We start from the raw sequence: 144179 nt of genomic DNA, 5'->3' as shown, positions 1-144179 counted from the left end.
AGAGGAGACAGAATTTATAAAGACAAAGTTTTAAAAAGGAGTGGGGGAATGTGAATAAAGCTATACTGTATACACAGGAGAAACATACACACACAGAGGGCTGCCATACTTGCGTGTGTGTGTCAGTTTCAGGTATAGCTTTACAGATCAACATCTGTATACACTACAGAGTGATCCACACTACAAGTCTGGTTACCATCCATCACCACAGAGTCAGCCTTTATCCATTTTGCTCACCTTCAACCCCCTTCCCCTCTGGTAACTACTAACCTGTTCTCTGTATCTATGAGTTTGTTGTATATGATCTGTTCCTTTGTTTTGTTTGATTCCACATATAAGTGAAATCATACGGTATTTGTCTTCTTCTATCTGACTAGGTGAGGTCTATTTGTTTGTCTTCCAGTTTGCTGATTTGTCTTCCCACTTCATCCTTTCTGCTGTTGAACCCTCTATAGTGCATTTTTCAGTTCCGTTATGTTCTTTGCTTGGTACCTAATTATATTTTCCATCTCTTTGTTGAAGTTCTCATTCATCTGTTCTTCTCCTATGATTGCTGAGCATCTTTATGGCATTACTTTGAACTCTTTATCAGATGGGTTGTTTTTCCATATCATCAAGGCCTCTTTTCTGGGATTTGTCATATTCCTCCATCTCCTCATTTTGTCTGACTCTGTGAATTTGTCTATATGTATTAGATAAAACATCGGCCTTTTGCAGTCTTGAAGAAGTGGTCTTGAAGGGTAGGAGTGTAGACGATGAACCATGGGGTCTAGAGTGCTGTCCTTCTCACCCCCTAGAGTCAGGTGCTTAAAGGTCATCCCTTGTGTGGACTGCAGGTCCCCGTTGGCGATGGTGGAACCTCAGTTCCTGCACAGGGAGTTGGGGTGTGATGCAGTCCCCCTGTGCAAATGTGGCATGGCTGTGGCACAGGGAAGTTAAGCATACAGGCCATACACCTGGTATCCATGTGGTGCAGCTGCTGATGCAGAGTGGGCTGGATGCAGGGAGCTTGCCCAGCTGCAGCTGTGCTAGTGTGTGGGGAAGGCAAGGCTCAGTGCACTTGCCAGAACTTTGGTCGTGGCAGAGCTGCTTTGTGGGGTGGGTGAGACCTGGGGCACATCTACCATGCTAGCAAGCTAGAGGGAGGCACCAAAAATGGCTCCCACCAGCTCTGTCAACAGCAAGTTAGAATGAGAGTGCACAAATGGTACCCATCAGCTTTTTCATCCCTGGAGAAAGTCATTTCAGTATTCTCCCTCTCCTCTGTCAGCCACATTAGGATTAGTAACTGGATTTCCCTCACATACTGTCTGGGTGTTTTTCAAGCTCTTGCTTTTTGATGGATCTCAGGTCAAGTCAGTTTGTGGTTGAGCCCTTTAAAGAGCGGGTTCTCGGCAGCTGTGTGGGGTGGGTGGTGTGCAGAGAATGCCCACTGGTGCTACCAGGCTAAAGGGAAGACTCCAAAAATAATGCCCACTAACCTTTCTGTCCCTGGAGAAAGTCCCTGCATGTTCCTGCCTCTCCAGGGAGGAGGTGGAATATTTGTGTCATTTCACAGCCACTTCATGGACTGACAGAGGTAAATGCCCCTTCTCCAGCCATCCTGAAGTTGCCTTCTCTTCACAGAAGCAGCTAGAAAAAGATTGTATCACTACTCACTGTGGGTAAAGACCCTCAAAAGTAAAAGTATTTTAATTTGACTGGGTCCCAGGTGGTAAACTGGCATTATCAGCTTTGAAAATTAAAGATGCCACTGCAGAAACTGATATAATTATCTTCATTTAAAAATATATTTATTTACTTATCATTTATTTATTTGGTTATGGTGGGTCTTAGTTGCAGCATATGGGATCTTAATACCTTGACCAGGGATCAAACCCTGCATCCCCTGCATTGCAAGGTGTATTCTTAACTGCTGGACCACCAGGGAAGTCCCTTCATTATTTTTTTAAAATTAAAAAAAGAAAAAAACATGATTATCTGTATCAAGGGTGATTCTTGAAAACACACACATACAAATATAATTTATAGTTCTAATTGTGCTGTTGCTGACTATGGGAATATAAATTATATAAAGAATTTGTAAGCTCAGTTTCTTCCTCTACAAAGAACACTTGCCTCACAGTTACCTTATATATTGTTTCATATTTTATTTTGTATACATTGTATAATATTTTTGTGAGTTTCCACAGTCTTCTACTGCTGCTACTGCTAAGTCACTACAGTCGTGTCCGACTCTGTGCGACCCCAGAGACGGCAGCCCACCAGGCTCCCCCGTCCCTGGGATTCTCCAGGCAAGAACACTGGAGTGGGTTGCCATTTCCTTCACCAATGCATGAAAGTGAAAAGTGAAAGTGAAGTCGCTTAGTCGTGTCCGACTCTTAGCGACCCCATGGACTGCAGCCTACCAGGCTCCTCCGCCCATGGGATTTTCCAGGCAAGAGTACTGGAGTGGGGTAGGTGTACCCTTCTCGGTTATCATATTCTAGCCCTGTTACTTTTCTTTGAGCTAATTTGTAACGTTATAGGTGGTAGATAACTAAGAAAGAAATAATTCTGTCTGATAGTGGTTTAATTGACTTCCTCCTCTCTATGAAAAACTAATTTTGTTGCCATTTGCAATTCATCTGAATATTCCTCTTTTCCATAATAATTTATGCTGTTCTGACTTCTCCTTTGAACCAAGAACCCCTGATAGTAACTGCCCTTTCTCTTCATCCAGTGTGGATGGGTTGCCCTCCAGGCTGGCTGTACTGCTACTGGTGCTTCCCTTCATTGTCATCCTCAAAAATTCTGTCATTTCTTGAGAGCTGATCCACTGTGTACTGTATACTATATCTGTCTCTTTTCTTAATTTGCGTTCATCTTTGTTCAAAGATATACTCTAGTAGTAGCTTCCATTAATGAGTGACTGAACAGTGTGTGTATATGTGTGTGCATGTACATAAATATATCCTCACATACCTAAAAATGTCCTCATTTTACTCTTTCTCTCTTGGTTTTTTTATTTCTGTCGTACCATATGGCTTGCAGGATCTTAGTGCTCCAAGCAGGGCTTAAACCCAGGCCCTTGGCAGTGAGAGTGCAGAGTACTAGCCACACTGTGGTCACCCTTTACTCTCATTCTTAAACATGAGCTTGTCTTGAATATAAAATTATTCACTAAATATCACTTTTGTTAAAACTTTTGAAGACATTGCTCCAAAATGCCTTAGTAAGTGGACTCTGAATCCTCATAGACTTATCTACTAATTTTATTTCTATACTTCCTGTTTTCCCCCCTCTGTGTTTTGTTTTACTTTTGGTCCTTGGATTTATCTTTCAATTATTTTTATAATGCTATTTATTTCTATCATTTTTGTCCTCCAATTGTTTTTTTTTTTTTCATAGCATCCTATTCATATATCTATTAGACAATATTAGAATATTTTCACATTGAAAAATATTATCCCATATGTTATCTCTATTTTCAGTGGTTTTTTTTCTGGTATGGTATGGTTTTTTTTTTATTGCTTTATTCATTCCTTTACTACTGTTTTAGTAAGGTTTGAAAAGAAAGAAAAATAACATGTGATAAATAATTTGGTTAAAGAAAGACATCTCTTTTTAATTTTCCAGAATACTGATTTTTGGTTTTCTATTTGTACTGAGTTGAATAGTGTCTCTCCAAAACAAATGTTGAACCGGTGAATGTGGCCTTATTTGGAAATAGATCTTTGCAGATGTAATCAGCCTAAGATGAGGTCATACTGTGTAGGATGTGTTCTAAATCCAATATATCTGATGTCTATATGTGAAAGAAAAAAATTTGGCCACAGAGGCTCACTCAGGGGAGAAGGGACCTGAAGACAGAGGCAGATGTTAGAGTGATACATGTACAAGCTAGAGGCCACCAAGGATTGCTGGCAGAGATAAGAAGCTGGAGGAGATAAGGATTCTACCCTGGAGTCTTCAGAGGAAGTATGCCTTGCTGACCCCTTGATTTTGAACCACTAGCCTTCAGAATCACGAGAGAATAAATTTCTGTTGTTTTAAGTCACCCAGTACTTTGTTACAGCAGCCCTAGGAAACTAATACATCTTTCCCCATTAAGATGGATTTATATTTTAGCAAAAACAGAAAGATTAAGTTACTTTTGCAAAACTTGTCTCAGACTAGTTCATTCTAAGCTTCCTTTTCAAGAAATACAAAATGCAGACAGTTAAAAATCTAAACCTCTTCCCTGTAATCATACAATGTTGAAAGAATTAGTGTTGTCTTTTCCTTCTTGGTGGTTTCTCCTGGTCAGGTCAATTCAAGCACCCAGTGGTAAGTGCCTAGAATAAAACAGTTTTTCCCATGCTGATAACTGCAGGTAAAATTATACTTTTATACATTTAGCTAATTAGAAGGGGAGGTGATGACTGCTTTTTATATATAATTTTACGGTCTGGGCAATTAGATGCCTTTTTCTATACAATGAGATTGACTTTTTTTTTTTTTTTTTCTTTTATACCTAAGAATTTTTTCAGCTCTATGCATAGTTTTATTTAAATATATTTTAGTTCAAGACTAATGAGAGATAGAGGGAAATGTATAAACAAAAAATGCAAGCCAAGAAAGGTATGTGTTAAGGAAGAGAAGAGTTGATTCTATCAGATGCCACAGACTCCAGCACGGGGAAGTTACTGACATTTTTGGTGCCTTGAGGGGTTCTCAAGCAGAGACTAAATTCCAATAAGACTGTGATTGAACCAGAGGTGAAGAAACAGAGTAGGGAATGCTCTTTTTTATGGAGAAGTCTGGTTTGCAAGGAAGGAAAAAGAGGGGCAGTTACAGAATGTTAATTTTAGAATAAGAGATTCCAAGTGTTTATATTTAGAGGGGAAAGAGTTTGAAAGGAAAACCAGGTGGAACTGAAGTTGAAATACAAGAGAGAAGGAAAGATGGAGGTGAGATAGGAATAAGGAGGGAAAGGTTGGGGAGGGAGGAGAGAGAAACAGAGATAATGAGAGGTGGGAGAGAAGATAATTAGTTATGATGTTTTCTTGAATGAAGGGGACACTAATATCTAAACGATGGCATATATTAGCACTAGCTTTGAACGTAGAAAAATGACTAATGTGATTTCAGGGAATTAAGTGTGGAGGGGACAGGAAATAATAACTCTTGATTTTCTGTGAAGTTAGAAAGCAAAATCATACACTGAATATATTTATAGAAAGAAACTAAATTGAATAAGCTGAAATTATTCTTTTATTTCAAAGTCAAAATAGTAAAAAGAAAAGAATGACTACACAAGTGTTTTGAGAACTCTCTTTAAAACAACAGAGAAGGAGGATCACTGAGTAACATCAAGTGTCCTAAACACAGGGCTTCTTAGGCCATTAACAGAAATTATAATTTCACACAGCCCGTCAACCTTGTGTATTTAGCTCATTTACAAAACAATAAATGACAGGTATAGACTGTGGTTTCAGATGCTAAGAGACTGGTAGGTTCTGCTATTTTATCTGAAGGCTCTAAGTATCCTGTTTAGATTTAAGAAAAAAAAAATAGTGCTTCCTCTGGAAGGAGGATGTGGTTTTATGAGACATACTTTTACTTTATTTGCCTAAGTGCTCTCTTCACAGGGTGTAAGGAAAAGCTGCATGGAAATTTTACTTGACTTCATCTGGTAACACTGCCTATTTCAGGAAAAAAAAGAATAAAACTGTTCATTAAATTTGTAGTTCCTATAGATAAACTGTAAGTTCCTGACACAAATTTCAAAATCAGTCAAATATAGATAAGTGACTGACTGAAGTACTTTATGTCAGTCTGCTTATTTAGAAAAGAAAGCACTTTCATCAGCTAAGCATATAATTTATTCAATCTTCTCAATTAAATGAGCACATTCATAATTAAACATGACACAAATGTTTGCTAGAATGCCAAGAGGCACCCAGAAAAAAGACTCTTGTTTGAAAAAAGTTGTATAGAGATTTTTGTGAAGCACACAGCTCAAGGAAAAATTGTATTTTAGTATTGCTGTTCGTAGTCATGCCTTTGCTCTTTGCTCTTATCATTTCTGTTTATGAAAGTAATCTAGACCGAAAAGGAGAGTAATAGTGCAGGTGTACTTTCTGTGTTCAGCTTGGGCACATGGTTACTTGTAGCTGAATCCATTTCCAAGTGAAATCACACAGCATTTGATATGAGCAAATCCTAACTTGTATGAAAATGATCTCTATTTCTAACAAATTATTCAACACTGCCTTTACTGTGAACGACTTTGTGATGCTTTTCTTCCTGCATGCTGGGTTAATGATGAAAGAGCAGAGCAGCTTTGAATGTGGTGCCTGTCTTGGTTTTTTCCTTTTATACCAAAGATTTTCCTTCAGAATGGATTTTAGTTTTGCAAATGGTAGGACATTGTCAGGTTCAAGAAGACTAAGGAAAGAGAAAAAATATGGAAATGATCCTAGCCACACTTAAAAACATTTATTGTACTCATGTAAATGAGACTGCTTTAACTCAAAAATCAGAAAATGAGGGTTCTTAGTACCACAGAAATAGAATAACTGAGTTTGTTTAATGCTTCTTTTCTTAATATAACAACCCATTTCGAGGTTTATTGAGAGGTAGAAGAAACACTTTGTGGTTGGAAAGATCTTCATTCAACATATAATTAATTGATAAAGCATTACATTCATGAAATTTTATATTTGACACTTTCATACTTTTATTTTCCTATGAAAGGATGAAACTTATTTTAAAAAATGTATGTTATACAATAGAAATTTTATCGTAAATATAGAATAATTCAACTAGGGGAAAAGTAACAGATATTAATAAAAATATGTGAAATAGTTTGTAATAGAATAACAGCAGATACATAGGATATGAATCATGCTATTGTTCTCAAATTCTTGATTACTTTTTATATTTTAAAAAGTTTCCACAAGCATGGTGTGCAAACTGAGTTTTGCATTTTCAGTTAAGAAATCGAGATAAGCTATGAAATTGTCAGTTTTACTGATTAGCCTAAATCAGTACATAACTAAATATTAACGTAAATTGTACATACCTAAATATCTGATAATACGTAGAATGATTAACATACTGATTTGCAGTAATTTGGGTAAAGTCTCAGTCTTTAAAACAAAAGTCTGATTTCCATGGTTCTGCATCTCTGGATATTGCTGGGCCTAATGCTTAGACCCTCAGGACACATCAGTATTACTAAGATTATTTATTGCAATTTGCATATGTTCTTATTTATAAGAACTGTCTTTATAAAACACTCTGAGTTATTTGTATCTAGGTCTGTCTTTTAGGGCCATATTATTCAAATGTGGTATCCACATCTGGAAGCTTGTCAGAATTGTAGAATCTCAGGCTCTACCCCTGACCTGCTGAAGTAGAATTTTAGTTTAATAAGACTCTCGTATGTTCTGCATGCACATTAGACTTTGAGCAGAAATGCTTGAGGGAGTAAAAACCTAGTATGATAGAAGGTTTAAAGGTCCCAGGTGGTGTGGAAAGAAAATTCATTCCAAAGAACTTTAGCTCAAATTATATTCAACTTTACTTTTTCACATCTTGGGTTTTCTTTAGAATCTGTAAATTATAAGTGGATCATTTGAGTGAGTCATTTTGAATGAATGGGCATAATTCAGAATTGAGTAGAAATAAGAGATTTTATTTGCATAGTACTCTAACTTGGAAACTTTTTTAAAATAAAAAAGTATATCAAGTAATTATTAGTGACGTATTTTTCTGGTTAATTTCCTCATTATTTTAAATCATAACTTCAATGATACTCAATATGCCCCTGAACTAAATATAAAAATCCTTAAATATTCAAGTGATTGAGTATTCTATTCACTTTCTTTGCATGACTTGAAAAGATTTCCAAATCTAAAGAAGCTACAATAGGGAAAGTGCACATGAGTTGGTCTTATTTTGGCAATTCATTGAATGTGTATGCGGGAAGGTTTTCTCCCTTCACATGGAGTCCTCTACAAACATTTATTGAGTAAATGAATCATTGTTGAATTGGAGACAAAGACTGTTCTTTCAAAAATCTGTTGTACCAGGAAAAGATATAGGGCAGTATCCAAAAGGAAGATACATTTAATGTTTTTATTTGATTATTTATAAAACCAGAAAGGCAATTTATTATTTAAAGATATGAATTACGTTATCAAGAGGAAAGGAAACTCATGTTTGCTGATCAGCACTTTCTCTTTCTGGTACAACTATGTGTGGGAAGCAATATTATAATCAGACAGTTACTGTGAGTCAAAGACATTTGATGGGTGATTATAAATGCTATTGCCATCAAGCCTGAAGAACTGATACATAGGTTTTTACCATTGTTGTTCAGTCACTAAGTCCTGTCTAACTTTGCAATCCCATGGACTGCAGCACACCAGACTCCTCCACCATATTAAAGCCACAGAATGGATATGTGATTTACTGGGTTCAGGGTCAATCTTCATCTGATTAGTACAAGAGACATTTTATTACTGTTTGCTCTACATATTCTTCCTTTTCTTTTTCTTTCTTTTGGAAAAATGCTTAGATGGCAGAAAGAATGGATTGAGGGAAGCCAATCCAGTTAGGAGCCTATTGTTCTACTGTGTGTGTGCTTATGTTTATCTGTGTCCCAGTTTAGCAGGAACAGGTCTCATTTACACCTGTTTAACATCTTGTCACCCTACTTATTTAACTTATATGCAGAGTATATCATGCGAAATGCCAGGCTGGATGAAGCACAAGCTGGAATCAAGATTGCCGGGAAAAATATCAATAACCTCAGATATGCAGATGACACCACCCTTATAGCAGAAAGTGAAGAAGAACTAAAGAGCCTCTTGATGAAAGTGAAAGAGGAGAGTGAAAAAGTTGGCTTAAAACTCAACATTCAGAAAACTAAGATCATGGCATCTGGTCCCATCACTTCATGGCAAATAGATGGGGAAACAATGGAAACAGTGGCAGACTGTATTTTGGGGGGGCTCCAAAATCACTGCAGATGGTGACTGCAGCCATGAAATCAAAAGACGCTTGCTCCTTGGAAGCAAAGCTATGACCAACCTAGACAGCATATTAAAAAGCAGAGACATTACTTTGCCAACAAAGGTCCATCTAGTCAAAGCTATGGTTTTTCCAGTAGTCATGTATGGCTGTTAGAGTCGGACTATAAAGAAAGCTGAGCGCCGAAGAATTGATGCTTTTGAACTGTGGTGTTGAAGAAGACTCTTGAGAATCCCTGGGACTGCAGGGAGATCCAACCAGTCAATGCTAAAGGAAATCAGTCCTGAATATTCTTTGGAAGGACTGATTCTGAAGCTGAAACTCCAATGTTTTGTCCACCTGATGTGAAGAACTGACTCATTGGAAAAGATCCTGATGCTGGGAAAAATTGAGGGCAGGAGGAGAAGGGGACAACAGAGGATGAGATGGTTGGATGGCGTCACCGACTTGATAGACATGAGTTTGAGTAAACTCCTGGAGTTGGTGATAAGACAGGGAGGCCTGGCGTGCTGCCGTCCATGGGGTCACAAAGAGTTGTACACAACTAAGTGATTGAACTTAACTGAAACTGAACATTTGTCCATGATTTTTTATTTTTATTAAAGAATTAGTATTTATATGGGCTTCACAGGTGGCAGTAGTGGTAAAGAACCTGCCTGCCAGTGCAGGAGACATAAGAAATGTGGGTTTGATCCCTGGGTCGGGAAGATCCACTGGAGGAGGGCATGGCAACCCACTCCAGTATTCTTGCCTGGAGAATCCCATGAACAGAGGAACCTGGTTGGCTACAGTCCATAGGGTCACAAAGAGTCGGACACAACTGAAGCGACTTAGCGTGCTGAGTTGTTAGATCTACTCTTTGTATTCCCAGGTCTGTCATCATCTGTCAGGAACACGGTTGTATCTTTTAAAATAACCTTTGATAACCACCAACCTTTTCCTGGGGCTTCCCTGGTGGCTAAGATGGTAAAGCATCTGCCTGCAATGCAGGAGACCTGGGTTCGATCCCTGGGTTGGGAAGATCCCTGGAAAAGGAAATGGTTACCAACTCCAATATTCTTGTCTGGAGAATTCCATGGACACAGAAGCCTGGTGGGCTACAGTCCGTTCAGTTGCAGAGTCAGACTCGACTGAGTGACTAACATTTTCATGTTCTGGGCCTCAGTGAACTCAAAATAATGAAAAGCCCATTTAATGAAAACTTTAGTATTAAACATCTACTTTTTAAACAAGTGGATATAATGTGAACTTGCACAGAAAGCTTATCAATGGATACCATTCACCACAGGAGCCAGAGTAAAGCTAATACTAAGCGAGAAAACACATTCTCTGAAGAAACATTGTCTAAGACAACAAGTAGTACATGCAGTTGATACACTTTGTTCAGAGAAGCCTGAGTTTTCATTTAGATCAAATGAACGTCTTTCTAGATAGCTGTATTTATTTTCAATCCCAGTTTTTCTTGGGCACATATGGAAAGTGAACCAGTATCTCTGATGTCAGTTTTATATGTGTCTTTAGATGCTTTAAATAAGATTTCATTTGAATTAATTCCAATAATGCTTCAGGTTTTTTTCTACCAGCTCAAGGAAGCAAAGTAAAATTTTGGAGGTGATACATCTGACATTTACAACATTACATAAAAGTTGTAAATTCAATTGAAAGGTTCACCATGTAAGATACAGTTATTTTTACACCGATAAGATGAATGCAAATTTTGATTGGGCAAGCTTTGTGGTAGAAACAATGTGGCTAATTTAAGAAACCTATTTTATCAATTAGTTATTGTCACATTAATGCTACTTAATAAATCATCCCCAAATTCAGTGGCTTAAAAAGTTACTTATTTGTGTGAATATATGATTAGTTGGCAGTAAGAAGGCCAGGTAATAGATGAATGCAGTAATCAAGAGTGAGATGATGGTGGCTCAAGCTAGAATGATAGGAGTGAGGACTCAGGGAGAGGTAAGAAGTGACTGAATTTAAATGTTATACATGGTCAGCTTTGCGTCAATGACTTGGGCTATGTTAGGTTGCTACTTTATTATATATCTCTCTCATCCTTCCTGTGGTCCCAGTGGAATAAACAAGGACCTGTTCTTCTCAGAACAGGTTATGGGAAAGGCTCTGGAGAGCAAGCAGAAATGCTGCAGACTTCTTAAAGCCTAAGGTCAGAACTAGCACACTATCAAATCTATCCATACGCCACTGGCCAAAATAAGCCAAGGGCTGGGGAAGTAGATTCTGCTCAGGATGACAAGCGTATGGATGAAAAGCTTTGGGCCCATCTTTCAATCTACAATCCCTTTTTTTTTTGTTTTTAAACAATGCCTTGTGGCATGCAGAATCTTAGTTCCCCTCAAGGATTGAACCCATGTTCCCTACTTTGGGAGCATGGAGTCTTAACCACCAGACCACCAGGGAAGTCCCTCCAAACCCTTTTGAAAGCAATAAACACTTAAACAAATAAATTTGGAATTGGCTGTGGTCATGCATAATTGACTGCATCACATAAAGTACAGTGCTCCATAGTCAAAACAGAGGATGTAGATGTCAAAATTTATGCTTTTTAGTATGTTCACAGAGTAATTAAACTACAAAATTTGGGCGAATAAAGCTAATGTTAAATAAACATAAAGGCACTTCAGCATTGACGTATGTGGTTTTTCTCTTTGCTGCTCATCATCAATTTGATTTTTAAAAACATCTGAGACTTGGGAGACATAATTTGTAAAACAACCTAGAAGGTCTACAGTGGAATTAAACTTCTTTAAAAAAACTAAAAGTGTCTGAGTTTGGGTTGCATTTTATTCAAAATTAAAGTTGAAATATTTAACCAAAATGTTCTGCAAACAAAACAATAAAAAACTTCCATTTAGGGAAGAAAAAGTATTTAAAACAAAGCTAAAATCCAGAAGACATTAAAATATATTTGTTTAAAAGCAAAGGAGAAACTGAATAAATTAAGGTTGAGAACTCAAACAGAGAACACAATTTTTGAAGAGTAAAATTGCACTTTGGAATATCTCAATTTGAGATGAACCTTTTGACAGAGGCCTTATTCTTAATAAATTTATAAATTTTTAGAAAAATTGAAAAAAAGACCTATGCTATGTTGAAACATCAAAACAATAACAGAAGTAACTGACAAGTTTTTTTTTTATAAAACGTACATTAAATAAAGATTTTCTGAATGGAAACAAAAAGAAAACCTGTCAAAATATTTAGGTCAAATACTTGCATATCTGAATGGCAAAAGTAAAAAAGAAGAACTGACAATATCCTCCAGTTAGCAAAATTCGTTCAGATCTTACCAGGCATCTTAATGTCTGTAAGAGATTACATGTTTAATTAAAAACACAATGGTCCACAAAGAAATATTACTATAAATTATCAACAATCTCAAGTTTAGTAAACATAGAATACAAACTTGAAGAATATTGTAGGTAACTGTATAAAAACAAAATAGTTAAGACATTTTTTAAGAAAATCTGCTGAAAAAAATATATTCTTAAAAATACTAGTGACATTATATAACAAACTGATTAAAGAACATGAATATGTGGCAAGATTAATTTTTGTGCTTATAATTTTTAATGTTTATATAATCAATGTACATAATTATTGAAATTTTTGCTTTAACAATTACATTTACTTTAGAAATCTTTGTGTAGTTTCAGCATTATAACAAATAATTGTGGGAATAAAGAGATAAACATTTTAAAAAACTATGTAATTTTTATATCCTTAATTAAATTCCTTTTTAAAAAATTTTTATTGAAGTATAATTGATTTACAATGCTGCATTAGTTTTAGGTGTAAAGCAAAGTGATTCAATTTTATAAATACACATGCACACACACACACACACACTTATATATTAATTCTCTTTCAAATTTTTTCCCATATAGTGTACTAAGTAGAGAGTCCTGTACTCTACAGTATGTCCTTGTTGGCTATATACTACATACTATATTATACATATACTGTACTAAATATATACTATATATTTTTTTTATATATAGTAGTACATTGTATGTTAATCCCAAACTCCTGATTTATTCCTCCCTGCCACGTTTCCCATTTGGTAACCATAAATTTGTTTTTTATATCTGTGAGTCTGCTTCTGTTTTGTAAATAAGTTCATTTGTATCATTTTTAAAAATTAGATTCCACACATGAGTGATATCACATGATATTTGTCTTTCTCTGACTTACTTCACTTAGTATGATCATCTCTAGGTCCATCCATGTTGCTGCCAAGGCATTATTTCATTCTTTTTAATGGCTGAGTAATATTCCATCGTATATATGTACCACATCTCCTTTGTCCATTCCTCTGTCAATGGACATTTAGGTTGCTTCCATATCCTGGCTGTTGTAAATAGTGCTGCTATAAACACTGGAGTGCATGTATTTTTTGGATTATGGTTTTCTCTGGATAAATGCCTAGAGGTGAGATTGTTGGATTATACGGTAGCTATATTCTTAGTGTTTTAGGGGACATCCATACTGTTTTCCATAGTGACTTTACCAATTTACATTTCCCCCAACAGTGTAGGAGGGTTCTCTTTTCTTCACAGCCTCTCCAGCACTTATTGTTTGTACTCTTTTTGACGATGGCCATTCTGTCCAGTGTGAGCACCTCATTATAGTTTTGATTTGCATTTATCTGATAATTAGGGATGTTAAGCATCTTTTCATGTGCTTTTTGCCCATCTGCATGTCTTCTTTGAAGAAATGTCTTATCTTCTGCCCATTTTTTGGTTGGATTATTTGGTTTTTTGACATAGAGCTGTATGAGCTGTTTATATATCTTGGAGATCAATCCTTTGTTACTTGCTTCATTTGCAAATATTTTCCTCCATTCAGTGAGTTGTCCTTTCATTTTAAAACTGTGTAATTTAATTTGATTCTTTCATTCTCCAAATTGAGTTTAAATTATCCAAAACTGAAATTTAAAATAAATGGTCAAACCTACATTTTAGTAGTATAGGCCTGACATGATAGTCTGAACTGAGCAGATGCTAGTTGTCAGAAATGTGGATAGAGTTTAATTATATTTAATTAAAATTAATTAGAAGTGAAATAGACATATCTAGATTTTATATTTTGATTAGTGGATCTGGTTAGTATAGTTAGTTGGTTAGTGGAAGTCACCTGTTAATAGTTGGTGCTGGCCTTCATGGTATTAGAAAAGACAGATACAGTTTGATAGGAAACTGTTTCCAAGGAGGAGGATCAAGAGATAGTGGGTCTTGATGGTTGGCTGACGCCTCAGAGATGAGGTTTTGATACATTGAAGGGACAATTATTGCTAAGTGACCATGTCAAAGTCATGTGTCCTAACAAATGTACTGAGTTTTGTTCATTTGAAGCCTTTGAACGTATTTTATGTGTTTTGAAACAGTATTAGAATAAATAATACATTTTCTGTGTTTATGTTGGTATGACAGACTACTAACACAAGAAAAATAATACTGTTATATATTAATTTTGTGTGAGACCTAGTCAAATCAATTAAGAGTGCAGTAATATAGGGAAAGTGATTACATATTTTCATTTACCCAGTAAACATAATGCATAATTCAACTAAAAATAAATCTATTGAAATTCAGTGCACTAAAGAAATTAAAAATTAATATATTTGCATTCTCTATTGATTTATTTGATTACTCTTGAAAAAAATAGTTTTGTTATATACAAGTGGACACACAATCATATACTGAAATCACAGCCCTTTTACTGTACTAGTTGATAATGTACAGGTACAACATTAAAAAAGATAAATATAAACATAAAAATATGGAACAGTTTGGCATTTTAGAGGGTGAAAAAGACTATTTTAAATTTTAATCTGGTTAATTTTCTTCATCTGATTTATTAAGACACCAGCTGTTGCTTTAGTATGCATTAGATTTTTTTATTTTTGTAATCTTGTTATGGTTATCAAAGTCTATGTTTTTGTGGTTTCTGTCCTTCAGGATCTCAGATTATTTTATAGTTTATCTTATTCACTTATTTGAATATTTTAAAAGAAATTTCCATGCTCATGCAAATGTATGTATTTTAGAAAATCCTGTGGAAAATATGATGTAGAACCCTTCAACATTATAAAATATGATGTAGAATCTTCCATTAATACTACAGTAAATGGTAGTTTTAAGACATTCCATCTCAGGAACTCTATTTAAACATCACTCTATTGAAGACATTTAGTCTGGCCGGGTGTCAGCAAATGTAGATAATCAAGTGCTTCCCAGATCACTAAAAATGAAACAGAAACTAGGCAAATGAAATGAAAACAGAATCAATTAGATTCTAACAAATAATTAGAAAGCAAATTCTAAAGTTTACATTCAGTTCAGTTCAGTCACTTAGTTGTGTCTGACTCTTTGTGACCCCGTGAACCTCAGCACGCCAGGCCTCCCTGTCCATCACCAACTCCCAGAGTCCACCCAAACCCATGTCCATTGTGCTGGTGATGCCATCCAGCCATCTCATCCGCTGTCGTCCCGTTCTCCTCCCACCCTCAATCTTTCCCAGCATCAGGGTCTTTCAAATGAGTCATCTCTTCACATCAGGTGGCCAAAGTATTGGAATTTCAGCTTCAACATCAGTCCTTCCAGTGAACACCCAGGACTGATCATAGGACTTTATTTTCCTAAACCTTTAAAAATATGTGAGTCATATTACTTGATACTCTCATCCTCAGGTCTTGAAAAGTAACCCATTCATTATGACATCAAAGTACAACAGATGTTGTGCATCTGTTGTGAAACATCCCCTCCTTCTCCTAGTGAGAATGTCACTCCCCAGTTAGTTCCCTGTTCGCCCCCAGTTAGTTCACTGTTGCTCATATCATCCATTCACGTGATACTTGCCTTTTCTCTCCCACAGTCTTTAACTCTCAGCTGAGGTACACTCCACCTTATTGCTCACTGAAAAAAGTTACTGCAGGGGGGCTCCCTCATATTCCCAGCAGATAATCTATTCATTTTCTCTGCACTCCTACTTGGAGTAGGAACGGACTGTCCAATCAAGTCTGTTCTTGCAGGCACCGGCCTCCTTCCCCTCTTGGCTTATCAAGGACTTCAGTTCCTCAGCCATGCCTCCTCCCTACTACCTCCTCAATCTGTTCATCTGTCATTAGTCTCTTCCTCTGTACTGGTGTAATTCCATTAGCATACAGATATTCTCTACTAGTTCCTTAAAGATAAAAAGGCTGTATCATGAGGTTTGCAAGATCTTAGTTCCCTGACCAGGGATTGGATCCATGCCCTCAGCAGTGAAAGCATGGAGCCCTAACCACTGGAATGCCAGGGAATTCCCTGTTATTTCCATTTTTAAATCCCTTCCCTAACCTCATCATTTCCTCCAGTTACTGTCCTATTTTTCTACTCCTCTTTCCAGAAAATGATATTTAGTTAGTGGCTTTATGTACTCTCTCCAACTTCATTTCTCCAATTCATCCATCAAACAACACATATATGACTTTATTCTCCCTTCCACTGACTCTTCTTTTGAAGGTCACCAGCTACCTCAGAGTTGCCAATTCCAACAGAAATTTCTCTATATTTAACCTACGTGGCCCCCTGACAGTATGTTCAACATGACAGGAACACTGTTATTATGGAAGCCTTCCCTCCTGGACTCCTTGACCTAAGAGTTTCAGTTTTTCCTCATACGTCACTATCTCCTCAAGGTCTGTTTCTGATGTAGATCTTACTAAATGCCGTCCTGGTGTGCCTCTTACTCTTTATTATCTACATCTTCCTCTCAGGTTGTCTTTTTTTTTTTTTTTTCCTCATAGCTTTAGATAGTATTCCTGCTTTCCCACATTGCAGGTCTATTTCTCCATGTCAAATATGTCCTCTAGGTCTGAATCCTGGCTCATGAAGTCTAGACTCATGTATTCACCTGCCTATCTGACATCTCCTAGATACCTAAGTGGTAGGAAATGTTCAAAAGGTAGCTGATGATTCTCTCCCCTAACATGTATCTTCCTCTACTCATAGTAGTTCCATTTTTTAATTTTTTGAGTAACTGCCACTTTGTTTTCCACAGAGGAGTATATCATTTTATACTCCTACTTTATGCAATGACTCTGCCAGTTATTCAAGTCAAGAAAAAAAAAAAAAAACTTAAAACTAAAAATCATACTTGATTCCTTTCTGTTCCATACCATCATCCATAAATCCAATTGATCACCAAGTCCTGTTGGTCTAATTAATTGTAAAATATGTCTTGAATTTATCTAAAAGATGTCAGTTGTCTTTCTGAACTTCACCAGTCCTAAATCATCTTCATTGTGTTGCCTAAAATATCACAAAAACTTCTTACAATCCCTGCTCTTCTCTGTTTTGTTGTTCAGTCTGTAAGTTGTGTCCAACTCTTAGAGACTATAGCCCACCACGCTCCCCTGTCCATGGGGTTTTCCAGGCACGAATACTGGAGTGGGTTGCCATTTCCTTCTCCAGGGGATCTTCCTGACCCAGGATTGAACCTGCGTCTCCTGCATTGACAGGCAGATTCTTTACCTCTGAGCTCTGTTTGCTTCCCAGGTGGTACTAGTGGTGAATAACCTGCCTGTCAATTCAGGAGACACAGGAGATGTGGGTTTGATCCCTGGAAAAGGAAATGGCAAACCACTCCATTATTCTTGCCTGGTTTATTCTCCTCCAATTGTTCCCCATAGCATCTTTCCAAATACGATCAAGCTCCTATTTACCTCTGCAAATACAGATCCCCTGTATTACTTCTCAGTTAACAGCCTATTCTTCAGTCAGCTGCTCTTCCAGTATCCACATTGCCTTTCTATGGAAGGAAAAGACCTTCCTTCCACTCCTAGCCTTCCATTGGCTTATTCTCATCCTTCATATTTCAACTCAAATATCGTCTGTTTTGCAGAGTCCTCTCCTCCCCCAAACCATTTATGGTAGCCTCTGCCTACCACTCTTTATTTTCTCACTCTGCTTATTTAGCCCTACACCTGTCTATCACCACCTGAAAACATCCAATTTGGTTTCCTTCCTCTTTTTTTGGCATGTGGGATCTTAGTTCTCCCAACCAAGGATCAAACCCATATACCTTGCGTTAGGAACATGAAATCTTCCTTAACCACTGGACCACCAGACAAGTGTCCTGATTTGGTTTCTTCTTCACTTTTTTTGAGTAACTGCCACTTTGTTTTATCCATTTGAATATTCATTTGAATGGATGCTCCTGGAGAACAGGGACACTAACACTCTGAATGAATTTCATTTTTTTTTTTTTAAGCCTAGGTCAGTGTTTGCCCTGTATAGCGATTGATAGCTAACTGTTGAATAAATGTAGAATTAAATGAATAGATTATTTATAAAGTATGTTTGTTATATTAAAAAGGTCAGAGCATGAAATTGGATGACATGACAATCTAACCCAAACTCAATGGTCAATATGCTCAATTGTCTAGAAAATTCAAAAAATATAAATAATCCAAGAATATCTGGAGCAACAGCACAGCTGAGAGAATAAAAACAAATATACTAAGTTTAGAGAGACACATTTTTTCTCTTTTGAAAACTTACAAAGAAATGTATATATAATTGCAGAAATCTTAGAAAAATATATAAGGAAAAATAATCTAAGTATACCTGCTATCCCATCAACATATCAAAACCTCAACTAATATTTTATTACATAACTTCCATATTTTCCCAGGATATCTACATGTGGTCATTGAGCACTTGAAACATGGTTAGTGCAAACAAGGAACTGAATTTTTAGTTTACTTATTTATTTGTGTTGTTGTTTAGTTGCTCAGTAATGTCTGAATCTTTGCAACCCCATGAACTGCAGCATGCCAGGCTTCCCTGCCCTCCAGTATCTCCTGGAATTTTCTCAGACTCAAGTCCATTTAATCGGTGATGTCATCCAACCATTTCATCCTCTGTCGCCCCTTCTCCTCCTGCCCTCAATCTTTCCTGGCATGAGGGTCTTTTCCAGTGGGTTGGTTCTTCACATCAGGTAGCCAAAGTATTAGAGCTTCAGCTTAAAATTGAGACAGTATAAAATATTTTTCTCAAAAACCACTTTATTGTTTGGTGTGACTGTGTTTTGCTTAATTGAAAATACAGTGTCTGAATTGAGATGTGCTGTAAATGTAAAATATATGCTGTATTTTTAAAGCCAACATAAAAACATGCAAAAAATTTAGTAATAACTCTTATGGATTATGCCATTGAAACATGTATAATATCATGTATGAAACGAGTCGCCAGTCCAGGTTCAATGCACGATGCTGGATGCTTGGGGCTGGTGCACTGGGATGACCCAGAGGGAGGGTATGGGGAGGGAGGAGGGAGGAAGGTTCAGGATGGGGAACACAGGTATACCTGTGACGGATTCATTTCGATATTTGGCAAAACTAATATTGTAAAGTTTAAAAATAAAATAAAATTAAAAAAAAAAAATAAAGATGGAGGAAAAAATATTAATATTTAGGATCTAATGGATTAAGTAGAATTTTTTTAATATAATCTATTTTTATTTTTTGGATATTTTTATTTTTTAAATTGGCAAAAATTTAAATTACATTCATGGCTTATGTTATACTTCTATTTAATATTACTTTATACACATACATCTATATATATATATATATATATACACACATAGACATATGTAGGGTTTTATAAAACATATCCTTCTAAAAACTACTTCCTTGAATTAGTGATATTGTACAAACATCCTCTGAAGTCAGTGAATATAGATCTATATTTTGTTTATTTGACTGAGTGCTTAGTATTTCACTATGTGGAATATTAGATATATTTTTTTATTACTAAACATTTAGATGATTTCTAAATTTTCACTCTTATATACAATGCTGCTGCTGCTAAGTCACTTCAGTCGTGTCCGACTGTGTGCGACTCCAGAGACGGCAGCCCACCAGGCTCCCCCATCCCTGGGATTTTCCAGGCAAGAACACTGGAGTGGGCTGCCATTTCCTTCTCCAATGCTAGGGGCATAATTTAAGCAATGTTTATATATGAGACATGGTTATAAAGACCAAATACCTTCAATGCTAAATTCTAAAGCAGTTAAAGAAGGCAAGGAGAAATTTTTAGAAAAATCATTGAAGTAATGAAAATAACAGAAAGCAAAAGTAATAGTGGATTATTATACCTAAGGGTGAAAGAATGGATTGAGAATCAGTCACAAGGGGTTCCAGGAGGAACACAAATAGTGACAAGAAGTGTTTTCATGACAATGAGAACAGGAACGAAGACAAGACAGAAGCGACTAGAAGCTGGGGCATCAGGGCTGTCTGAAGACATTTGGTCCAAATGACCTTACCCAACTCCTCCACATATTGTTCTAATAGAAGATGCTCCTAAGAATAATAAAAGAGAGTTTAAGTTTCATACCTTCTGTTTATTAAGGCAGAAAGTAAATAACATATTGTGAAGATTGATATCAATAATAAATTATGTTTTAAAATTCTATTTAAGATGGTTCTAATTTTCTCGGAAAATATGTTATATGATGATTTCATGTCTCCGAGAACACTTTAAAAATAATTTTAGATAAATGAAGCACTGTCTTTTTATTTATTTTTTTTGAGTAATGATAATTATTTTTCTAGTTTTTTTAAAAATTTATTTTGGCTACACTGGGTCTTAGTTGTAGCATGTGGGGTCTTTTTAGTTGCATGCCAAATCTTTAGTTGTGGCATGTGGGATCCAGTTCCCTGACCAAGGATTGAACCTGGGCCCCCTGCATTGGAAGTTTGGAGTCTTTAACTGGAGAACCCCCAGGAAAGCCCCTTCTATTTTTAAAAATAGAATACAAGTTCATGGATTTAAGAGGCTAAAAGCTGTGGCCTACATATGTTATTTTTGCCTCACTCTAGAAGATGCTATGAGCACGTAAGAAGACAAAGAGCCTGCATGGACAGGTATACTGAACCAGCCCTCTGGAGAAAGTGTGTGTTATCTCTTTTCTGATAACACATCAGAATTTACCCACCTAGGGCAGCCTCAGGGGTTTGCCCAGGGAAGGATGTGGAATGGAATGGTTCTCAGACCAGTTCAAGGAGGTCTTTATCCTTTGTGTTCCAACTTGTTAGATCTGCTCCAGGTGTCCAGAATCAGTAACAACATTGTCTCCAGAGAACTTCTAATACACTTCACATTAGAGAAGATAAATGGAGTAGGACTGTCTTGTTTTCCAAGAGCTTTGAGTCCACTCAACCCATATATATGTTCAGTGATTCAGTATTGTATGAATTACAAATTCCAGAGTTCTTAGGCCACTGACAGGTTCCTAGACAACAAAAGATTAAAACCTAATATAGAGAAAATTATAGACTTTTATGGTATTATATGGGAATAAATTATAATACCATATTTAGCATTGCTAGAAAAAGTCTTTTAAAATTTGAATCCGTTATGCTACTTACTCCATAAATAAAAACATAAGACTATTAGTTAAGAGCAGTACAGTTACATTTTTTCAATCATCTTATTTCAGGAAGGGTTTTGTGTCCTGTGTCCCACATTGGAATTTTATTGCAATCTCATTTGACTTAAATAGATAATAAGTGGTATCTAGGCGTTGTTAAGGGCTTTCCAGGTGGCTCAGTGGGTAAAGAATCCGCCTGCAATGCAGGAGACAAGAAGACACAGGAGACGTGGGTTCGATCCCTGAGTCGGGAAGATGCCCTGGAGGAGAGCATGGCATCCCACTCCAGTATTCTTGCCGGGAGAATCCCATGGACAGAGCAGCCTAGCGGGCTACAGGGTCGCAAAGAGTTGGAAACTACTGAAGTGTCTGAGCACAGGGAGGCCAAGAGACCAAGACATGCTGTGCATCAAAGCTGCATGGAGTAAAGAACTTGTAAAAATCTCCTGTGTGGTAGGATAAGCTTCAGCCTCCATCTAACCCAAAAAAGTCCTTTAAGAAAAAAAAAATAACCTAATGTGGTTTTTAATTGACTCTGTGTAATTTGGTTTCTATGTCTGTTCTATAGACATTATGTAAATGATGTAAGAGTGTGTGTATGTGTGTGTGTGTCGGGGGGGTGGTGTAAATTAAATATGTCTGGATGGAATCAGTAAGAAACAGAAGAAATGTATGCAGAAGCAGAGGCAGAGCACACACTGCCTCGGATCTCCAGAGCAGGGAGGCAGCAGCTGAGTCAGGGTTATAAGTGTGTTATTTCCTGTGACCTGCCAAACAACTTGTTGAGTAATTAAAACATATCATTTCTGTAACTGATGAGGAAGCTAAAAATCATTTATCCAGTGTCTTATAGCAAATTAGTCTTAAGACAGGATTGAAGCCTGTATGTTTCTTCACTCCTAGGCTCATATTACTGCACTGAACTTAACTGTTATGACACCAACAGAACAGGGGTGAGTATACCTTAGTGGCAAGAATCAAGAAGACACTGCTTTTCATGTTTTTTAATGCTTTTAATGAAATCACCAAGATTACCTCTTATTCATTTGTCTACTCGTTTATATATACTGGTTGAATTCCTAATCTGTGACCAGCACTACAGTAGGTGATAGGATGGCCCTTTGCCTATAAGTAAGAATAGTTTGACAAAGTGAATCTTAAAATTATGAAAGGAAAAGACTAAATAGTAATGGAAGACCATGCAGTTCACAATGTTCTCAATTTCTACCCCCCCCCCTTTTTTTTAAGTTCTCTTTGAAATTGCAGTGTCACACAAAGCCTGATTTGGTGTCAGCAGCAGAACTGGATAGTTAAAATTTCAAAACTAACCACATCAACCGTCACACACTGCTGGCAGGAATATAATGGTACAAGCCCTCTGGAAAACAGCTTGGCAGGTGCTCAACAAGTTAAACATAGAATTATCATATGAAGTGTTAGCTGCTCAGTCATATCTGACTCTTTGCAACCCCATGGACTGTAGCCCATCAGGCTCCTCTATCCATGGAATTCTCTAGGCAAGAATACTGGAGTGGGTAGCCATTCCCTTCTCCAGGGATCTTCCTGACCCAGGGATCAGACCCTGGTCTCCTGCATTGCAGACAGATTCTTTACTGTCTGAGCCACCAGGGAAGTCCAGAGTTATCATATGACCCAGCAATTCCACTCCTAGGTGAAGTGGAATGCTGAAGATAGATGAAAACATGTATTCAAACAAATACTTATGAACAAATATTCATAGCAACAATATTCACAATAACCCCAAAGTGGAAACAACCCAAATGTCTACCAACTGATGAATGGAAACATGATAAATGATGAAAACTGATGAATGGAAACATGACATACCCATACAATGGAATAATATTATCAACAAAAAAGGAAATGAAGATTAATACAGGCTATACCATGGGTGAAACTTAAAAACATTATACTAAATAAAAAAACCAGCCACAAAGGATCATATGTTTATGATTCCATTTTTATGAAATGTCTAAAATAGGCAAATACAGAGTCAGAAATTAGATTAGTAGTTGCCAAGAGCTGGGGTTTCCCTGGTGGCTCAGTGGTAAAGAATCCACTTTCCAATGGAGGAGACACAGGAGATAAGGGTTTGATCCCTGGCAACACCCTCCAGTATTCTTACCTGGAAAATCCCATGGACAGAGGAGCCTGGTGGACTAGAGTCCATGGAGTGGCAAAAGAGTCAGACACAACTTAACAACTAAATAACAACAACAAGGGCTGGGGTGGGTAGGGAATTGGGAATGACTACTAACGGGTGTGAGGACTCTTTTTTTTGGCATCATAAAAGTGTATTGAAATTAGTGGTAATGGGTGTACAATTTTATAAATTAAAAACTATTGAATGGTACACTTTAAAATGCTGATTTTTATATGTAGATTATATCCCAACCACATCACATTTCTAGTTGTGTGTAATAAATAATGTGATAATAAAATCACTCTCAAAATGAGCACTAACCGCTGCAGTCACTGCTTCCATTGCTACATTGTCCTTCTCAGTGTTTTCCTATGCTCTCCAAAATTTCCTGTCAGCTACTTTATGTTAAGTAAAAGGATTCTTAATAATCTGATGAACTTCTGAAAAAAAATTTTTTTAAGATTTATTATATTTTTTTACTTTTTTAAATTAATTTAATTAATTTATTTTACTTTACAATATTGTATTGGTTTTGCTATACATTGACTTGAATCCACCATGAGTGTACATGTGTTCCCCATCCTGAACCCCCCTTCCACTTCCCTCCCCATCCCATCCCTCTGGGTCATCCCAATGCACCAGCCCCGAGCACCCTGTCATGCATCAAACCTGGACTGGCGATTCATTTCACATGTGATATTATACATGTTTCAATGCCATTCTCACATATCATCGTGCCCTTGCCCTCTCCCACAGAGTCCAAAAGATGTTCAATACATCTGTGTCTCTTTTGCTGTCTCGCATACAGGGTTACCGTTACCTTCTTTCTAAATTCCATATATATGCGTTAGTATACTGTACTGGTGTTTTTCTTTCTGGCTTACTTCACTCTGTATAACAGGCTCCAGTTTCATCCACCTCATTAGAACTGATTCAAATGTATTCTTTTTAATGGCTGAGTAATACTCCATTGTGTATATGTACCACAGCTTTCTTATCCATTCATCTGCTGATGGACATCTAGGTTGCTTCCATGTCCTGGCTATTATAAACAGTGCTGCAATGAACATTGGGGTACATGTGTCTCTTTCAATTCTGGTTTCCTCAGTGTGTATGCCCAGCAGTGGGATTGCCGGGTCATATGGCAGTTCTATTTTCAGTTTTTTAAGGAATCTCCACACTGTTCTCCATAGTGGCTGTATTAGTTTGCATTCCCACCAACAGTGTAAGAGGGCTCCCTTTTCTCCACACCCTCTCCAGCATTTATTGCTTGTAGACTTTTGGATTGCAGCCATTCTGACTGGCGTGAGATGGTACCTCATTGTGGTTTTGATTTGCATTTCTCTGATAATGAGTGATGTTGAGCATCTTTTCATGTGTTTGTTAGCCATCTGTATGTCTTCTTTGGAGAATTGTCTATTTAGTTCTTTGGCCCATTTTTTGATTGGGTCTTTTATTTTTCTGGAATTGAGCTGCAGGAGTTGCTTGTATATTTTTGAGATTAATTCTTTGTCCATTGCTTCGTTTGCTATTATTTTCTCCCATTCTGAAGGCTGTCATTTCACCTTGCTTATAGTTTCCTCTGTTGTGCAGAAGCTTTTGGTTGTAGTGGTCTTTGTTGCTTCATGCAGGCTTTTTCTAGTTGCAGTGGGTGGGAGCTACTCTGTTGCTATGTGCAGGCTTCTCATTGTGGTGGCTTCTCTGGCTGCAGTTGCAGCTCATGGGCTCTAGAGCACAGGCTTCATAGTTGTGGTGCACGGACTTAGCTGCTCTGCAGCATGTGAGATCCTCCCAGACCAGGGATCCAAGCGGTGTCCCCTGCATTTATTGCAAGGCAGAATCTTAACCACTGGACCACCAGGAAAGCCCTGAAAAAGAAGTTTTGAATTTTACTTTCAAGGACTAAGAAATGCTTTGAAGGTGTCCCACCAACATAAACACTCTTCCTCAGCCAGGTGTCCAGAAGGAGCTGTTTAGGAAAAGAACACAAGCATTTTGTGAATCAAAGCGCCACTCTGCAAGCAGCTGTGTAGCCCTGGGTGACCCAAGGAGAGCTTTGGTTAAAGGATGAGGGTGAACTTGTGGTGGAAGCCTGAGAACTAAGCAGCACTTCTCCGTCAACAGATATTAAATATTTGCGGGCCAACACACTTAGCTTGCTTGGGCAAAACGGTGTACCCCAGGCAGACCTTGAGCCCACGTACCCACCCAGAGTGCATCAAAGGACAGAGAAAAGCTTTGCTGAGGCCAGGACTGCATCTGCCCACCCCACGAGGATTAGAAACAGGTCATGCAAGGGGAGCATGAGTCCCTAGGAGGAAACCAGTGTACCAGCCCTCATGCTGTGTTCCTGAGTGATTGAATTTTTCTTCCTAGATGTTAGGGTTATAGCAACAGTGAGCTGGGAATAAAGGGGGTAAGGATAGGCCAGGCGCAGGAAACAGTGACCAGAGATTTTCTGCCAATACATATATTTTATACCAGTCACTATTCAGACAGGAGACAAAGTCTGATCTTTAGCACTAACTAATTGACTCTGTTTTACTGTGGTTGTATGTATGGAAAACCTTGAAAATTTCATGCCTTAAAGTTCTTCATACATGTTTTTTTTCCCGCCCCCTCCCCCATTCAGTGACCCTGAACTCTTACAAAGAACTCATTTCTTAATATGTTAATATAAATCATATTTTGTCCTTTTTAGCCCCTAATCCATATATAGCCTAATAACATGTTGGTATATTCAACAAATGTTTGCTAACCTCTTTATTACCATGATTTGAAATAATATTGCTGTTACCAGTAATTGGGACAGAAAAGCACTCAGTGCTTCCCTGAATCCCCTTGGCCTGGCTCCTAATTCCAGTCCTGATCAACCCTTCTGTTGCAGTTCCTGCTGAGCTGAATAAGACACACACATGCGGGTTTCACAGTTTAAAGAGAGAGCTACCGGGAAGAAAAACAGCTGAGCAAGCAGGAAGCAAATGCTGCAGGGGAGGTATCAATACAACTGTTTTTTTAATGTAATGTAGTAAATAAACACGTAGACTTTAATAAAGCCAGGTGGCTTTCTTTAAGAAGAAGCTCGCTTATGCTTCAAGCTTGGCCCAAGGTTTGCTCGATCCTTTTTTAGAATAGCATGTTGAAATTTTGGTCAGGTCACACAAATAAATGTGAGGGGAAAAAACAAAAAAAGACATGACCTCATTCTTAGGCTTATTCTCACGAACAGAAGCATGCAATTTAAGAAGCAGAAGACAAGGCAAATAGGAAGCACAAAAACCAAATCATTTAGCATTGTCCACCAAAATACAAATAGACACTATATCATGAATTTTACTATTCTGTAATTTCTTCTCTCTAGATCTTACTCAAACCCTCATCTTGGCCCTCAGCATCCTCAATTGTTCTCTCCACCTAATCTTTTGTTTCATATAAGAGTGAAATACTTAAACTCTTGGGTCTGACAAAGCAGAAAGAAAAAGTACAATAATTAGGAGCATATGATGTGCCAGGAACTGTGTTATCCTTGATGTTATTTAATCATCAAGACACATCTGCTGATATATCCAGTTTAGCAGAGGCTCACAAATTCCAATTTAGAATAAAGTTAGAGTAAATTCTGACCACCTAAGCATGGTCTGCCCCACTCTGCAGGATCTGACCCCATCTCCCTCTCAGCCCCCATCTCTCTCACCCCCGCCCCCCGCCTTCACTCTTATGGTTCAGTCAAACCAGTCTTTGGGTTCCTTGATTAGGCCAACCTCAGTTCTATCCTGGGGACTTAGTACTGGCACTTTACAATGAGACTGGAATCCTCTTCCCCCAAATCGGGTTCCCTCTTCGCCTCCAGTTCTCTGTTCAAAAGGGTCACCTCCTCAGATTGATATCCCTGAACCCTCAGTTGAAAGTAATTCCCCCTGAACCCTTGGTTGGAGGAACAATTACTTTCTGGTTGCTAGTTACAATAGTCAGAGTAACTCCCTATTATGGCCGTGAGAGCATTACACTCGGATCCCACTTTAGGGGAGTGTAGTTGGCTGGCCACCTCCAACTGCCCCATCTTTAGGTCCACTGCAGTATTCCCATCTGAGGCTGCCCAAAGTCCATGACAGAGCAAGGTGGGGGTCCTAGACCTGGCTGTTTCTGCCCAAGGCAGGATTTGTCTAATGAGCAGTATTTACTGGGGAGTAGGGAAAGGGAGCCCCGTAGGCCTGGTTAAGACTTTCTCAGAGTCACACCATAGTCTGAGACTCTTCCTACACAATTCTCTCTCCTTCCCCAGGTGTCAGAGTTGCATCCCCTTTGAAAGTTCACCCCATCTCTTCCTGTTCCCATCTCACCTTTATCCTTCACAGGCATTTCCCCCAATAAATCTCTTGTGCCTAACCCTGTTTTGGAGTTTGCTTCTCAGAAGACCTGAACTGGTGTATTCTCTTGTAAAACACTTTGTTTCTTTATCTTCAGAGCACTTACAACTATTTTTAATTGTATCATGTTTAATTGCTCCGCTTACCTACTTATTTAACATCTCTCTTCTACCACTGCCCCTAACCCAACATAGTAAATCTTGTTTACCACTTCACTCCCAGTGCTAAGAGCATTATCTGGTTCATGACAGGTCTTTAATAGTTGAGTGAAAGAATCAGTGGTTCAGAAGGTTAGATTTATACTCTAAATCCAGCTCTTCCTCTTTATTTGTTTACTATGGGCATTTATGTGCTAGTGATTGGAGATAAAACAGTAAACTAAAGAGATAAATTCTCTGCTCTTTTGAATTTATGTGCTAGTGAGAGAAGGCAGGGAGTAAACAAGTCACAAAAATATGCGTGTGATGTGATAAGTTATAAAGAAATGGCAGTGCATAGTCAAGGAATGAAGAGTGACAGGTGGGTGGGTAAGCAATATATCTCCCTTTTAAGATGCCACTTAACTGAGACTGGACTGATGTATGAGCCAAGCAGATATCTAGAGGAAGAGTGTTCCAGGCAGGGTGAACAGAAGTACAAAAGTCCCATGACAAGTGTGTTTGGCAAGTTCAAAGAGTAGCCTGCATGTTAGTGAGGCTGAATCACTGAAGGCAAGGAGAATGGTAGGAAGTAATATTGAGTGTAAAAAAGTGAGCCTGATAAACCAGCAAATCTTTGTCGTCATAAGAACTTGAGGTGGGAGTTTTCTCTAAGTAAGGTGGAAAGTGAATGGATGGCTAGTTCCATGTAAAGAATGATCATTCTGAAAGGATGACTGTTTGCTGGGTAGAAAATAGGCGGGGATAAGGGGCAGAGACAGAGGGACAAGAAAGCAGGCTATTGTGAAATTGTATCGATCTCTCAAACTGGGATATATCAGTGGATGGTGATATTTGGCCAAAAGTGTATGAAGGCAGAGTATACAGGATTTCCTCAGGGGGCTGAGAGGAAGGGAGGAATCAAAGATGGTGCCAGCTTTGTGGCCTGAGTAAATGGAAAGGCAGAATTGCTGATCACTCTGTTTTCCTCCAGTCAAGCTGCTGTGCAGGTACAGACACAGATAAGCTAGGAGTTGATTTAACGAAATTTGAGGTTTTTCTGTTGAATTCAATGGTGTGGTTTTCTGGGAGGTATCTGCAAAGCAATGATTATCCTGGTACAAGTTGCATAAGTTGCTTAAGGAGAGAAATGATCACACGACAAGACATAAGGGACAGGGATAAAGCATATGGGCAATGGATGGAAGGTGGGTGGATTGAAGAATTGATGGTGATGACATTTCAGAGAGCATAAGATGGAAAAATCAGAGGTAGAGATCAGAAAGTGGGACAGCCACGTTCCTTCCTTGCGGTGGTAACAATTTCCTTTTCTATCCCTGCCTAATATTTGGGAAGAAGAGTCATGGCTTAAAGGAAACAATAGCATATCCCAAACCTACCTCTCCGTCTACTATCCCATGTGTCTACCATTCTTCGTGGTTAAACATTCTGGAAAATGTCCTCATTAATCTCTGCATTCTCAGTATTTTCCTCCTTCTTGATTTTACATGGTATGGCTTACTCACTGCAGTACATCAAAGTGCTTTAGTTCATTTGCCAACCATCTCCTGTTGGAATGACAGGCTCATAGGAACCCAGGATTATTGGGATCTTGCTGATGATCAGATTCAACATACTCACTTTTATAGGTAGGGATATTTTAAAGCATATTAGTTAAGGGACTTTCAAAGACAGATACCTAGTTGATAATAGAGCTTTGAATTGCTCCAAGGTTATTTGATTACCTGCTTAGAGTGTCTTCTACCATAATACTATTTCCAATTCTCTTTTCTTTATTCTTGTCCCTGGGAGTATTTTCGATGCATTTGAAATACTCTATTACCTCTCTCTTTTTTTTTCTTAAACATCTTCCACCTTTACTTATGCACTGTTATATTCCTCAATGCCCTTGGCCTCATGGACAATGACTCAAGATGTACCCTCTTCAGTAAGAAATTAAGTGTCCTAATTGGCATCATGTTCACATGTGCTCACAAATGAGTCTGTTGGTTGAAGTCACTGCCTCTTTTCTCGCATGTTTTCCCTCTTCTTTTCCCGTTCCTTTCTGTCATGGCCACTGTCTGTGAAGCTAAGCGGGGGAGCCTGAGTGTTGCCAGTAGCGCAGTGCCCGTTGGCAGCATGTGAACATCCATACCCAAGTGCTGTCTCTGTAAGCTTTCAGTTCATCAGCGCGCTGGTGCCTGAGCAGCAGTATGTTCTACGCAGAGACGATGGCCTTACGTTATCATTTTCTCTGCCCCACGGTGCTGTAAGTTGCAAACCAAAGGGTGCTGCTTGTCTTTTAGAGTCTTTCAGTAATTATTCCATGAGCTCTCATATTTCAATATTTGCCCAGATTCTCACATCTCTAATAAAAATGGTTTTGTTTTGGGGTTTTTCTATCTCTAACTATAGACAGGTATGGATGCCATGCTAACCCCTCTATTCTGTGTGTATAACCTGTCCCCAAACCAGACTCTTCTTAGCAGAACTCTCAATGTAAACAATGGAAATGTGTCCACATGTCACATCTGCTTCCAACTTAGTTAGACAAAGATACACACTGCCTTTTCTATTGTCTCTTTTTGTCTCCTCTTACCCTGGTGCCGTGTGTGTGAGTGTGTGTGTGTGTGTATACACATCAGATTGTCCTGACTCTCTCCTTCTTTGGTTCCTCCATATCCTCACACTAATCCATCCACACACTAAGCCAACATGTCTCACACAAACTCTCCTTTCCCACTTTTGCTTGTGTATTGATGGCAGGATGAGTAAGAAAGGAAGTTGGAGGCCAGAAGGAGTTTCTGAATTTTAATATCAGTTCTCACACTAATTCAACTTCTGAATGATATGGAATCACAAGGCTGTAAGGGATTTCAAAGGCATCACTCTCTAGATCTTCTAGATCACCCAGTCTAGATTTTTACATTTTGCTGCTGCTGCTGCTAAGTCGCTTCAGTCGTGTCTGACTCTGTGCGACCCCATAGACGGCAGCCCACCTGGCTCCCCCGTCCCTGGGATTCTCCAGGCAAGAACACTGGAGTGGGTTGCCATTTCCTTCTCCAATGCAGGAAAGTGAAAAGTGAAAGTGAAGTCGCTTTTACATCTTAGTTGAATATAAATGAATTTCTGAGGTTCCTTATTTCCTTTGGGGGAAATTATCCACTTTTTTTTTTTTTTTTCCACTTCAAGGTACAATTTATTGGCTTTCTTCCAATAGTTCTTAAATCTACCACCTTGAATCCAGACAGAAAATGTCTGTTGCCTCTGGTTTATGACATTTCTTCAGTCATTCATAAAGAACTATCATGCCATTTTGTATCTTCTCATTGCTGCATTAAATATCCCCAGTTTCTTTGATTATTCCTTATGACACAGTTTGGAGTTACTTTAAGACCTAGATGCTCTCAGCTGAATGTATCCCATTTCGTCTTTTAACATTGTCTCTAATTCTCTTAACATGTGATCATAAGTTGTTATTCAGCAGTAAAAAAAAAGTATGAAGTATGAAACATGCTACAACATGGATGATCCTTGAAAATTTTATACTAAGTGAAAGAAGGCAGTGACAAAAGACCATGTATATGATTCCTTTTATATAAAATGTCCTGAATGGGTAATCTATAGGGACAGAAAGTAGATTATTGGTTGCCTAGGACTGGGGGTAGGAGGGACAGTGGAAAGATTGGGGGAATAATGGCTTTAGGGCATGGGGTTTCTTTTGGGGGTTATGAAAATGTTCTATTAGAATTGATTGTTGTGATGGCCACACAACTCTGCAAGAATACTAGAGCCATTGAATTATATACTTTTAGCAGATAAAATAAATGCAGTGTGAATCATATCTTAGTATAGTTGTTTAAAACATGATGGCCAGAAGGTAAAACAGTACTCTGAAGTAGATTGCTTTAACCTCTGTATTTCAGTTTCACTCTCTATAAAGTAAATGAGTTGATACTATCTGTCCCACCTGCTTGATGAGGTTGTTGAATCATGTTTTTCAATGTCATAATTATGTAAATTATTAATTTGAATGATTTTTATCACCTTATATCTGGACTACTAACAAAATCCTCTTGCTGGTAACACGGTTTGTTAGGTGAAATGAAGTGAAGTAGCTCAGTCGTGTCCAACTCTTTGCCACCCCATGGACTGTAGCCCACCAAGCTCCTCTGTCCATAGAATTCTCCAGGCAAGAGTACTGGAGTGGGCTGCCATTTCTTCCTCCAGGGGATATTCCCACCCCAGGGATTGAACCCGGGTCTCCCGCATTGCAGTCAGACACTTTACCCTCTGAGCTACCAGGGAAGCCCATTTGTTTTGTTAAGTAAAATCCTTTATTTCCATCATATACTTTGCACTTGACTCTTTTAACTGGTTATTCCTCTTAAACAAAACATACTCTGTTATGAAGTGAAAGTTTGTGTCCCTGCCCCTGCCACTCACATGTTGAAGCCCTCACTCCAGTATGACAGAATTTGGAGGCGGGGCCTTTGGCAGGTTATGGGTGAGGGGGTCCCATGATGGGATTAATGTCCTTATAAGAAGAGTTAGAGAGATTAGAGTCTCTTTCTCTCTACAGGTGAGAGCACAGAAGAAGGTAGCCATCTGAAATCTAGAAGCAGAGTCCTCAACAGGAAACTAAATTGGCTGGTACTTTGATCCTGGACTTCCCAGCCTCCAGAGCTGTGAGAAATAAATTCCTATTGTTAGCACACACTGATGTGTGCTAAGATGCTTCAATCGAAAGACTCACAGATAATACAAAATGGAAATATGCAAACACTATGTTGAAAACTCACTTTGTCAACTTTAATTCCAGAGTTTCTGATGAACATCAACATTTAGACTGCCAAGAAATACAAAGAGGGTAAAGATGATTCATTATAATTCAAAGCTTGCTCCTTTTTGCTGGTATCTTACAAAAGACCATAGGAAAAGTTGAGGCAGTTCTTGAAATGGCAGTTCTTGAGCCTGGCATGTTTGACTACTGCAGAACAGGAAAGGGCATGTCCAATTAGGAGGAAACTGGCAATCTCTCCCAGGCCCCAGGCCCCAGGCCTTCCTTAGGAGACCCACTCTAAGGCTATCCTTCCTGTAGCATCAGCTCAGCCTTACCTTCTTGGAAAATTCAAGCCCAGTTTTTTTAACAAACTTTTTATTTTTAGAAAACAAGACTTATAGATGGTTGCTCTTTGGTTTCTGTTAGAGCAATTTCCTAATATAACACATCAAAGAAGACGTTTTTCTTTGCTACCAACCCAATCTTATAATCAACCAACATTTCCTGTGATATCTGTAAGGAAAAGTGTAGTAGTGCAAGTGACAGAGACCAGATCTTAAACCTATGCTCATTGATGACATGGAATTCATCAATGGTGAGATGCCTCCAATGCCCACAGATTCCCCCAGACCAGGTAAAGCTGGAAGGATGGAGGATAGTGTGGATCAATTCCATCTCATTTTATGGGTGAGGAAGCCAAAGCCTGCAATAAGGAATGACATGCCCACTGGCTTCTTATTTACTAACATGGTCATGAATATTGGTGCAGAACTTGGCTTGGAAGCTTCTATGTAGTCCCAGAGGAGGTCAGTTACGGTGAGGAGCAGGTTTGTGTGGGTGTGTTGGTTCTTATTTTAAAAATATACTCTTTGATTCTTTGTCTCACATTTTCTCAGGTTTGAGGAAATCCTTCAAAATGTTTTCTGCTTGTGGAAAGGAACGTGAAAATGGATGGTAGGAGGGAGGAGAGAAGGAAAAAAAAAAAGGAAGAAAGTTGACCTCTTGTCCTCCCCGGACTTTTCTGTTCCGCAGTTGACCTGTTCTGCTTTCTCCATGGCTCCATTCCCGAACCAGCTCGCTCTATCTCCCACCGCCATGAAGGCCAGCTGACACGGGTTTGCATTTTGAAAACCCTCGCGCGCCCGCCCGAGCTGGGCATGCTCAAACGCCCAGGACTGGTTTTTTTTCGGTTTCCAACTTTGGCAGCTCTCCCACCCGCACCCCAAGGGGCAGGTCCGCACACATCCCTGGGTGTGAGTAAACGGGAAGAAATTATCACACTCTCGAGTAGGAAGCCAGGTAGGGGAATTCCCCGAGAGGTTTGGGGCTCCGGGGGCGCTTCCCAGGGGCGCGCGCGCGGGTGGCCGGCCCTCGCGGGCTGTGCGGCGCCGGGGTCCGCGGCAGCGCGGGCGCGCGCGCTCATCCGAGGGGGCGAGGTCCGAGGGCTCGTGCGCGGGCGCGCGCTCTGGGAGTGGTCGCGGGGCGGCGGGCGGGGCGGGCGGGGCGGGCAGGGGCGGGGACGCGGCGGCGCGCGGACGCCTCGCCGAGCTGGGCTTCTTAGAGGCTGCAGCGCGGCCACCAGTAGGAGGCCGCTGGTAGCTGTTCCCAGAGCCTAGGAACCTGGTCTTAGGGGGCGCCTAGGGAGGCGAGGAGTAGAGCCTGACTGTAGAAAAGAGCTGCGCGCTGCTGCTCGCCCTTCGGCAGAGAGCGCTGCCCTCGCTCAGTTTCGGAAGGAGGTAGGGGTGGCGTGGCCGGCGTCAGGAGGAATTCGAACGCCTGCATCCAGAAAGAAAGAATTCACCTGTGTTTCGAGGCAGCGCGCCGGACTTCGAGGGAGCGGCAGCCAGCTTTCGCTCCTGGCACAATGGGCTGTACGCTGAGCGCCGAGGACAAGGCGGCGGTGGAGCGGAGTAAGATGATCGACCGGAACCTCCGCGAGGATGGCGAGAAGGCGGCGCGCGAGGTCAAGCTGCTGCTGCTCGGTAAGAGCGGCCGGGCCCGGTTGGGAGCCTGGTGGGCCTGGAACCCGGGGGTCGGGCGGCAGAGCCGTGCGCGGCTGTGCTGGGCTCTTTGGGGTTGGGAAACCCGGAGGGGAAGTGCCAAAGCGGCGGAGGGCGCATCGTGTAGGGTCCGAGGATGGTTTCGGAGCGCGAGCTTGTGCGGCGCAGAGCTGAGGCGGGGGCCCCTCTCCTCCCTTTCTCTTTGCTCCCTTGGCCGCGGAGAACTCGCCGGTGGCGCGGCAAGACTTCACTCGCGTGCCTGGTGTGAAATTTCACCAGGAGCCCAGGAGCGGTTCGCAGGGAAGCCCCCTTCTTTTAAGTTAGCTCAGCTTTATGAAAATGAAAGGGCATTCACGAAAAATAAAGAAAAGCACCCCCCCCCCCCCCCCGCGCTAAAACCCTGCGTACAAGGCATCGTATCGCGGTTGTGGTTTCCTCGAGGATGTCAAGAGTGCCACGTTTTGTGAAATCAGTGCACCTTTTGTGGGGCCTCCTTAGGGTTGAATTATGTCTTTTTGGTGAACTTCTTATGGCGACTCAGTAAGGGTTAAAGAAGCACTGATTACAGGGGAAGTAGGCTATGCTGGATGCTGGATTTTTTTAATACTGTGGGGACATGGGAACCACCAAAGTTGGGTAACATTGGCTTCAGTAAAACCGATGTGAAAGGTGTGAATGGGTCACACGGGACAACAGGATTCTCCTCTGCTGCCAAGGCTTCTGATGAATGAGATTTGCCAGGTCGACGCAAGGCTTTTATTTGTTCTTAGTATTGTTCTGGTGGTGAAACGCTCTGCGGAGGTCTTTTCCAGTTGTTTGAAGGAAGGGAACGTGAAAACAGTAATCCAGGATTTTGATTGAGGGATACATTTGGAAAATATTCACAGTTTAAGATTTTTGATGTGTGAGTTAGGATTTTCTTTTGTTTGCCCCGCCCCGCAAACACACCACACCACCCTACCTATAGGTAGCGAAGTAGGTGAAAGATTTCTTAGAATCTTTATTTGCACTGCAGCGACTGCTTTTATTTTTGTAACAGTTATAATAAAATAAATACTATTGCACAAGCCTATTTTCAGTAAGCTTCTGTTTCATTGGTTTAATGACTGCAGGAAAAATGGTGGGGTTTTTTCTCCATTACTAGTAGGCTTAGAAGCTGCAAACTTGGCATGACTAAAAGTAATAATGATCCGAGTCATTCTACAAGTAAACTGTGAAATAACTTTGCATTTTAGAGACCTGGTGGTTTTTCCACACCTCCCCCTACCCAAAGTAAATCTTTCTCAGTTCATACTGTTTACCTAAGTTTTTACATTAAAAAGAAATAGTCTTTTTAGGAAGGCAATATATTTTTAGTATCTTGAACACAGAAGGAACATACCTTGGTATGGAAACATATAGGTGCTCCTCTTTCAAATGGAATGTGCTTGAGACAAAAATGGAAAAAGGATTGAAAAGTTCTCTTCCAGCAGTTTGTGCACTCCTGCTCTGGTGTATTATTTCAGTGTATTGTGTGACGCTCAGTTTGAGTCAGCCATCCACCATGTTTGTTTAAAGGCTTGAAAAATGAGTCCTCTGGTATGGTAATATGCTTTAAATAGATGTCTGTTAGAAATGGACAAGGATAAGGGCCCAAGGAGTTGGTGTTTGCTTATATTCAGAAGAGATCAGTATTTCTCAAACTTAGCACTATTGGCATTTTGGATGGAGTATCTCTTTGTTGTGCAAGCTGTGTTGTGCCTTACAGGAAGCTTAGCAGAATCTTTGGCCTCCAACTAATGTCTCAGGTATCTCCCAAACATGCCCTAGGGGCAAGTTTAATCTCAGCTGAGAGTGGCTCTTCTAGACTGAAAAATATATACTGAATTTGTAGGGTAGAACCTGAATTTGGATCTCTACCATGAACTGTAGTGAGAGCTCTGAGGGAGGTGTAGCAGAGTTATGATTTTCAGAAGAAATTAAGGAGTTTTGTTTCTCCATACCAATAACATTAGAAAGCTTTCAAAATGACTTAAAATCTTTAGGTAGCTAAATTTTTTCAGCTCTCTTTTCTAGCTTTAGTCTTGTGCTGTTCCCACACCCTTTCTCTGTAGAAATCCCATCACAGCATCATATTATTGGCCCAACATTCCTCCTTGTCTGTCTTACTCCCATCCTACCCTCTACCCTTTTGCCCAGAATTCCAACATTCTAGTTCCTTTAAACAGAATGTTGGCTTATTCTTGGAATGTTTGAAAAAATATTTCTTTTTCCTAGTTTGACTTTAGCAGTAAAGTGTTGACCTTTGGTTCTTTTGGGGATTTTTTTTTTTTTTTTAGTTCTTAGTGTGTAAAGAGCTCAATTAAATCATTCCATGTAAAACGCAGCAACTGAATCATCTAGAAATGTAAAATGGTGTCTAGGTAACCTATAACCAATGTCAATTCCATTTACATCAGGCTTTCTTTCTATTTCTTTTTCTCATCAAATGATTTTTTTTTTTTAAGGCATAAAGCACCTATAAGGTACCTTTAAGATGGTGTAGTAAATAGTCCATTATATTTCATTTTTTGTTAAGGCAAGAATTATATTTTAGACATGTGGTTGAGAGATTCAGGTATAAGACACATCAGTAAAAAGATTTTGGTACTGGATGTCTATGTTATTGGGAACAAATGTGTGTATTTTAAACTCGGAGGTATTTCACTGTCCTTACTAGGAGCAGTGAATTAGGCCTTACAAAACAGAGGACCTAGTCTAATTGACCTAAAGAAAATTAGGTCAGGGTTTAAGTGGTTCGACCTTTTAGATTTAGCTTTCAGGCTTTAGTATTAGAGTGGTAATCCTAAAGAAACTTATTTTAATAATGAAAGTTTTCTTTCCATTATATGTGACTGTCTCAAGGGAAAATCTTATTGTTGTATCTTTGAGGATGTTATGACTTACCATCATCATTAAACCTGTTTCAGTGAGACTATATTGTACATATGGGTACTTATTACATATTTTATGATAATTTTCAATGATATATGAGGGTAGAAAATATGCCAATAAAATTTGTACAAATTGTTTTAAAATTATTTGATTCTGAAACTTTGAGCTGTTATTCTCACTCCACCCATTATCCTTCCCTCCACCAGAGTCATCCCCACAAACAAACAAATACAAATCCACACCTTTTATCTCCTTTAGCTTCTTAAAATGAGGTGAGGAACTGCATTTCTTCTACTTGGTGAATATTTTTCCATTCCTGCCACCCACGAGCTATTTGAGAAAGTATACTGTTCATCGCTTTGCTTTCTTTAAACTTTCCCGTGACTCCTCTAGTTGAGAAATTATGGCATTGCAGGACTTCTGATTTTGCATTGCTTTAGCTATTTCCTTAGAGTTGGCTCAGGATCTCAGATGTCAGAAAGTTCCTTGAGTGAGTGAGTGGATCTGGTATTTCAACAGAGGTTGTTTCTCTCTTCCTCACCTGCTTTATATTAGCAGTTACTGTAATAGAAGCCACAGGTGGTGGTGATGTGTGTTTTGAAAGTGCTGATGTTTCTGTATCTTCTCTTTTTCATTCTCATTTTTTATAGTTCAGGTTCTGCTCTGCCTCTGGCAGCCCAGTTGCAGTAGACTTTCCTGCCTTTGCTCTTCATTCACCTCTAGCCTACAGTAGGTATCATGCTACCTCCAGAAAACCATTCTTGACGTTTCCTTTGCCTGTAAAATAGAAGCTTTCTTGTAGACCTAGCTTCCCCCTGTCCTTGCGCTCTTTTCCTCAGGGCACCATTCTTCTCCAAAGAGGAATGCTTGGCATATGGTGAAGCATATTTGCACTCTGGCTTCCAGCATGATTTCGCTTTATGCCCTGTCCGCTTCCCAAACTATTGTGAGACTTCAGGAACAGGATCTTTGTAAGTCGTCCTGACAACCCTTTTATTTTGTCAAGTCCATATTTAGTTCTTAATTATGTTAATATCTTGTGTAGGACTAGAATTCACCTGGAATATAAACCTTATACTTTGCCATTTTTAGTATTGATGGGAATGTAAACAGAAAGGAAACAGTAAAAGTAAATGACAACCAAATAAGTGCATGGTACCTAAAAGCAAGTTGATTGGTTTAATAATTTTTTTTTAATAAGAACTTTTCACAGTCATTATGTTTATTTGACACGTTAGGTAAATTCAAGAAAATGACAATGGATACCTGAGGAGGGTCTTTTATGTTGTTATAGTGTAGTATTATTCCTTAAAGAATTTTCTTTTATTAAACCTAGATCTCATTTTTTTACTCTTTATTTTTGGACTCTTAGCTATAAAGAACATGAAATTAATTTATCAGTGATAGAAAATTAGTTCAGTTCAGTCACTCAGTCGTGTCTGACTCTGCGACCCCATGGACTGCAGCATGCCAGGCCTCCCTGTCCATAACCAACTCCCGGAGCCTCCTCAAACTCATGTCCATTGAGTTGGCAAAACCATCCAACCGTCTGGTCCTCTGTCATCCCCTTCTCCTCCCGCCCTCAATCTTTCTCAGCATCAGGGTCTTTTCAGAGAGTCAGTTCTTTGCATCAGGTGGCCAAAGTATTGGAGCTTCAGCATCAGTCCTTCCAGTGAATATTCAGGACTGATTTCCTTTAGCATTGACTGGTTGGATCTCCATGCAGTTGGATCTCCATGCAGTCCTTCCAGTGAATATTCAGGACTGATTTCCTTTAGCATTGACTGGTTGGATCTCCAAGGAACTCTCAAGGGTCTTCTCCAACACCACAGTTCAAAAGCATCAATTCTTTGGCACTCAGCTTTCTTCACAGTCCAACTCTCACATCCATACATAACTACTGGAAAAACCATAGCTTTGACTGGACAGACCTTTGTTGGCAAAGTAAAGTCTCTGCTTTTTAATATGCTGTCCAGGTTGGTCATAGCTTTGCTTCCAAGGAGCAAGCTGCTTTTAATTTCATGGCTGCAGTCACCATCTGCAGTGATTTTGGAGCCCCCCAAAATAAAGTCTGTCACTGTTTCCATTGTTTCCCCAATTATTTACCATGAAGTGATGGGAACAGATGCCATGATCTTAATTTTCTGAATGTTCAGTTTTAAGCCAACTATTTCATTCTCCTCTTTCACTTTTCATCATGAGGCCATTTAGTTCCTCTTTGCTTTCTGTCATAAGGGTGGCATCATCTGCATATCTGAGGTTATTGGTATTTCTCCCAGCAATCTTGATTCCAGCTTGTGCTTCATCTACCCTGGCATTTCACATGATGTACTCTGCATATAAGTTGAATAAGCAGGGTGACAATATACAGCCTTGACACACTCCTCTCCCTATTTGGAACCAGTCTGTTCTATGTCCAGTTCCAACTGTTGCTTCCTGACCTGCATACGGATTTCTCAGGAGGCAGGTCTGGTATTCCCATCTGTAGAAGAATTTTTCACAGTTTGTTGTGATCCACACAGTCAAAGGCTTTGGCGTAGTCAATAAAGCAGAAGTAGATGTTCTTCTGGACCTCTCTTGCTTTTTCCATGATCCAGCAGATGTTGGCAATTTGATCTCTTGTTCCTCTACCAGCAGATGTTGGCAATTTGATCTCTTGTTCCTCTACCTTTTCTAAATCCAGCTTGAACATCTGGACATTCACAGTTCACATACTGTTGAAGCCTATCTAGAAGAATTGTGAGGATTAGTTTGCTAGTGTGTGAGATGAGTGCAATTGTGTAGTAGTTTGAGCATTCTTTGGCATTGCCTTTCTTTGGAATTGGAATGAAAACTGACTTTTTCCAGTTCTGTGGCCACTGCTGAGTTTTCCAAATTTGCTGGCATATTGAGTGCAGCACTTTCACAGCATCATCTTTCAGGATTTGAAATAGCTCAACTGGAATTCCATCACCTCCACTAGCTTTGTTCATAATGATGCTTCCTAAGGCCCACTTGTCTTCACATTCCAGAATGTCTGGCTCTAGGTGAATGATCACACCATCATGGTTATCTGGGTCATGAAGATCTTTTTTGTATAGTTCTGTGTATTTTTGCCACCTCTTCTTAATATCTTCTGCTTCTGTTAGGTCCATACCATTTCTGTCCTTTATTGAGCCCATGTTTGCATGAAATGTTCCCTTAGTATCTCTCATTTTCTTGAAGAGATCTCTGTAGTATTTCCCATTCTATTATTTTTCTCTATTTCTTTGCACTGATCACTGAAGAAGGCCTTCTTATCTCTCCTTGCTATTCTTTGGAACTCTGTATTCAAATATGATACCCAAATTATAGGATGTGGTAGAAGATGTTATTTAAACCTTGAAAAGAGTGCTGTGATTTTTAAGACAACAATTGAGTGTCCAACCACAATCTTAATTTGTATTTTGTTATGCACTTCTCTCTGCCTTGGAAAATTCAGTATACCACAAATTTACATGGGAGGACCTGATGTATTTGTCATATTTCTAAGTCATGTATTTTTTGGTCACATGTTCTGGCTTGTAGTGACCCAGTGTCTGACATCCTAGAGTGTGACACTGGTGAAACTGGATCCCAGATGGCATTTGAGTTGAATAAGCTGAAGTCAACAGCACCTGATTTTGTAATGCTTAGGCTGCATTCTGTTATAATTTGTTAAATGCTACTTTAAAACTTTAACAGAAGTGGGGCTAAAAATCCTAACAGAAATGAGACAAAAATAATTTTAAAATGAACGTTCATTACCACAAAATTAGTGGCTTAAAACAATGCACAGTTTGTTACCTTTACATTTCTGTAGGTCAGAGCCTTATACCAAACTCAAGGCAAGATGTTGTTAGGGCTGCTTTTTTTTGGAGGTTGTGGGAGAGAATCCAACCTCTGTCTAGAGAGACTACCTGCTTTCTTTGGCTTATGGCCTCGTCTTCATCTTCAAAGCCAGCAGTGGCTAGTGGAGGCTTTCTCATGTAGCGTGACTCTCTTGTCTCCCTCCTTCACCTGTAAGGACCTTTGTGATCACTTTGGGCCCACCCCAATAATCCAGGATAACAGACTTATCTGAAGCTGAGTCTTGAATCACATCTGCAAAGTTCCTTGTTTTGCAGGATAACATGCTAATAGATTCCAGGGACTGGGGGCATGGGCATCTTTGGGGACTGTTATTCTGTCTACTGTAATCTGCCCTCTGGCTCCCAAAGATTCATGTCCGTCCCACGTGCAAAAACAGTTGTTGCTATTCAGTTACGAAGTCGTGTCCAACTCTACACCCTCGTGAACCGCAACACGCCAGGCTTTGGTGTCCTCCAGTGTCTCCCGGAGTTTGCTCAAACTCATGTCCATTGAGGTGGTGATGCCATCCAACCATCTTATCCTCTGTCGCCCTCTTCTTCTCTTGCCCTCAATCTTTCCCAGCATGAAGGAAGGTCTTTTCCAATGAGTCGGCTCTTCGCATCAGGTGACCAAAGTATTGGAGCTTCAGCTTCAGCATCAGTCCTTCCAGTGAATATTCAGGTTTGGTTTCCTTAGGAAATCAAATCAGACTGGTTTGATCTCCTTAAAGTCTCAGCGCCTTATGGCATCAACTGAACACCTGAAATCTCATCCAGATCTCAGAATCTACTTCTGGTATGGGTGAGAATCTTCATATAATTTATACTGGAACCAAATTTCTTTTTATCTGTGAAACTATAAAACACATTATCTGCTCCCAGAATATAGTAAAAATGCACAGCTTATAAAACAGGCATCAGTTCAGTTCAGTCACTCAGTCGTGTCTGACTATTTGCAATCCCATCAACCTCAGCACGGCAGGCTCCCCTGTCCATCACCAACTCCCAGAGCTTTCTCAAACTCATGTGCATCGCGTAGGTGATGCCATCCAACTGTCTCATCCTCTGTCGTCCCCTTCTCCTCCTGCCCTCAGTCTTTCCCAGCATCAGGGTCTTTTCCAGTAAGTCAGTTCTTCTTATCAGGTGGCCAAAGTATTGGAGCTTCAGCTTCAACATCAGTCCTTTCAGTGAGTATTCAGGACTGATTTGCTTTAGGATTGACTGGTTTGATCTCTCTGCAGTCCAAGGGCCTCTTAAGAGTCTTCTCCAACACCACAGTTCAGAAATATCAGGATATCAGTAATAGTCATTCTCATTCAAAAAGGGATAAAGTGGAAAGAAAAAGGCCTGCGTATTCGGTCCCATACACTTTGCAAACTACGTTAGGTTTCAAGGCCTACGAACACTCTTGGTGACTATGCTTTACTTTGTGGCCTCTGGACTCCGCCCTTCAATTTTCATCCTTTCTTTTCAAGGAAAGGCAGCACCTTTTTATCAGCCTGTTTCTTGTCTGTATGATGGTGATCTGACAGCATTCTTTCATTTGGTACTTTTTTCCTCTCCCATTTTCCTATAACCAGTAAGAGAAAAACAGGTTGCACCTTCAACAGTTTGCTTGCCAATCTCCTTGTCTAAATATCCAAGTTTATAGTTCACAAGTTCTGCTTTCCACATAACTGCAGGACATAATTCACTTATGCTTTGCCATGAAATAACAAGGGTTCCCTTTCCTCTAGTTTCTAATAATACGTTCCTCCTTTCCATCCAAATCCTCAGCAGCAGCACATGTTAAGTTCACCTGTTTATTGACAGTCTGTTCGTGATGGTATTTAGTTTTCTCTACCATCTTCCTCACTTTCTTCTGAGTCTCACCAGGGGAGCCATTAATATCTGTATTTTAAAAAGCATGTCCAGGCAAATCTTGGCTTTTTTTCCCTGCTTCTCAGAATTCTTTCAGCTTCTACCCATTGCTTAATTCTAAAGCCATTTCCACATTTTTAGTATTTGTTGTAGCAACGCTCTACTTCCAGATACCCTCACTGATGTCTCGTGTTTAACTTGGGGAATGCATAATGTTGGTAATTTTATATCCTTTGCTGCTGCGAAGTCACTTCAGTCGTGTCCGACTCTGTGCGACCCATAGACGGCAGCCACCAGGCTCCCCCGTCCCTGGGACTATATCCTTTGGTCCCTTGTAAGTTACTTAACTGTTAGGATAACAGCGAAACCACCAATTTCTGGTGCTTCATATTGAACTTGCGGTATTTCACTTGAGACGTAGTGTGAATGAATAAGACTTTTCCTTTGTTTGCCGCCTCTTCAGTGAAGTTTTTCCGGACCATTCAATCTAAATTAGTCTTCTTTCCTCTCCCTTCCAAGGTTACACCACTTTGAAATCATCTTGTCCTTTTGCTTTTGCGTTTGCTGCGTCTCTACATGCGGAGCGGTTTCATCAGAGCCCGAACCCTGTACGACTTATCACCTACTGAGGTGACACATACTAGTCTTTTCATAAGCATTAATTAAGTGAGTAACTAGTTAAATGATTCATTTTGAGTAATAGTCTTTTAAAGGGAAAAAGTCAATATATTATCCTTGTACTTTGGGTAAATTAGTGAATTTTGGCCCATTGTGTGCCTATTTATGTTTAATACCTTGCTGCTGCTGCTGCGTTGCTTCAGTTGTGTCTGACTCTGTGCGACCCCATAGATGGCAGCCCTCTGGGCTCCTCTGTCCCTGGGATTCTCCAGGCAAGAACACTGGAGTGGGTTGCCGTTTCCTTCTCCCATGCATGAAAGTGAAAAGTGAAAGTGAATTTGCTCAGTTGTGCCTGACTGTCTGCGACCCCATGGACTGCAGCCTACCAGGCTCCTCCGTCCATGGGATTTTCCAGGCAAGAGTACTGGAGTGGGTTGCCATTGCCTTCTCCAATACCTTGCTGCTGCTGCTGCTAAGTCACTTCAGTCGTGTCCGACTCTGTGCGACCCCATAAACGACAGCCCACCAGGCTCCCCTGTTCCTGGGATTCTCCAGGCAAGAACACTGGAGTGGGTTGCCATTTCCTTCTCCAATGCATGAAAGTGAAAAGTGAAAGTGAATTCATTCAGTTGTGTCCGACTCTTAGCGACCCCATGGACTGCAGCCCACCAGGCTCCTCTGCCCATGGAATTTTCCAGGCAAGAGTACTGGAGTGGGGTGCCATTGCCTTCTCCGAATACATTGCTAGTTAAGAGTAACTAGATAGAACCTACTATGTTATATCTAACAGAGTTCTAAAAAATAACAGAGGACCAAATTCTTGTTACATGATCAGAAGAATATTTTGACTCTTGGTAAGTGGTTGGAGTGAAATGTGATTTTTTATTTGTATATTCTGAATACATTTTTTTAACTGTGTATTTTATATTGAAGTATAACCAATTTACAGTGTTGTGATAGTTTTAGGTGGGCAGCACAGGGACTCAGCCATACATATACATGTATCCATTCTCCCCAAAGTCCCCTCAGGTCCAGGCTGTCACATAACAATGAGCAGAGCTCCCTGTGCTACACAGTAGGTCCTTGTTGTAAACACATTGTTTTTAACAGGATTCTTCACATACTATTTGAATGCTTTCTCAAAATGCATACAGTCATGCAACAAGACATTAAATATACTCTCACAACCATATCTGTCCTACAGGATGATGCGACTCTGGGTAACTCTGGCTTGCAGGAGCCAGCAGGGGTGCTCAGAAGTTCATCAGTGTGTTCTTTATGCCTTGCTGACCTTCGTCTGGTGAGAATTGTTATTGGTGGCATTTGTTAAGTGTGGTTCATATTTTTGGTATTTTTCCTTAGGTTTGCTAAATCCTTGGGAGAATTTACAGTCTACTTAGGGAAAGAAGATGTATATATAAAGGTAACGCCTCACAATGGAAAATGGGGGAGAAGTGGCAGAAGAGACATCGGGGGCGGGGACTGCTTGTTGATCTTGTGAGATGAGGGTGGATGCGGCATGCATCTCAGAAATCAAGTGGTTACAAGTCTGCCCGTTGCCTTCATGTACTTCTGAGGGACTTGTGGAGTCTGTCAGCTGTAAGCTTTGTATTGAACCTAAACCTACAATCTAGAAGAGACTTTGCCATCTGTGGTTTACAGTCCTTTTTCCATGTACAAGGACTTCTGTTCCTCCAAGGCTTTGTTGTTGTTCTTGTTCTGTAGGGAGACTCTCCACTTGGGAAAGGTGGTTGACCCAGAACTTGGGCAGTAAAATGTTTTCTTTAAGACCTTGGGCAAGTTAACCAGTTCTGTAAGCCTCAGTTTTCTATAAATTCCAGACGATAAGTATTGCTATCCTATAGGGCTGGGAGACAAAGTCAGGTAATGTATGTGCAGTACTTAGACTAGTTGTTCATGGCACACACATCTTAATAAGTATTGATATAAACTGTTATTATAAATACTTCAGAGACTCCGTGGAATCAGCCCTCCCTCCCTGCCTCCTTGCAGTTTGATCCATTTATGGTCACAAATATTAAATCTTTTTGTTGACTCTTCTTAGCAAAGGGTGTGTACATAGCTGAAGAAGTATAAAATCAGTTGTAATTACTAGTTTCCAGTGCCACCTCAGCTTTCTTCTGGGACTTGGATTTCTGTTAACAGACTCCCCACTGGGAATAGACCAGCTAAATACCTGTGCTAGGGTAAGAATTCTGTAGAGAGTGAGTTTTGAGTAAATAGAAAATTTTACAAATGATTTAGAGGTAATTTTCTCACCATTTTATTACCCATTCATAGAATAAATGCAGCAGTTTCCTGCAAACTTTCCTTTTATCTTTCTTATAAATAAAACATACCTGTTAATATAAATTATGAAACATAATTTGAGTTGATTCAAATGAATATGCCATTTATTACAGAAGTTTATGATTATTTCCCACAAATTTTAGAACTTCTGAAACTTCCTGTATTGCTAACTCAAATAGATTCCTAATAAAACTCCAGAATTAAAATGAATTTACTTTTAAGAGAGAAGCAGCATCTCTTGAAAAGTGGTCATAACCTTGACATAAAAACAATGAAGCATTGAATTTGTTACAGTACTTATGCATTTTAATAATTTTTCAAAGAAGTCCCTTAAGACTTAACCTTGAATTACCTGGAATTGTTCTGTTTACCATGCCTATTTAACCTATTTAAGGTTTCTACCAGATTTTTTTTTTTAATCCTGTACTTATCTAATCTACAATATATTTTTTCTTGTTTGGGCACATGCCTTTTATTTATTTAAAGCGGAACCTGTAAGTAAACCATACAAGATCAATATAATGTAGTGGGAGAAGAAAACTGCCTTCTGATTAGTAGTGTTGAAGTTAATCTTTTGAAGAATAACAGATTTCTATGAAAAATTTGATCCCCTGAGTTTCTACAAACTGAGCACATCAGTGTCCCTAACAACCAGATCAAGGCATACCTGCCAGAGATGTGTTGTGACAGTACAAAGTGCTGATGCTGGTCAGTGGAGTTGCTGGAAATGATGAGATGGTGCTCCCCAACTCAAGGCCAGTGCTCTGCACCGGCTTCAACTCCTTCATCCTCTCTTGGCATACAGGACGGTCCCATCCTCTCTGATTCTGTCATCTTCACACTTCCTTAAAGTCTCCTGTGTCTTGTTCCATAAATAATCTCTAGTCATGCCTGGCATTAAAAGTAATAAAATCCAGATAAAAATTAAAAGTAATAAAATCATATACTCCTTTATAATGTTTCATTCCATATTTTATCATTAAACTTTTCAAAATACTAGGCTATATTCCCATCATTTCCACTTTTAATTCAGTATTTAAGCTGCTTTATGTTTTAAAATTGTGGACTTTTCTAGTGATACCAAATTATTGAAAACTATACAAATGCTCATGGAATGCACACCAATATCTTTTTTAAAGAGATAATGTCGTGTGACTTTGCTTTGTTCACTGAAGTTTCTTTTATAATTAGTTTGGGCGTCTCATTCTAACTTCCACATCTCTTAATCTCTCTCCTGTTTTTGGGTTTGTTTTTTTTTTTCATCCTTTGTTGTGTGCTACTTAGATAATCTTCTAGTTTACTTTCTCAATTCAGTAATAAATTAACGTGCCTTGTAACATAAGTGTTATTTTTTTACTTCTAATGGTGACAATTTTATTTCTAGAAACTTTTTAATCTTTTAAAAAATAGTTTATTACTGTATTTTTTGTCTTAAAAAATCACTTTTATTAATACTAACTTCATAGTCTCTTTGCAGCTACTTGTAGTGTCTTGACTGTATCTCATGGTAAGTAGATTGTACTCTCTTGCAATTTTTTTTGTGTGAGTGTATATTAACCAATACATGGCCTGTGTGAATCCTGGGCACCCTGTATTGCTGCAGTTTTCCTCTCAGTCTTGCGAACTGAGGGCAGAGGACAGGTTTATTTCTCATTTACCTAACATGGTGTTCTAAAACTGGAAGCATCATCGCTCCTCCACTCACTAAACCACTTTCTTCTTCTTCCTGTTTCCTTCTTCTTACTTCCTGTCATCACCAATCCTTCACTTTTTATTTGTTCTCTCACCTAATTAGTCAAAATCACCATTGACTTTATTTTCTAAGTATTTTCCTGCCTTACTTTTTTTTTTTTTTTTTTTTACCATCCAGCAACCTTGAATTTGAATGTTTATGGTTCCTTTCATTCCTGTGCTCTTTTTTTTCTTTTGCTTCCCTCTACCCTTCACTTACGAGATCTCTGCTTAGGTTGAGAGGTGTGGGTGTGTGTGGGGTGTGTGCGTGTGTGTGTGTGTTCACGTGCGCCTGTGTGTGTGAGCCCCGTGGGGAGGGTCTTCTGGGGATCCTCATTCACTTCCACTGTGCCCGTGAGCCTGGCAGACAGCTGGTTCCCCATCTACTGGCACCCACTGCTGAAGTGGGGATATCGGTGCTGGTCCATTGTGTCTCGTTTTAATCACAGCCAGGACCATCTGCCTCACTGCCGTGGCTGTCCTCTGTCTCTAGTGGTGCTGTGGGCCTCCTGGTCTCCCCCTTTCCAGACAGCCCTTTCTTGCAGAGCCAGAATGTGGTAGCCAAGCTGTGAGCCCCCTGAGAGCTCTGCCTTCTCTAGTCACCTCAAGCCTGTGGAAGGTTCTGTGTGGCATCGATGCTGTGGTGATGCCAAGGTGCTGGAGGGAGACAAACTTGCATGTTCTCTCTGCAGAGTCACACCACCAGGCTGCCTGAAGGTGTTGCTGCCTTAGGCGACTTTCTTCCCCCAGGATCCCAAATAGGCCCTTCTTTCTTTAGCAGGCTCTTCTCTGACATCCCATTCATGCCTGAAACGTGGGCTCAAAAAGATGAGCCTAGAGATGACTCCGTACCTCCCTTGTCCCCGTGTTCCTTTTGAGGTTGCTCTCAGACCACTGAGTGCCCTGTGGCTGCCAGGGTTGCAGTCTCTGCCGTGTGATACCTGGAAAGTACGCCATGTGTCTTCACCCATTTCTGTCTTGATGACACTGATGAACCCTTTTTTGCCTCTTTCCCATTATTCATGTAAATGTGAAAGAGAAAAAAAACCAAAAATATTTTAAAAGATTTCTCACATTACATTCTCTATTGTCCTTTACCTTCCTGCTCTGAAGCTGGTTTTTTTCCGCTACGGTCCTAATTGTGAGTTCTTGCTGCTCCATGTGTGCTCACCTTTATTTTCCTAAAGCAGTTCTTCTTAAACACAAAAAGGTAAGTCGTAATCTTTTAAAATGCAGGTTCTCATTCAGTAGGTCTGGGATGGGATCTGAGTTTCTGCATTTCTCACAAGCTCAGAGGGGATCCCTTGGCTGCTGATCCACAGCCCAGGCCATACTTGGAGAAGCAAATTCCTTGAGTAGGTGATCCTCCTGGATTGTTCCCATTTATCCATTTGTACACATTTTGCAAGACTTATCATGTCTTTGCCACATTCTTGAAGCCTCCCATAACCTTCTCAATAAAGTATTTAAAAGAGTACTTTGTTCAGAGTAAGCACTCATTATGTTTTATGCATTCACATATATGTGCATGCATGTATAATGCTTGTTGTTGTTTTATTGCTGAGTCATGTCTGACTCTTTTGCAGCCCCATGGACTGTAGCCCACTAGGCTTCTCTATCTATGGGATTTCCCAGGCACGAACACTGGACTGGGTTGCCATTTCCTCCTTCAGGGAATCTTTCCGACCCAGGGATTGAACCCATGTCTCTTGTGTCTCCTTCATTGGCAGGTGAATTCTTTATCTATGAGCCACTAAGGGAGTTCTGTATAATTCTTACCACTTACCATTTTGTTGTCAACTTTTAATGTTAATCTGGAGTCTTGTTTTAGTAGTGCATTTTGAAAGAAACTACTTGATACTATCTTGCATGGAAGCATGCACTTCCTGGAAAGTGATCAAAAACTATAATTAGTGATAATGAATCTTCTGTGTGTTTAGCAAGAATTTTTAAGTGGATTTCTTCTTTTGATGATATAATTGTTCAGGTCAGGTTGCATGTGACCTTATAATTTTTTATGAACATTTTCATCTGGTAAAGTTCATGATGAAATTCCTTTGTTAGAAGTAAAGAAAAGATGGTTATAAAGTCTGAGGAAGTTTATAGCCATTGCCACTTTTATAACCTCAGCTTTCCTAATCTATGTGCACATATAACACATTTCCCCTGCCCTTAAAGGGAGTTCTGGTCTTAGAAAACTTATCTGTCACATTAATGTTTACTGACTTGCACTTACAAAATGTGATTAAATATAGCATAAATGTTCAATGACTTCTGTTTTCATTATAGTATCATTAGCTGGCCGGGCTTACTTTAAGTTAGCTATGACATCTGGTTCTTATGAAACATATGTAAATTCATTCAACGAATATTTATAGAATGCCAACCCTATGGCCTGCATTTAGGTATCTGGGAATGGAAAAATCTCTGGGAAGCTGGTATTAATTAAAGTAGAGAAAGCATTCTTTAAGCATTTTACCATTAGATAAGAACAATATGGTTATTTTTGGCATTTTATAAGTTTAAGTATTAAAAACTGGATTCTGGGTTTCTTCCACTCTGACATTTGTCTTACCCTTTGTAGTAGAGATCATTTTAACTTTGCTCTGGATGATTGCACTTTATACGTCAAGTTGAATTTTACTGCTTTTTGCCAAAAGCTGTTCAAAAACTTTCAGAGCAGAAAATATGTAATGAGCTCCACAGTGACTTATACTGTGCACGTGGTATTTCAGAACTAATTTCCAGGAAGGTTGTCAGTCTACAAACATAGCCCATTGTAGTTCTTGCAGTCACATCCAAAGTAACTGAAGCTCTAATCTAAGAAGTAAGCAGTATATAAAGAATGATTCTGAAAAATATGAAACTCTTAACAGATTCTTCATGCTGCTGCTGCTGCTGCTAACTTGCTTCAGTCATGTCCGACTCTGTGCAACCCCATAGATGGCAGCCCATCAGGCTCCGCCGTCCCTGGGATTCTCCTGGCAAGAACACTGGAGTGGGTTGCCATTTCCTTCTCCAATGCATGAAAGTGAAAAGTGAAAGTGAGGTCATTCAGTCATGTCTGACTCTTAGCGACCCCATGGACTGCAGCCTTCAAGGCTCCTCCGCCCATGGGATTTTTCAGGCAAGAGTACTGGAGTGGGGTGCCATTGCCTTCTCCAACAGACTCTTCATAGTGGCTAGCTTTTGACAGTCAGTCAGCAGGACTTAAGCTTTGTGTGATTTATAGACTTGTGTAGAGTTTGAATTACGTTTGGGTGTGTGTGGATGTTTTTGTTCATTAGTGGGCAAATGTTATTTTAAAAAACAAAAATGTTAGAAAATTCAAACATCAGAATGAGTCTGTCAGGTACGCAACTTATTTTTTCTGAATAAACATAGCCATGAAGAATTTCTAGAATGAGTTCCTATACATGGGGGAATAAGTTGAGAGTTGAACTTTATTAATTTAAGAATTATATTCTTAAAACATAATTTGTCATAATGATTTTGTCTGGATTCTGAAAGTTAAGATTGTGTGTGTGTGTGATGACTCAGTTGTGTCCAACTCTTTGTGACCCCATTGACTGTAGCCCACCAGGCTCCTCTGTCTGTGGAATTCTCCAGGCAAGAATACTGGAGTGGATTGCCATTTTCTTCTCTAGGGGAATCTTCCCGACCCAGTATTTGAACACAGGTCTCCCGCATTGCAGGCAGACTCTTTACCGGCTGAGCCACCCGGGAAGACATCTTAAATTAAGAAAATCTAAGTTAAGATTAGGTGTTTAGATTTTTTGATATTTCTAACTATTAAATATTATGTGGGTAAGGTTGCAATCAATATAATCAGCTTATTTGCTAGAACATTTCAAGTGCATATATAGGGGAGTAATTGTTTGTCACGTGTTTCCCATATAGATAGTATGATTGAAGAGAAGTTGGTTTTTAATTATGTATAAGTATCATTTACATTTGTTGTCATTTCAAGCTTTAGTTTACTATAATTAACTTTCTAAAACTTGATATGTGGCCTTAAGGAAGCATTTAGCCAGAGCCTTTGTGTTATTAGTCTTTTGAATGCATTTCTTCTATTAATAATGGATTATATGATATAGATCCATGGTAGTTTCATACTTTAATGCAGTCTGCTGTTACAGTATCAGTAAAGAGACTTTATAAAAGACACATTGTTCAACTTTCTTGGACATAACATATTCACAAAGTTTTTTCTTCCTTTCTAGCTCTCTACTTCTCTAAATTTTATATTTAATGATAGATCTCATTCTCTTAAATGTAAACTGGCATCTGTGCTGATAGATACAGTAAATATCTGACAGGATAAGTGTGTGAAGAACATTTCTGTTGTTAGGTGGGGCTCTTTATTGGCTAGGAAGAGATGCTCCTCAAGCTGGCTCTGACACAGAGGGTGTCATTACAAGAGGCTCAGAGGAAGCCCAAGGCTGAAGCTCTTTAAATTGGCAGGTGAGGAATCAGGGCTGGGACCTTTGGTTCTGGCTTGTGTACAGCACTGCCTCCATGATTTCCATCCAGCCGCTGGTTTCCACATTCCATGAACTTAAAGTTCACCTTGCACCACTCACAGCCTCAAACCCTTAATTCAGTTCAGTTCAGTTCAGTTGCTCAGTCGTATCTGACTCTTTGCAATCCCATGAATCGCAGCAAGCCAGGCCTCCCTGTCCATCACCAACTCCCGGAGTTCACTCAGACTCATGTCCATCGAGTCGGTGATGCCATCCAGCCATCTCATCCTTTGTCGTCCCCATCTCCTCCCGCCCCCAATCCCTCCCAGCATCAGGATCTTTTCCGATGAGTCAACTCTTCGCTTGAGGTGGCCAAAGTATTGGAGTTTCAGCTTCAGAATCAGTCCTTCCAAAGAACACCCAGGCCTGATTTTTAGAATGGACTGTTTGGATCTCCTTGCAGTCCAAGGGACTCTCAAGAGTCTTCTCCAACACCACAGTTCAAAAGCATCAATTTTTCCAGGCTTAGCGTTCGTCACAGTCCAGCTCTCACATCCATACATGACCACTGGAAAAACCATAGCCTTGACTAGACAAACCTTTGTTGGCAAAGTAATGTCTCTGCTTTTTAATATGCTATCTAGGTTGGTCATAACTTTCCTTCCAAGGAGTAAGCGTCTTTTAATTTCATGGCTGCAGTCACCATCTGCAGTGATTTTGGAGCCCCCCAAAATAAAGTCATCCACTGTTTCCACTGTTTCCTCATCTATTTGCCATGAAGTGATGGGACCAGATGCCATGATCTTCGTTTTCTGAATGTTGAGCTTTAAGCCAACTTTTTCACTCTCCTCTTTCACTTTCATCAAGAGGCTTTTTAGTTCCTCTTCACTTTCTGCCATAAGGGTGGTGTCATCTGCATATCTGAGGTTATTGATATTTTTCCCGGCAATCTTGATTCCAGCTTATGCTTCTTCCAGCCCAGCGTTTCTCATGATGTACTCTGCATATAAGTTAAATAAGCAGGGTGACAATATATAGCTTTGATGTACTCCTTTTTCTATTTGGAACCAGTCTGTTGTTCCATGTCCAGTTCTAACTGTTGCTTCATGACCTGCATACAGGTTTCTCAAGAGGCAGGTCAGGTGGTCGGGTATTCCCATCTCTTTCAGAATTCTCCACAGTTTATTGTGATCCACACAGTCAAAGGCTTTGGCATAGTCAATAAAGCAGAAATAGATGTTTTTCTGGAACTCTCTTGTTTTTTCGATGATCTAGCGGATGTTGGCAAATTGATCTCTGGTTCCTCTGCCTTTTCTAAAACCAGCTTGAACATCTGGAAGTTCACAGTTCACATATTGCTGAAGCCTGGCTTGGAGAATTTTGAGCGTATTACTTTACTAGCGTGTGAGATGAGTGCAATTGTGGGGTAGTTTGAGCATTCCTCAGCATTGCCTTTCTTTGGGATTGGAATGAAAACTGACCTTTTCCAGTCCTGTGGCCACTGCTGAGTTTTCCAAATTTGCTGGCATATTGAGTGCAGCAGCACTTTCACAACATCATCTTTCAGGATTTGAAATAGCTCACCTGGAATTCCATCACCTCCACTAACTTTGTTCATAGTGATGCTTTCTAAGGCCCACTTGACTTCACCTTCCAGGATGTCTGGCTCTAGGTGAGTGATCACACCATTGTGATTATCTGGGTCATGAAGATCTTTTTTGTACAGTTCTTCTTTGTATTCTTGCCACCTCTTCTTAGTATCTTCTACTTCTGTTAGGTCCATACCATTTCTGTCCTTTATTGAGCTCATCTTTGCATGAAATGTTCCCTTGGTATCTCTGATTTTCTTGAAGAGATTTCTAGTCTTCCTTTCTGTTGTTTTCCTCTATTTCTTTGCATTGATCGCTGAGGAAGGCCTTCTTATCTCTCCTTGCTATTCTTTGGAACTCTGCATTCAGATGCTTATATATTTTCCTTTCTCCTTTGCTTTTTGCTTCTCTTCTTTTCACAGCTATTTGTAAGGCCTCCCCAGACAGCCATTTTGCTTTTTTGCATTTCTTTTCCATGGGGATGGTCTTGATCCCTGTCTCCTGTACAGTATCTCGAAACTCGGTCCATAGCTCATCAGGCACTCTATCAGATCTAGCCCCTTAAATCTATTTCTCACTTCCACTGTATAATCATAAGGGATTTGATTTAGGTCATACCTGAATGATCTAGTGGTTTTCCCTACTTTCTTCAATTTAAGTCTGAAGTTGGCAATAAGGAATTCATGATCTGAGCCACAGTCATCTCCCGGTCATGTTTTTGCTGACTGTATAGAGCTTCTTCATCTTTGGCTGCAAAGAATATGATCAATCTGATTTCGGTGTTGACCATCTGGTGATGTCCATGTGTAGAGTCCTCTCTTGTGTTGTTAGAAGAGGGTGTTTGCTATGACCAGTGTGTTCTTTTGGCAAAACTCTATATTAGCCTTTGCCCCGCTTCATTATGTGCCCCAAGGCCCAAATTGCCTGTTACTCCAGGTGTTTCTTGACTTCCTACTTTTGCATTCCAGTCCCCTATAATGAAAAGGACATCTTTTTTGGGTGTTAGTTCTACAAGGTCTTGTAGGTCTTCATAGAACCATTCATATCAGGTTCTTCAGCATTCCTGGTTGGGGCATAGGCTTGGATTACTATGATATTGAATGGTTTGTGTTGGAAACGAACTGAGATCATTCTGTTGTTTTTGAGATTGCATCCAAGTACTGAATTTCAGACTTTTGTTAACCATGATGGCTACTCCATTTCTTCTAAGGGATTCTTGCCCACAGTAGTAGATATAATGGTCATCTGATTTAAATTCACCCATTCCAGTCCATTTGAGTTAGCTGATTCCTAGAATGTCGACGTTCACTCTTGCCATCTGTTTGACCACTTCCAATTTGCCTTGATTCATGGACCTGACATTCCAGGTTCCTATGCAATATTGCTCTTTACAGCATCGGACCTTGCTTCTATCACCAGTCACATCCACAACTGGGTATTGTTTTTGCTTTAGCTCCATCCCTTCATTCTTTCTGGAGTTATTTCTCTGCTGATCTCCAGTAGCATATTGGGCACCTACCGACCTGGGGAATTTCTCTTTCAGTATCCTGTCATTTGCCTTTTCATACTGTTCATGTGGTTCTCAGGGCAAGAATACTGAAGTGGTTTGCCATTCCCTTCTCCAGTGGACCACATTCTGTCAAACTCTTAATTAGTTTTCTAAAATTAGACAGATCTGATCTGCCTATCACAGCTTTTACCCCAAGCTCTGAAGTCACAGGTCTTTGGAAGGTGAAGAATGGGCCTCCTGTTGATCCAGTGCTCACTCTTTTCTGGTCCAGGCAGCTGTGGTGTGAGAGGAGTGCAGGGTCACTGAGCCTGCTTCTCAGTAAAGCCAAGAGAAGGGCTGTCAGACTGTTTAAAAAATATATGGCATTGCTTCTGAATCCTTTATATATATCCAGTATAAGAAAATAATTTATTTGTTGTGTTTCAGACAACAAAATTGCTTTCTGTTAAGCTTTTCTATCAGTCCTATTCATTGTCTCCTATGTTCTGAGCTGGTCAGTCTTGAGGTTGATACAGTTCAGTTCAGTTGCTCAGTCGTGTCCGACTGTTTGCGACCCCCATGAACTGCAGCACGCCAGGCCTCCCTTTCCTGCACCATCTCTCAGAACTTGCTCTTACCTTGTGGCTCAGCTAGTAAAGAATCCTCCTGCAGTCTGGGAGACCTGGCTTTGATCCCTGGGTTGAGAAGATCCCCTGGGGAAGGGAAGGGCTACCCACTCCAGTATTGTCGCCTAGAGAATTCCATGGACTGTATAGTCCATGGTTTCTCAAAGAGTTGGACACGACTGAGCCACTTGTGCTTTCAGCCTTCGTTATGGTTTAGAATCGTTTAAATTGTTAGACCATGTAACTATGACTTGATATTTTTGTATTCACTTAGTTATATGTGCCTTTAGGATACACAACTTAAGAACTTTTAACAGAAGTAGAGAAGACTTTCTTATACAAGAAGAAAAAACATTGCAAATTGTAGTAGGCAAGATTGATTAATTCATTCGTATTAACATTGATGACATATGCACTCTAAACAAAGTGGGGGAGAAATGTAGCATATGTTTCGTGGAAGTGCAAATTAAAACGAGATGCCATTTCACACTTATTAGAATCAGACAACACCAAATACTGATCTGGACAACTTTCGTACACTGTTGGTGGGAGCATCAGGGCAGAACCATTTGGGGTAATGTTTTGTCCATATCTAGTAAAGATGTATATCCCTCAGACCAAGGAATCCTACTCCTAGGTATGGACTCCAGAGAAAGTGTTAACACTTATACCAAGAAAAATATTTCCTGCAATATTGTTAGTAGTAAAAGCAAAATTTGGAAATACTAGAATTATTCATATTCAGGAGTAAATGAGCAGGAATAAATAAGAGTTTATATTAAAAATGGAGTACTATAAACAACTCTATGAATGAAATACTCAAAGAGAAAGTGCATATATGATAAATTTCACTGACAATGTTAAGTTACGTATGCATTTTGTAAATGTAAATGCTCTATGGCACATCAGGGCTTCCCTGGTGGCTCAACTGGTAAAGAATCCACCTGCAATGCGGGAGACCTGGGTTCGATCCCTGGGTTGGGAAGATCCCCTGGAGAATGGAACGGCTACCCACTCTAGTATCCTGGCCTGGAGGGTTCTGTGGACTGTATAGTCCATGGAGTCGCAAAGAGTCGGACACGACTGAGCAACTTTCTAGTCTATGACACAATCAAGTAAAGTAAAAAAAAATCTTAAGAACTATACCATATGTTTATAGGTACAAATGTATATAGCAAAAGTATAAAGAAATGCATGGAGAGGATAAACATCAAATTCAAAGTGCAGGTGATTCCTGAGGGGAGAGAGAGGGGATGAATGAGGGAGGGCTATCCAGGGTGCTAGTGCTTTATGTCTCAAGCAGTGTGCTGGATACACCACACAGGTGTGATTCTCTTATTTTCCAGATATTTCTGTTTGACTGGAATATTACATAAGAACACTGAAGTATTGTTACTCTTCGCTAATTCTTGTCAGTTTTGGCACCCTCTTTTTGTGTGTGTGTTTCACATCTGTTACTTCCCAAGACTTGTTTGCTAATAATTTCCATTGTCTTGTTCATCATCCTTTTTTTTTGTTTTCATCTTCGGTCGAACTGTAGTAATTTCTTCCTACCAGGACTTCCTACCTACACACTTTCTGCCCTTCATTCTAACTTAATGCTTCTGAGTGACAGCCTTGATCTTAGCAGTAACTACTCAGAAGTATGTAGTAGTTGTGATTACTTACAGAAAATTACCATGTTTATTACTTTTGTAATCAACAACCTCTGTGGTTTGGCGTCTGCCCTGCCTTTCTGTGTTTCCCGTGATGATCCCTTGTCTCTCTCTGCACACTGCACATGCTTCCCCCATGGATACCCTTCCTCATGCTGTTCCTCTTTCTAGGAATACCCTTCCATCCTTCCCGATTTCCAGTCCTGCCCATATATGTTCATGAGTACAGAGAGTTTGGAACAGCCTTCGTCCAAATTGAATAATATCTGGATCCTTAATAAAGAGAAAACAATTCTTACAGATTTCTAATACTGTTTTAAATGTATTGCAGTATCACAATTATATACAATTGTGCAAACATGTAATTAGGTTTAAAAAAGTCATACATTTCTTACTCCTAATCAGCTACAAAGCCAAAAAAATTACAAACAAAACTACGTATACAATTCCCACTAACATTTATTCTGTGCTGGTTGTGGTATGAGTCAGGTATACATTGCCTATACTATTAGGCAAAATGCCCCAATTCTCTCCCCCCTTTCTCTAATTGAGTTATTCAAACCCCTCACTCCTATGGTCTCACTATCATTGGAATAAATGCCCATTGAGGCATCATCTGTGATAACATGAATCATAAGGCTCAGTACTATACCCACCAAGTAACCTGATTTTGTATATGGGGGAAACAAGGTATATTTGGAGGTAAATGCAGATTCACTAATAAATATTAAATTGACTTCCATAGCAGATGCCAACACATATCAAACATAGGTGTTACTCTCAAGGAGTTTCAATTCAGTTGCTCAGTCATGTCCGACTCTTTGCAGCCCCATGGACTGCAGCATGCCAGACTTCCCTGTCCATCACCAACTCCCAGATCTTGTCCAAACTCATGTCCGTTGAGTCGATGATGCCATCTGGCCATCTCATCCTCTGTTGCCCACTTCTCTTCCTGCCTTCAATCTTTCCCAGCATCAGGGTCTTTTCCAGTGACTCAGTTCTTCACATCAGATGGCTAAAGTATTGGAGCTTGAGCATCATTCCTTCCAATGAATATTCAGGACTGATTTGCTTTAGGATTGACTGGTTGGGTCTCCTTGCAGTCCAAGGGACTCTCAATAGTCTTCTCCAACACCACAGTTCAAAAGCATCAAAATTCAAGGAGTTTAGTGGTAACATAAAGCAAAAGGAAACATTATAGGAGGAGTAAATGCTGGAGGTGGTATTTGAACATATACAGGGAGGCACCAGAATTTCAAATTCGGAGCTGTTCACTATTCAGTCCTTAAGCTATTAAAGGATACAAGCAAAAAAATTCGGTCAATGTGATTCATTTTGAATTGATTTCTCTAGTTTCATATTTATTTTCTTCATTCTATTTCCATTGCTGCTGCTGCTAAGTTGCTTCAGTCGTGTCTGACTCTGTGCGACCCCATAGACGGCAGCCTACCAGGCTCCTCTGTCCCTGGGATTTTCCAAGCAAGAATACTGGAGTGGGTTGCCATTTCCTTCTTCAGTGCATGCATGCATGCTAAGTTGCTTCAGTCATGTCCAACTCTGTGCGACCCTATGGACAGCAGTCCTCCAGGCTCCTCTGTCCACAGGTTTTTCCTGGCAAGAATACTGGAGTGGGTTGCCATTTCCTTCTCCCATTGGAAGGTTTAAGAGTATCTAAAATTTAAATATTAAATCTTTCACAGGAACTTTTTTTTTTTTTTTTTACATGAAAGGTACTTCCATTGCCTCTCTCCTTTTTCACAGACTTATTCCCTTCAGTTTTCTAGAACTAAGGAAGGTGATGATAATGTCATGTTACAAAGTAGGAAATGGAGGCTTAGACTTGTATGTAATTTGCCCAAGGATATACAGCTGCTGAGTGGCCAGGCTGGGTCTTTTATATGCATCTCTTGATTAAATTCCAGGTTCTTAACTCTCTTGGTATACTGCCTGATCAGTACTTTCTTAAGCTTAAATCTGAAGTAATCTACTTTTCTGTTGTTTCATGTAGGTTTTTTTTTGCATTTGTGAAATTAAAGGGTGTATTAGGGTGAAAGGGTTTGGTAAAGAATAGACATTTCCTAAATATTGATTGAATAAATTAACAGTTGTGTCTTCTGTTGAAAGAGCAATAATTTAAAATACCAATATTAACTGATATACATAATGAGATGTTTTAGCTAGATGTTTTTTAAAGGGAATACTGAATGATACATGTACATTAAAATAGTTCAATGTTAGGTTTGAGAAATCAACCTCAGAATCAAATCTGAGGTTAGTATAAATTGAATACCATCTCTTCCATCTCCAGATCTAGGGCTGAAGTATTTCAAATGAGACATGAAATTTATTGTTTAAAAAAATAGTAAAATTGAATATCCTGAATCTTTGAAGAAAGAGTTAATTATACTTACTACACTATATTTGGCCCTCAGTGTGGCTCAGATGGTAAAGCGTCTACCCACAATGAGGGACACCTGGGTTCGATTCCTGGGTTGGGAAGATCCCCTGGAGAAGGAAATGGCAACCCCTCCAGTATTCTTGCCTGGAAAATCCCATGGATGGAGGAGCCTGGTAGGCTACAGTCCATGGGGTCACAAAGAGTCGGACACAATTGAGCGACTTCACTTTACACTATATTTACCATAGGAAAAAATTATGGACTATGTGATTTTAGAACAGCTGCTTTCTATATCAGTGACTTTCCCATTAGCCAAGGTAACTAAAATACTAAATTTTAAAGATAATGCCACAGTGTAAAAATAACCCTCTCAATGACAAACTGATAATGATGGAAACTGAGGACAGATTAAATTAATCAAGCTTGTCAGGTCTAATATACACTTCAAGAAAAATCAAAATATTTTCTTTAACTTTGAATTATTTTTTTCTTTGGCATAGGCATAATAACAGAGTTTTACATTTTTGGTTTAAGGGTTTGGTTATAAAATGTATGTCTTAAAATTGGTAAACATAATTAATGCTTATATTTTTCTAACTTTGTAAATATATTTGAACACTGGTATGTCTAATTATCAAATTGGAATTAAAACATTTCCATTTCTACAGGTTAATAAGGAATATATTGGGGGTGTTTTTGCTCTGATTCGCCATAGGAAAAATGTGAGATTAATAAGTCAGAGATTAGAAAGTTATCCTATTAATAAGATAGGGTGCTTATTCCTTCAGGAATGCTAAAATACTATAAATATATAAAGAAGTGTTTCTGGTGAGCTGCTTTGAGGGGTCATTTTAATTGTCTGAAATATGGCTATAGATACTTTACTCAGTTCAGTTCAGTTCAGTCGCTCAGTTGTGTCTGACTCTTTATGACCCCATGAACCGCAGCACACCAGGCCTCCCTGTTCATCACCAACTCCCGGGGTTTACCCAAACTCATGTCCATTGAGTCGATGATGCCATCCAACCATCTCATCCCCTGTTATCCCCTTCTCCTGCCCTCAGTCTTTCCCAGCATCAGGGTCTTTTCCAATGAGTCAGCTCTTCACATCAGGTGGCCAAAGGATTGGAGTTTTAGCTTCAGAATCAGTCTATCCAATGAACACCCAGGACTGATCTCCTTTAGGATGGACTGGTTGGATCTCCTTGCAGTCCAAGGGACTCTCAAGAGTCTTATCCAACACCACAGTTCAAAAGCATCAATTCTTTGGCACTCAGCTTTCTTTATAGTCCAATTCTCACATCCGTACATGACCACAGGAAGAACCATAGCCTTGACTAGATGGGCCTTTGTTGGCAAAGTAATGTTTCTGCTTTTTAATATGCTATCTAGATTGGATATAACTTTCCTTCCAAGGAGTAAGCGTCTTTTAATTTCATGGCTGCAATCACCATCTGCAGTGGTTTGGAGCCCCCCAAAATAAAGTCTGACACTGTTTCCACTGTTTCCCCATCTATTTCCCAAGAAGTGATGGGACCAGATGCCATCTTCATTTTCTGAATGTTGAGCTTTAAGCCAACTTTTTCACTCTCCTCTTTCACTTTCATCAAGGGACTTTTTAGTTCCTCTTCACTTTCTGCCATAAGGGTGGTGTTACCTGCATATCTGAGGTTATTGATGTTTTTCCCAGCAATCTTGATTCCAGCTTGTGCTTCTTGCAGCCCAGCATTTCTCATGATGTACTCTGCATATAAGTTAAATAAGCAGGGTGACAATATATAGCCTTGACGTACTCCTTTTCCTGTTTGGAACCAGTCTGTTGTTCCATGTCCAGTTTTTACTGTTGCTTCCTGACCTGCATACAGGTTTCTCAAGAGGCAGGTCAGGTGGTCTGGTATTCCCATCTCTTTCAGAATTCTCCACAGTTTATTGTGATCCACTTAGTCAAAGGCTTTGGCATAGTCAATAAAGCAGAAGTAGATGTTTTTCTGGAACTCACTTGCTTTTTCGATGATCCAGTGGATGTTGGCAATTTGATCTCTGGTTCTTCTGCCTTTTCTAAAACCAGCTTGAACATCTGGAAATTCACAGTTCATGTATTGCTGAAGCCTGGCTTGGAGAATTTTAAGCATTACTTTACTAGTGTGTGAGATGAATGCAATTGTGTGGTAGTTTGAGCATTCTTTGGCATTGCCTTTCTTTGGGATTGGAATGAAAACTGACCTTTTCCAGTCCTGTGGCCACTGCTGAGTTTTCCAATTTGCTGGCATATTGAGTGCAGCACTTTCATGGTTGACAACACATTTCAGTTATATAATTTTTAAGGTTATTTTCTTTGTTATAGTAAAGCAAATCGTTGGTACATTTTATATTTAAGATAAAACTGTAAAATATCTCTTGAAAATGGTGTTTTCTGCAAGTTGGAAGAACTTAGAAAGATTTCAGTTATTGTAACTAGAACTTTGGCTTTTGGAATAGCTTTCTAGGCCGTGTTCCAAAATTATACATGGAGTCTAAATGTGAACAACTTGGACTTGTTTATTAGGTTATAGATATAATATTTTTAAAATAGATTATTTTGATAAAGTATTGTTTCATCTTTAATTAGATATACTGCTACAGAAGAAATACCTCTTATATATTATGGGGAAAATTAAATAATATGCTGGTTATTCTTTATTTTGTCTTAGCCTGCATTTCAATTCATTTTTAAGTGCATTGTCTATAAATATTGTATTTCTAACTAAGTGTAGAGATTTTTTAAAATTACTGACTCAGTCAGTGGGATTATACAACTTTGGTTTTATTGAGCTTTTCTTAGTACAAGGAAAAGTTTAATGTTTTTAGTAGAATCTCATTAACTTGAATAAGGACAAATGATTCTGAGAGTTGATATTAAACAAATACATGGATTGTTTTGTGTTTTTAATATTAAAATCATAATTGAATTGCTTTCTCCTGCATAAAAAAGGAAATAAAATTTTCTTTGCTAGTATTATGAATTACAGATAATTTCTAAGTCTATATTTCTAACAGATAATACATGTATACAGCATAAGAATGATGTTCTTTTGGTATATACCAGATCTATAATAGTTAGACTTCACTGATTTCAGAATGTATTTTTTGGAGTGTTTTTTTTGTTCTGAAACAAAATGATTTTGTCAAGGTTAAACAAAAACTCATATGTGCTTACCTTCCTTAAATATATTTTATGTAGTCTAGTGTTCAAGACTTTGCACTCTTAGTCATTAAGGTGTCAAAGTCAGTGAGTAGGCTGGTGTCTTTATTATTAAAGATCAGTGATTATAATTGAGGTTTTGAAATTTTAAGTAGCAATGGCATTCCAGAAAGAATGATAACAGAGCTATTCAGCTAGATGTTTAAGAGAATGAAATCCAGTGTGTCACTGAGCAGACTATTAGAAAGTGAATGTACAGATGAGCAGGCAAGTTTGCCTGTCTTCCAGATGACGTTAAGATCAGCGCTGTTGGAGCAGGCCTGAGTTGTGGAGGGCACCATGCTTCTTTGCATAATTCTTCCGAACACTTTCCCCCTGTCTTAAATATGCTGTAATTACTAAGCACTTACTGTGGGCTTACCATGCATCCTGTTGGATGCATGTTAGAAGAAGTAAAAGAAAATAAGGCAAGAGAAGGCTCTTGTTCCCTGGATTTAGTGGTAAGAGATTTAAGACTGGATCTAGAGGTGAGAGATTTAAGATACCCTTTTAGGTGAAACAAGCCCCCAAGTATAAGTATACTTTTTTAAAAGGAGGGCTTTTGAGTACAGAAATGAAATCATTTCTTTCAAATGGCAAAGCTTTTAATGAGGTTCACATGCTGAATAAGCATACTAATACTTAACAGTGTTTCTAGACATTGCATTGAACTTTTCTTTCCCAAAAAGCGACCTTCAGATAAAAAGTCACAGTGCAAAGGGCAAAGCACTGTATTCTCAGGAGGTTCCAAGCTACTCTTGCCAGCCTCAGGATATCCATCCTTTTCAAATTTCTCCAAGTCCACCCTGAGATTTGTGCTGCTGCTGCTGCTGCTAAGTCGCTTCAGTCGTGTCCGACTCTGTGTGACCCCATAGATGGCAGCCCACCAGCTCCCCCATCCCTGGGATTCTCCAGGCAAGAACACTGGAGTGGGTTGGCATTTCCTGCTCCAATGCATGAAAGTGAAAAGTGAAAGTGAAGTCGCTCAGTCATGTCCAACTCTTCGTGACCCCATGGACTGCAGCCCACCAGGCTCCTCCGTCCATGGGATTTTCCAGGCAAGAGTACTGGAGTGGGGTGCCATTGCTTTCTCTGTGAGATTTGTGAAGGAGACTCAAATCCCTCGTGTCTTTTTTTTTGGCTTCCTCATGAACTCTCTTGTTTTCCAGTGCTCTGGCTACAGCTCACAGTGGTGATGTCTTCTAAGGCTGTTGAGATCAGAGGTATCCTAGCTTTCGCCGTGTCTCATTGCCCATGCAGACACACTGGGACTCTTGGTGCCCCAGCTTGAGCTTGCTGTGTCTGTCTCGTGGTCTCTCCAGGTCTCTTGTGGTGGTTCCCATGCCAGGTTTTGAGCACTGTCCTTGGCCCCAGCTGCTGGCACAGGTTCCGGAGCCTTGTGTTCTCACAGTCCCATGGAGAGTTTTGTGAAACAGTTCTGTTTAGGTTGGACTTGCTTGTTGATTGCAGTGCCTTTGTCCAGGCATAGCCGTCTGACATCATGCTAAGAACCATAGCTCTGAGGCTCCATCCCTCTTTGTTCTTGAGCTAGTGTGTGTGGACTGACTCCTCACCACTCCCAGCCCCCAATTTCTTTCGATATAGTGTCTTCTAGTGTCTAGAAAAGCCTTAAATCCTAAGTGACCGCAGCTCAAGTTCAAGAAATACACAAGGTGGGTGGTTCTTAGCAGACACTTGAGACGTTTCTATTTACTGTCTTCTTTTTCAGCAAACTGTTTTCACGTTTTGAATTACGCTTTGCTTCCCGTTTGGGTGGCAGAGAATCTTTAGCCATAGTTGTCTCCAGGTCGATTTTTTCCACTTCACTTTTCTATGCTGAAAGATCCTAGTTTTCAAGCAGGCAGAATTCAGTTTCCATCTTAACATCAACACTTTAACTGGTGGGGGTGACCATGATGCATTTCTACATTTCTGGGAACCTTCATCTCATCATCTGTGAATTTATAAGAAAATATCTGTCTTACAGGGTTTGTTGTGAAGTTTAGATATATATCAGGGGCTGTGCACATGCTGAATGCTTATTATGTGGTAGGTAATGTTGACCTTCCTGGCTTCGTTGGATCACTCATTAACCATCAGTAAATAAATGAATCTTTCCTGTTACTTTGCTTCATAGATCTGTGCTTAACAGGCAGCTCTACTGCAAATCAGTTCTCTACAGCTTCTCTGGAAAATGACTGCTTCTTTTTAAAATGATCCCACCAGTCACCCCAGAAGTGACTTATATGTTGTTTATTGGTAGCTCACTGCAGACAGTTTTCCTTTAAAATGTGAGGGGAAATATTGGAATTGTTTGCACATGATGTAAGCATGTGACAGTCAGCAGAGTCTAGATTAAAACGCAACAGCTCTCAGAGCCTGGTATTTCTGCAGTTCCCTGGACCACAGTCTGGTTATTTTTACAGATGGGAGGAAGCAACCAGGTGACCTTTGAAGAGCTTCTCCATGTTAAAAAAGTCTGTTACTCTCTAAGACAAGATCTGTTATGCTCAACTTTGTATTTTAGGCTAGAGGTTTCCACATAAGTAAGATGTATTCTGATGTTCCTATCCTGGAATAAGTAGATATCCAGGATAAACCTAATACAAGTCAGAGTTTGGAAATAGATCCAATAGCTTCCAGCCCTTTTGGTTGTGGCCTTTGATGATTTTCATTAAGTTTTAAAAATAGTGCTTATGATATCCATTTGCAAATCAGAGACTTAATTTCAAGTTATTTGCCAATATATTATTTGGAGTGATTTTACCAGTTAAAGAAGAATATTACCTTGAATTGTTATAGCATATTATATTCTTGAGAGAAAAAATATAATTTTAACAGTGAAAATCTGTTAAAGAGGATATTTTGATAAAACAACTTGAGTGTTTTCTAAAGAAGGCAGTAATTAATATTGTTTATATTCCTTCCGTTTTGTTGTTGTTTAGTCGCCAAGTCATGTCCAGCTCTTTGCCACCCATGGACTGTAGCACACCAGGCTTCCCTGCCCCTCACCATCTCCTGGAGTTCGCTCAAGTTCATATCTCCTTCCGTTTAGTAATACTGTTTTTCAGGAAAAAAAATTTGATAGCTAACATCATAGTTGATATTGTATGGTTTATTTTGTAACGGTTTTCTGAATTTCCATAAATCAAGTAGAATGGTTTCTTAGTTCTCATTACCTCTAAGAAGTACTGAGTTAAAGTTAAAAGTAGGACACTTCTTAGTCTTTAATATGCTTATGTTCACTGTGTATATCCTTAAAGTAGGGATGGTAAGCACCTTATTATACTGTACAGCTTGGTATTCACAGAACACCTATTGGCATATCTTCATATTAGTGTTCCAAGGATAGTTTGTGAGAAATTCAGTCATATATAATTCTTAGCAGTTTATGAAGTACTGTTACATTATTATCTCCTTTGATTTTCATGACTCTGTTAGGTATTGTTTTACTAGTCAGATGTATGAGTATTGAAGAAACTATGGCTATGTTACAAAGGCACATGTTTACTTAGCTGGAGATTTTATATTGAGAAGGAAATTTGATCTTAACTCAGCAATGGTGTGTTGTTTTAAGAAGTATTTGAGAAGTTAATTCAGTACAGCTTTGGTGATTAAAGGGAAATATACTAGAAGACATTGATTTAGGGAATGAGAGTTTGGGAATGTCAACTATTTACCACTGGGCGTGCGAGTGAAATTTTCCACTCCTTAATTATGTTTGTGTCAATAAGAAAGAATTTCTTTGAATGTTGTATGTTTTTAAAAGTACATTATCCCTGATGCTGGAAAAGATTAAAGGCAAGAAGAGAAGGGGATGGCAGAGGATGAGATGGTTGGATGGCATAACCAATTCAATGGGTGTGAACTTGGGCAAATTCTGGGAGATGGCGAAGGTCAGGAAAGCCTGGTGTGCTGCAGACCATGTGATCGCAAAGCATCAGACATGACTGAGCAACAGAACAGCAGTGGCTCTGTAATATAAACTCCTTGGATTCTTATTAACTTAAAATTTAAAGTACATGTTCATCTGTAATGTTATTGTTCGCTAAGGCAGCCTGTGTTTGTTTCTAAAGTGGGAGCCCCACAATCGAAACCATTGGATCATAGACTGATAGGAAGTTGTGTTGAAAGATTTTCTGTGTCCCTTAATCCATTCTTCTCTTCTAAAAGCTAAAATTATCCCTGCAACATTCCTACTGGATCATGGAATTGTATAGCATGATTGATAATCGCTGGAAAGATGCTTAGTTGTTTTATTTATTAGCAGATGCTTATATATTGCTTAGCATTTTCCAGACAGTGTCCCAAGGGATCTGTAAATATCAGCTTATTTCATTAATTGTTACCGAGTGTCTGATAATATCCCAGGTAGTTTGCTTGGTTTTTTGAGTTATTTTATTAAATCCTACAGCAGCTGACTGTGAAAGTTTGTATTATTATATACATTTTATAGATGAGACAGATACTCTTCTCATGCATCTCAAATTGAGACTACACACCTGAATACCAAAGTTAATACCAAAGACAGGAAAAGAACTCTGCTACCTCTTCTGAAATTGGCTTTTTTGATACCCAAGCAGAATCAGCAGAATTCTCATTAGTTTCATGTTTTCCAGGAGGATTTGCTCTTGGATCTCCCATGTCAGTAGCAACAGCAAATCTCTCCTCTTGAAAAGAAACCCTTCTTGGGTTGAAGGGGTGCTTTGAACAGTTCCTTGAGTTTAGGGGGGAGATGTTTAAGATGCCTGGGAGAAATAATAAATGGTCCTCGTTCAGCCACAGACATTACATGTGGCTGTGCATGATGGCTGGGTTTTGAGAAAGCATGTGAGAGGAGAATGGAAGAGGTCGGGGTGACTTCCAGTGAGGAGAAACAGGGGAAGGAAGAATGGGTGTGTGGGGGCAATATTGTTAGGTTCTGGAATGCATTGTGTGATAAAAATTTTATCCCTAGTCTCCCCACAGAATCTTTATTGAAAGGGGTTAAAAATAATGTGTTGACCTGGGTTTGTTTTTTAGTCCAAGTACTAACTGCAGTTTCGTGGGGAGACTCAGAGCTGACTTGCTGAGATGACCCAAGGGAGGCTGACACATCTAAGTTCCATGCTTGTCTGAGGTCCCTGTATATACTTCCCTCTGGCAGTATATGTGTCACTTCTCTTTTATGTAGCATCTGAAAGGGTTTTAGATGATTAAAGGAGAGAATGGCCCCTTCCCTGAAACCTCCCACTCTTTTGTATAAGTTCTGTAATTATTCTGTAAGCATTATTCTCAGACACCTTAGCATCAGTAGCCCTGCTGTAGGTGGGCCCACACCTGTTTGCAGACTCCACATATGTTTATACAATAGCAAGGACTTAGACACTGCTTGATCTCTGCACGTCCTCTAGTAGTATGCTCTGTTGAGAGTAGATTCTCCGTCACTCTGTTCGGTGTTGAGCAAACTGCTCTTTACTCTTGGCATGTTAATTATATCCCACTGAAATTCATTACGTAACTGCTTAGCTCAAACCAGTAACATACATTTGAAAAATTGAAATTTTGAGTCTGCGTTCTGTTTCCTACATCCATTTTAACATATGTGAAGACAATTTGTCCTTGCCCTTTATTACTGAATTTTGAGATACTAAGAGATGCTGGTATTCCTTCTACTTTTTTCCTCCTACTTCATGATTAAAGAATAAGTTTTATAACTAATGATTCACAAATAGTAATTCATTAATCCCATTATTTAAATAGGTACCAGATGCACACCCACCTAAACTAGAGCTTAGCATTGTTTTCTTGTATTGAGCACAAGGATATTCTGGGATATCTGTTAAAGCCTTTCTGAAACTAAGCTACTTTTGGGCTTGTGTAGTCATGCCTTTTTCTCTGTCTAATAATCTCATCAAAATAGTACTGACCTTTTTTAGTGAACCTGTAGCTACTTCCTCATGCCAGGGATTTCTGTTCTAAATGCTTAGAATTTACTTTTTGTAAGTTGTCTTCAAAGTTGTCCGCAGTTTGTTCTAGGCTTACCTAATTTCTCCACTCCTCTTTGTCTGTTTCTCTTCTCTAGCCTTCACGATGTCTCAACTTTCATTTGATGACTTTACAAAGACACTAGCAATTGGAGAAGCAAGAATGATGGCTTAATAACAGTGGGTTGACGTTTTAGAGCGTGAGAAACCACCTACCTCCTCCCTTGGCCTTTTAAGAGGAACGGAGAGAGATCAGAGAGAAGGATTTATAACAGATTAGAACATAAAGTCTAATGAGAAAAAGCTAAAGATGGCATATTTGTGTCCCCACCCCGGCCCCGCCCCAAAAGAGAAAGCTAAAGACTTTACATGTAGTGTGATGGCCAGCTGTTTTGCACATTCCACGAAGACCATACGAAAGGAAATGGACTTAAGCAGGATTATTCAAGGATTTATGTTGAGTATAAATAGAGGTTTGACTCTAAATATTGTTCATCTCTGGGTGACTTTTTAAAGAAGTAGGATATTTTCCCTCCCTTCTAATGTCTAAAAATAACAGATTTTCGACTCTCAGTAATGGTGTAGCCTTGTAGTGCTCCCCAAGGCTAACAGAGATACTAGGTGACCTTTACAAATCCTTTCTGGTCCAGTGATTCTGTCTTTTCACAAATCTCACCTCACATCTACAGATCTGATGCCTTAGAGTCACTCCAGTTCTTTCTCTTTCTGTCATTTAAAATGCTGTGAACATTCCTTCATGAAGCTGCTGATGGAAAAGTGACTGGGCAGTTTAGTGTGCTCTTCTGTATAAAAATAAAAGTCAATGTGTTTATGTAAAATATAAATGCTTCCTATAATGTTTTGGTAATTTAAATGGCAGGTGATATGCTTAATTGTTTTTAATGATGGTCTTTACTTTTCAGTTCACCCTAAGAGTTTTGGCTGAAGATGTTTTCTGTCTGTTGTGAAACTGAATATTCTAGCATTTATTTTTACTTGATATTTCAGATATTTCATTACTAGGTAGTTCTTTTAGCTAAACTATTTTATAACTGGGGGTGTTTTTCACTGTAGTACTTCTTAGAAACTAGATTACTCTTAAGCTGGTCGTGTTATCTATCTCAGAAGAACAAATGCTGTTTGGGAACATCAGTTCTTAATTTTCTCTGTTTTGGAAATAAAGTTAATTATAGATATAATCAAAATAACAAAGTTCAATCTGTAAGGTATTTCCATAACAGTTAGTGCATCCTTTTTACAGGAGGTGTCATCCTATTTGACCTTCATTACTTTGTCCTTCATTGAGAATTAAAGGCAGAGAAGGTTGTTGTTCAGTCACTCAGTCATGTCAGAGCCTTTGTGACCCCATGAACTGCAGCATGCCAGGCTTCCCTGTCCTTCACCATCTCCTGGAGCTTGCTCAGGCTCAGTGTCCATTGAGTCGGTGATGCCATCTAACCATCTCATCCTCTGTCGTCCCCTTCTCCTCCCACCTTCAGTCTTTTCCAGCCTCAGGGTCTTTTCCAATGAGTCAGTTCTTTGCATCAGGTGACCCAAGTATTGCAGCTTCAACTTCAGCATCAGTCCTTCCAGTGAATATTCAGAGTTGATTTCCTTTAGGATGGACTGGTTTGATCTTGCTGTCCAAGGGACCCTCAAGAGTCTTTTCCAACCAGTTTGAAAGCATCAGTTCTTTAGTGCTCAGCCTTCTTTATGGTCCAACTCTCACCTCCACATGACTACTGGAAAAACCATAGCTTTGACCATATAGACCTTTGTCGGCAGAATGATGTCCCTGCTTTTTAATATTCTGTCTTGGTTTATCATATCAGAGAAGGTAGATAAACATAGAACCTTTGACTTTTGGATCTCTACTTGCAAGGAGTGTAACCTTGGGCAGTTAGTGTAATCCAGGTTAAGTTTCAGTTTTAGCATTTATAATATAATATAGTTATGACTTAGTAATGGCAGTGCTTATTAGGACTGAGGAAAAATTAATGTGAAATGCTTAGTATAGTGCTTATCACATAGTAACAATTATAAAGGTAGCTATTTTCATACATTAACAGAAACAAATGCAGTTTGCTTCTTTTCATTAGGCATTATGCTGGGTACTGAACAGGTAAGAATGAAAATATTTTTTAAAAGGGTGCTATTTAGATCATTTTCCTGTGTGCAAAATAAGATCAATACATTGCTCTTATAAATAATCATAAAGTTAGTAGTAGTAATACATTTGGCATTTGCTTGACTCTAAGTGATTGCTTGTAGAGCACTGTTGAAGGAAGTGAAGTCTCACAGTTAATTCTATTGTGAATATTTGCATATTGATATTAATTTAGTACTCTGAGTTGTCTTTACGATTACTCTGATTGAGTGCCCATTTTAATATTGTTGCTTTACCTATTATAATTTAGTTTTAGTCTTTTCAAACTATATGGGAGTTTTGAATGATGATATATATATATATATTTATATAATTATTTTCAGTCTCATTTTTCCTCCCCCTATTTTTAATGTCAGTGGTTGGGGATATAAATGGATCTTCTTCTACACATAGTGCTCTGTAAAGTATATACCTGTGGTTTTTAAAAGTGATTTGGTACAGTTGTCATCATTGAGGTCTATCACCTGGGGCATTGTGTTGCCTGTGAAAGCCTTTCTAGGACATTTGGTCCTGTTTAAAACATCCATGAGCATATTTGGCCCATGCCAAGTAGTTTTGGACAGAGCCAAATATCAAGGACGTTTTGGTGTGGGTAAAATGTCTCATGGACCTTTTAGACAGGACCAGATGTCTGCTAGTCCTGAGAGCTTGATGAGGTGGTTGGTTAACATCATTATAAACAACAACCATGAGAATGAGTGGGTTAATAACTTGCTGTTTCCTGGGGTTTGGTAATTTAAACTCACCTTAGAACTATTGATAGTATCATAGACTTTTTGAAGTTAGAAAGAAACTTGGGGCTAACTCTTGTCCAGCCTTCAGCTAATGTAAGAATGACCTGTTATCATTCTACATCCCTGACTGATGGGCATCCCGCGTTTGAGCACTGCTCCTGGATGGAGGGAACAAAATAAGAAGGTCTTTCTTGCAGTGCTTGGCGTTCTGTGGAAAACAGACATTTACAATGTCAATAATGGACAGCAAGACTCATGTGGACTTAGCTTTTCTTTTCTGTACTTCAGAGTGGAGGTTAGTGTTCTGAACTGAAGTGAAAGTGTCTAAGAAAGGAAAAGTGGTCCATATTTTACTTGTTCTAGATCAACACTTCTCATCCGTATCAGGCCCACTGCCCCCTTTTGTAGAAGAAAAATTTTTAATGTGCCCTGTAATATTTCAAAACAAGATTGGTAGATAAAAATAACCTATAATTATAGACATATTAAAAAGCAATCAGTATAACACTTTGGGCTTCCCTTGTGATTCAGCTGGTAAAGAATCCACCTGCAGTGCAGGAGACCTGGGTTCAATCCCTGATTGGGAAGATCCCCTGGAGAAGGGAAAGGCTACCCACTCCAGTATTCTGGCCTGGAGAATTCCATGGACTATATAGTCCATGATGCCTTGAAGACTCAAACATGACTGAGTGACTTTCACACTATAACAATTTAACTACAATGTATTATAAGAAATAAAGTAATTTATATTTTTCCATTTATGACTCAGCCACAACTGTACTGCTAAGTCGCTTCAGTCGTGTCCGACTCTGTGCAACCCCATAGACAGCGGCCCACCAGGCTCCCCCATCCCTGGGATTCTCCAGGCAAGAACACTGGAGTGGGTTGCCATTTCCTTCTCCAATGCATGAAAGTGAAAAGTCAAAGTGAAGTTGCTCAGTCGTGTCCGAGTCCTAGCGACCCAATGGACTGCAGCCTACCAGGCTCCTTCCTGCTACTGCTACTGCTAAGTCGCTCAGTCATGTCTGACTCTTTGCAACCCCATGGACCACAGCCTACCAGGCTCTTCTGTCCACGGGATTTTCCAGGCAAGAGTACTGGAGTGGGGTGCCAGTGCCTTCTCCGGCCATAACTATAGGTCATTATAAAACTCAGATGCTTGTTCTATGTATGGAATCTATGTAGTTTGCTACACATGCAGACTACAGTATGTGTGCTACTGAGAATAAGATTGTCAGAAATGGAGCTCAGCTTTCCTAAAATTTCTAAATGATAAGAACGTATTTTCCCCATTTATGCAGCAGTTGCATTCCTGGAAAAATCCAGCATATACTAAAACTGTGCAAAAAGATCTTTGTGTTTATATGAGAAATGGGGTTAGGTTCTAGACTCAGATCATGAACTTTTTTTTTTTTTTTTGAATGATAGGGATGTCCAAAGGATCATTTGAAAATTCTACAGAACACAAGACCAGTGCCTCATTGATAAGATTGTTTTGTATATTGCAGTAAACCACCCAACCACTCCAACAACCAAAAATGCTCTCATAAATGTCCTTTACCCTGCCCATGAGGCTGTACCATCCCTTTTGAGAATCACTGCCCTGTGCTGATTCCAGTAGAACTTTACCAGCACCTTGAAGCCCAGGGAACTTCCTTAGGTCAAAAAGTTATATAAACCTGTGCATGTGAAATGTCTTATAGAAATCTTTAGTCGTATATTTAACCCCTTTTCACTAACTTGCTAGATTTTATTTTTAAATTACTGTGAAATTTATTATAAACAAGCCCCCCCACCCCATGCATACTAAAGCCATACCTAGAACATCATCAGTTCAGTTCAGTTGCTCAGTCATGTCCAACTCGTTGCAACAGCATGGACTGCAGCACGCCAGGCCTCCCTGTCCATCACCAACTCCCGGAGTCCACCCAAACTCATGTCCATTGAATCAGTGATGCCATCCAACCATCTCATCCTTTGTCATCCCCTCTCCTCCTGCCCTCAATCTTTCCCAGCACCGGGGTCTTTTCAAATGAGTCAGCTCTTCGCATCAGGTGGCCAAAGTATTGGAGTTTCAGCTTCAACATTAGTCCTTCCAGTGAATATTCAGGACTGATTTCCTTTAGGATGGACTGGTTGGATCTCCTTGCTGTCCAAGGGACTCTCAAGAGTCTTCTCCAACACCAGATTTCAAAAGCGTCAGTTCTTCAGCTCTTAGCCTTTTCTTTTTTTACATCATCCCAAGCTGACACTCTGTGCTTATTAAACAACAGCTCCACATTCTTAGCCCTTAGCAATAATTGTTCTGCTTTCCATCTCTATGAGTTTTGACTATTCTGTATACCTTGTATAATGGAATCATGGAATAGTTGTATTCTCTTTCTGGCTTATTTCTGGCTTAGCATAATGTCTTCAAGGTCCACCTACTTCGTTGCACGCACAAAATTTCCTCCCTTTTTAAGACTGAATAATATTCCATTGTTTGTATATACTACAGTTTATTCATTCATTAATACACATTTCAACTGTTGATACCTTTGAACTATTATAAATAATACTGCTGTGAACATGGCTGTATAAATATCTCTTTGAGTTGCTACTTATAATTCTTTTGGGTGTATACTCAGAAGTGGAATTGCTGGATCATATGGTAATTATGGTTTTTTTAATTTTCATTTTTTAGAATAAAAATTCTGTTTTTAAAGTTTCAACTACCATACGATTTTCCATAGTGGGTACACCATTTCACATGACCATCGACTGTGTTCAAGGGTTCTGATTTCCCCACATCCTTCCCAAAACTTGTTATTTATAGGTTTTTGTTTTTGTTTTATGACAAGTAGTCTCCTAATGGGTGGTATCTTATAGCTGTTTTGATTTGCCTTTTCCTAAAGATTAGTGAGGTTGAGTGTGTTTTCATGTGCTTTTTGGCTATTTGTATATCTTCTTTGGAGAAAAGCCTATTCAATTCCTTTTTCCATTTTTTAATTGGGTTAATAACAAGATAAATATCTTGTTAAGTCATAGGAGTTTTCTGTATGTATTCTGGATGTTCATCATTTATCGGATATTTAATTTGAAAATATTTTTCCTCCTGTGAGTTGCCTTTTCATTTTCTTTTTAGTGTCTTTTAATGCACAAATTTTAAAGTTTGATGAAGTCCCATTTAGCTGTTTCTTCTTTTGTTACTTGAACTTTTGGTGTCATATCCAAGAAATCATTGTCAAATTCAATATCATAAAGTTTTCTCCTATGTTTTCTTCTAAGAGCTTTATGGTTTTATCACTTATGTTTAGACCTTTTATCTATTTTGAGTTAATTTTTTTGGTATGGTGCAAGGTAAGGGTCCAACTTCATTCTTTTATGTGAGGATTTCTAATTTACTAGATTTTCAACTTTTTACTTTCAAAATTGTTGTTTATAGTCTTAGCTGTCTTACCATTATACAATCTTTATCTTCTTTCACATAAAACTTTTTTGCATTTTTTAAAACAATCTTTATTTTCCAATTTATGTTATACAGTTATTTTTATTCTTAAATATGAGCATGTTTTGTTTCTTCAGTTATTGAAATTATTTAGCTTTGTCCTCTTTTCAGTCTTTATTATTTTTACTCCTGATATGCCTTAGTCTCTTTTTGCACTTGCCTGCTTAATACATTACTTATATGGTTTAAATGCTATTTTTCCATTTTTATTATAAAGTGATATTTGATTATTAGAAAGTAATTTAGAAAAATATATAAATTATAAAATGAAAAAGCATTTCATTTCATAATCCTAGCCTCAAGGGTTAATAACAATTCCATGTATATTCTTCTAGATACTGATTGTATATGTATATATTCCAACACACATATTTAATCTATTTATACAGTCTTATAGCCTGTTTTTTCCCACATAACATATCCTGAACATTTTTCTATGTTGACTCACATAAAGCTATCACATTTTAATGCTTTTATAAAAATACTTTTGTATGTCTATCATGATTTGTTAAATCAACTTCCTATTACTGGACGCTTAGGTTGACTATACTCTTCATATTGTTTAAAAATGTACAAATATGCTTAAGACAGATCTCTAAAAAGGATTGTCTGGTTTGGACTAGGGTATTTATTAAGGTTTTTGAAATGTGTTATCTGTTGCCCTCCGAAAGGTGGTAACTGTTCTACTTTCAGGAGTAGTATAAGAGTGTATTCACTTGCACACCATTTCTTATACCATATTGATTTAGCTAAAAATATTTCATTACTTTTCTTTTTAGTGATCAGTGAGGTTGGCTGTCTCTTTATAGGGCTTGTATATTTCCTTTGTTGCCAGTTCTTGTGCTTTATTTTTTGTTTATTGTTGCTTACTTTGTATTAGTTTATTGGTTTCATCTTATCTAGTTTAAGTATTTTAAATAGTAGTTTTCTCATTACCCTTTTTCTGTAGTTCTTTTCCTGATTCTTATAGTTTTGACTATTTTGTTGTCTGTCAGAATTTTTAAAATTATGATTTTCCTCTTTTTAAGTATTCCTGGATTTAAAAGGAGGAGCAAGAATCATGACTTAACAATGGTAATTTTAGGACGATTCCACATCCTGCCCTACATCTGGCACTAGGAGTGGCTTTTTCCATCCCCTTGCCCCTGTAGGAGCTCTCTGAAGAGCTCTCCTTAACGAAGTTCTAAAATGACTGTTTGAGTGGCCTAAAAGCTTTTAACTTTTCCAAATCTGGAGACCTAAAGGTTAAATTTTCTTCCTCGGAATATTTTGCTAGTTCTACATTAAGACTAAAGTCGTAGAAATACGTCATTCTCTCATAACAAACACCACTAGTCTGCTAGGTATGAAATCTTTGGACTTCTCCTTTAGGTAAAATCATTAGTCTTTCAGCAAATTGTGTAGTCGGAAAGTCTACATGACAGAAGAGGAGGTATAACAGAGGTGCCATTTAGAAAAAGTTTGGTGTTCTGGGAGCAAAGAAGCAAGCATTAGTCGAGGTTCAAGACAGTTTCATAGGAAGGAGGTAAATGGAATGTTTGTAATCTACTTTTTAAATAATCTATTTAAAAAATCTTTATTGGACTATAGTTTATTTACAGCATTGTTAGTTACTGCTGTGCAGTAACTAGCACAGTCAGTCATACATATACACACATTCACTGTTTTTTAGATTCTTTCCCATATAGACTATAACAGAGTATTGAGTAGAGTTCCCTGTGCTATACAGTAGGTCCTTATTAGTTATCTATTTTATAGTAGTGTGTATGTCAATCAGTCTTCCAATTTACCTCCTTCCTTGCTTTCCCCTGAGTAGCCATAAGTTGCTACTAAAATATTCTTAAAACTATCTTTTTAATTATAGTCTATCAAATTTTCACTAACTTTTAAAACACCTTTGTTGAGATATAATTCCCCAACCATACAATTTGCCCTTAAAGGGTACAATTCAGTGTTTTTAGTATATTCACATTGTAGTGCAGCCATTACTGTAATGAATTTTAGAACATTTTCATAACCTCCAAAAAAACCCTGTATCCTTGACCAGTTACCTCCTATTTCCTCTAAACCCCATGCCCCCATCCCTGGCCTTAAACAACCACTAATCTACTTCTGTCTCTATAGATTTGACATTTCTGGCCATTTAATATGAGTAGAATCAAACACTGTGTGGTCTTTTTGTTGACCTCTATCACTTCACATGATGTTTGTAGCATCTATCAGTACTTCATTGCTTAAATGGCCAAATAATATTCCATTGTATTCGTATGCCACATTTTGTTGATCTCTTCAGTAGTTGATGGATACTTGGGTTGTTTCCATTTGGGGGCTATTATGAATAATGCAGCTTTGGCCACTGATTACAACTTTTTGCATGGACGTGTTTCATTTCTCTTGGTTAAGTACTTAGGAGTGGAAATATTGAATCAAATGGTAACTTCCATTTAACTTTTTGAACTTCTGAGGATTCCAATTTATTCACACACTTAGCAACACTTGTTACTATCTGACCTTTTGGTTCTAGCCCTCCTGGTATATGTGAAGTAGTATCATCTTATGGTTTTGATTTGCATTTCCCAGATGACTAACTGACGTTGAGTATCTTTACATGTTTATTAACTCCTATTTAACTTTTAAAATTTAAATATACTAAACCCCTAATGGAAACTCTAATCTGGCATTTACTCCATTAGAGAGAATGAATCAAGACATGTATTTCATTAATTGTCCAATACACATATTTTGGAAGATTGCTGGAGAAGGGAGAGGCGACCCACTCCAGTATCCTTGGGCTTCCCTTGTGGCTCAGCTGGTAAAGAATCTGCCTGCAATGCGGGAGACCTGGGTTCGATCCCTGGGTTGGGGAGATCCCCTGGAGAAGGGAAAGACTACCCACTCCAGTATTCTGGCCTGGAGAATTCCATGGACTGTATAGTTCATGGGGTCACAAAGAGTTGGACATGACTGAGCGACTTTCACTTCACACATTTTTCACATTTAACATACTGAAATCAGCACATGCACGTCTTACAGTAAATATAATATGGCTTCTAGTAAAGGCAACTTGAAAAAGAAAGCCCAGTTGGCATTTAAGAAGTTTACTGTTTCTGGTACCATAGTCCTAGAGCAACCGATTCATCTAAAAATTAAAGGGTTCTCAGATTAGGACTTAGTACTAATAATTCCTTCTCTTACAGATCACCAGACTAAATTTTTAAGTAACTCAGGATGTGAGGTCTCTTTGCCTCCACAGTTCTTTTCTGGTTAGTGTACTGATACTTTCCAACCTATTTTATCATGTCCCTGCCAGTCATGAGGGATTTGATGCATTATTTATCCTCATTTTTAATAGATTGTTTCCCTTATTTCCCTATAAAATTATTGGCTATTTACTGAAGAATTTTTGTTTATTACTTATAAATTTAAGTCTCTGTGTTTCAGTTTGCATGGAGTATAGGAATTTAGTTAAAGCTGTTTCATCACTGGTCAGTTTTAGATTCACTTTGGTTTGGTGAAGAGAGCTGATGAAAAAAAGCAAAGGCTTGTGTTTCATTGATCCCTATAGGATTTTGACCCTGTACAGAAACTGGCTATGGCCAGAATGTATGAATTCAGCAGAGTCTTTTTTTATTATTGTTTGTATGAAACCTACAGTTTAACATGACTGTATAAACCAAGGTAGTACAAGTAGTTTTGATGATTTTGAGTAGTGTTGTCTAGAGTTCTGTACTGCCCCATTCCTTCCACCACCCCTTTTACTGTGGTAAGAGTACCTAAAATGAGATCTGCTGTCTTAACAAAATGTTAAGTGTACAGTATTGTTAACCATGGAAAATCAGAAGGTTGCCTCATTTCTTTTTAACGTATCTTAATGATGTAAAATGATGTCTAACAAAACTATGACTCCTGCTAAAATGAACTCTGTCATAGCTCAGTCAATAAAGAATCTGCCTGCAATGCAGGAGACGCAGGTTGGATCTCTGGGTCAGGAAGATCCCCTGGAGAAGGAAATGGCAACCCACTCTAGTATTCTTGCCTGGAAAATCCCATGAAGAGAGGAGCCTGGAGGGCTACAATCCATGGGGTCGCAAGAGTCAGACACAACTTAGTGACTAAACCATAGCCTTAAGAACTGAGGAGAATAACAATCTTATTGACAGATTCTGGCATCAGTTTGTTAATAGCTTATTCCTTTTACTGAGGTTTGCTTCTGTGTAATTTCAGTTATTGATCCTAATTCAGCCTTCCTGAGTGTCACACAGTGTAACTTCCCTTCCTATGTAGGGCCTCAAGCCGTTTACCATACACCCTGCTTTCTCCTAGTCTTTTTTCTAAACATTCCTCCATCCCTCAGCCATTCCTCAAATGAAGTAGTTTAGAGTCCTCTAGACCTCCTCTCTGGACATAATTGTGTTTTATCCGTGTTCTTCCTAGAACTGTGGCTAGAAAGGATATTTTAGACATTATTGGACCAGTAAAAAGTAGATTAGGGTTGTACTTCTTAGGAATTATGTACTTGTACATGTTTTGTTTTATAGTAACTGTCTGTAAGTTTCTACTATCGTTTTCTTCCTCTTATTAATTTAGTTCTTCCACTGACGTACTAGGTACATTAGCTTGTTAAGATCCATTAGTAGCAGTTATATTTTAAGTAAACCATCTGCATGTATTTATTAATCAGGCCTCTAAGTAGCCCTTCCTCCCCACACGATCTGAAGTGTTTCCTGCCGCCTGTTCCTCCCCCTCATGAGATGAGGACATACAACTGTTATTCCCAACCATTCTGTTCTCAATACCCAGAGTTGTACCTGCCAGACAGCAAGTACTTCATACTTTTGAATGAAAGAAAGTATGCTGAAATTGTTCATTTTCTTGACTGTCTCCTCTGATTCTAGATACAACTTTTATAGAGTCAGGACCTCTGATTTATTCAACTTTGACTTGGTTGTGTAATGTGATCCTTGACACACAGATGCTGGAATTCTGGCTGAATAGATTAGATAGATTATTTTGAAGACTTCCATGGCTAGAGAATGCTTGGAGGTATATGAAGGCAGTGAGGCTGGAATACCTGTGGGTTGAAATTCTAGTATCCTTGGAATGTCATGCTCAGAAGTTTGTGTTAAAGAACTGATACACTTTTAAACATTTTAGAAAAATGGTTGTGGGAGGATTATAAAAATTAGAAGATAAAGGTAATTAAGTTCTGAATTTGTTGACACGCAGGGGAAATTTTCCTTTGTAGAAGTTCTCTGTACTGACAGGATCAAAATTTACCGATCTTAAGGGTAAAAAAAAATATTACTTTTGTAAATATAACTGGAATATTCTATTTTAGTTGAAAACATAAGTATAGTTCTGTTTAGCAATCTTTTGGTATACAGTTTTGATCCCTTTTTGGGGGGAGTATGATTCACTGATTATATAGTTTATAGTTGTCTTTTTTGCATAGTTAAAATCAACCCCTTATTTCCAGTTTCTTTTTTTTTCCAACTAAAGATACTTGCAAAGGAATCTGAGTGAAGAATCCTCTTATATTTTTTTTTTCCTCCTCTCTGTTGAAGAGTTTCTCACATTGATCTAATTCAGTGGCCATTTTTAGCAGCTTGCTTTATTGCGTTTTTCCAAGGCACCCAACTTATTTTTTAAAGGAAATCAAAGCAGATAAAAAACAAAACACAAACCCTTTTATTTTGTATATTAATATATTGACTGGCATAATGTTTCATTAAAAATTTTTTTTTAATTCAAATATGAAATAAACAGCACGGGAAAGAAAAGAGTAGGCCTATGGGATAAGCAAAGATTTCTGGTTATTCTCCATTAGCCACTATCCTTTGATAGGACACATTGCCACACAGATAGTGACTATATTTCCCAGCTTTACTAGCATTAAACTAGAAAGATAAATTCTGCTCGTGGGGATATGAAGGAAAATAAGCTACAGCTTTGGGGTTGTCCCCTTAGAGGGAAAGCACATTCCCTCCACTTCCTCTACTTGTTGTCACCCCCAGTGACTGCAAGTTCGTGTACCAGTGAGTTCCTGAACAGATCCCTGTACCTGAGTAGGAAGCCTTGTCATGAAGGTGGCAGAGCAGTAAGGCAGAAGGTGCTTGGGCCTCTCAGTTCAGGGCCAGGATGACTCACATATGGACTGCCGAGTGAAAGAGTGATGGAATTCTTTCTGTCTTGTTTAAACCACTTCCATTGCCTGAACCAGAATCCTCATCAAAACTTTAAGGTACATGTGTACATGCCAAACGCTTGGTGCCCCACGGAATTGATTTAATCTGAATCAATAAAAGTAGAAAAGGTAGTGTGTGCGTTGGATTATGTACTGAAGGGAAGTGTTTGAAGTGGTGAAAGGATGGAGTCAGTCCACATCAGGTATGAGACATGTCATCCTAGTCAGATTTATGATTCCTCTGAAGGTTGTGAAGATACTGTATAAAATTTGGGATGTTTGATAGGGGAAAGTATAATATCCATGTCTTTTAAAAAATATGCTTAAAGATTATTGCCTATAAATTGAGTAACAAAATTCACAGTAGTTTATTTTAATCTAAAATCAACTTACTTCCTGCTGATTAGTAGAGAAAATGATAAAATGTTCAATGTTGCTTAAGCTTTAGTCCAATATGGTTATTTGAACAATCATTTATGTAGTGTTCAGATAAAAATGTTTCATCCTTTGCCGTCCTTCCTTCCTGCTGTTCTCCCTAATTGGTAGCGGTGCAGTGAGTGGGCTGGGAGGGAAGAGTGACTTCCTTGGACTCACTGAAGTGCAGACAGGGTTCTGGTCCCTTAGATTTAATATACTCTGCTTTACTTCCTCTGGTCATGGAGGTGATAGTTTTCACCTTGGTGCTCCTGGCATCATAATTGAAGTCTCTGGTGCTATAACTCAGCCTGTTTAGACCCTGCCTGCTCTAGACGCCTCTTCGTGCAGCCCTCAGAGTCTCTCTCCTGGGTCTTTGTAGAGCCGTGGTCTTGGTCGTTTTCTCGCCTGCCATATTGGGCCATGGAGCGTATCTCTGCTCAGTTTCACACTCCCTGGGAATCAGCTGTGTTTTGGTTGGAAAAGTTCAACCCCAGTTGCTCCCTGCCTAAATATGGTGTGGTCCTTTTTATTGCCGATGTTAATAAAGGGCTCCACTTGGGAGAAAGTCTGGGGGAGGAATGGAGCAGGCATGATCATGAAACTTTTGGAAGTAAAAGTGATTTGCTGTGATTAGAATGTGAGATTTATGTGCATGAGTGATGAGATTGGAACGTGGGTTGAAGCAAAGGAGATTAAAGAAGATGATGTTATTCAGCTTTAATCATAGAGATATGACCAAATTTTTCTAAATAAATTGATTCATTTTGATTCTTACAGTGTAAAAAATTTGGAATTATACAGATATTTGAGGGATAAAATTGCATTATTCAGATACAAACACTTTTCAGTATATTTCTTTCAAGGTACTTTTTTTTTGGTGTGCATGCTCAGTTGTGTCTGACTTTTTGCAACCCCATGGACTGTAGCCCACCAGGCTTCTCTATCAGTGAAATTTTCCAGGCAAGAATACTGAAGTGGGTTGCCTTTTCCTTCTTTGTTTGGTATGAATGTATATATATCTGGAGTTTAAAACTATTATATATGTTTGTTTTTTCTCTGTAAGTTGTGTTTGTGTCCTTTGTTTTTAGAATATTGGTATTTTTCTTGTCATTTAATGTTAATCTATTATGAATTTTAAAAATATACAGTTTCTTTTTCTCTGATGTCTTTGTCTGGTTTTACTATCACGGTGATAGTGGCCTCATAGAATGAGTTCGGAAATGCTCCTTCATCTGCAATTTTTGGAATAGTTTCAGAAGGATAGCTGTTAACTCTTCACTAAATATTTGGTAGAATTCACCTGTTAAGCCATCAGGTCCTAGATTTTTGTTTATTGGGAGTTTTAAAATTACTGATTCCATTTCAGTTATGGTAATTGTCTTGTTCATATTTTCTGTTTCTTCCTGGTTCAGTTTTCAATTTCAGAGAAATTGAACCTTTCTAAGAATTTTTCCGCTTCTGTTGTCCATTTTATTAGCATATAGTTGCCCACATGGTGGTATTAGTCACTAAGTTGTGTACAACTCTCTGTGACCCCACAGATTGTAGCCCACCAGGCTCCTCTGTCCATGGGATTCTGCAGGCAAGAACACTGAAGTGGGTTTCCATTCCCGTCTCCAGAAGATGTTCCTGACCCAGGGATTGAACCCAGGTCTCCTTCATTGCAGGCAGATTCTTTACTGTTTTTGCTGAAGGGAAGTCGTCTCTTCTGTGTGTCATTTGTAACTTTTCCTTTTTCGTTTCTTATTTCATTTGGGCCCTCTCTCTTTTTTCTTGATGATTCTAGCTAAAGGTTTATTGATTTTGTTAATTTTTTTAAAGGACCAACTGTTAGCTTCATTGACCTTTTCTACTGTTTTTGTGGTCTCTGTTTCGTTTATTTTTGTTCTGATCTTTATGATTTCTCTCCTATTAACTTTGGATTTTTGTTTGTAGTTCTTTCCTTGGCAGTTTTAGGTGTAAGGTTAGGTTGCTTATTTGAGATTTTTCTTGTTGTCTGAGGGCAAGCTTGTATGGTGTAAATTTCTTAGAACTGCTTTTCCTACATCCTATAGGTTTTGGATGATTGTGATTTCATTTTCATATGTCTGTAGGTATTTTTTGATTTTCTCTTTGAGTTTTTCAGTGGTTCATTGCTTGTTTAGTAACATATTGTTTAATCTCCATATGTTTGTACTTGTGCAGTTTTTTTTTTTTTCTTGTATTTGGTTTTCAGCCTCATAGTATTAGGCTCATAAAAGATACTTCATATGATTCTAGTATTCTTATATTGGGTTGGCCAAAAAGTTTGTTCAGGTTTTTTTGTAAAATGTTTCCCAGATGAACTCTTTGGCCAACCCAGTATTTGCCAAGGTTTGCTTTGTGGCCCAGCATATGGTCTGTCCTGCAGAATGTTCCATGTGCACGTGAAAGGAATGTGGATGAGATACTCTATAAATATCAATTAAGTCCATCTGATGTAATTTGTCATTTAAGGTATGTGTTTTTCCTTATTGATTTTCTATCTGGGTATCTGTCCATTAATGTAAGTGGAGAGTGTTGAAGACCCCTGCTATTATTTTATTACTGTTAATTTCTCATTTTATGTCTATTAACATTTACTTTATATATTGAGGTTTCTCCTTTGTTGGATTGGAGATACACACACAAACACACAATTGTTATATCTGCCTTTTGGTTGATCCTTTGATTATTAAGTAGTGTCCTTCTTTGTCTCTTTTTTAAAATTATTTTAATGGAGGCTAATTACAATATTGTGGTAGTTTTGCCATCCATTGACATGAATCAGCCACAGGTGTACATGTGTCCCCCATCCTGAACCACCCTGCCACCTCCCTCCCCATCCCATCCCTCTGGGTTCTTACAGCGCACCAGCTTTGAGTGCCCTGTTTCATGCATCAAACTTGGATTGGCAAGCTATTTCACATACGGTAATATACATGTTTCAATGCTGTTCTCTCAAATCATGCCACCCTCGCCTTCTCCCATAGGTCCAAAAGTCTGTTCTTTATATCTGTGTCTCTTTTGTTGTCTCGCATATAAGGTCATCATTACCATCTTTCTAAATTTCATATATATGTGTTAATATACTGTATTGGTGTTTTTTCTTTATGACTTGCTTCACTCTGTATAATAGGCTCCAGTTTCATTCACCTCATTAGAACTGATTCACATGCATTCTTTTTAATAGCTGAGTAATATTCCATCGTGTATATGTACTATAACTTTCTTTGTTTCTTTTGACAGTCTTTTATTTTAAAGTCTGTTTTGTCTGATATTAAATACTGCTATTCTGACTTTTGATTTTCATGTGTGTGGAATACCTTTTTCTACACCTGATTTCAGTTTGCATGTGTCTCTAGATCTGAAGTGGATTGCTTGTAAGCAGCAGGTATACAGGTCCTGTTTTTCTGTATCAGGTTGTACTACAAAGTTACAGTAATTAAAGCAGTGTGGTGCTGGCACAAAAACAGATATATACATCAGTGGAATAGGATAGAAAGCCCAGAAATAAACCCATGCATTTATGATCAGTTAATCTATGATAAATTAGGCAAGAATTTGTCAACACAGTGGAGGAAAGAGAGTCTTCTCAGTAAGTTGTGCTGGACAAGCTACACGCTAGTCATAATGGGCATCAGCCTACAAACAGTAGAGGCTTGAGAAGGTGGGGAGAAAAAGGAGCTGTCCTACACTGTTGGTAGGAATGTAAATTGGTATAACCGCCATGGAAAACAGAACTCAAAAGGATACATGTACCCCAGTGTTCATAGTAACACTACGGGTAATAGCCAAAAAATGAAAGCAGCATAAATGTCCATTGATAGGTGAACAAAAGACATGGTGTTATAACTCAGTCATAAAAAAGAATGAAATGATGCCATTTGCAGCAACATGGATGGGCCCAGAGATTATCATGTTAAGTAAAGTAAGTCAGAGGAATACAGATATCATATGATATCACTTATATGTGAAATCTAAAAGAATACATATGAACCTATTAGCAAAGTAGTAATAGACTCAGATATAGAAAACAAACTTATGGTTACCAAATACTAACCAAAGAGGGGATAGTGTGGGGAGAGGGAGAGAAGGAGCTAAATTAGTAGTTGGAGTTAACATATATAAACTACTGTATAGATAACAGATAAACAGCAAGGACCTACTTATTGTATAGCATAGGGAACTATATTCAATATCCATAATAACCTATAATGGAAAAGACTCTGAAAAAGAATATGTGTTCGGACTTCCCTTGTGTTCCATTGATTAAGACTCTAAGCTCTCAATGCAGGGGATATGGGTTCAATCCTTGACTGGGGACTAAGATCCAGTATGCCAAATAATGTGGTCAAAAAAAGTTCAATTAAAAAAATTTTGTGTGTGTGTTTGTGTAACTGAGTCATGTTGCTGTGTGTCTGGGGAGAAAAGAAATAAATCTACATTTTATATTCATTAACTACTGATAGTTTTCCCTATTCTATAGTTTGCCTTTTGACTTAATTTATGGTAATTTAAGAAAAGCAATGCCAAAGACTGCTCAAACTAATGCACAATTGCACTCATCTCACACGCTAGTAAAGTAATGCTCAAAATTCTCCAAGCCAGGCTTCAGCAATATGTGAACTGTGAACTTCCAAATGTTCAAGCTGGTTTTAGAAAAGGCAGAAGAATCAGAGATCAAATTGCCAGCATCTGCTGGATCATCAAAAAAGCAAGAGAATTCCAGAAACATCTATTTCTGCTTTATTGACTATGCCAAAGCCTTTGACTTTGTGGATCACAAAAACTGTGGAAAATTCTGAAAGAGATGGAAACACCAGACCACCTTACCTGCTTCTTGAGAAACTATATGCAGATCAGGAAGCAACGGTTAGAACTGGACATGGAACAACAGACTGGTTCCAGATAGGAAAAGGAGTACGTCAAGTCTGTATATTGTCACCCTGTTTATTGAAGTTATATGCAGAGTCCATCATGAGAAACGCTGGGCTGGAAGAAGCACAAGCTGGAATCAAGATTACTGGGAGAAGTATCATAACCTCAGATATGCAGATGACACCACCCTTATGGCAGAAAGTGAAGAGGAACTCAAAAGCCTCTTGATGAAAGTGAAAGTGGAGAGTGAAAAAGTTGGCTTAAAGCTCAACATTCAGAAAATGAAGATCATGGCATCTGGTCCCATCACTTCATGGGAAATAGATGGGGAAACAGTGGAAACAGTGTCAGACTTTATTTTTCTGGGCTCCAAAATCACTGCAGATGGTGACTGCAGCCATGAAATTAAAAGACGCTTACTCCTTGGAAGGAAAGTTATGACCAACCTAGATAGCATATTCAAAAGCAGAGACATTACTTTGCCAACAAAGGTCCATCTAGTCAAGGCTATGGTTTTTCCTGTGGTCATGTATGGATGTGAGAGTTGGACTGTGAAGAAAACTGAGCGCCGAAGAATTGATGCTTTTGAACTGTGGTGCTAGAGAAGACTCTTGAGAGTCCCTTGGACTGCAAGGAGCTCCAACCAGTCCATCCTAAAGGAGACCAGTCCTGGATGTTCATTGGAGGGACTGATGCTGAAGCTGAAACTCCAGTACTTTGGCCACCTCATGAGAAGAGTTGACTCACTGGAAAAGACTCTGATGCTGGGAGGGGTTGGAGGCAGGAGGAGAAGGGGACGAAAGAGGATGAGATGGCTGGATGGCATCACCAACTCGATGGACATGAGTTTGGGTGAACTCTGGGAGTTGGTGATGGACCAGGAGGCCTGGCATGCTGTGATTCATGGGGTTGCAAAGAGTCAGACATGACTGACCAACTGACTGACTGAACTGATGGTAATTTTTTAAAACATTTATAGATTTGGGGACTTTTTAGTTTTTTTATTTATCTATATATTAATATATATCAGTCAGTTCAGCCGCTCAGTCATGTCCGGTTCTTTGTGACCCCATGAATCGCAGCACTCCAGGCCTCCCTGTCCATCAACTCCCGGAGTTCACTCAGACTCACCTCCATCGAGTCAGTGATGCCATCCAACCATCTCATCCTCTGTCGTCCCCTTCTCCTCCTGCCCCCAATCCCTCCCAGCATCAGAGTCTTTTCCAGTGAGTCAACTCTTCGCATGAGGTGGCCAAAGTACTGGAGTTTCAGCTTTAGCATCATTCCTTCCAAAGAAACCCCAGGGCTGATCTCCTTCAGGATGGACTGGTTGGATCTCCTTGCAGTCCAAGGGACTCTCAAGAGTCTTCAACACCACAGTTCAAAAGCATCAGTTTTTCACAGTCCAACTTTCACATCCATACATGACCACTGGAAAAACCATAGCCTTGACTAGACGGACTTTTGTGGGCATTATTTGCTCATATATTTACACCTAGACAGCTTTTAGAAGACAGTGGCAACCCACTCTAGTATTCTTGCCTGGAAAATCCCATGGATGGAGCAGCCTGGTAGGCTGCAGTCCATGGGGTCTCAAAAGGTCGGACACAACTGAGTGACTTCACTTCATTTTCACTTCCATACATTGGGGAAGGAAATGGCAACACACTCCTGTGTCCTTGCCTGGAGAGTCCCAGGGATGGAGGAGCCTGGTCGGCTGCCGTCTATGGGGTCGCACAGAGTTGGACACGACTGAAGTGACTTAGCAGCAGCAGCAGCAGACAGCTTTTAAGAATTAGTATAGAAGGCTGTTTCAGAATCAGAGAAACCTAACCTGAAAATGGCCTAAAGAAGATAGGTGTTTAGTTCTCTCATATAATGGGATTTAAGGTTAAGTAGTGCTGGGGTGCTCTGCCTCGCATGACGATTCATCACCCACATTCCTGCCTTCTTACTGCCCTACTGTCCTTGGACATTGTCTTAATTCACCCAGTTGGAACAAGACCACAGGGAAGCCTATTTTCTGGCTTATACGTAGGAACCTAAATGATAGAATCAAAGCCTGCATTTTCCTTTTAGATACATAGTGATTTGATGAGAAATGTGGGGATATGGCTACACCCAGCAGCAAGTAAGGATGAGCAAGATAGTTTCTAGCTGCCGTGCTCTCAGCCACTACTCTTATTGTAATAGAAGAAGAGAACCTGCTTTTTTTCCCTTTATGAACCTGTTTTTAATGGTCAGTCACAGGCTTCCCATTCATTTATTTTGTCTTCCAACAGAATTCTGTTCTCCCTTTCCATGGTTCATATAAATATTCAGTTACATTCTCTTATGCTGCTTCATGTTGTGTATTCTTCCCTTCTCTCTACTCGCTCCCTTTCTGTCATCCAGCCAGTGAATAAATGTTTTCCTGTTATTAGGGATGTCATGATGACAAAAACCAAGTGCTCTCTTCCCTCATAGCTCACAGTCTAACGGGTGAGAAAGACATTAAATCTGTGGTTTTAGGAGGGATCAGTGGACTCTGGAGGCCCCTGAGACCATTTTCATAATACTAAGATATTATTTGCCTTTTCTATTGTGTCATTTGCTCTGATGGTACCAAAGTAGTAATCGGTCAGACTGCTGAATCATGTCAGTAGCACTGGGTTGTACCAACGGTCATTGTATTCTTCACTACTATGCACTTGTGATTTTAAAATGTTGAAGTCATAAACATTATTTTTATTAAATCTTGACCATTGAGTAAATACCTCTTTACTATTCTGTGTGACCAGACTGCTGTTGCACGTGGTGTCTTGAGAAAGAGCAGTTGTGTGGTGAATTGTGAATTGAACTAGATACAGTTTTCCTGGAATACCATTCCATTTTTACTTGAAAGACAGAAAAATTATGGTTAATCCGACTTGGGATTTGGCAGTTAGTCAGTTTTCACTTCTAGGAAAACAGCAAACAGTATTTGTTGGCAATAATAAAATGTGAGCTTTCAAACAAAAATAAATAAATAAATAAATTGAAATTTTATAACCTTGTCCCTACCACTGGGAGCTTGATACCATTTCACCTAAAGCTTTTTCTGGTGAAATTATGTGTAATATTACAGTAAAGGCAATATAAACATAAATGCTTTTTTAAAAAATATTGAAAATATGTCAACATTCAGTTCTCTGTAAGTTAGTGAACTAATTTCCACATCAGACATAGAAGATCCATTCCAAGTACAAGATAGACCAATGGACTTTAAGCTACCAAAGTATAAAAAGTCCAGAGAAATACATTATAATCAAACTTTAAGCTACCCTTTTCAAATTTTGCTATAGAATCGATGAAAACTATCCAGTTATCTGCAAATGTTATTAAAATGCTCTTTCATTTTCTAACTTCATTATTATGTGAAAATGGATTTTCTTCACTTAACCAAAGTAATATATTGTATCACATTAAATGCAGACATAGATATAACAATCCAGAATTTGCAGAAAAGTAAAAGAATATTACTTGTTTCACTTATAGGAGGAGGAGGGAAATAGAAATATTTCATAAAAATAATAAGCTTTTTATAACTGATCAGCAACTTAATCACTATAATGACTGATCACAAGAAAAAAGAGGTGACCTTTCTACCTAACTGGTTCTCAGTCCCTAGCTTGTATTAGAATCACTTGGAGAGGTTGTTAAAACATAGATTCCTGGGCCCCACTCCCAGAGTTTGAATCACTAAGTTCTGGGTGGGACCTGAGAATGCATACTTCTTTCTTTTTTTTAACTTTTTATTTACATTGCAGCATAGCTGATTAAAAATGTTGTGGTAGTTTCAGGTGGACAGCAGAGGGACTCAGCTGTGCATAACAGGAGTATCCATTCTCTCCTAAACTCCCCTCCCACCCAGGCTACCACAGGACGTTCCTGTCAGTGGGCATTTAGGTTGCTTCCATGTCTCGGCTATTGTAAGCAGAGAATGGATATTTCCTAAGTGTTGCTGATACTGCTGGTCTTTAGATTGTAGTTTTAGAACCACTGTTCTAGCTCTTTATTGGACAAAGCTGATTGAGCTGCCATTTGAGGAAAGGAAAAAAAAGATAAGTAGTACAGGTGTAAAGATAATGGTCAGAAGTGTCCTTAGTTGTCAGAAAGTTGGGAATTAACTAAAAATTAAGCAAAGAGCATGTCCAGAATGATTCAGTACCTGAGACTTTACCCTACTAACACACTAATTAGCTTACCCCAGTTTTGTTTTTCTTTGTTTTTTTTTTTTTTTTTTTTTTTCGGCCAACCTTGATGCTTGTAGGATCTTAGTTCCCTGACCAAGGATGGAATACAGGCTCATGGCAGCCCTAACCACTGGACCACCAGAAAATTCCCACCTCAGCTTCATGGTTACTGGCAGAAGACATAAGAGTCTTGGTTCAGAGACAGAAATGACTATATTGCAGCAATTGCAGTTGCCATTATGGCAATTTACCAAGCCCTGATTCCCTAAGGCAACAGGAAGAGAGCCATGGCTACACAGTCTGAGTTATGTTGCAATAGAGGAGCCTTGAAATTAGGGATCCTCAGTATTTTTTTTCATAATGTGCAGTTCCTGGGAATTTATCCCAGAGGATATGTTATCTTTATTATACTGGACAGCAAAGAGACGTGCTCTTGGTTCCAGAGGACAGCCTTATCTCTGACTTCAAAGACTGTTCTCTACATAAACATCCTTGAAAAAATGTTTGAGGACAGAGGCTCATGTGCGTTCAGAAATGTGAGGGAGACCCATGGAGAGTTGCATGGCAACATAGGAAGAGTTGCAAGTTTGTGTATTATATTACTCAATGGTCCTTACTAGTAAACAGCTAAGCAAAAACCTGAGAGCACTTAGACTTGAGTTTTAGAAAATGCGATCTCTGACTCCCTAATAAAGGAAGCCTTCCCCTTCTGTGTGGTACCAAATCATTTTCACAAATGTGTGTAATTGTCATTGGGAACAAAGTTCTCATGCTTTACAGGTCTTCTATGAACTATAAAGTCAAACAGTTTTATGAAGTGTATATGAACATTTAAAAGGTAAATATGAATTTAGTCAGACAAATAGTGATACATTAGTCACAGTAAATTGCACTTACAGTGTGACTCTTGGATTAAGGCATACCTCTTCGACATGGGCTCTATGATGACTAATTTTCCCACATCTTTGCTCTCTCTAAACTTCGGTAACTTTTCTTTTTTAAAGGATCCAGTAATTATCATTTGACCTTTACTTGCTGCAAATGCATCATTAACCTCCTTTGTTTTCCCCTCATTAGCTAAAGATAATTAAAGTAATATTGTTTGGCACAGGGTTAGTCTAAAACTCTTTTCAGGTCCTTGTGACAGAACACAAACTCATAACTGACTCATAGCTTGGAAATTGAGTTGAAATTGTCTTCAGTTCTGACTAGAGTGGTGTCTTTTCTCCTTCTCCCAGGTCATCCTGGTTTGTGCTTCTGCCCCCTTTAACTCTCAGCAGTGCCCCACTTCCTATGGTCATTTGTAATGTGATTCCCTAAATGTGACTAAAGGCTCAGGGATGCTTCAGGCTTTTCTCATCCTAGCTCTCTCTTAGTGCTGCTTCCCTCTGTTCTGACCCCATTCTTTCCTAGTGTTTTCCATGATATGATCATCGGAAATGACTTCTATGGACCAGATTTCAAATTCTCCTTTCCTGTGATTTCTTTCTTTAACTTTAACGTAAAAGGCCAGGGAAGATCTCTGGCACCTAGATCTCATTCCTTCCTTGGAGCAGGGGGGAAAAAAATCACCGCATCCAAACTGATTCTTTGTTAAGCTTTTAGTATATATTATGTATATCATAATGTATATATTGTGGTCAGGTCAGGTCAGGAAGCAACAGTTAGAACTGGACATGGAACAACAGACTGGTTCCAAATAGGAAAAGGAGTACGTCAAAGCTGTATATTGTCACCCTGCTTATTTAACTTATATGCAGAGTACATGATGAGAAACGCTGGACTGGAAGAAGCACAAGCTGGAATCAAGATTGCTGGGAGAAGTATCATAACCTCAGATATGCAGATGACACCACCGTTATGGCAGCAAGTGAAGAGGAACTAAAAAGCCTCTTGATGAAAGTGAAAGAGGAGAGTGAAAAAGTTGGCTTAAAACTCAACATTCAGAAAACGAAGATCATGGCATCCAGTCCCATCACTTCATGGGAAATAGATGGGGAAACAGTGGAAACAGTGTCCGACTTTATTTTTCTGGGCTCCAAAATCACTGCAGTTGGTGATTTCAGCCATGAAATTAAAAGACACGTACTCCTTGGAAGGAAAGTTATGACCAACCTAGAGAGCATATTGAAAAGCAGAGACATTACTTTGCCAACAAAGGTTCGTCTAGTTAAGGCTATGGTTTTTCCAGTGGTCATGTATGGATGTGAGAGTTGGACTGTGAAGAAGGCTGAGCACCAAAGAATTGATGTGGTGTTGGAGAAGACTCTTGAGAGTCCCTTGGACTGCAAGGACATCCAACCAGTCCATTCTGAAGGAGATCAGACCTGGGATTTCTTTGGAAGGAATGATGCTAAAGCTGAAACTCCAGTACTTTGGCCACCTCATGCGAAGAGTTGACTCATTGGAAAAGACTCTGATGCTGGGAGGGATTGGGGGCAGGAGGAGAAGGGGACGATAGAGGATGAGATGGATGGATGGCATCACTGACTCGATGGATGTGAGTCTGGGTGAACTCCGGGAGTTGGTGATGACAGGGGGGCCTGGCGTGCTGCGATTCATGGGGTCGCAAAGAGTCAGACACGACTGAGTGACTGATCTGATCTGATCTGATCTGATGTATATCATATATGGATATATTTACATATATTTCTAAGATTTTTTTGATGGTTTGTAAAAGATCTATAAGAATAGGGAGTTTTACCCTCAGACACAGCTGTGATTAGCCTGCTGGAAACACGTGGTCCTTTCTTTGCATAAGGGGGTCTAGTGATTGACAGCCAAACCGGATAGAGTCATGCTTAGACACCTTCTCAAGCAAGGTACAGTGTTTGGCACTTGCTTGAGTATCTTAGGACCTATAAACACAAGCTCAAATACAGATCCTGAAATTCAGCCATATAGAGGCATTCAAATGACTCAGGATTTCTAAAAATACTCTTGTTACACAAAAACAAAACAAAACGCTGAATTAATTTTTGCAGAAAACTTGTAAACTCTCAGGAGCTTGCTTGCAGCACCAGGCCTTTATCCTTCCTCACCTTGGACTCTGCAGACTTGACTCTCCGAAACATTGATCCCTCAGTTCAGTTAGCTACTTTGTGGTGTCTCTGACTAGGCTGCCAGGAAAAAGTTTCCTGTGTTGCCCACAATTCTCCTTTCTCTTGTCCTCCCTTTCTAGGGTAGCCTTGCATGTGTAATCATTCTTGCTCAGTGTTACAGTGTGATCCCTATTTCAGTCATGAATGGCTTGGGTAGTGATTTTATGGGGAATTAATATTTAGAGAAGAGGATCATTTGGGGGGAATCTATAGATTCTGATGTTTACAGTCACTATTTTTATTTCCCAGAATGTCAGGTAATCTTATAAAATGTATGTATTCATATAAATGTAAGTCCAGCTTACAGCTAAATAAGAAAGGTTTCTAGATTATTACCTATGTTGGGGACTTATAATTAAAAACAAAGTCTTCTCTCAACCCAGAAATCATCTTCACAACAGTAGTGGAGAAAGAAAACTTTTCTTTTTTTAATTGAATGGATTGCTTCACAGGCATTCCATTAAGAGACTGCAGAGACAGAAAGGTATCTCACCCACTTACGTAGACAAGCTGATACAACCTATTACGTATATGTTTTCAAGATAAACAACTAGTTCCTAAATGACAGGCTTTACAACACCTTATATAATACACAGTTCATCATAACTTTACTGGGTAATTGAAATAATCATCATTTAGCTAATTAGCCTTGTCCAGAAGAGAAACAAGCTTATCTTGTGATGAGGTAATTTTGCAACTTGGAGCAAGATATTCAACCAAGTTAGACTTCTGCCCACCTGCAGAAACGGGCAGTTAGGGGTGCTATCTCCCTGATGTTTACCTTTCAAAGAGATGATTCTCAGGTCCTTGAGAAAGACATTCTCCCTCAAAAGCTGACCAAAAATGTCTGTTTAGTTTTCCAAAGGGAATACAGTTGTTCCTGGGTATCTGCAGGTGATTGGTTCCAAGACCTGCCACAGATTCAACCAACCTGACAGTCTGTGTGTAGTACTATGTGAATTTACTGGAAAAAACAAAACAAAACATGTATAAGTGAACCCATTCAGTTCAAACCCAGGTTGTTCAAGGGTCAACTGTACATACATTTCAAGGAGAGGGGAAAGTTTTACTTACATGTAAAACTATTCTAAGTAAATGTCCTAAAAAGAAGGGAGAGAAATTGTTCTTTACTCCCATCAGGGATAATTAAAGCCTCTTTAATTTATATTTACCCTTTGCTGTTGTTCAGTTGCTAAGTCATGTCCACCTCTTTGCAACCCTGTGGACTGAAGTGTGGCAGGCTTCCCTGTCCTTCATGATCTCCCAGAGTTTGCACAAACTCATGTCCATTGAGTCAACGATGCCATCCACCCATCTCATCCGTTGTCACTCCCTTCTCCTTCAGTCTTTCCAGGCATCAGGATCTTTTCCAGTGAGTCAGTTCTTCGCATCAGGTGGCCAAAGTATTGGGGCTTTAGCTTCTGCATCAGTCCTTCCAGTGAATATACTGGGTTGATTTCCTTTAGGTTTGACTGGTTTGACTTCCGCATCAGTCCTTCCAGTGAATATACTGGGTTGATTTCCTTTAGGTTTGAATGGTTTGATCTCCTTGCAGTCCAAGGGACTCTGAAGAGTCTTCTCCAACACGACAGTTTGAAAGCATCAGTTCTTCAGCGCTCAGTCTTCTTTATGGTCCACCTCTGACATCCGTACATGACTACTGGAAAAACCGTAGCTTTAACTGTGTGGACCTTTGTTGGCAAAGTAATGTCTGCTTTTTAATATATTGTCCAGATTTGCATATTTGCCCTTGCATCCTCTTTATTTGCTTCTATCTTAAAAATAAGGACCTTGATCTTATTCATCTTACAGTAGCTTTATGATTAAACAGAAGTGACTTTAAATGCATTTGTAAATTTGGTTTTATTACAGGTTAAATTATTATTTCATCTTATTCAGTATAAAATGGTTTAATTGGGATTTTTTTTGAGTGGAGTAGTATTGTCATCATAGTCAACAAAAGAGTCCAAAATGCAGTACTTGGATGCAATCTCAAAAACAACAGAATGATCTCTGTTCATTTCCAAGGCAAACCAGTATCACAGTAATCCAAGTCTATGCCTTGACCAGTAATACTGAAGAAGCTGAAGTTGAATGGTTTTATGAAAACCTACAAGACCTTCTACAACTAATACCCCAAAAAGATGTCCTTTTCATTATAGGGGAGTGGAATGCAAAAGTAGGAAGTCAAGAAATACCTGGAGTAACAGGCAGATTTGGCCTTGGAATACAGAATGAAGCAGGGCAGAGGCTAATACAGTTTTACCAGGAGACACACAGGTCATAGCAAACACCGTCTTCCAACAACACAAGACAAGACTACACATGGACGTCACCAGATGGTCAATACTGAAATCAGATTGATTACATTCCTGGCAGCCAAAGATGGAGAAGCTCTATACAGTCAGCAAATCAAGACTGGGAGCTGACTATGGCACAGGCCATGAACTCCTTATTGCCAAATTCAGACTGAAATTGAAGAAAGTAGGGAAAACCACTAGCCCATTCAGGTATGACCTAAATCAAATGCCTTACAATTATACAGTGGAAGTGACAAATAGATTCAGGGGATTAGATCTGATAGACAGAGTGCCTGAAGAACTATGGACGGAGGTTTGTGACATTGTACAGGAGGCAGGAATTAAGACCATCCCCAAGAAAAAGAAAAGCAGAAAGGCAAAATGGTTGTCTGAGGAGGCCTTAAAAATAGCTGTAAATAGAAGAGAAGCAAAAGGCAAAGGAGAAAAGGAAAGATAAGAATAGTAAGGGGAGATAAGAAAGCCTTCCTCAGTGATCAGTGCAAAGAAATAGAGCAAAACAATAGAAAGGGAAAGACTAGAGATCCCTTCAAGAAAATCATAGATACCAAGGGACCATTTCATGCAAAGATGGGCTCGATAAAGGACAGAAATGGTATGGACCTAACAGAAGCAGAAGATATTTAGAGGTGGCAAAAATACACAAAAGAACTATACCAAAAAAATCTTCATGACCCAGATAACCACGATGGTATGATCACTGACCTACAGCTAGACATTCTGGAATGCAAAGTCAAGTGGGCCTTAGGAAGCATCATCACCACGAACAAAGCTAGTGGAGGTGATGGAATTCCAGTTGAGCTATTTCAAATCATAAAAGATGATGCTGTGAGAATGTTGCACTCAATATGCCAGCAAATTTGGAAAACTCAGCAGTGGCCACAGGACTGGAAAAGGTCAGTTTTCATTCCAATCCCAAAGAAAGGCAATGCTGAGGAATGCTCAAACTACCCGCCCAATTGCACTCATCTCACACGCTAGTAAAGTAATGCTCAAAATTCTCCAAGCCAGGCTTCAACAGTACGTGAACTGTGAACTTCCAGATGTTCAAGCTGGATTTAGAAAAGGTAGAGGAACCAGAGATCAAATTGCCAACATCCGTTGGATCATCAAAAAGGCAAGAAAGTTCCAGGAAAACATCTACTCCTGCTTTCTTGCCTATGCCAAAGCCTTTGACTGTGTGGACCCCAAATTGTGGAAAATTCTGAAAGAGATGGGAATACCAGACCACCCGACCTGCCTCTTGAGAAATATGTACGCAGGTCATGAAGCAGCAGTTAGAACTGGACATGGAACAACAGACTGGTTCCAAATAGGAAAAGGAATACGTCAAGGCTGTATATTGTCACCCTGCTTATTTAACTTATATGCAGAGTACATCATGAAAAACACTGGGCTGGATGAAGCACAAACTGGAATCAAGATTGCTGGGAGAAATATCAATAACCTAAGATATGCAAATGACACCACCCTTGTGGCAGAAAATGAAGAGGAACTAAAGAGCCTCTTGATGAAAGTGAAAAAGGAGAGTGAAAAAGCTGGCTTAAAACTCAACATTCAGAAAACTAAGGTCATGGCATCTGGTCCCATCACTTCATGGCAAATAAATGGGGAAACAATGGAAACAGTGACAGACTTTATTTTTGGGGCTCCATATCACTGCAGATGGTGACTGCTGCCATGAAATTAAAAGATGCTTGCTCCTTGGAAGAAAAGTTATGACCAACCTAGATAGCATATTAAAAAGCAGAGACATTACTTTGTCAACATAGGTCCGTCTAGTCAAAGCTATGGTTTTTCCAATAGTCATGTATGGATGTGAGAGTTGGACTATAAAGAAAGCTGAGTGCCGAAGAATTGATGATTTTGAACTATGGTGTTGAAGAACACTCTTGAGAGTCCCTTGGACTGCAAAGAGAACCAACCAGTCCATCCTAAAGGAAATCAGTCCTGAATATTCATTGGAAGGACTGATTCTGAAGCTGAAACTCCAGTCCTTTGGCCACGTGATGCAAGAACTGACTCATTTGAAAAGACCCTGGTGCTGGGAAGGATTGAAGCCGGGAGGAGAAGGTGACGACAGAGGATGAGATGGTTGGATGACATCACCGACTCAATGGACATGAGTTTGAGTAAATTTCAGGAGTTGGCGATGGACAGGGACGCCTGGCATGCTGCAGTCCATGGGGTCACAAAGAGTTGGACATGACTGAGCTACTGAACTGAACTGAGTTTGTCAGGAGCTCAGCATAAGATGACCTTGGTAAATCACTGTTTTCATGCTGAACAGCCTGTGATGTTGGGTACCTGAAACTGGTAACTTGTATAAATGTGCACCTAAGCAGAGAATCGGACAAAGAACTGTTGGTTAGTTGCTAAGTGTGTCCGCTTCTTTTGCGATCCCAGGGACTGTAGCCTGTCAGGATCCTCTGTCCATGGGATTTCCTGGGTAAAAATATGGAGTGGCTTGCCATTTCCTTCTCCAGGGGATCTTTCCAACCCAGGGACAGAACCCGCATCTTTTCATGGACAGGCAGTTCTTTACCACTCAGGCACCAGGGATGTCCTGGACAAAGAATATTGGGAAAAAGACAAGTTTGTGTTCTGAAGTTGGAGGTCTTTTTTCTTTTACACTTCACTACAGTTAAGATTCCGAGTTTCCCTAGACAGCCCCTCAACAAACATCGGGAGTAGGCACTATTTGCTTATCATTTTTATAGCTGTAACTTACATAATTCTATTCATGGACTTAGAATCTTTTATATGATTTTAGCCTTTCCCCTCCTCCTGCCTCTCCTTGTCAGCACTTGATGCGCTGTTAATGAGCAGGCGTGCACTTGTGGCCGAGCCCGCAGGTGAGTCCCTGTCCGCGTCACTGTGGTGGCGTGCCCTTTTTCTCCCATCATCTGTGTGGTGTGTTATCACATGCCGAGCTCCACTTCACGCAACTGCTGGGCGCAGTGTTTGCTCGCAGACTTGCAGTTTTCCATCTGCCACTTCCTCTTTAAAGAGGGGCCTGGGGGATCCCCTTCAGTGGCCTTATGGTTCCTGTGGCCACATTGCACACACTCTTGCCCACTGTCCTGAAGTCTCTCATTTCACACCGACCAGCTTGTCGAGAGTTACTTCAGAGGCCACCTAGTCACCTTGGCTGGGTCAGTTTGTGACTGCAGGGGTCTGTGACTAGGAGCTCTCCTGACGATTGGTGCTACATATTCCTTGTTTCTTCTCTCACTCTTAATCTCACCTATGGATTGAATTGAAAAGTGATAGCTGCCGAGCTGAGTCCTGCTAGGAAAATTTACCCTTTTCTCCTTTATCCTGCCTCCATGAGCTCTGAGGTTTGTTTTTGTTTTGTTTGTTTTTTTAATATATAAACAATTGCTTCTTGTCCATCTCTCAAACAAGCCTGTGCTGAGATTTATAGAGAGCTAGTCTCCTATATGCTGTATGGAAAGAATAGCAGTGTTTAGAATTTTGGAACCGTAACAAGGCAGCATTTCTAAGTTTCCTATTAAGAGTCTGTGTGGAACTAAGAATTGAAAACTAATTACACAAATCTTTAAATTTTGAAAGATCCCCCGCCCCCAAGTGTTTCTGCCTCTGGGATATCTATTCCACAGAGGGTACCTTGTATCTAGCAAAACAATCAGTTAAACATTCAACCAATAACACTGCCACCGCTCACTCTTAAATGTTAAACATGTTTTAGGATTTTTTTGAACCGCAAACCATTGACTAAATTCTCTATTGCTCATACAACAATTGATGACGTGGGAAGTGAATTTGAGTGTAAAAATAATATCTAACATTAGGAAAACTTGCTTTTTTCTCATTAAGATTTTAAAATTTTCATCCCTACACACATAGTTTAGCTAGTAACTTTTCTGTTCTTTACTGTTTCATCTTATTCTTACTGTTTCTGATTTTTTCACCTTGTGTGGTTCTCAGACCTCATGGACTTGTGTCATATAAGCCTTTCTCTGAGCCTCTGAGTTGTTTCACTAACAGAATGGGGGTGTCACCACAGCATGCCTGCTGCTGAGTCAACGTGCAGGGCCCTGGAAGCTCAGAGGTCCCGTGGAGATAGCTCTGCTGAAAACTGTTGATGGTGTGTGACTTGGGCAGTCCTCTCCTGAATTGGAGAAATGTGTGAGCCATGATGCCTACAATTGTGCTTTTCATAGAGCCAAGTATACTGTTGCTGATTAATAAATAATGGGTTGTTTATCTTGGAGTTGTTTGTATTGGCAGATGCCCTCTAAGATTCAAAGGCTGTCTGTAAACGAAGAATGCCCTCATTGTTTATTCAGCGCCTGCTTTTCTATTTAATATGCAGCTATCTTGAAGAAATTTCTTGAATATCAAATCACAAGTAAAATGTAAGCAGTTTTTTCCCCCAGATTTCCAAATAGGCCATTTAACTGTGACTTATTCTCAGATGCTCTGATGATCTGGTTGTGTGCATGTGGCTGAGGGGGAAGGGCAAGGGAATGAGGCCCAGAAGTTTGCCATCTACCAGATCCATCACAGATAGCTTAAATCAATTCACGTGCAATTCTGGTTGATGGTGTGTCTAGCACAGGTTAGCTGCTGAGCTTTCAAGTGGAAAATGTGCAAAGGGACAGGCAGCAGGGATCACAGTGGGAGTGGGTTGGGAAAGGCTGATGAAGGAGGTGGGTTTGATGGTTGATACAGCATCACTGGTGTGGCACGAGGAACAGAGCAAATTACACTCGGCAGGAGAAACAGTATGTTTGAAGACTTGTGGCGTCATCAGCAGTAGGCGTTCTGGGAACTGTAAGTTCAGTGATACTGGAGCATAAAGCACTGTAGGAATGGCCCTGGGAAAATGGGAATATGAGGCCCAGATAATGAAAATCCTGAGCCCCGTCTCTCTAACAGGAGTGACAGCTCCATGACGTGTAGCTCTGGCTAAGACAGCATGAAGCTCTCACACCTTCCTTGTTCTGTGTGCTATGCTCACATGTTCTCAGTATGTAGAGGGCTCTAGTTTTGTAAAGGGCCATTTTGTGATTAATATTTTCATGTTGTGATGGCATAATTCTAGAGACTCAAATGGTGAGATCGTGCATGAGTATAGAGGGTCAGGGAGAGTTGTTTTTTTTTTAAAGGGATAGTTTTGAGACTGGGTTTATGACTCGGGTGATAGGGAATATAGAAAAACATGGGCGGAGATACTTCTTTCTGCATACCTTTGCATCCTCACTGCTGGCAAAGTGTGTTGGCCCTATGTTGGTTGTTTAATAATGGTGGTCGACTATATATGATGCATGAGACATTGTTATTTTAACGTAATATTTAAAAATAATTTTCATGGTTTCTTGGTACTGCTGGCTATCTGTTTCACAAGAGGCAAAGGTTAAAATTATGATAATTGGCCAAACAGTTAAATGTCTTCCAATGAGGGGCAAAATCTTGAGTAAAATTAATTTATACTGCTTCAGTATAAGTCATAGAAGAAGAAGTTTTTTTAAGTGCTTTAGGGAATACATAAAAACAATGATGAAAGCATTTTTTTTTCAGTTGAGTTTTAAGTATTATGATGTAATAAATATTTGGACTTATTTTTAAGAAATTTTTGGTATTTTGGAAACCAGTAAAGATCATTTTGATATAAAATAAAATTTAGTCACAGATGTTAAAAAAAAATGGTTACCAGGGTAAAAGGGGGTAGACTGGGATTGATATATATATATATATATATATATACACACACACACACACACACACACACACACTACTATATATATAATTGATAACTGATAAGGGCCTACTATATAGCACAGGAAACTATACTCAATACTGTGCAATGATCCTATATGGGAAAGTACATTTTTCATATATGTGTGTGTATAACTGATTTACTTTGCTGTATAGCAGAAAGTAATACAGCAAGGTAAATTGAACTATCAGATCAGTTCATTTCAGTCATTCAGTCGTGTCCAACTCTTTGCGACCCCATGAATCGTAGCACGCCAGGCCTCCCTGTCTATCACCAACTCCCGGAGTTCACCCAGACTCACGTCCATCGAGTCAACAATGCCATCCAGCCATCTCATCCTCTGTCATCCCCTTCTCCTCCTGCCCCCAATCCCTCCCAGCATCAGAGTCTTTTCCAATGAGTCAACTCTTCGCATGAGGTGGCCAAGCATCAGGGTCTTTTCCAGTGAGTCAGCTCTTCACATGAGGTGGCCAGAGTACTGGAGTTTCAGCTTTAGCATCATTCCTTTCAAAGAACACCCAGGACTGATCTCCTTTAGGATGGATTGGTTGGATCTCCTTGCAGTCCAAGGGACTCGAAAGAGTCTTCTCCAGCACCACAGTTCAAAAGCATCAATTCTTCGGCACTTAGCTTTCTTCACAGTCAAACTCTCACATCCATACATGACCACCGGAAAAACCATAGCCTTGAGAAGATGGACTTTTGTTGGCAAAGCAATATCTCTGCTTTTTAATATGCTATCTAGGTTGGTCATCAGAGAAGGCAATGGCACCCCAATTTCTTGCCTGGAAAATCCCATGGACAGAGGAGCCTGGAAAGCTGCAGTCCATGGGGTCGCTAAGGGTCGGGTACGACCGAGTGACTTCACTTTCACTTTTCACTTTCCTGCATTGGAGAAGGAAATGGCAACCCACTCCAGTTTTCTTGCCTGGAGAATCCCAGGGATGGGGGAGCCTGGGGGGCTGCCGTCTGTGGGGTTGCACAGAGTCGAACACGACTCCAAGTGACTTAGCAGCAGCAGCAGGTTGGTCATAACTTTCCTTCCAAGGAGTAAGCATCTTTTAATTTCATGGCTGCAGTCACCATCTGCAGTGATTTTGGAGCTCAAAAAAACAAAGTCTGACACTTTCCACTGTTTCCCCATCTATTTCCCATGAAGTGATGGGACCAGATGCCATGATCTTAGTTTTCTGAATGTTGAGCTTTAAGCCAACTTTTTCACTCTCCTCTTTCACTTTTATCAAGAGGCTTTTTTGTTCCTCTTCACTTTCTGCCATAAGGGTGGTGTCATCTGCATATCTGAGGTTATTGATATTTATCCCGGCAATCTTGATTCCAGCTTGTGCTTCCTCCAGCCCAGCGTTTCTCATGATGTACTCTGCATGTAAGTTAAATAAACAGGGTGACAATATACAGCCTTGACGTACTCCTTTTCCTATTTGAAACCAGTCTGTTGTTCCATGTTCAGTTCTAACTGTTGCTTCCTGACCTGCATACAGGTTTCTCAAGAGGCAGGTCAGGTGGTCTGGTATTCCCATCTCTTTCAGAATTTTCCACAGTTTATTGTGATCCACACAGTCAAAGGCTTTGGCATAGTCAATAAAGCAGAAATAGATGTTTTTCTGGAACTTCTTGCCTTTTCGATGATCCAGCGGATGTTGGCAATTTGATCTCTGGTTCCTCTGCCTTTTCTAAAACCAGCTTGAACATCTGGAAGTTCATGGTTCATGTATTGCTGAAGCCTGGCTTGGAGATTTTGAGCATTACTTTACTAGCGTGTGAGATGAGTGCAATTGTGCAGTAGTTTGCACTATGCTGCTGCTGCTGCTAAGTCACTTCAGTCGTTTCCAACTCTGTGCGACCCCATAGACGGCAGCCCACCAGGCTCCCCCGTCCTTGGGATTCTCCAGGCAAGAACACTGGAGTGGGTTGCCATTTCCTTCTCCAATGCAGGAAAGTGAAAAGTGAAAGTGAAGTCACTCAGTTGTGTCCGACTCCTAGTGACCCCATGGACTGCAGCCCACCAGGCCCTTCCATCCATGGGATTTTCCAGGCAAGAGTACTGGAGTGGGTTGCCATTGCCTTCTCCCAGTTTGCACTATACTCCAATTTTAAAAAAATGTTAAAAAAAAATTCAACTGTGAGAGAGAATGTGTGTGTTTGGGAGTTGGATATACATGTGATAAAATTAGAAATCCCTTAATTATTTTATTTCACATTTTTTAGGTGCTGGTGAATCTGGGAAAAGTACAATTGTGAAGCAAATGAAGTAAGTAGATTTAAAACATAATTTTTTTTTGATGTTGTTTCAGTGTACCATTCCCTCAAAGGAAGTAAGTATTCTTTTTTTCCTTTGTCTCCTTAGAATTATCCATGAAGCTGGTTATTCAGAAGAGGAATGTAAGCAGTACAAAGCTGTGGTCTACAGTAACACCATCCAGTCAATTATCGCTATCATTAGGGCCATGGGGAGATTGAAGATTGACTTCGGTGACTCAGCCCGGGCGGTAAGTTACTAAAGTCCTTGGAGCAGACCAGAAGAGTTTAAAAAAAAAAAATTAAAAAAAAAAAAACCTTACATGATAACACCATACTGTATTTATCAACTGTCTCAGCACCAGAAGAATAGTAGTGAGTGAAGTAGGTCAGAAGCTTTAGAAGTGAGTAGAGTAAGAATACACAGATTTGCATAATCTTCCCATTAGAGCCAGAATGCTTTCCGTATCCATCAGATGGTTTGGACCGCTCAGTAACCATTACCGTGTTTTCTATATAACATAGTATACTGACTACCTCTGAATCTCCATCATGGTTTTGAGTAGTTACTACCGAGTTCAGTAAACTGCCTACACTGGCATTCTTCAGAATTTGTTTATATGATTTGGAATGCTGAAATGATCTAAATATTTGTGTTCATGCCCAGACTACAAAGCAGTCTGGTCTCAGATGATGAAAACAAGTATAAAGTTTGCTTATCTTTGGAATCAGAAAATACTTGCTATTAGAAAACATCTTTCAGAATTTCAGAGCTAGAAGGACAAGGACCTTAGGAGACAGGCTAGTTCCACCCCTTCGTTTTAGCAGTAAAGGAACTGGAACCCAGGACGTCACGTGATAGGGAAGATTGCCACACGGTGGTGACAAGGCAGTGGGCCTGTGCTTCCTTATGTGACCCGGTATGGAACTTGTTTGCAGTTTGATTGGAAACAGCCCCAGCCTGGCCCATATATTATGTTTTCCTCTTTTCTCCCCGGTCCTGGGTTGCTTGCTTAATCTGTTTCAAGTTTTTTTTTATTTGTGTATGGTTTATTCTTCACTGATTCTTTTTTTAAAATAACATGGTAAAACTTGATGTTTCCAGAAACCTTTAAGTGAGTCTCTAGATTAGTTTTTAATATTTTGGTACAAAGTAGATGTATATTATTACTACTGTTATTACTACTACCCCCTTTTATATAGTTCCTTTTATTTTTATGTGTTCAATATGTGTGTTATCTCCCTAATAATACTATAAAGACTTTTCTGTTTAGAGACCATAACTTTTAGTCTTCTTAGGTCTGCCAGGTTTTTAATTTTATATACAGGCTCAATTTGTACTTAATAGGAAAAAAAATGAATGAAAGCTGCATTAGAAAACATATATTGGGGAAATCTGTAAAAATTTGTTTATTTTGTATAATAAGTCACTAAAATTTCTTTATAAGCTGTGAGGCATATTAATTTACTAAACTTTTCTTTTTAAATAAAGAATATTTTCAAAGACTTCAAGATCATTTTTAATAATAATTCATAGCATTCTTCTAACTTATCTTTTCTGAAACAGCATCTGATCATATCCAGACAATTTTTGCCTTATCTCCTATCCATTCAGGCTGTAACTTATTCATTTATCGTTATTCATTCAGGAAATGTTTTTGAGCTCTTAGTCATACACAAGAGAGCTACCCTAAGATAAGGAATTGAATAAATTGTACTTTACATTAATTCCAATTCACGTGTACAGTATTATGCATTCAGATCTTATATGCGATTATTAAAGAGAAAGGTTTTGTAGCCTCCATTGTGTGAGGTAATGAAGGGTCAATGCAAGCTGCTTTTTTATGAGGTCTTTTTATTTTCATATTTTTCTCAAGAAATATTTTCATTTTCTGTCCTTTGGGGGCAGATTTGGGCTTAATTTCAGGACTGACTGGGCTTCCCTGGTGACTCAGCTGATAAAAAAAATCGGCCTGTAGTGCGGGAGACCTGGGTTCGATCCCTGGGTTGGGAAGATCCGGGAAGGGCTACCCACTCCAGTATTCTGGCCTGGACGATTCAATGGACTATATATATAGTCCATGGGATGGCAAAGGTCCGTCTAGTCAAGGCTGTGGTTTTTCCTGTGGTCATGTATGGATGTGAGCATTGGACTGTGAAGAAGGCTGAGCGCCGAAGAATTGATGCTTTTGAACTGTGGTGTTGGAGAAGACTCTTGACAGTCCCTGGGACTGCAAGGACATCCAACCAGTCCATTCTGAAGGAGATCAGCCCTGGGATTTCTTTGGAGGGAATGATGCTAAAGCTGAAACTCCAGTCCTTTGGCCACCTCATGTGAAGAGTTGACTCATTGGAAAAGACTCTGATCCTGGGAGGGATTGGGGGCGGGAGGAGAAGGGGACGACAGAGGATGAGCTGGCTGGATGGCATCACTGACTCGACGGACATGAGTCTGAGTGAACTCCAGGAGTTGGTGATGGACAGGGAGGCCTGGCGTGCTGCGATTCATTGGGTCTCGAAGAGTCGGACACGACTGAGCAACTGAACTGAACTGAGCAACTTTCAGAGACTTTGTTTCAGGACTGACTGGGAATAACTGCTCCCTCACACAAGGTTTTTTTTTGTTTTTTGTTTTTAACTGGTTTTCTGATGCTTTGGTGGAGAAGGTAATTGCACCCCACTCCAGTACTCTTGCCTGGCAAATCCCATGGACGGAGGAGCCTGGTGGGCTGTAGTTCATGGGGTCACTAGGAGTCGGACACGACTGAGCGACTTCCCTTTCACTTTTCACTTTCATGCATTGGAGAAGGAAATGGCAACCCACTCCAGTGTTCTTGCCTGGAGAATCTCAGAGACAGGGGAGCCTGGTGAGCTGCCATCTATGGGGTCGCACAGAGTCGGACATGACTGAGGTGACTTAGCAACTTAGCAGCTGATGCTTTGGAATCTACATGGAGGCCTGCAGTGGTCAGTTTTGTTTCATCGTTGCTAGTTTCACCCACTCTTTCTAGACTCTCCAGCTGTATCCTAGTAACTTATTTTCTTCCTTCCTTCTGACTGTTACCTCTGCTAATGTTAGCCATTGTTACTCTTGCACACAAATGTCTTCAGACTGTCTCATTGGTTTTGATTGGTCTACTCCGTGTCTTTGCAGCCTTGCCTCTATGCAAATTTTAAAATACTATGAGGCTCTGGAAATTGTACTCAGGAATACACAGATGAATTAAAGACGGCTTGGACTTTGAGCTTGATAATTGGAGCATGTGTTACGAGTTTTCTAGACCTAAAGAAGGGAAAAAAGCATTCTAGAAAGAAGAAACTGTATAGTGAAAGGCTGAATATATTTCTTTTTCTAAGGTATCAATTCTTGGAAGTCAGCCTTAAGTTGAAGGATAACCAGATACTTAAGTGTGAAGGTACTATAGTTTTTTCTGTTTTGGGGGGAAAAAAAGTGAATAATCTCTTGTAGCAACTGTGCATCAGTGTGAACTCAGTCTCATTAACTTAGATACGTCAACATTGAATTATTTAATACCTCTTTTGGTAAGTTTATTTGGCTTTACTGGGTTGTTAGTTGTAGCATGTGGGATCTAGCTCCCTGACTAGGGATCAAACGCAAGCCCCCTGCTTTAGGAGCCAAGGAATCTTAGCCACTGGACTGACCACCAGGGATTGTCCCGAATTTGCTAATATCTTAGTGAAAAATTACTCTTTTTTTCTTTACTAGCTTTTATTTTCTTGATTTTTACTGAGGTTGAGAATCTTTCTTTTTGTATCTCTTCTTAGTATTGAACTTAGTATTTGGACTCATCTTAGTAGTCTTTACTCAGTTCTGTTTAATACCTTGTCCTTTTTCACATTGAGTCTCTTAGAATATTAGGGATGTTACTTCTTTATGCTTTGCAAATAGTTTTATCCAGGATATTTCTTTTATTGTTTTAAAACAGTATTTTTCTTATGTTAGAAGTCCTTGTTTTCTTCAGTCAATTCTGACTTCTGAGTTTTGTACCTTTAGATGTTCTTCATCTTAAAATTATTTTTAAAAACATATCTTTTTCTAGAATAACATGTCCGTTTACCTGGAAACGTTATTTGTGTCTCCTGCTAGGTGGAATCTAAGTATGTTTTATAATTTGATCATCTCTTGCGTTACAAACCATGTTTAAGTACTCCATTCCTGAGTGACTTGAAAATGCTACCCTTAGCATTATACTGAGTGTTTTTAGACTCCAGTTCTTTTTCTTACCGATGTATTCTTTTTTCCCCGGCTCAGTCACTTATTTTCATCATAAGATGGAAATAATAATAACATCTACCTTTTAGGGTTGTAAGGAATAATGACAAGACTTTACCACATGCCTTGCTCGTAAGAGATTTCAATACGTGTTTATTGCTGCTACTGTCATTTGTAATGACTATACTACTATTATAATTTTTGTCAGAGTAACATTTAGTTTCTCTTGATTTATAGGACATTGGTATCTGCTAGGGTGAGTGCATCCATTCCACTATTTTTTAACCAAAATATCAAGGCTACTATCCATTTCTCTTCCATATGAACTCAGGAATCATTGTAATTCCCCACATCCCTATTGAAACGAAACAAACGAAAAAGCCTATCAGTATCTTAACTGGAATTATATTTTAATATGTCAGGTAACTGAGTGAGTGAGAACTGATGACAAAATGTATTTTAAATTTTAAGAGATGGTGACTCATTTGCTGTGGTTTGCTTCATATTTGGCAGCTAGTGAATTTGCAAAGCAGATTACATATTAGTTATTTAAAATGAGAGGAAGCAAAATTGTTTTCAAGGCTGGCATAGAGCAATCAAATTTTGTGCCTAATATACTTTCAGAACTCTCATAATAAGTGTAGTTAATCTGTGGGTGACAATACTGATAAATTAGATTATTTTGTTTTTAATAATGTGCAGTTAAGGAAGCCTTGAATCAGGGCCTGTAAACATGTCTTAGGCACTGCACACAAGCATGTACACAGGTGAGCACAGAGGTAGGGGAAGTAATTAGACAGACTTGCAGCAATTGACATAGTAATTTATATGTTAACTCATAGTTAATAAAAATGTATTATGTCATTTCATTAATTTCCAATAGTATTAGTATTAAAAGTTTAGAAACAAAAGAAGGTAAAACACAGGGCTGATCTTTCATCCAAGAAAGCTTGAGAAGTACTTCCTTAGAGTAAGCTGGGCTGTAAGGAACAGAAAACCTTGCCTTGAATGGACTTAAGCTCCCTTTCTCCCCCAAACCTCAGTTTGCTCCTGCGCTGCTGGTGCTGCTGCTAAGTCGCTTCAGTCGTGTCCAACTCTGTGCAACCCCGTAGACAGCAGCCCGCCAGGCTTCTCTGTCCCTGGGGTTTTGCAACAAGAATACTGGAGTGGGCTCCTGCCCTATGGCCACTTTCCTCTTCCTCTGATTTTTAAATTTATTTCATTAGTTAGTTAAATTATATCTGTCTGCCAAATTTGCCAGATTGCTTCTGAGAAAGGCTGTATCAATGTACTTTCCTAGCAGTAGTGCTGTTTCTTAGCAGTCTCAGTAGCCAAAATCTTGCAGTCTTAAATTTTAAAAATATTGGCTAATTTAAGTCTTACTCCAATTTACATTTTCAGTTTTTTAATACAACTATGCATTTTTCCATGTCTTCATTGACTCTTTTTCTCTACATTTGTCACCTATTTTATCCTGTATTCATTTATTGATTAGAGTCTTGGTGTTTTAATTAATCTCTTTGCTTGTTTGTATGTATATGGGCTTCCCAGGTGGCTCATTGGTAAAGACTCTGCCCTTGCCAAGCAGAAGATGTGGGTTCAGACCCTGGATCTGAAAGGTTCCATGGAGAAGGAAATGGCAACTTACTCCAGTATTCTTGCCTGGGAAATCCCATGAACAGAGGGGCCTGGTGGGCTACAGTCCATGGGGTCACAAAAGAATGGACACAACTTAGCCAGTAAACAACAACAAATGTACATATATAGTAACTCTTTGTGCACTAATTCATACTTCTCTCACATTTGGCTTACTGCCTTTCATCTTAGGTTTTCATTAAAAAAAATCCCCTATTATTTATTCCATTATGTTTAAATTTAGATAGTCTTCTCAACCAAAGATTTACTGAATATTTATGATATTTTAAGAGTTTTTTTAGGGAGTGAATTTCAGCATTGTTTCTATGCTAGATCCTCAAATCCCTCTGAAACTTTGCTGTATGCATGGAATAAGGATCTACACTATTTTTTTTTTTCCTCTTCAGATGGCTATCTAAGTATTCACAAGTGTTTTTTAAGTAATTGCATTCTTTCCTGATTTATCTTTCCACCTTTACCATATAAGTTCAGATTTGGGGCTCCCCACCCCCATTGATCTTTATACCAGATGTTCTACATATTGTAGACTTTTAATATCTGATAATTTCAGCCCTCTGTCGCCAGTATTCTTTTTCAAAATGTTTCTAGTTATTTCTACTTGTTATTTTCCCAGATCAGTATTTGAATTATTTATAGTAGTAGTCTGGTTTATATTTGAGAACTAAGATGAAGTTACATTGTTTTTGATTCTGAGAAATAATGATTTATATATGTGGAAAGTGATACTTACCTTAATTTGAAATATATTATGTCCCTCCAGCACAGTATGTTTCTGCTTTACTCAATTCATGTATCATTCATTACATATTTAACTGTCTTTTGACAATAGGTCCTATTGTCCATACAAAGAACACTTAAATATTTTTTTATTGATTTGATATTTTAAAACACATACATTTATAAGATTAATAAACACATGTTATATTTGTGTAATATATTGTAATTTCTTTTTTTGACATAATGAAGCTCACGCTTACTGCAATTTAGTCAAGTTTTGCCATCTGCAATTTAAAATTAGATTATTTTATTTTTAGCACACCCCCATTTCCTTGTCTCAGTCATTTTTACTTTAGTTATAGTTCTGTTTTTAGAGAAAAAAGAAGTTTTATGTTTATTTTTTAATCAAAGCAATTCTTTAATGTCTCGGATTAGCACCAGGAGCCGTGGAGAGGTGACTTCACTAATGTTCTCAGTATTTCCTGTTGAGTACACTAACTTTGATAAAAGCTGTATAGTCGTTTAAATTTATAGGAGTGATTGTATGCTATAGAAATGTGGTAGATTAAATATAGGAGCATTTCTCATTGTATATGGTATTCAGTATTGTCAACTAATACTATTAATGAAAATAATTATTCAAAACCATTGAAACAAAGGATTTCCATGTGTATATCCATCATGACATCAATATATTGATACTTTCCCTGCAGCCAAAAATTTGAAGGTGTCACAATTTTTTAACACTCCTTGAGCGTATTATTTAGCCTCTATTAATGTAAAGGACTTTCTGATGATTTCTGTTTAAACTCTTCATCTGATTCATAAATTCTGTCTGCTAGATCACGATAAATAATCATGTAGCCTTTGCTTAAAATTGAAGTCTCTCACTCTCCCTCCATTTTTTGTTTTTTAGGCAGCTTTGGTTGTTAAAAAGTGTTTTTATTGAATTGAAATCTGCTCTCTTTTACCCTAAGAATTCTTTTTCTGCTCTGTGTCTAAGCACAAAGTCTACTCCTTCTTCCCTTTAATGAACCTTAATATATCAGAAATCAGAAGACAGCTGTATATATTGTCACTGAGTAATAGGTGCTCACTCATCGTCAGTGTGGGAAAAGAGGCTATTATGTGTCTCTTGACATGATAGCAGATAGCATTTCTTATGTCTTTTCTGAGTTCCCCAAACACCCAGTTTGTATGAACTAGAACTTCCATTCTTCAAACCATCTTATTTTCATTTAGTTCTTAGTCATTTAAAAACATACTAACTTGGCTACATTCACAGATTTTTTTCTTGATACTTGGAAGTAATTGCCTGATAAGTACATTTCTTCTTAACGTCACAAACAAGAGTCCTTATCAGCTGTTTCACTTCCCTGTAGCCCTTTAGTAATACCTGTCAGTTTTCTACACTGCATCACACTGTTTTGGTGCACTTGAGTTTTTCTTTCTTAAATGTTCTTAGTCATCGTAGTGTCACTACCTTAGTCGTGTCTGACTCTTTGCAACACCGTGGACTGTAGCCCACCAGGCTCCTCTGTCCATGGAATTCTCCAGGCAAGAATGCTGGAGTGGGCTGCCAAGGCTTTCTCCAGGGGATCTTCCCTACCTGGGGCTTGAACCTGGTCTCCTGCATTGCAGACAGATTCTTTACCATCTGAGCTACAGGGAAGCCCTAAATGTTCTTAAATAACATTTTACATGAATCTTGAAAAGACTACAGTTGATGATAAGATAGGACTCTTGTCATCATTCTGCAATTTTCAAATGTGTCTTAGGCAGTGGCTACTTAGTAACTGTTGACTAATATGTGTGATTGGGTGAGGTGACTAATTACCTGTGGAACTCCAAATAAATTTCACAATCTTTCTGTGCATCAGATTCTTCTTATATAAAACCTAAAGTTAGGTAGAATAATTTTAAAAGTACCTTCCAGCTTATATTTATTCCTTAAAGCTCATTTATAGACATCTGAATATCCTGCTAATGACGTGGGAGTATTCCAATGTATTTATTAAGGAAAAGAGACTTCTTAACACTTTTGTGAAGAGGAGACATTTTTGAATGCTACAGAGAGAATACAGTTTATAAATAGAGTTTCCACAGTTTCCCAAGTCTTTTCTTCAGGCTTCTTGCCTGCTAAGTTTGAAGAGAATGTGATCTTATGACCCATACCATTGGGCATTAGTCTTTTCTATAAAAAAATTTTATGGAAATTGAACAAATACATCATAATGAAATCTCACTTAAGTGAAAAGCACTTTTCTAAAATGGATAGAGAAAAGTATGTTTGGTACTTAGTTAAAAATAAAAGTATGTTTGATGATACTTAGTTAAAAGTAAAAATGACCAAGTTTAGAATTTCTTATATGTAAGTCATTATTTGGAAAACTGAGTAACTGTTTACTGGAATAAGGCAAATGGTGCTAAGAACAACTTGAAATCATGTTTTGTTGGAGTTTATTAAGGATCTTGTACACGTGTTACTTGCTTGCATGCATTTCTCTTGTGATTTACTAAAAAGGGAAACATATGCTTGAATAATATGTTCCCATGCTGAGTGACTTAATTATTTCTCATGATGGGTTCCATCTGAAAAGAAAATGTTTCACAAATTGGCAGTAGAATGAATTTATATTGTCAGCTGGTACCCGCTGCTAGCCTGTGTCACCAAATGCTTCCCTTCTGTACACCGTATCCTGAGATGTGCCATCACTTTGTAAAGAGCTACTACACCAGGCTGGAAAGATGCCCCTAGAGAAAAGTTAGGAACGGTCTACCCAGTTAACATGAGCTGCAAATCCCAGCCCAAGAATCTGTGTGACGATGGTATCCTCACATCTCCCTTATTTTGTATTAACCATGTTATTACCCGAAGACTAGAGTTGTGTGGTAGAGCGCTGTTGCTACTACCTGTATGTGGCTATTGAGTACGTGAAATGTGCCTGATCCGAATTGGGATGTGCTGTCTGTATAAAAGAAATACCAAGTTTCAAAGAGTAAATATCTAAGTTTATATTGGTTAAATGTTGAAATATATTTTATATACAGGTGATAGAAAATATTATGGAAATGAATTTTACTTTTTTTTGGTTACACTTTTTAAAATGTGCTGTTAGAAAATTTAGAATTCCGTCAGTGGCTTAAATCTCTTGGACAATACTGACTTAGTGGGTTTTATTACCTATAGATCAGAATAACTGTAACTGTTGTAGACGCTGGGCTTCCCAGGTGGCACTAGGGGTAGAGAACCCGCCTGTCAATGTAGAACAGATAAGAGATGGGGGTTTGATCCTTGGGTTGGGAAGATCCCCTGGAGGACGGCATGGCCACCCACTCCAGTATTCTTGCCTGGAGAATCTCATGGACAGAGGAACCTCGTGGGCTACGGTCCATGGTGTCGCAGAATTGGACATGACTGAAGTGACTTAGCACACATGCATTGTAGGCTCAACACTTAAGCAGGATTTAATTTTATGTGCAGTATTCCTCCTTTTAAAAACTTTTGCATGCTATCTTTTATATGCATCCTGAGTTATTTCTACTTCAGAGCTGTGTTTGTTTCCTGTGCTTGGATTAGCAAACACCTATTCCCACTTCTGGACCCACTGATGTTAATGGATACACACTTTAAGGTATTCTGAAACCTCAGACTATTCTGTGGAACTATTCTTGCTTTATTCCACATTGACTTCTTCCTTATTTGAGTTTATTATGCCTCTACAAAGTATATCACAGAGCTGACAATTCAATTCTGAAAATAACTTCTAATGGTGTCAATGTGTTTTTTTAGATTAGAAAACATTTTGGTGATGGGAGGCAAAGAATACAATCTTCTGTTTGGTCACAAGTGATCATCTTCCATGCACAGCTGACTATCAGTGGGTAGTTGGTTAATATATTCCCTCATGAGCTGTCTCGTCATTGTTTCAGCTTTCTGGTGCCCTGATAGCTGTTACTAATATCACCAAACATGGACACATGACTTAAGATTGTGCTTTTTTGATTAAGCCAATTTTTAAAGTGGTATTTTAGGGAAATCCAAGTTATGACACCAGTAGACAGCATAAAGGAAACTCAAGATTGTACCTTTTGTAATCAACAATGTATTTTATCTGTAGTGTCTTTTTACTTTTTAAATAAAAATGGCCTTTGAATGTTCAGGATGATGCCCGCCAACTCTTTGTGCTTGCTGGCGCTGCAGAGGAAGGTTTTATGACTGCAGAACTTGCTGGAGTTATAAAGAGACTGTGGAAAGACAGTGGTGTACAAGCCTGCTTCAACAGATCCCGAGAGTACCAGCTTAATGATTCTGCAGCATAGTAAGTAATCATAACTTCATGATCATGAATAGTTACTTGCAAGTCAAATATACTTCCAAGTCAGTTTTAATGCAGAATTGGCTGACACATTCTTGTACAACTCAAGGTATTCAGGATGACAATATTTGAATACTTTTTCTGTCTGTGTGTGTGTGTGTTTGCAGGTAGCAAGGCTCATATTCCTTTTGTGTTCAAAAATTGTCTCATGGGACTCATGCTTATGCAACTCTAATCATGCAGCATGGAACTGTTTCCAGTATACTTCCAAGAAAGTATTTGGGATTTCCCAAAGCTTACTGTTAACTTGGGTGGACCTCTAGTTTGGACCAGCCAAAGGGGAGGGTAACTAATGTGAGTGCTCCTCATTTACTAACGTGCCTGAGAAGTCACTTGTCCAGTGACAGGCATCTTGAGTCACAGGCACCCTGTTTGAAGGGGTGTACGATGATAACATCAAGATATTCTTACTGATGAAAATAAAGGATCTGTAAACTTGACAGTTGTCAAGTATATATGCTGTGTTGCATTAGACATTGTTTATATTAATAGATATCGAACTGCAGTTTTTAGAAGAATAATTTGTCCCAGTTTTCTAGGTGGTGGCCTCAGAAAGTCTATAAAGTAAGTTTTGATAAAACCTAGTCAGGGAGTTTTCTGTTTGGTAATCTGCATAGGGAAAAAAATATCAAGAATTTATTTCCATTATTTGGCACACATACTCAGCAATGTCAGAGATGATACTCTGAGTAGAAACAAGTGCCTTACGCTTATTTTATTTTCCAAAGTTAGTTTTCTTGACAGAGCTCTTGGCTCTCAGGGATACAAGTGAGGATTAAATAGAAACTGCCAAGTATTAGAAGGTCTAGGTAAACACGTATACTTTGCCACAGTGAAAAACAAATGGGTGTGGCTGCTGAGAACCTAATTATAGAATTGTCATGTGTTGCACGTCAGTGTACTCGGCATTACGTTAATGATTTAGTGTGAATGAAGAAGTAATACAAGATATTGTATAACCTGTCATAATTTTTATAACGCTATATTTTTTAACATGTATTTTTAGTGTTTTACAAGTATATAAGCCATATGTATTATTACAAGGGTATAACATCTTATTGACATGTAGCTTCATCTTTCCATCTGGTGTCCTTACTTTTTACAAGGAAATATTCTTTGACTCAGTGGGTAGGCCTTTGTCTTCGTGTTGTGTACTCATGATCTGAGAGTTTGTTGTTTTTTTTTTTTCCCTAGCACTTACAGATTTACATGTATTTTGAGGTAATATTATTTATACTTAACATTGAGGACTATTTGATTTTCTTTTTTAAATCTCTGCCACTAAACTGTAAACTCAGTAAGGTCTGTTTTTGTCCAGTATTCTATCTCCATTACCTGATACATGGTCATCACACAATATGCCCTTATATTAATAAACCAAACTCCAGAAGCTAGAGGAAAAAATTAGAAAAAATTTGTCTTATTGCAAAATACAGCTCTTGGTCCACAATACTTGCTTTGGCACCACCAGAACCTGCAGAAAGATCAAAGCGGAAATTACTTATGGTGAGTAAGTTGCTCTGAGCTGAGCCCAGCAAGAGGAGCTATTTGAATAATTAAGGGGTGCTTGTCAGGGACAGTAGATTAAAGTTCATTTCCCCGTATCCTCCTGGATGGACGTCCCACTTCCCACCAAGTATATTTGCCCAGACCCCTTGTCCTGTGCACAGTACTTGGAGTCACTTTGGCTCTCTGTTATTTCATTACTAATAGTTCTGATCTTAAGATGGCAAAAATGGAGCCACTTTTCAAGAATGAAGGAAGTCATGAAACTCATTATTCTCCTTGGTAGTTACAAGGCATCTTGATTTCTGAATTCTTGACTGGAGATAGAAGGTGCTGCCAAGCTGCCCAGTAAGACCATCTAACCATCAATCTATGAAAAATTTGTGATCTTTTAAAACAACCGGAGTTTTTCACAGTGCCCATTTTTCTTTTTTGTCTTGTCGAAATATAAATGTGCATTATTTTTACAGGCTAATAGAACTATAGCAGTTTTATGCTATAAATGTTAATATGAGTAATCAGAACACATCTTAAATAAGAACAGCTCATTATTTCAAAGGGACAGTTAGTAAACTCTTGTCATGGCCTGTTTTAAGTCAGATTTTATTATAGTAAATTGAGCTTTAATATATGTGGAACTAAAAACATAAAATAGTAGGAGATTATCAACAATGCAGTAATACATTATTTTAAAATACAGATAAACTATCATCTCTGTGTATTCTAGTATCAACATCACATACGTATACTTGTCTATAACATTTTGATTACTAATTCAGCGAATGGCTTTCCAATTCCATCTCCACAAATCATATACTTACTGAGCTCCCTTTGTGGGTAAGACCCCATTCTAAATGGCTAAAGAACACTTTGAGAGGACACATCAATTAAAGTTGCAAAAGTTGGTGCTTCTGTAATGAACCCCGATGTATTTGCTAAATTATCTTGAACTGTGTCGCTCTAGTATTAGAAAACACTGCAGTCATGCTCCCCACATTCAGGTGACCTTAGAATTTATGCATAGCCTACTAGTGGACTTATGTTCTAAGATACAAGATGTGACTGTTCCTACCTCCTTACTATGCTTTTTCTGATGTGAATAACATTCGCTTCATCCATGCACCTTTCAGATTTCTGTTACACTCCTCACCTCACTCTCCAATAAGCCCTCCTCTTAACCACTCAGGTTCACCTTAATCCTTCTGTACCTGCACTATATGTAACAGTATTGATTCTACTGCATAATTGGACACAAAAGAATTGCATAGTATGATACCACTACATTTTTATAACACAACATATTTTGCATTATTGGCAGAGAGAGTTGAATGAGTGGCTGAAACCAGAAATAAAATACGAATGTTGATTCATAGAGCCAGTAAAATGTAGAGTACAGGAGCATGTGTAGTGATTTTCTGTGTATAACTTAAGGCGAGTTGAAAAGGAACAATACTGAATTCAGCCTTTGGCCAGCCAAAAGGAAGGCTTTCTACAATAACTCCTCAACAAAAAAGAAATGTCTAGAAAATAAACACAGTGGTACATCAAAAAAATGTAATAAAGAGTTTTTAGAGACAAATTCGTGGCTTGCAGTGAGTTTGGGTGCTTATGGAATTTTGTGGCTGGAGAAGTATAAACATTTTCATTTCAGAGAGTTGTGTAAGATTCAGATTTAAATTGGTCAAACTACATCATTACACAGAAATGTAAAAACTTGCAGTAATCTGTAGTACTTCATGCATCAAAATGTTTTGCTCTTTGATTTAGATGATCTTTATTGATAATGTTAACTATTAGCATATTGCTTATTTTTCAGCTATTTGAATGATTTGGACAGAATTGCACAACCAAATTATATTCCAACTCAACAAGATGTTCTCAGAACTCGAGTGAAAACCACAGGAATTGTTGAGACCCATTTTACTTTCAAAGATCTTCATTTTAAGTGAGTAGCTTCAAGGCAGATAATATATGAATTCAGATATATAATACAGAATAAAATGTTTAAGGGAAAAGGTATAAAAAAGTTTATAATTTTTTAGAGTTGGAAATTACAAAAAATGTTTTTCAGATCCAAAGGGGGATATTTTTATTTAAGAAAAAGTAACCATTCAGATTTCTTTTGCCTGTATTTTTCACAGTGGCTTAAATAAAAATAGATTTTGGTTTTTATTTTTAAATAGAAACTACTGCTCTAATAATGTATATTTTGGAAAAGTGTTGCCATCTATTTCTAGGTTTTACTGATAGAATATATGCTGATTTATGGAAATGTTTTTAAAAGCTACCTTTTTAAAATTTTTCACCAAGATTTTTACGCACACTTACGTTTCTACTATTTCATGATTAAAAATGTTCATTTAACTTACAGTGTACTATAACTTATTGAGGTCTGAACAGAGAAGCATTGATTGGTAGCCTATAGAATGAAAGGGATCCTGAAGTTCATTTTGTCTTGTTTGCTCATTTTATAATGAACCAATTTCAGGGAACTTCAGTTAAACATTGAAAATTGTTACTTATTGAAAAAAGAAAAATAAAATGTGAGAAAAACTGCTGAATTTTGCTCCAGTTAATTCCAGTGCTCTGAAACAGTATGATAACAAATCAGAATTTCTGAAACTATCTTAAAAAGAGGTTTCTAGTCAGAGATTAAAAACAAATATTTGTCAGCTCACCTCAAAGAAGCTCAGTATTACACATTGTGGGGAGCACAGCTAGATATGCACCTATACCCCTGAGTCTCTCCATAAGTATTTTAAATATAATACATCTGTTACTAGCATTCATCACTACATTATCCCACATTCAGGGATTCATGTAATTGAGTTTTCCAAGAAATTAAAATTTAATTTCAGTTTTTCATGGCAGCTTCCCTCTCAGAAACAAACACTGCCTTGCTTTCTTAAACAGAGATACAGATCATAATGAGTTTATCTGAGCATGTAACTTTTGGTACTATAATATGGTACTGTTTTGTATTTGCTTGTAATTTTTTCCTCCTCTCCCTGCTGGTATTATCTTTTATGTACTGAAATCATTTGCCTTCTTTTAGTTTGCTTACTATTCTGTAGAATATTACATAACCAAACTCAGGAATATTAAAATAGCATTATTTTAAATCATCTGATTTGCCTTACTTGATTACTACTGCTGGATTTATTTAAAAATTATGAAATGATTTTAAATGTAAGGAAATTCAGTGCTTGACTTGTAAGGTTTATTGCGTTTTTTTTTTTTTAAATCCTAGTTCACCTTAAATTCTGATTTAAAAAAAAAATTTTTTTAATCTTGCTTTACGATCATATTTGGTAGCAATCTTAAAGTATGTTCAGATCATCACTTTATTCTAACCATGAAATTTGAGGAAAAAGTACATGGGGTTTAGGTTACCAAATAAGGATTCTGGACTTGCCCTTGCTAGGTAAAGGCAAACGTGTTTAAGATTCTTAGTAGATTGTTCCAATCTTGCCCAGTGTCAGAGGTTTATACATAAAATGGGTTATTATCTGTGAAAGGAAAACATAGAGGCCTCAGCTCTGTAAATGATGGGAAATGGCAAAGGTAAATATTACACGAGTTGTTTGGTGCTTCAGGCAATCTGTGTCAAATTCAGTCACGTTCTTGGATCGATGCACTATAAACATTTACTTCCAGACCATACTCATCACTGCCAGCCTAGATTTCCCGAAGTGGTCATTTCAGCATCAGGTAGGTTGTCTGTTATCATGATCCTTCCAGGAAGTCCACTTTCCTTGCTCTGTTTAGTCTTCTTGGGTGACGTAAAGTTTCACAGGATGTTTTCAGTTACTGTTTTCACTTGCTGACTTAAACATAGGTCTGTCAGGAACCTCAAATAAACTTTGTCTTATTTTGGATTTGAATTGTTAAATTACTATCATTGCTAACATATGGTTCCAAGTATGCTTTTTATATATTTGAGAGTCTCAGAAAAATGAAGACAAAAATGTGCTTAGAACAATTCTACTGGAAACTCCTGAGTGTGTTTTATTATTTTGTGTGTTGTGTGGTATAAATTCATTGTCCAGGTTTTTAACTGCTGATATAAAATTTTAGTTTCACTTGTTTTGTGGTATGGGAATTACCAAATTTAGAATGAGGCAACAAAGCATTATAATTTAGGAATATATACTATCACCTCTGTGACCAGGCATTTATGGACAGTGTCTATGAGGATTATTTTGCTTTAAAGAATCAACAGTCTTATTGGTATTTTGTTATATTTTTGTTGAAAATCGAATTTTCCAATAGAAGGGATACTTTATGATTGTAATGTTTCTGTTCCTTTTCTTTAGTAATGTAAATGTGCAGTTGGTTTTGGGGTGGAAAGTCATTTATGGGGTAGTATTCATGTATAGTCAATTAGCATTGCCCCAGTCTTGGTCACAGTGACAGCAGGTAACAGTCTTGAGAGTAAGTCAGCACAGTTCAGGATCTTCAGTACATTCCCTTCCCTCTTCCCTCCCTCCCCCTGCTCCTCTAAAGAAAGAAATCTAAGAAAGCTCAATTTCACTCCCTGTTTAATACTAGTCAACAGTCTCTTCATATGAAGGAGAACATATTATAATCATTTTTTGTTTTGGGTTAAATAGAAATTCAGAATTTGAAGATAATTTTAATATACATATGAAACAATGAATAATGCTCTGTGTACAGTCTGATCCTTCATTGTATTAGTTCTTAGTCATTTTTGCTCGAGTTAGGCCAGTGATTCTCAAAGTCCAGTCTGCAAATCAGCACCATCAACATCACACATAACGTTTGAGAAGCACTGGCTTAAAGGTTCTTTGTTTATGCTAGGCTTCACTGGTGGCTCAGATGGTAAAGAATCCACCTGCAATGCAGGGAATCCAGGTTTGATCCCTGGGTTGGGAAGATCCTCCGAGGAACGGAATGTCTACCCACTTCAGTATTCTTGCCTGGAGAATCCCATGGACAGAGAAGCCTGACAGGCTATATAGTCCATAGAGTCACTTATGATCAATAATGAATGACCCTCATTCATTCATAAGTTAAATTGAAGAGATTGTTTCTGTATTCATACTACTTATCAACTTAAAGCTCTTTTATATTTAACATTCCCAGAACATAACTGGAAGGTCTGTATCTTTAACATGGTAAAATTAGTCTATTATTGATCCATTTTGAGGTTAATTTTGTATATGATATTAGAGAATGCTCTAATTTCACTCTTTTTACATGTAGCTGTCCAGTTTTCCCAGCACCACTTTCTCCATTGTATTTTCTTGCCTCCCTTGTCTTAGATTAACTGACTGTAGGTGTGTGTTTATTGCTGGGCTTTCTGACCTAGTCCCTTGATCTGTATTTCTGTTCTTGTCCCAGTATCATGCTATCATGGTATTTTGATTACTGAAGCTTTGTAGTATCGTCTGAAGTCAGGGAGTCTGACTCCTCCAGCCTCATTTTTATTTCTCAAGATTACTTTGGCTATTTGGGGTCTTTTTGTGTTTCCATATAAATTTTAGGTTTTTTTAGCTCTAGTTCTGTGAAAAATAGCATTGGTAAAAACTAGTCTATTACTGCTTAAAAGTGTTTTAAAATGCTCTGTAGACACAGTCCATTATTTCATTCAAGAAGTACTTATGCAGTACATTTGTTTGTCCAGTGGAGGCCAAAACAAAGTCTTTGTCTTTACATCATTGTAGGGTTGGGGTACGAGAGGAAATGAAATACATATTTAGTATTGTGGGGGTGGTGACTGCTATGATGAGAAAAGCAAGATGGCATATACTAGCTAGCTCCCTAAAGCTTCTGTAACAAATTACCACAAATTTGGGGCATAAAACAACAGAAATTTATTCTCTGATAGCACTTGAAGTTAGAAATTAGTTTGTTAGCAGGATTATCCTCTTCCTGAAGGCCAAAAAAGAATCTAATTTTCATCAAAATCATTTTTAATATCTGTATTTCTAACCAACCGTATTTCAAGGTATTTTGGACTTTTTCTATCAAATTATTCAAAATTCTTCCAACCTTTCTCTACTACCCACATCCAAAGCCACATCCACAGGAGTATTTGATTTACTGCATTACCCAAATCTGGGTACTAAACATGTGTCACTTAGGGTTCTTGGAGGAAACAACCTGTTCAGTTCAGTTCTGCTCAACTGTTCAACTCTTTGCAACCCCATGAACCGCAGCATGCCAGGCCTCCCTGTCCATCACCAACTCCCAGAGTCCACCCGAAACCATGTCCATCAAGTCGATCATGCAAACCAACCATCTCATCGTCTGTTGTTCCCTTCTCCTCCCACCCTCAATCTTTCCCAGCATGAGGGTCTTTTCCAGTGAGTCAGCTCTTCCCATCAGGTGGCCAAAGGATTGGAGCTTTAGCTTCAACATCAGTCCTTCCAATGAACACCCAGGACTGGTCTCCTTTAGGATGGACTGTTTGGATCTCCTTGCAGTCCAAGGGACTCTCAAGAGTCTTCTCCAACACCACAGTTCAAAAGCATCAATTCTTAGCGGCACTCAGCTTTGTTTATAGTCCAACTCTCACATCCATACATGACTACTGGAAAAACCATAGCCTTGACTAGACGGACCTTTGTTGACAAAGTAATGTCGCTGCTTTTTAATATGTCGTCTAGGTTAGTCATAACATTCCTTCCAAGGAGTAAGTGTCTTTTAATTTCATGGCTGCAGTCACCATCTGCAGTGATTCTGGAGCCCAGAAAAATAAAGTCAGCCACTGTTTCCCCATCTATCTGCCATGAAGTGATGGGACCGAATGCCATGATCTTAGTTTTCTGAATGTTGAGCTTTAAGCCAACTTTTTCACTCTCCTTTTTCACTTTCATCAAGAGGCTCTTTAGTTCCTCTTCACTTTCTGCCATAAGGGTGGTGTCATCTGCACGTCTGAGGTTATTGATATTTCTCCTGGCAATCTTGATTCCAGCTTGTGCTGCCTCCAGCCCAGCATTTCTCATGATGTACTCTGCATATAAGTTAAATAAGCAGGGTGACAATATACAGCCTTGACGTACTCCTTTTCCTATTTGGAACCAGTCTGTTGTTCCATGTTGTTCTAACTGTTGCTTCCTGACCTGCATACAGGTTTCTCAAGAGGCAGGTCAGGTGGTCTGGTATGCCTATCTCTTTCAGAATTTTCCTCAGTTTATTGTGATCCACACAGTCAAAGGCTTTAGCATAGTCAGTAAAGCTGGAAAGGATGTTTTTCTGGAACTCTCTTGCTTTTTCGATGATCCAGCGGATGTTGGCAATTTGGTCTCTGGTTCCTCTGCCTTTTCTAAAACCAGCTTGCACATCTGGAAGTTCACGGTTCATGTATTGCTGAAGCCTGGCTTGGACAATTTAAGCATTACTTTACTAGCATGTGAGATGAGTGCAATTGTGCGGTAGTTTGAGCATTCCTCAGCATTGCCTTTCTTTGGGATTGGAATGAAAACTGACCTTCTCCAGTCCTGTGGCCACTGCTGACTTTTCCATATTTGCTGGCATATTGAGTGCATCACTTTCACAGCGTCATCTTTCAGGGTAGAAATAGCTCAACTGGAATTCCATCACCTCCACCAGCTTTGTTTGTAGTGATGCTTCCTAAGGCCCACTTGACTTCACCTTCCAGGATGTCTGGCTCTAGGTGAGTGATCACACCATCGTGATTATTTGGGTCATGAAGATCTTTTTTGTACAGTTCTTCTGTGTATTCTTGCCACCTCTTCTTAGTATCTTCTGCTTCTGTTAGGTCCCTACCATTTCTGTCCTTTATTGAGCCCATCTTTGCATGAAATGTTCCCTTGGTATCTCTAATTTTCTTGAAGACATCTCTAGTCTTTCCTATTCTGTTGTTTTCCTCTGTTTCTTTACATTGATGGCTGAGGAAGGCTTTCTTACCTCTCCTTGCTGTCAAGGACCTGGCTTACCTGACAGGGGTGTTGGTTTGCAGTGCAGGACAGCAGGCTCAGGTAGATATTCATTTTGCAGTATTGACGCAGAATTTTTTTCTTCTGAGAAACTTCAGCTTTTGCCTTTAAGGCCTTTCAACTCAATAGATGATGTCTGCCCACATTATCAAGGATAAACTCCTTTAGTGAAAATCAACTGATTATAGGTACTAACGATAACAATAAAATACCTTCACAGCAGCACCCAAATTAGTGCTTGATTAAGTGACTGCATATGATAGCCTAGCCAAATTGATAGATAAACCAACCATCAACAGAGGGAAAATGTGGGAGAGGGAGGGTTCAGTTGTTATTTTACATGGAGTGATATATGACCTATGATCAGAGAAGTTAGCTAAAATATATTATTTTTTTGGTAACGTAGTCTTCAAATTGTGTTCGTTGGCAGTTTAGCAGATGGGTAATCATTTTAATTTCTTTTATTTTGTTTGATCTTCATTCCCAGCTGTCCTTTTTGCATCTTACCCATTTTAATTTAGTGTGTAGTAGAATCATTTTGTTATATAGCATACTTAAACTTAATGAACAATTTACTAGGTAGACTAATAGAATACCACTTAAATGATGATAAAACTAACTACTATTGTTACTTTTATATTGAGTACAAATCTGATGCACTTGGATTTGGTTTATAGGCCAATGCTACTCTACTGGGAAAATTCGTTTTGCCTGAGAATTAAATAGGGACTATTTTAATTAGTGCAGTATCTAGATAAATGGAGTCTTTTAAAGTGGACCAGTTTGCATAGTGTTTCCATTATGTAAGCGGCTATTTCTAGATTGCATAACAATCTATGTGAATTTCAACTTTTGCTTAACTTATGCTCTTAGAGGAGAAAGCAGAAAGCATCATCATCTTTCTATTGTTTGTGTTACCACCTTGTGCAGCAACTTAGAATGGTCTCCTATTGCATATCATGGAAAAACGTAGTTTTTTCACTCCTAGTATTCACACTATTCAGTAGGCCACCCATTTATCTCATCTCTCTTTTTTTCTGTACCTTGGTTTTATTTTTTGACTTAGGCAGGCTGTTTGCCCCTGTTTAAATATGACACTTTTCTTACCTCTAATGCTTTCTCCTTTACATTTAAGTCCTGCTATATTGCTTCAGAGAGAAACATTTTGTAGTTGGACGAGGGGACCGTGTTCTCTGCCTCTAATGTTCTGTGACTGGTGAATTGAATATATTCTATTCTCTCTGCATTCTCTAGATGTTCCCTGTGACTTCTCGGTTTACACATAGTTCAGCCCCTTCATTTGTGTGTTTTAATGTTCTTGTTCTAATGTGGTCTCATATGTTAATGAATTTGGGTATTTTTTTTTAAGCTATTTTGGGTTTTTTGTGTTTTATTGTGAGACACCGTCCCTTCTAGCAGACTTTTTCTCCCTTAAAGTCCTTTTCTCCTTACCTTCCATCCCACATTCTCCATGCGATTTGGAGCTTTTTTGTTGATTTTTTTTAATAGAACTCCTTGGTGTGTCTGAGCATTCAGGGTGATGTCAAACTCATTTCTCCTCTTACAGAATGTTTGATGTGGGAGGACAGAGATCTGAGCGGAAGAAATGGATTCATTGCTTCGAAGGAGTGACTGCCATCATCTTCTGTGTGGCGCTGAGTGACTATGACCTGGTTCTAGCTGAAGATGAAGAAATGGCAAGTAGAACCTCTTTTAAAGATTGAACATGGAATAGGAAGAGTTGGAGTTGTTGCCAAGAATTTTTCTAAGAAAAAGTCTTGAGAAATTCTTGCTAATGCCTGAATAATGTGAAAGTTCAGGCACTTTCTCTTAACTTTTCTATTTAGTACATTTCCCTCTTAGTATGCAAAGAAGCATACTTTTTATGATGGATCCTCATAAAAAGGAGAAGACAAAGAGTTGAACCCTAGATGCTTAACTAGGCATTTCTGAGATCTGGTATCTACATACTGAATAAAAATAAAGTTAGCTCCATTATAGTCCAAGGCTTATATATCCTACTTCTGCCAGCTTAGTAATCCCTGAGCTATATTGTACTTCGCTGCTGTCATATAATTGTCACATGTGTTTCACTGTACCATTAATCTAGGGGAAATATTTTTAAATAGAGCTATAAATGTCAGTTTCTTTTTTTTTAGGATAAGGTATATACAGTTACCATTCAGTAGGTGTAACATACAACATTCATTTCTGTCCTTCTGGCGCTCTATAATATATCAGTGCCCTTTTTGAAACCACAAATACCAGAAGAGCAGGAAACAGGAATTGGAGGTTTCCTTCCCTCATACACTATTATATAGGGTATTGGTCTAATTGTATTTCAGCTTTTTCAGTTTATTAATCTTTAAAAACCTCTACTTACCTTTTAATGGAAACTTCAGTTCACTCTGTAATGATGAGGTCTCCTCTGAGATGTCTGCTCTTGGCATTTATAGATCACAAGCTCCTGCAGTAGAGTGACACACCACGGGCACTCAGCAAGTGCTGGATGGACGCAGAAGGGTGATCAGTGATGCAGATATTCATCTCGCCTAAAATCATCACGTGTGCTTGTTCTTAAATGGCAGGTGTATTTTTCTGATAGGTTATGTATTTTTCAGCTGGCTAAGCTCTATTGTACTGCCACACTTTTTTCCCAGACACTCATTATTTTTTAAAAGTAATATTTCTCAGAATCTTTGCCCTTATGACACACTGGCTGTGTTTTCTATTACAGAACCGAATGCATGAAAGCATGAAGTTATTCGACAGCATATGTAACAACAAATGGTTTACAGATACATCTATTATACTTTTTCTGAACAAGAAGGATCTCTTTGAAGAAAAAATCAAGAAGAGCCCTCTCACTATATGCTATCCAGAATATGCAGGTATTTTACTTTCTCTGTCAACTCATACATTTTTAAGTGAAAGTTCCCCTAAGCCAAGATTTCAGTTGTTGATTTGAATCTCTTGGCTTAGTAGTTCTTAACCTGTAAAAGCAAAATTACTTAGCAAACTGCATTCAAGCCCAGCTTGCTTGGGCTAGCTCCTTGAGGTGTGGAGGATTAAAAATAACATTCATTTTTTGGGAAAGCTGTTAGATAATTTTCTGTGGTGACCCCAAGTCTTTGTAAACGTAAGATCCTGATTTGTTCATGCAGTGAACAGATCTTAGCTATTGTGTGATGTACAATAAATAAGATGTGTCTCTGTTCACTGACTAATCTCTAAGACAGAGGTACTCCTAAGGAAGCAGATAAAACACCACCAGTGCAGCATGTGACCACAGAGGAAAACGAACAGTAAGTAATTGTAAGGGGGAAAGATTAGAAAGGAGTCCTAGGTAGCTAACTGCTCAGGGGAATGGGGGAAGGGTTCACAAGAAACCCAGGCTTTGGTAATGAGACCTTAAAGCTACTTCAGTTTTACTGCTGTGGAAAACGGTCTGCTTTGAGAAAAGGAAAGCTGAGTTGCAGTCCTGGCTTTCCCATAATTTGCTCTTTGATCTTGAATGAGGCAGTTAATTTCCCTGTCTCAGTACTCCATCTGTGAAATCAAAAGTTAGGCAAAAACACTGCTTTAGTTCTTTGGAACACTTCCCTGGCTCCTACTGGAAGTGGGCACAAGGAACACAGATATCCCACCCTCGCCCCCCAGGTCCCCTCCGCAAAGAGTCGAACATGACGTAAAAATAACCCTCGCTCCATCCTAATTATTTTAAGAACTTTTTTCTTATAAACAAAATTTTAGTTTTGTATTGAGTAAATTATACAAATATTTACTTCCTTTCCATGGGCAGTGTTAAAACAACCGTGTGCTATGGATGCTTTTATATCCCACTAACACAGGTGAGAGCACTGGGAGGAATGAAGCAAGAGAGTCCCAGTCCAGACCCAAGTCCACTGCACCCGCTGCATCCAGAACATCAGCAGTCAGAATACATTTCATTATATTCGCACTGGAGGCAAAACAGAGGCTTCTTCAATCAGTGTGACCCTACTGCTCTTTACTACAGCCCTTTTTGTAAATCACAGAGTTATCAGTTCAGTTCAGTTCAGTTGCTCAGTCGTGTCCGACTCTTTGCACCCATGGACTGCAGCATGCCAAGTCTCCCTATCCATCACCAACTCCCGGATTTTACTTAAACTCATGTCCATTGAGTCGGTGAAGGCATCCAACCACCATTAGGGTCTTTTCAAATGAGTCAGTTCTTTGCATCAGGTGGCCAAAGTATGGGAGCTTCAGCTTCAACAACAGTCCTTCCCATGCATATTCAGGACTGATTTCCTTTAGGATGGACTGGTTGGATCTTCTTGCAGTTTAGGGGACTCTCAAAAGTCTTCTCCAACACCACAGTTCAAAAGCATCAATTCTTCAGCACTCAGCTTTCTTTAGAGTCCAACTTTCACATCCATACATGACCACTGAAAAAACCATAGCCTTGACTAGATGGACCTTTGTTGCCAAAGTAATGTCCCTGCTTTTTAATATGCTGTCTAGATTGGTCATAACTTTTCTTCCAAGGAGTAAGCGTCTTTTAATTTCATGGCTGCAGTCACCATCTGCAGTGATTTTGAAGCCCCAAAAAATAAAGTCAGCCACTATTTCCCCATCTATTTCCCATGAAGTGATGGGACCAGATGCTATGATCTTAGTTTTCTGAATGTTGAGCTTTAAAGCCAACTTTTTCACTCTCCTCTTTCACTTTCATCAAGAGGCTCTTTAGTTCCTCTTCACTTTCTGCCATAAGGGTGGTGTCATCTGCATATCTGAAGTTATTGATATTTCTCCCGGCAATCTTGATTCCAGCTTGTGCTTCTTCCAGCCCAGCCTTTCTCATGATGTACTCTGCATACAGGTTAAATAAGCAGGGTGACAATATACAGACTTGACGTACTCCTTTTCCTATTTGGAACCAGTCTGGTGTTCCATGTCCAGTTCTAACTGTTGCTTCCTGACCTGCATACGGATTTCTCAAGAGGCAGGGTAGCCTTTCCCTTCTGCAGGGAATCTTCCCAACCCAGGGATCAAACCCCAGGATTCCCACCTTGCAGGTGGATTCTTTACCAGCTAAGCCACAAGGGAAGCCCACAGAGTTATACTTCAGTTCAAACTAATTTCACAGAATTAACTTGTTTTTAGTTTAATTTTTGAAAGTCTTAGTATCCTAAGTCACCTTACTCAGATATTTTTAGTGCTTTATTGGGGATAGAATTATTAATAGTTCTGATTCCAAGATTGAAGATATCTAGAATCAAGGCAATTCAGTTTTGCCTTTACTTTATCTTTAAGGTCTATTCATTTTCTAAAGTGAAATAAAGGCTTCCCTGCTGGCTCAGCAGTAAAGAATCTGCCTGCAAATCCAGGAGATGTGGGTTTGATCCCTGGGTTGGGAAGATCACCTGGAGAAGAAAGTGGCAAGCCACTCCAGTATTCTCACCGGGGAAATCCCATGGACAGAGGAGCCTGGCAGAATACAGTCCGTGGGGTTGGGGGAGTCAGACAGGACTATGGACTAAACAACAACATTGTAAAGTAGCCCTTTTGTGTTAATGTCAGAGGACCCAAGTAAAAAAGTAAGTGTTAGTCACTCAGCTGTGTCTCTTTTGTGATCCCATGGACTATAGCCCACCAGGCTTCTCTGTCCATGGGATTCTCCAGACGAGAATACTGGAGTGGAGAGCCAGTCCGTTCTCCAGGGGATCTTCCTGACCCAGAGGTTGAACCAGGTCTTCTGCATCACAAGCAGATTCTTTACTGTCTTAGCCACCAGGGAAAGTCCCAGAGAACCCAAATCACTCCTCAAATATTACATACCTGCAGAGATTTTAGAGCCACCAAGAGCATACTTGTTAGCTCTCTTTTTTTTTTTTTTTTGCCAGGCCAGGTATACATTTTTTAAAGTTAGTAATAATCACTGATCTAAGATTCTTTTAGCAAAGAGTATTATAGAATTCTTGATTCACCTGATTCAGATTCTCTGATGCACCTTCAATTCTTAATTCCTGTTCTATACTGTTTGCTATAGAAGAAATGTAGCCTGCAAACTCCTCACTTGGTTTATCTCCTACCTCTCTCTGCTCCTGTCTTCTCTTCTTTTTATCTGTATGGTGGCATTTCACCAAATTGTCTGCAGTCTTATAATCTTCCAGCATTCTATTCTTTCATAGGCATATTTATTCTCAGCATGATACATTCTGTTGTCAACTCTTATTTCTCTGTAGAGACTCAGGCTTGCATTTCCAACTGCTTGCTGAGCATATCTGTGTTTTTTAGCACCTGAGACTCAAATTGAACTCACGCTATTTTTTTTCTTTTCAAATCACCTTTATCTCCCTTTGAATTATATCACCAGCCTCCCATTCTCCAGTCTTGAGCCAGGCTATATCATCTGTAATAAACCTTTAGTCAAGACAGTTCTATTATGTTAGAAACTAATGTCATCTTCCACCACCCCTGCCCTCAGTCATTCTTTGCCAAAACTTAAAATCAGGTTTAATGCAGTACTTACTAGTTCATTCATGTATCTTGTAGTTCTGGGGATTAAGTAATGTAACTAGTTACCTGGAATATATATAGCAGATTGAGGAATGCACACAGGGCAAGCTGTTTTCTCAAAATATATTTTGAATTTAGAGGTTGCATTAGCTTCTGTGAGTCAACAGGACATTATTTATTCCTTTATATTTCAGTGTACCAACCTTATTATGATTTAATAAACTAAAACTTAATTTGTAGAGTATATGGCTCTCTGCTATTGATGAGATAAAATGTAAACTTATTTTGACAACCTGGAGAAAATTTCCTAGAAACAATCAACCAAGTTTGAATCATTAAGAAATAGAAAATCTGAATAGACTGATTACTAAAGAGTTCAATCAAAAACCTTCCAGTCAACAAAAGTTCATAACCAGATGGCCTTACTGGTGAATTCTGCAAAACACTCTGAGAAACACTGCCAGTAATTCTTCTCTAACTCTTCCATCACTCGTTTTACCAGGCCAGCATTACCTGTTACCTAAACCAGGCAAATATGTCACAAGAAAATTCAGTTCAGTCACTCAGTCATGTCCGACTCTTCGTGACCCCATGGACCACAGCACACAAGGCCTCCCTGTCCATCACCAACTCCTGGAGTCTGCTCAGACTCACCTCCATTGAGTCAGTGATGCCATCCAACCATCTCATCCTCTGTCGTCCCCTTCTCCTCCTGCCTTCAGTCTCTCCCAGCATCAGGGTCTTTTCCAATGAGTCAGCTCTTCACATTGTTCTTTCCAATGAACACTTAGGACTGATCTCCTTTAGGATGGACTGGTTGGATCTCCTTGCAGTCCAAGGGACTCTCAAGAGTCTTATCCAACACCATAGTTCAAAAGCATCAGTACTTCAGTGCTGAGCTTTCTTTACAATCCAACTCTCACATCCATACATGACTACTGGAAAAACCATAGCCTTGACTAGATGGACCTTTGTTGACAAAGTAATGTCTCTGCTGTTTACCATGCTGTCTAGGTTGGTCATAACTTTCCTTCCGAGGAGTAAGCATCTTTTAATTTCATGGCTGCAGTCACTATCTGCAGTGATTTTGGAGCCCAATAAAATAAAGTCAGCCACTGTTTCCACTGTTTCTCCCATCTCTTTGCCATGAAGTAACGGGACCAGATGCCATAATCTTTGTTTTCTGAATGTTGAGCTTTAAGCCCACTTTTTCACTCTCCTCTTTCACTTTCATCAAGAGGCTCTTTAGTTTTTCTTCACTTTCTGCCATAAGGATGGTGTCATCTGCATATATGAGGTTATTGATATTTCTCCCGGCAATCTTGATTCCAGTTTGTGCTTCTTCCAGCCCAGCGTTTCTCATGATGTACTCTGTGTATAAGTTAAATAAGCAGAGTGACAATATACAGCCTTGACGTACTCCTTTTCCTATTTGGAACCAGTCTGTTGTTCCATGTGCAGTTTTAACTGTTGCTTCCTGACCTGCATACAGATTTCTCAAGAGGCAGGTCAGGTGGTCTGGTATTCCACACCCGATTAGAAGAATACTGTTAGAACGGTCCATGCTACCTACAGTTGTCTAAAAGAGTGTAATCCATATCAAAATTCTAATTGCAGTTTTCACAGAAAGAATAAATAATCCTAACAATTTTAAGTCATAAGAGAGTCCAAAAACTAAAGCAGTCTTTAAAAGGAACAACAAAGGTGGAAGCACCGTGCTCCCTGGTTTCCAACAGCTAGAGTAATCAAAACGAGTGTGGTGTTGGCATAGAAACAGAACTGAGGAACAGAATAGAGAGCCCAGAAGTAAACCATGCGTACATGATCAAGTAATTTATGACAGAGGACTCAAGAATACACAATGGGGAAAGAGCAGTCTCGTTAATAAATGTTAGGAAAACTGGACAGCCACATGCTAAAATGAAACTGGACTGCTGTCTCCACCATACACAAAAATAAACCCAAATAAAGATTTGAGTGTAAGAAATGAGAGAACTCCTAGAAGAAAACATAGGCACTAAGCTGGAAATCCGTCTTGACTGTAAATTTTTAGGTTTGACACCAAAAGCAAAAATAGACAAATGGGACTACATCAAACTAAAAAGCTTCTGCATGGTCAAGGATATCATCAACAAAATAAAACTGTAGCCAAAGGAATGGGAGAAAATATTTGCAAACTATTTATCTGCTTAGGGGTTAACATTCAAAATGTCCTTTATTGAGCCCATCTTTGCATGAAATAGTCCGTTGGTATCTCTAATTTTCTTGAAGAGATCTCTAGTCTTTCCCATTCTATTGTTTTCCTCTATTTCTTTGCACTGATCACTGAGGAGGGCTTTCTTATCTCTCCTTGCTGTTCTTTGGAACTCTGCATTCAAATGAGTATATTTTTCCTTTTCTCCTTTGCTTTTCAGTTCTCTTCTTTTCACAGCTGTTTGTAAGGCCTCCTCAGACAGCCATTTTGCTTTTTTGCATTTCTTTTTCTTGGGGGTGGTTTTGATCTCTGTCTCCTGTACAATGTCACGAACCTCCGTCCATAGTTCATCAGGCACTCTATCAGATCTAGTCCTTTAAATCTATCTCTCACTTTCACTGTATAATTGTAAGGGATTTGATTTAGGTCATACTTGAATGGTCTAGTGGTTTTCCCTACTTTCTTCAATTTTAGTCTGAATTTGGCAATAAGGAGTTCATGATCTGAACCACAGTTAGCTCCTGGTCTTGTTTTTGCTGACTGTATAGAGCTTCTCCATCTTTGGCTGCAAAGAATATAATCAGTCGAATTTCGGTGTTGCCCATCTGGTGATGTCTATGGTAGAGTCTTCTTTTGTGTTGGAAGAGGGTGTTTGCTAGACCAATGCATTCTCTTGGCAGAACTCTATTAGCCTTTGCCCTGCTTCATTCCGTACTCCAAGGCCCAAATTGTCTGTTACTCCAGGTGTTTCTTGACTTCCTACTTTTGCATTCCAGTCCCCTGTAATGAAAAGGACATCTTTTTTGGGTGTTAGCTCTAAAAGGTCTTGTAGATCTTCATAAAACTGTTCAACTTCTTCAGCATTACTGGTTGGGGCATATTGGATTACTGTGATATTGAATGGTTTGCCTTGGAAACGAACAGAGATCATTCTGTCGTTTTAGAGATTGCATCCAAGTACTGCATTTCGGACTCTTCTGTTAACTATGATGGCTACTCCATTTCTTCTAAGGGTTTCTTGCCCACAGTAGTAGATATAATGGTCATCTGAGTTAAATTCACCCATTCCAGTCCATTTTAGTTCACTTATTCCTAAAATGTTGACATTCAGTCTTGCCCTCTCCTGTTTGACCACTTCCAATTTGCCTTGATTCATGGACCTGACATTCCACGTTCCTATGCAGTATTGCTCTTTACAGCATTAATCTTGCTTACATCACCAGGCAAACCCACAACTGGGTTTTTGCTTTGGCTCCATTGTCTTCATTCTTTCTGGAGTTATTTCTTCCCTGATCTCCAGTAGCATACTGGGCACCTACTGACCTGGGGAGTTAATCTTTCAGTGTCCTATCTTTTTGCCTTTTCATACTGTTCATGAGGTTCTCAACGCAAGAAAACTGAAGTGGTTTGCCATTCCCTTCTCCAGTGGACCACATTCTGTCAGATTTCTCCACCATGACTTGTCCGTCTTGGGTGGCCCTACAGGGCATGGCTCATAGTTTCACTGAGTTAGACAAGGCTCTGGTCTATGTGATTAGAGTGGTTAATTTTCTGTGATTGTGATTTTCAGTCTGTCTGTCCTCTGATGGAGAAGGATAAGAGGCTTATGGAAACTTCATGATGGGAGAGACTGACTGAGGGGGAAACTGGGTCTTGTTCTGATGGGCGGGGCCACGCTCAGTAAATCTTTAATCCAATTTTCTATTGATGCCTGGTGCTGTGTTCCCTCCCTGCTATTTACCTGGGGCCGAACTTGGTGGAGATAATGAAGCTAACGGTGACCCCCTTCAAAAGGTCCCATGCATGCACAGCTGCACTCAGTGCCCCCAACCCTGCAGCAGGCCACCACCAACCCATGCTTCCTCTGGAGACTCCTGGACACTCAAAGGCAATTCTGGGTCTGCCCACACTCTCTTGTGGAGTCACTGCTCCTTTCTCCTGGGTCCTGGTGCACAAGGTTCTGTTTGTGCCCTCCAAGAGTCTGTTTCCCAGTCCTGTGTAAGTTCTGGCAGCTCTATGGTGGGGTTAATGGTGACCTCCTCCAAGAGGGCTTATGCCATACCCAAGTCTGCTGTTCCCAGAGCCCCTGTCCCTGTGGCAGTCCACTGCTGACCCGTACCTCCACAGGAGATGCTCAAACACAGTTCTGTCTCAGTCTGTGGGGTCCCTGGGTCCTGGTGTCCACAAAGTTTGAGCCCTCTTAGCATCTCTGGTGGGAATGGGATTTAATTCTAAACACAAATTTGCTCCCTCTACTTGTTGCTGGGTCTTCTACTTTGCCCTTGGATATGGGGTATCTCCTCACAGCCGCTCCAGCGCCTACCATCTTACTGGGGTTTTTCTGACCTTGGACGTGGGATATCTCCTCATGGCCTCTCGCCACTCCAGCGCCGCACAGCCGTTTCTGTAGCGCAGTGCGCTCATTTCTATAAAGGACAGAAGTGGTGTGGACCTAACAGAAGCAGAAGATACTAAGAAGGGTGGCAAAAGTACACAGAAGAAGTATACAAAAAAGATTGTCACGACCCAGATAATCACAGTGGTGTGATCACTGACCTAGAGCCAGACAGCCTGGAATGTGAAGTCATGTGGGCCTTAGGAAGCATCAGTATGAACAAAGCCAGTGGAGGTGATAGTCTTCAGTCATCTGATGAAAGTAGCAGTCATTCTGTCATTCACTTTTTGTAACCTCATAGCCATATACCACATTGTAGAGCACTGTACAGTTTTTGAATAAAAAACTGAGAGATAAATGCTAGTTAATGAATATATATAGGAAGTTGAATAAAAATGGCTTCCTTTGTGGCTCAGACAGTAAAGAATCCACCTGCAATGTGGGAGGCCTGGGTTCAGTCCCTGGGATGGGAAAAATCCCCTGGAGAAGGAAATGGCAACCCACTCCAGTATTTTTGCCTGGAGAATTCCATGAACAGAGAGGAGCCTGGCAGGCTACAGTCCATGAAGTTGCAAGGAGTCAGACAAGACTGAGGAACTAACACAACACTTTGAATAAAAATATACCAGTCAGTACTCAGTCAGCATTTCCTGATCAGCCACTATAGGCTAGAAGTGTTATAGCAAGCCACATCCGTTATTTGTGTAAGTTGTTTCCATGTTAGGATGTAGAGTGTAAGGGGTAAAAGCAAAAAGAGGCTCTGACACTTGGAGTTTGAGGCAGGAACAAAGATCATGGGGAACATGGAATACCATGTTTTTTTTTTTTCTTTAAGGGTAACTTACAGTCATTAAAGGGTGATTAACATTGGGTATTTTTCACTTAAAGTTTATCTTATTCTCAAATGGCATAAAGACAATTATGATGGAATCTACATATTTTATACATATGAAACCTATTTCTGTATTTTAAGGTCCATGTTGCTTAGCAGTATACCCCTTTTAACTTCACCTTACATTTCTTTCCATTTCCCTTCTCAGGCTCAAACACATATGAAGAGGCAGCTGCGTACATTCAGTGTCAGTTTGAAGACCTCAATAAGAGAAAGGACACAAAGGAAATATACACCCACTTCACGTGCGCCACGGACACCAAGAACGTGCAGTTCGTCTTTGATGCCGTAACAGACGTCATCATAAAAAATAACCTAAAAGACTGTGGTCTCTTCTGAGTGTTGGCGGCAAATGGTAAAATGCATTTTCAAACCAAATGAGTACTTACATGTGGATCTCTCTAGACTAGAGTCTTGCAGCAACACAGAATGTAGTATATGGCGAGTGCATCTGGGACCTGACCAAAGCTGTTCTATTTGTTTTTTTTTTAACTGAAAGTAATGGAAGGACCTTTCGTAAGTGTGAGAGGTGGTCCTGCAGTGTGAAACTAAGGGCAGTGTTAAAGCTGGGCTCTAGTGTACGGATGACTTCTACATACATGTAAATATGCAAATGTATGTATACATGTATTTATGACTTTAGTTTTCCACATTACTTTTAGACATTCAGTAAGCGGCAACTTATAATTTTAGCGTGGTGGCTTTGGAAATAACAGAAATATTAAGTACTTTGTACTGAATGACAGACTATTGTCATGTTTGCCAGTTCTAAACAGCTTTATTTATGTTTCTGTCCTGTAAATTTTTAAGTACAATGATTAATATTAGGACACATTGCAGCTCTTGTCTTGATTATATGTAGTATACTTGTAATCATAAATGTTATTTGTACAAACATTGCACAGACTATTTTAATAACATGATTTGTTCTTTAAATTTATGTGTTTTATTGAAATGTTCTTGAAGAAGATGACTATACCTGCCTTTGGATCAGTTAAACACTGTATGCATTTCAGTTTTTCTTTTAAGGGTGCATGCTAATCTGATTCTACATTAGATTTGGTTTAAAAACTGTAAAATGCAGGTTTCTGAGGATATACATATAGACTTATAAACACTTAATTTTTATTCAGTTGGTTTGTTTTCACTTTGAATTTTAATATTTGGATGGTATTCATGCATTGCCTTAAAGGTGATGCCAAGTTAATTTTTATACACTTCAAATAACTACATTTTTATTTATAAGTAAGTTTAGGTGGGTGCAAGAGCATTTTTGTGGGTAAAAAATAAGTTAGCATAATGAATTTTGAGACATTCATTTGTGTATTTCCTTTGGGAAATCCCTTGTACGTACCATAATGACAGCTCTTTGTTCGGAAGGTAACAGGAAAGACCTTGAAGATTCTGCTACCGATAAAATGCAGCCTTTAAATTCACATATGTAAGTAACTAGTTTCAAATTTAATTATCACACTATATTAAAATTACTTTTTTCCCTGAGATTATTCAAATTTCCTCCACTTGCTTGAGTTTGTATTATTTCTTTAAACTGTGCTATTATCTCTGAGAATGAAATGGGCAATTACACTTAGGAAAATGAGTAATCGTATTTAATTAAGTCAGCAATTGTATGTATTCTCAAGTAAGTATTACATTTTTGCTAGATATTAAAATTTTGATAGTCACTTTTGTTTTAATTATTCACAGTATCTCTCTATGACCTTGTTTTCAGCAAAGTGAACAGCATTCCATACCTTATTTCTCTTTTTTTACTCATCTTAAAAACATTATGTAGTGTTTCAATAAACTTTGTGGGTAAGTAGTTTCTAAATTTAGTTGTGTGTTATCATTTTGTTGAGGTCTATTTGTTGCAGTGTGTGTGTGTTTGTGTGTGTGTATGTAACCAGAAACTACATTTACATCTGTTTCATTTGGGGGATTTTTCTTTTTTGTAATGTAAAGAAGTTCAAAGTTATCAGAATTCTTTAAATAAATGTGTTAGTTTAGATTCTTTATGTGCCTTTCATGAAAGAAATGTTTTCATTAATTTTATGGATAGAAGACCTGTTGTATTCATCTTATGAAGCTATGTATGAAATTCAACTGTCCTGTGAATCAATTTGAATCATGAGAAATAACAGCTTAAAAAGCCACAAAGAAGCACATATTGGTGACCACCATTGATGAATTCCTGAACTTTACTCTGTGTAATTGTGTTACTAATAAAAATCTAATAAATTCGGATTTTTAAAATTTTACAAACCTCTTGGCTAATACACGTTTTTGTATTCGCATTTATCAGTCTGTAGTTCATTTCTTCTTTACTTTTGTGTTTGCAATTTCATCTATTCCCGAAGCTTGAGTTTTCCCTGCCCTAAATTTTCTCACAAGATGTGGTGCCACATTTGGAATTTCCTGCTCCAACTCCGCACGCCCAAACCAAATTCATCATCATCTTCCCCGTCAACCACTTCTCACCCTGTCTTGGCCACTGAACCGCCATTCACGTAATCCCTCAGTGGGGAATTTGTCAGCCATTGGGAACTCTTCTTAGCCCTCATCTCCATCTCTGATAAGCCACTGTTTGCACACAGGTCTCCTTCCCAGTGCCTTACATGTGGTTTTTGTTTTATTTCTCTTTCCCATTCCCACTACCATCTACTGAATTCAGGTCTTTGTTTAACTTCCAATTAAAATGGATTAGTAATTAAATTCCCCACTTCCAGTTTCTCCTTTCTTCAATGCAGCTTACTTACCCTAATCTAGAACTGTGCCTGTGTTACTTTCTGTGCATTAGCTCTGACTTGTCAGTAAAATGAAATCTACTTAGCCTTCCATTCATGCTCTTCATCATACGAGCCCACTTCACTACGTCCCCTCCCCCTGCCACCTTCCACACATTCTAACAGCGCTTTGTGCATAGCCCGGGCTTTCCTTCAAGCACTATACTACCTGCAAATGCTTAAAACAATGCCTGGGACAAGGGAAGTGTTCCTTTATGTCTGTTAATGTTATTTTTATTTATTAGCACTTTTTTTGGTGGTCTCTTTTTTAGATCAGCTGGCATCTTGTCTTCCATCTGCCCTACGTGAAACTGCATGGTTCTCATAGGGCTGCCAATCACAGTTCTCACCTCCCTGGCCAGAGGCTCAGGTCTGATCAGCCCTCATCCCCCTCACTGGGAAGCAGCTCAGCTAAGCCAGTCATAGTGCCAATTCTCATTTCTCAATTTCCTAAAGCTCTTCTGGCTGCTAAAGTCCCTTTCATTTATTTCAGTATCCTTTTAAAAAATAACACTTCATGTCATTCATTCAGGTTCAGACTTCTGCCAAAAAAATGCTGACTAAAATGCACAAGTTCTTACTAAATGCCAGCAGCAACTGTGAGATCAAAAAAGTCTCAGGTTAATCAACAACCAAGATCAACATTTCAAACCTGTGACTTCTGACTTCATATCTGTTTAATGCTACCTTATTTCCAGAAAATGTCTTAAGTATTCTTTTAACCACCCCCATTGTCACCTTCTGAGTTTATCAGAATCATATTTTTAGAATAAAAATACATAAGATAGAGATTATGGAGCATGTGTCCCGCTTTGTACGAACTATACTAGAAAACTATAGTAGAGTAGTGTTCTATTGGCATAAAAACATGCCCATAGAGCTGAGAAAAAGAATAGAGAGCCTAAAAATAAACCCAGACATATATGGTCAACTTATGAGACAGAGCCAAGTATATACAACAGGGAAAGAAGAGTGTCTTCAATAAATGATTTTGGGAGAACTGGACAGTATGCAAGAGAATGGAACTGGATCATTATCTTATACCACACACAAAAATAAACCCAAAATGGAAGGGCCTGAATGGATTAAGACCTGAAACCATGAAACTCCCAGAAGACAGAGGCAGTAATAAGCTCCTCTACACTGGTCTTGGTGATAATCTTTTAGATTTGACAGAAAAAGTGGGACTATATCAAACTAAGAAGCTGCTTCTGCACAGCAAAGGAATCCATCAACAAACTGAAACAGCAACCCTGTGGGATGGGAGAAAAAACTGCAAATCATATCTTATAATGCAAATATAATCCAGTAGTTAAAATCCAAAATATACAACTCAAAAAAAAAAAAAAAAAAAAACTGATTTTAAAATGGCCTGAGAATATCTTTTTTTTTTTTTTTCCAAAAAAGACATGGATAGCCAATAGGCTCACAGTAAGTTGCCCAGCATTATTAAGTATCAGGGAATTACAAATCAAAATCACAGTGAGCTATCACTTCACTTGTTAGGATGACTATTATTAAAAGACAAGAAGTAACAAACATTGTAAGGATGTGCTGAACCAGGAACCCTTGTGCCCCGTTGGTCAGGATGTACACTGGGGCTGTCACTATGGCAAAAAGGATGAAGGTTCCCCAAGACATAAAAGTGGAATGACCATATGATTCAGAAATTCTACTTGCAGGGTATTTATCCAAAAGAGAGTGAAAACACTGACTCAAAAAGACATGCACCCTCATTTTCATGGCAGCACTATTTACAATAGCCAAGACAGGGAAACACCCTAAGTGTCTATGCACAGATGATAAAGAAAATGCAACACACACACGCATGAACATCAGCCATAAAACAAACAAGATCTTGCCATTTTTAACAGCATGGATGGACCCTGAGGAGGACTTTACGCTAGATGAAGTAAGTCTGAGACTGCCAAATATGGGGTATCACCTATATGTACAATCAAGAAAATTCAGCTCATAGATGCAGAGAGCAGATTGGTGGTTGCCAGAGGTGGTGTGTGGGTGGTGGATGAAATGAGTGGAAAGAGTCAATAATAAAAAATTCCAGCTATGAAATAAGTCATGGGGATATAATGTACACCATGGTGAGTATAGTTAATAACAGTGTAGCATATTTGGGAGTTACAAAGAGTAAGTTTTTAAAGTTCTCATTACAAGAAAAAAAAATTAACTGTGTGGTGATGGATGTTAACTAGACTTATTTTGACTATATATATAAACTCATTAGTGTACACACAAAATGTTAAATGTCAAATATATCTCAAAAATGCATAAAAGCTTAAAAATACGTATACTTATATCTTGTATCAAAGCTATTTATGATAATACCCATTAGATGTGAAGATTCTTAAGGACACAAACAGTTATGGACATCTTTACATCATTTATTGTTAACAGACTTACCCATGGTGCCTTGTGTAAAGGAATTTAATAATGTAATCTGTATTATAGATGTTAGCATTGTCATTGCTCAGTGTGTGATTTTAGAGAAAAGTTGAAAGTGGCGGTGGCCTAGGCACTGATGTTATCTGAGTTCAGATCCTGACTGTCCCTTATTTGGATAAACTGGGGCAAGTTATTTAATTTTACTCCGTCTCCTTTTTACCTGGAAAAAAAATAGAGATTAAATAATCAGGCCATTAAATTCACAATGCATGTTACACACTTGGAAGTGAGTCTGGCCTGTGGTAAGCATTTGATAAGTTGTACTGCTACTTGACTATAAAGACTTTAATTTGGGGGTGCCTTTAAAACCCTACTCAGCGCTTAAATAATAGTTGTTGATACAAAACAAGTATCATAGTTCATCTTTATAGATGAAACTTCTGAGTGTCTCACATTGATGATGATATTGGGAAATGTCAGAAGAAAATGCATTTCCTCATTTTCAGGACACTTCTGTTATTTTTATTCTTTATTATTACATTATTTAATGTAACCAAAAATATGGACATTTATGTTATTTTAAACTTTGGGAAATTTTCTCTTGTAATTGCTTCTGGAAACCTACATCTTAATCATTAAAATGTCTTTGTATCAAGAGTTTTATATTTTACCACTCCATTGGCCTGTTTCCTGGGCATTTTTCCCTCAACCAGTAACTGCTTTGCTTTGGTGTCTGTTGTGATGTGTTCTATTATTTACTTGTATTTTTCAGTTACTTTAAAAGTTATGAAACACAGTTCATCAAGTCCAGAAACAGCCAAATATGCACAGGCAGGAATCTGTTGTAATCATGCAGACCAGGGCTGAGGAGGCCTGACCTAGGACAGTCCTCTGCTCTGTGTGCTCAGTCGTTCAGTTGTGTCTGACTCTGCGACCCCACGGACTGAAGCCCGCCTGGCTCCTCTGTCCATGGGGATTCTCCAGGCAAGAATACTGGAGTGAGTTGCCATGCCCTCCCTCCAGGGAATCTTCCCAAACCAGGGATGGAAACCAGGTCTCCCACATTGCACGCAAATTCTTTACCACCTACATCACTAGGGAAGCCCAAGAATACTGGAGTGGATATCCTATCCCTTCCTACCATATTATAACTCTCGAGCACCATATCCAAGTTCAAATATCTCTAACTTTGATTTACTGGCCATCTTCCTGGGTTTCCATACTGAATGGAAACATTGCCATTGCCAAAGGATAGTTGTTCAAAGTAAGAATGCATTGCAAATGATTAAAAACTAGACACTGGTATTAGCAAACCATGCAGAGACGATAAAGCAGATCTTAACTACTAAATACTACTTTAGAAAGTAGTGCCACTTTTAGCAAAAGAAGGTACCGTATCCTTCTGAATTGCACAATGCCTCACCAAAAACACATGGGGACTCTTGAGAACCTAAGGACCCAAATTCCTTTTCCAAGAGAGATGTACAATTTTGCATTTTTAACTT

General features: G+C 38.9%; 1 protein-coding gene across 2 annotated transcripts; it reads left to right on the top strand.

The window, feature by feature from the left end:
- Positions 1 to 34044: 34044 nt before the first annotated feature.
- On the top strand, positions 34045 to 139750 carry GNAI1 (G protein subunit alpha i1). Of its 2 annotated transcripts, XM_070787700.1 has the most exons (9): positions 34045 to 34200; positions 34715 to 34883; positions 105060 to 105102; positions 105199 to 105340; positions 115861 to 116018; positions 119398 to 119526; positions 127074 to 127203; positions 128244 to 128397; positions 137637 to 139750. In XM_070787700.1, the coding sequence occupies exons 2-9, from the start codon at positions 34766 to 34768 to the stop codon at positions 137825 to 137827; spliced, it is 1065 nt and encodes a 354-aa protein (XP_070643801.1). In that variant the 5' UTR covers positions 34045 to 34200; positions 34715 to 34765; the 3' UTR covers positions 137828 to 139750. The 2 variants fall into 2 exon arrangements, with proteins under 2 accessions (XP_070643801.1, XP_019814161.1); XM_019958602.2 differs by lacking the exon at positions 34045 to 34200 and having other exon boundaries at positions 34437 to 34883.
- The last annotated feature ends 4429 nt before the right edge of the window (positions 139751 to 144179 follow it).

Source organism: Bos indicus, chromosome 4 (assembly GCF_029378745.1).
Source record: "Bos indicus isolate NIAB-ARS_2022 breed Sahiwal x Tharparkar chromosome 4, NIAB-ARS_B.indTharparkar_mat_pri_1.0, whole genome shotgun sequence".
In the NCBI taxonomy this organism is placed as follows: domain Eukaryota; kingdom Metazoa; phylum Chordata; class Mammalia; order Artiodactyla; family Bovidae; genus Bos; species Bos indicus.
The sequence above is the reverse complement of the archived record's forward strand: the minus strand, read 5'-3'. Positions and strand labels throughout refer to the sequence as shown.

Bases quoted from the DNA above. Each gene is read 5' to 3' on its own strand.
- GNAI1 (XM_070787700.1), top strand. From the start codon at position 34,766: ATGGGCTGTACGCTGAGCGCCGAGGACAAGGCGGCGGTGGAGCGGAGT. The intron at 34,884-105,059 runs GTAAGAGCGGCC...CACATTTTTTAG, and splicing joins GGTCAAGCTGCTGCTGCTCG to GTGCTGGTGAATCTGGGAAA. The intron at 105,341-115,860 runs GTAAGTTACTAA...TTGAATGTTCAG, and splicing joins TCGGTGACTCAGCCCGGGCG to GATGATGCCCGCCAACTCTT.